The sequence below is a fragment of the Nomascus leucogenys genome, chromosome 7b, assembly GCF_006542625.1.
Source record: "Nomascus leucogenys isolate Asia chromosome 7b, Asia_NLE_v1, whole genome shotgun sequence".
In the NCBI taxonomy this organism is placed as follows: domain Eukaryota; kingdom Metazoa; phylum Chordata; class Mammalia; order Primates; family Hylobatidae; genus Nomascus; species Nomascus leucogenys.
In genome coordinates, this window is record NC_044387.1 from 47,946,289 (window position 1) to 48,048,615 (window position 102,327).

The 102,327-nt window shown below is 51.0% G+C and overlaps 2 protein-coding genes and 2 non-coding genes across 4 annotated transcripts; 1 reads left to right on the plus strand and 3 right to left on the minus strand.

Moving 5' to 3' along the window:
• Nucleotides 1–3,219: 3,219 nt before the first annotated feature.
• Nucleotides 3,220–64,819, minus strand: UBE2L3 (ubiquitin conjugating enzyme E2 L3). Its single transcript, XM_030815897.1, has 4 exons — nucleotides 64,601–64,819; nucleotides 34,975–35,070; nucleotides 15,822–16,008; nucleotides 3,220–5,734 (listed from the first exon to the last, which is right to left on the minus strand). Exons 1-4 carry the CDS (start codon nucleotides 64,625–64,627, stop codon nucleotides 5,580–5,582), a joined length of 465 nt encoding a protein of 154 aa, XP_030671757.1. The 5' UTR covers nucleotides 64,628–64,819; the 3' UTR covers nucleotides 3,220–5,579.
• A 16,518-nt stretch (nucleotides 64,820–81,337) lies between these two features.
• LOC100588715 (RIMS-binding protein 3A) lies at nucleotides 81,338–86,720 on the plus strand. Its single transcript, XM_030815893.1, has one exon. It carries the CDS (start codon nucleotides 81,338–81,340, stop codon nucleotides 86,315–86,317), a length of 4,980 nt encoding a protein of 1,659 aa, XP_030671753.1. The 3' UTR covers nucleotides 86,318–86,720.
• Nucleotides 86,721–87,190: 470 nt separating this feature from the next.
• On the minus strand, nucleotides 87,191–87,273 carry LOC115836161. Its single transcript, XR_004031151.1, has one exon.
• An 85-nt stretch (nucleotides 87,274–87,358) lies between these two features.
• LOC115836167 lies at nucleotides 87,359–87,501 on the minus strand. The gene has a single exon (XR_004031157.1).
• Nucleotides 87,502–102,327: the final 14,826 nt, after the last annotated feature.

Consider the following 102,327-nt stretch of genomic DNA (forward strand, 5'->3'; position numbering starts at 1 on the left):
AAAGCTCCTGAGGTGCAGGAGCAGATGGGGAGGGCAGTGGGAGTCCTCTGGAGCGCAGTCCTTCTGCACCACTCCGCAGGATGGAAAGGCAGATGGAATACCATGTGGTCCTTGTCTCATTTCATGAAATAGCATCTATGAGGCAGGCACCGATGTCCCCATTTTACAGGGGTAGAGGCAGGAGTGGCAGAGCAGGGCTTTGAAACTACTCATTCATTTATTTAACGTGCACTGGGCTCTAGCCTGGGCCAAACATGGAATCAGGGCCAAGAGAGCTCTCACCCAGCCTAGGCAGCTTAGACAGACGTGTGGCTTTCTGAAGGGTGAGTGTGGGATGTCACTCCTCCTTCCTGCTTCTACCCACCCATGCCCCATCCCCTTGACTGTGGCTTCAGTCCCTTTTTCTGGCTCCACACTCATCTTCCATCTTGACCTTCACTAGACTTGGACTCTCCCATCTGCAGCACTTTAACTGCTTTCTTGCAACCATGCCTGTGAGCTGGAATCACTGTACAGTTGCTCCTCCTGCTGCCTAGCCTCCACCTCCTCGCCTCAGCCTGCTGAGATCTGGCCACACTCCTGCAGGCTGCTGGCTAAGGCTGGGAGAGGGGTGGCCTGAAGTTAGCTGGGGGTACAGATGTAGCTCCCTTGAGGGGCTTCTGTTATGGAAGTGTTCTGAGAGGAGGAGGCAGCTGGTTGTGCAGCTCTAGGCTCAGGAGAGGTGTGGGTGGGCAGGAGAGACCTGGAGGTCTGCACAGATGCTAGATGAGTGGCTACTGTCACCCAGGCTGGAGTACAGTGGCACAATCACGTCTCTGCAGTTCTCCACCTCCCCAGGCTCAGGTGATCATCCCACCTTGGCCTCCTGAGGAGCTGGGAACACAGGCATGCCTGGTTCATTTTTGTATTTTTTGTAGAGATGGGGTTTTGGCATGTTGCCCATGTTGGTCTCAAACTCCTGGGCTCAAGAGATCTGGTCGCCTTGGCCTTTCCTAAAGTGTTGGAATTACAGGCGTCAGCCACAGCACCCGGCTGACCATGAGCATTTGAGTGAAGTGAAGCCAGGCACAGTGGCTCACACGTATCATCCCAGCACTTTGGGAGGCTGAAGTGGGAGGATCACTTGAGCTCTGGAGTTCGAGACCAGCCTGGACAACATAGTAAGACCTCATTTCTGTTATTTAAAAAAGAAAAAATAAAGGCGGGGCATAGTGGCTCATGCCTGTAATCCCAGCACTTTGGGAGGCTGAGTCAGGAGGAAGGCTTGAGGCTAGCAGATCGAGACCAGACTGTGTAACATGCCAAAACCCTGTCTCTATAAAAAATACAAAAATTAGCCGGGTGTAGTGACACGAGCCTGTCGTTCCATCTGCTCAGGAGGCAGAGATAGGAGGATTGATTGAGCCTGGGAGGTAGAGGCTGCAGGGAGCAGTGATCGTGCCACTGCACTCTAGCCTGGGTGACAGAGTGAGCCCGACTCAAAAAAAAAAAAAAAAAAGTGAAGTGAGGGGGCATAGACTGGTAGGATAATCAGGCCCACCTGATTATAATGAGGCCCACCTCACGAGGTGAAAGTGATAAGGACCTGTTGGGTGGTGACTGGTGGCCCACAGGGGTTGTGGGGGCAGCAAGTGTCTTAGCCAAGTGGTTATCCACCCACTCAGCATTGGTGTCTGGAGGGTCCACTCTCTGTGCTAGGCCAGGGCTGGAGCTGAAATGGCCTGGTCTGCAAGGAGCTCCCAGTCTGGTATATACAGGGACAGTCATCCAGTGTCATCCAGTGACACACAGAGGAAGATGTAGGAGAAACCTGCAGCAACATGTGGAGCCACAGGGGGGTTTCTGAACTTGGCCAGCACTGGGTGTAGAATGCTCTCTGGAAGTGACTTCCTTCCCAAGGCCTCAGTTATGGCCTCTGCACGGTGGTCCTTTCCACTCTGATCCTCTGAGGCCTCCAGGGTTCCATAGGAGCCCTCTGTGAACAAGAACACTTTCCAATAATCTGGGAAATGGCCACTTACCAGGCATGGCCCGGGCTAGGCACTGCACTGCACTGGGAGCAATGGTACCCTCAGCTCCCCTCTGTTCTGGGTTGGTGCCCTTCCCCCATGCCATACCGGGAAGCAGAGAGAGAAGGAAGAGCTAAGCAGGACAGGGTGGGAAATGCTGAGAGCAGCTCTGGCTTCTTTTAGGGCTGGGTTAGATGGCACCAAATGAAAGGAGAAGCAGCAAGGGGCAGCAGGTGACAGAAGTCAGGCTGCAGCGGGTACAGGAGTGATGAAATGGATGCTTATTTCAAGCTGAACAATTAATAGTGAACAAGGCCAAAAATGGTGGCTGGTGGCTGTAGGGAAGAGGAAGTTGACAGAGGGGCTTAAAGGTCTCTGGCTTTGGGGAGGGTGGTAACTGGCTGTTTCTGGGCTCAGAGGGACCCTGTGGGAGGAAATGTGCCAAGTGGTGGAATGCAACAGGCTCTGCAGTCAGAATGTGAACAAAAACAGGCCAGGAGTCTTGGTTGTCTTTAAAAGCAGGGATAAAGATGCCACAGGGCTCTCCTGAGACTCAAGAGGGTAAAGTGCTAGGTATGTTAAAGGCTCGTAAAATGACACCCCAGGAAGCTTCCTTCCCCAAGACCTGCAGATCCAGCTGAACAGTGCAGGCCTGGTCTCAGCTGGTGTCAAATTCCAGGCAGGGAAGGCCTGGCCAAAAAAGTCCCGGGCCTGGCTGAGCCCTTGCTGAGTTAGCACCACTACCGCAGCACCCTGGCAGCAGGCCGTACTGGGGACTCAAAGAGTGTTTCTGGCTGGCACCATTCATGGACATGGCCCAGCTCCATCCTCAGGCATACCCTTATTAATTCTGTGACCTCTTGGGACCCCAGATTTGCCTCTTCTAAACATGCATTGTAACACTCCCAGGGGGCTCCAGGATGACCCACGCATGTAAGTGATGCACCCACACGTTAGTCCCTGTCCCCTCAAGGAGACGCCCAAGAGCGCCCTCTGCAGGCCCCGACTGTCTGGAGTCTCTGGCTTTCTTGTTGATTATACCTCATCTCCTTCCCTCTAGGGAGGCAGGAACACCTCTATGTGGAGAGGCTGGGAATGGGGAGAGAGATCAGAAGCCCCAGGACCTGGGCCCCAGCGAGCCCTCCATCTCCAAGAGCATAGGCCCTTGGCACTGCCCACTCCCAGGAAGGAAGAAACCCACACGACTAACCAGTGTCTGAGAGCATTTTATTAAGGGCAGCAGAACGGGATCGCAGCATCTTAGAAAGCCTATTCTCTGCCGTGGTGGGGAGTAGGGAGCAGAGGGAAGGACCCGGCACACTTCAAGAAACCAGGCGGGTGTGAATTCCTGAGTGAGCTTGGGCAGCGGTGGGTGGCTGCTCCACAGCTCGCCCCTCCTCCAGAGGACCCAGCTTTTTGGTTTTGGAGCAGCCAGGGCTGTTCGCCAGCTTGCTCAGAGCCTACCCTGAAGGCATGGCTGGCAGGAGCAAGCCGCCCAGGCCCGAAGAAGAGACCCCCACTGGCTCGAAAGCCAGGCCTCTGCTGATGGGGCCAACCCTGGGGTGCCAGTGCCAGGGCTGAGAGTCCCTGAGGGGCTGCCGGCACACAGGTATCCTCCCGTGGTGAGCAGAGCGCAGTGAGGGGGTGACAGGCAGGCAGAGCTACGTTGGCAGAAATACGAAGCAATGGGACAGTTTCCAAGAATGGCAACATTTCTGGATCCAGAGAAGCAACAAGAACAAATGGTGGCTTGTTTGGATAGCTTCTGACAGAATTTGGCATTTTATTACAAACTGGAGTGTGAGTGAAATAAAATCCATCATCACTTTTCTGCTAATGAAGACAGATGTGGAAACGCCAGCCCAGTGCCCTTGCCATCCTGGGCACAAGGGAGTCTCCAGAAACCTGCCTTTGGCGTACCTAGGACAAAAGAAGCTGAGTTCACGTACACACCGCAGGGGCCACGCGCCTGAACAATGTTAGGCTGCCGAACCTGCCCATCACTCCCCACTTCTGCACAGACCAGACCAAGCTGTCTTACATGCCTGTAGGCCCCGGAAAGATCTCAAGTTATAGAATTAAAATTAAAACAAAAAGCAAAGTTTAAGTCATCTTCTCCACAGGATCTAGTCCCCCCAAGAGCCAAGAAGGGAAGCCGCCAGTGGCAGAAGCGGGTTGGTGACACATGGCATTTGGATCGTCGGCTTCCTTGGGGTGTCAGAGCAACATGGATTCTCTACTAGTGCGGGGACAATCCCATTTGCCTTGAAAAGACATTAATATTCAAATCTTTACAAGTTTATCTGATGATAAATTCTAAGGTCAATTTTTATTTCTACAAAAAAAGGCAGTCAAAACAATATAAAACACATTGAAAGGATATTACTGAGTGAGCTTCAAGTGGAGCTTGACTCTGCAAAGGCTGTGAGTCCAAAGGGAGAGGAAGTCCGTCTTGTTCCCGGGCTGGGCTGGCTGCTCTGGAGGAAGGGGGCAGCAGGGGCCCAGGCGACCCCAGACTGGTGCTTTAAATAGCCGAGTCCTGCTAATTCCAATCCTACAAAAGGTCAAAGTGTGCCGAGGGAGGGCTGTGGCAGGGCCGCTGCACGGAGAAGTGGAGAGCAAGCTCCGTGGCACATTCGGATGAAGCGTGGTGACAGATGAGCTGGGAATTTCAAATGGACATTCTGGCTGTAGCTTTGCCTGAAAGGACCAGCAGATCTTCTACAATGGCTGCAGGGAGAAGTGCCAACCTGGGACCTCAGGAGCCTTTCTGGCGAGATTCATCACACACAGTGTGCACAGCATCCTCCTGACTAGCAGGCTCCCCATTTCGGGGCCACCACAGACCTGTGATTATAGGGTTTCTCTGTGCAGGCCAGGCCAGAGGTCAGTTACACACACTGACATCAGGGCTTGCCCAATTAACTGATGTTACTGTGGTAACATCAGCTGGAGTTTCACACAAGAACTGAGGAGGACTGGAGGAGGGGTGTGGCTGTTTGTTTTTAAATTTTTTAAAAGGATGTTATAAACTGGAGTCAGGAGAATTTAAACCAACTCCCACACTGGGCAACAGTCCCACACATGCTAAGAAAAGCCACCAGGACCGCCAGGGCAGTCTCTTCTCCTTTGTGGAGGCAGGCCTGGGGTCTGGGGAAGTAAGTAAGTGAAAAATAAACTCGGTGCCAGAAAGTGGGAGTGGCAAGGGTAGGGAAGAAAGGGAACCACAACCTTTTTTTTCCTTTTTTTTTAAACCTTATGGGTTAAATGTAACTTGAAGATTTTGGATAAAATTGGACAAGAAAAGAAACACCATTCTTTTGAAGTAGATTGAAGCAGTGATTTTTAAAACAAAGAGAGCAGAACTAGAACATCTTAAATTTTTAATCCTTTCTTTACAGGTTACCTAGACCACTTTTGATTAAGAAAACTGTAGAAAGTTAGTAACTGCCACAAGCGAACGCCAGGCGGTGGCACGTGTCAATTTCCACAGAGTCCTGCTTTGCGGGGTGTCTGAATGCACTGCACGGGGTCTCTGCTCACACTTGCTGGAACCAATCATGGCAGATTTTAGTCCACAGGTCGCTTTTCCCCATATTTCTTTGTAAACTCTTCAGCATTCTTACAGAATTTTTTACGGTCCTTAGAGTATTCTTCAGCTAGGTCAGCCCGAAGCGGGTGCTCGGGCTGGGGGTCATTCACCAGTGCTATGAGGGACTGGATTACTGCCAAGAGAAGGACAAGGCATGGGGGGTTAACACAGTCTCAGAAATGGCACCACTAATCCCGGGAACAAAACTCCGGCTTTACCACTGGTTTACAGCTAATGTGCTTTTAAGCCAAAGCTGCCTCCTATTTATCCAAAATTCTGACAGCCAGAAAACTCATCTTTCCTCTGTGATTAGGAGACCTTGATGGACAACAAATAGCTAACACTACGGTGAATAATTGTTCACAGTGATGTGCTTCCGCCTCCAGGAAGCCTTCCTGACCTGACACCTGGGGAGGTCTTAGCCCTCAGTCACTCCCAGCCCTTTTTTCTTGGCAGGGGGTTGCGGAGGAGGGACAGGGTCTCACTCTGTCACCCAGGCTGGAGTGCAGTGGCACCATCTTGGCTCACTGCAGCCTCAACCTCCTGGGTTGACCTCAAGCAATCCTCCAGCCTCAGTCCCCTGAGTAGCTGGGACTACAGTCGTGCACCACCATGCCCGGCTAATCCAGTCCTCTTCTGCGCTCTGGAGATAGGAGGCCTAGTATTGAATTGCTCACTCTCACACATGCACACAGGGTCACTTTCTTCAGGGCAGGACTGGGTAGAACTTCCCTGCATCAGCCCAGCACCCAGCACCATGCTCGGCTCAGGGAAGTTTCGGTTAAGGTGACTGAGTGGCCACTAGAGAGAAGGGTATGTGACGGCGCTGCATTTGTCAATGCGCAACGACCCAACTCTGGAAGACCCTTAGGAGTTTCTGAACCCTCTAGAAAGGGTCACTGGGGCCAGCCAATGGGAAGCTGACAACTGCCATCGCATCACATTGTCAAGACCACAGGCAGATGTCACGCTGATGGCTCCGATGGGTGCCACAGTACTCCCCCTAGGTGCTGTAGCCCAGACGTGCCCCAGGGTGGAAGGACAGTGTAGAATCAGAAGCAGTTGCTACCCACACCTCCTCACATACTTTGCCACAGTTGCCCCCTGACCCTGTCAGGACCAGCACCCTCAGAATGTTCCCACTGTAAAACGGTGCCCCTCTTCTCCGAACTGCTGATGCCACAAATTCCTTTTTATTTTTTTTAGACAGTCTTGCCGTCACTCAGGCTGGAGTGCAGTGGCTCAATCATACTTTACTGCATGGTACCCTCAAACTCCTGGGTGTAAGTGATCCTCCTGCCTCAGCTTCCTGAGTAGCTGAGACTACAAGCACATGCCATCACGTCCAGCTTTTTTTTTTTAACCCAGGCTAGAGTACAGTGGTGCAATCACAGCTCACTGCAGTCTGATCTCCTGGGCTCAAAAAATCCTCCCACCTTGGCCTTGAGAGTAGCTGGGATTACAGGTGTTAGCCACCGCTCCTGGCCTAGTTTTTTGTAGAGATGGGGTCTCACTATGTTGCCCAGGCTGGTCGCAAACTCCTCGGCTCGAGTGATCCTCCCGCCTCATCCTCCCAAAAGTGCTAGGATGACAGGCATGAAGCCACTGCACCTGGTCAGCTCCTTTATTGAGGGCTCATATTGTTCATTCAGCATTACAAGAAATGGATTAAAATGCTGATGCTAGCCAGGCAGATCACCTGAGGTCAGGAGCTCAAGACCAGCCTGGGCAACATGGTGAAACCCCGTCTCTACTAAAAATACAAAAATTAGCCAGGCATGGTGACCCATGCCTGTAGTCCCAGCTACTCAGGAGGCTGAGGCAGGAGAATCGCTTGAACCCGGGAGACGGCAGTTGCAGTGAGCCGAGATCGTGCCACTGCACTCTAGCCTAGGTGACAGAGTGAGACTCTGTCTCAAAAATAAATATATAAAACAAAATACTGATGCTGGCTGAGTCATATGCAAAGGCATAATCGTTCAACAGCACACACTAAGTGAGGGCCACAGCACAAAGTACTCCTGGCCTGGTGTCCAAAGCCCACCTGCCTAACCTCTGCTTCTTACTGTGCCTGGTGAGAACGGGAAAGAGAGAGCTCCTGTGACCACAGCGGGTAGAGGTGACGCAGTGGGGCAGAGGCGAGGAGGGCATGGTGCATGCAACGCTAACAGGTTCCACGTTTGTTGGGGCTGGGGGGTGGCTGGGCAAGGAGGGTGGACTGTGAACAGCAAGCAGGGGCAAGGGGCCTGGAAAGCTCTCTGCAGGCCAGGGTGGCCTCTAATTCAGTCTCCAAGCCTCCTCGGGGGTAGATGGTATCACCTCCCTGTACAAGCCACCTGTACCTCTAGAGGCAGTAGGCCCTGGAGGTATATTTTTATTTAATAAACGAAGCCCACCCTTGGCTGACTGGCCACAGTGTATTTCAGTGCACACCACCCTCGGTGTGAGACTGCTCCCTTTTCCTAGCTGTTCTTGACTTCAGGGTTGTTAATTGAGCCACAGTCGCCTAAGAGCACAAATAGGTGGCTCCCCTTCCTTTCCCATAATTAGAAATGGCCCTGTAACAGGAGAATTACCATCGCATTAGCATTTTAGAAACCTCCCTGGGCTAAGGACAGGCTGAGTACTTCGTTAGGGGCAAGCTCAGGAGTTTTCACCTCACTCTCTGATATGAATACTTAGGCTCTCTACTTCTCACTATCATCACCTTGGTAACTAATGCAGAGGTTGGTGGCTCACACCTGTATTCCCAGCACTTTGGGAGGCCAAGGAGGAAGGATCACTTGAGGCCAGGAGTCTGAGACCAGCCTGGGCAACACAGCAAGACCTGGCCTCTATAAAAAATAAAAAATAAAATTAGCTGGTCGTGGTGGTACATGCCTGTAGTCCCAACTCCTTGGGAGGCTGAGGTGGGATGACTGCTTGAGCCCACAATATTGAGGCTGTAGTGAGCTGTGATTGTGCCACTATACTCAGCCTGAGCGACAGAGCCAGACCCTATCGCAAAAAAAAGTAATAATAATAAATATATATATATTTTTTGAGACGGAGTCTCACTCTGTCGTCCAGGCTGAGTATAGTGGCACAATCACAGCTCACAATCTCGGCTCACTGCAAGCCCCGCCTCCCAGGTTCACGCCATTCTCCTGCCTCAGCCTCCCGGGTAGCTGGGATTACAGGCACCTGCCACCATGCCCAGCTAATTTTCTGTAATTTTTTAGTAAAAACAGGGTTTCACCGTGTTAGCCAGGATGGTCTTGATCTCCTGACCTCGTGATCCACCCGCCTCGGCCTCCCAAAGTGCTAGGATCACAGGCGTGAGCCACGGCGCCTGGCAAAATAAAAATTAAAAGGCCTATTTCTCAGAAGATGCCATTTGTCTATTTCATTATTTTTTATAGTTTCACTAATTTGATCAAGTCTGAATTTTTTTTAATTGAGATGGAGTCTCACTCTGTCACCCTGGCTGGAGTGCAGTGGCACAATCTCAGTTCACTGAAACCTCCACCTCCTGGGTTCAAGCGATTCTCCTGCCTCAACCTCCTGAGTAGCTGGGACTACAGGCATCCACCACCACGCCTGGCTAATTCTTTGTATTTTTAGTAAAGATGGGGTTTCACCGTGTTACCCAGGATGGTCTTGATCTCCTGACTCATGATCCGCCCACCTCGTCCTCCCAAAGTGCTGGGATTACAGGCATGAGCCACCATGCCCGGCCTCAAGTCTGAGTATTTTTAAATTTACTTAGTAGTTCTGATAAGTATTTCATTCTTTCTCTGTTCCCTTGGGTGCATTTCTGGCTCCTTATCTAAACGATAATAAACTTCAGCTGAGCTGAACTTGTTTTGCTAGTAAGAACACTTGACAGATAATGTCTGCTTTACAAACTACAACTGTGGCCCTCTATCAACATTTTTCATATATAGGACAGCATATTAAATTATATTTTATAAACCATCCAGCCCTGGGTTCTTGGTCTCTTCTGTGACCCAAATGCTCCTCAGAAGTATTTTTTTTTTCTGCAAAATGTAGGGGCTTAAAAACATACAACAGGCTGGGCGCAGCAGCTCACACACTTGTAATCCTAGCACTTTGGGAAGCCAAAGTGGGCAGATTGTCTGAGCTCAGGAGTTCAAGACCAGCCTGGGCAATACGGTGAAACCTTGTCTGTACTAAAATACAAAAAACTAGCCAGGCGTGGTGGCGTGTGCCTGTAGTCCCAGCTACTCGGGAGGCTGAGGGAGGAGAACTGCTTGAATCCAGGAGGCGGAGGTTGCAATGAGCCAAGATTATGCCACTGCACTCCAGCCTGGGTGACAAAGTGAGACTCTGTCCCCACAACAACAACAACAAAAAAAAACAAAAAAAACCCACACAACAAATTAGCCAATTTTACCTTTTACTCTCACTATATTATCATCAGAGAATAAAGCCTATAATATTTCCTTCCTTTTGTTTTCTTTTTTTTTTTTTTTTTAAGACGGAGTTTCGCTCTGTCGCCCGGGCTGGAGTGCAGTGGCAGCAGCTGGAACTACAGGTGCCCGCGACCATGCCCGGCTAATTTTTTGTGTTTTTAGTAGAGACGGGGTTTCACCATGTTAGCCAGGATGGTCTCGATCTCCTGACCTTGTGATCTGCCCGCCTCAGCCTCCCAAAGTGCTGGGATTACAGATGTGAGCCACCGCGCCTGGCCCTTTTGTTCTTAGTAACAGTTTCTCTGCAATAGCGGATGTAAGCAATATTTGTGATTTCCCCTCCTTTTCATAAAAATCCAGGGATCTTCATTGTCAAAGAATAAAATGTCAATGTACCTTCAACCCAAGAAGATACGCAATGTTGTGTAGCCTTGCATGGAATGTGCTTAAAAAAAAAGGTTTTTGGTTTTTTTTGTTTTTTTTTTACCTCCCAAGTAGCTGGGATTACAGGTGCCTCACCACGCCCGGCTAATTTTTTTTTTTTTGGAGATAGTCTCGCTCCGTCACCCAGGCTGGAGTGCAGTAGCGTGATCTCAGCTCACTGCAGCCTCCGCCTCTCCGGTTCAAGTGATTCTCCTGCCTCAGCCTCCTGAGTAGCTGGGACTACAGGCGCCCGCCACCATGCCCAGCTAATTTTTTTGTATTTTTAGTAGGAACGGGGTTTCACTATGTTGGCCAGCATGGTCTGGATCTCTTGACCTTGTGATCCGCCCACCTCGGCCTCCCAAAGTGCTGGGATTACAGGCGTGACCCAGCCTGGAATATTTTCATCCCCCCAAAAGAAAACCCACTCTCAGTAGTCACTTCCTATTCTCCTCCTCCTAGACCCTGACAATCACTAATCTACTTTGTCTCAATGGATCCACCCTAGTCTGAGCATCCCATATACAGCTGAATTTTATCTGTAGTGCTTATGTTCTATAAACTTGCCATGAACATTGAATTAATGATACTGAATCATTGCTCCTAAGGGAAACAGAGGTTTAGGTTCAAACAAGCCTCTGCTCACATTTTTCCCAGCTGATTAATATATAACTTTATGTGTGTTTAAAGACATCTTATTTAATAGGCAATATTGACTCAGTAGCACTATAACTCATGCCCAAATAAAGCTTATCTCACACATGTGTTTTCTCCAAAAGGCATATCATGACCTTCCTGTGCTCAGGAATACTAGAAAGCACTTCAGCACCACGTTTGGGGCCAAAACAAAATCACCAACAAAAAGCACAAAATCCAAGAAGTGTGGCATTAGACAGCCCACTTGCTTCAGTTGAGAGCTGAAACAAGAAGGCAGGGCATCGCACTGTTCAACCATACAACCTCAGCTGGAACACGTGCATGAGGTACTTCAAATTTTTTGCTGCTCTGCACATGCACACATCTGTGATAGACCACAAGTGCCAAGAGTATTGATTTTGGGGCTACAAAAAACTTTAGTGAGTAGGCAAATTCGCAAACACAGACTCTATGAACAATGAGGCTCAACTACAAATGGAATCATACAATATGTGGCCTTCCATGGATGGTTCTTTCATTTAGCGTATTTTCAAGGTTTATGTACCATAAGACAGTACTTCATTGCTTTTTATGGCTAAATAATATTTCATTGTAGAGATACACCACTTTTTTGTTGTTTGTTTTGTTTTGTTTTGAGACAGAGTTTGGCTCTTGTTGCCCAGGCTGGAGTGCAATGGCGCAATCTTGGCTCACTGCAACCTCCGCCTCCCAGGTTCAAGCGATTCTCCTGCTTCAGCCTCCCAAGTAGCTGGGATTACAGGCGCCCGCCACCACGCCCAGCTAATTTTTTGTATTTTTAGTAGAGACAGGGTTTCACCATGTTGGCCAGGCTGGTCTTGAACTCCTGACCTCAGGTGATCCGCCCGCCTCAGCCTCCCAAAGTGCTGGGATTACAGGCGTGAGCCACCACGCCCCGCTCACATTTTGTTTATTCACTCACCAACTGATGGACATTTGGGCTCTTTCCACTTCTTATCCATTGTGAATAATGGTGCTATGAACATCTGTTTACAAGTTTTTATTAGGCATACGTTTTCATTTCTCTTGGGTAGATATAGCTAAGAGTGGAATTGCTGGGTCATATGAGCATCTTTTCATATTACTATTTCTGCCATTATGCTTACTTTTCTGTACTTGTGGATGGCTAAAGTGAGCTAGAGGTTGTGAATTGAGGAGGTCAAAGAACTTCAAGGCTGGATCTGGGAGAAGCCATAATTGGGAATGCTGAATTTTCTAAGGACAACGGCAGGAGACAAAAATCATGAGCAGGTGCTCTGGGGACAAAGGAAGAGCGCTGGAAGATTACAGCAGGAGGGTGGCACAAGTGGCTTTCTCTCTTTCTTTTCTTTTTTTTGTTTTTTTTTTTTTTTTTTGGTACAGACGGGGTTTCACCATGTTGCTCAGGCTGGTCTCAAACTCCTTGGCTCAAGCAATCTGCCTGCCCCAGCCTCCCAAAATGCTGGGATTACCGGCATGAGCCACTGTGCCCGGCCTCAAGTGACACTTTCACTTCCCATATTTAGGAAACAAATGAAGGAATGGTGAGGCATTTAAAAAGGCAGGCTTTGCAGGACAGTGGCAGCTGAACTGCAGTCAGGAAATAGCACCAGAAAGACAGGGACACCCAACATATGAAGAATCAGGCAGGTGGGAGAAGGAATGGCATGTCCAGAAGAGCTGCCATTTGGGAAAAGCAGGCCCAAGTGGGCCTGAGGAGGCAGCAAGGGGACTCAGCATCCTTGCCTGCCTGTCCCACCTCTGCCATCATATCTCCCATCCTGCATACTCCTCCCATCAAGAGCTGAAGTCTATTTTCCCTCTGTACTTTCCTCACCAAAAGAATCCACAGAAGTGACACTGTACCAGTTCTGTGCCTTCACCCTGGAACCCTGAGACCACCATGCTATGAAGGGGTCCAATCTAGCCTTGTGGAAAATAAGAGAACACAAAGAGAACCGAAGTGCCTTAGCTAATACCATTTCTGCACATGTGCACTATGCCTACCAGCACTTCCCAGCCAAGTTGAGTTCCCACCTCAATACAGCTGCATGAGTGACCCCAGGAACGAACGGTCAGCTGTAGAACCATGTAGCTGAGCCCAGCCAACCTCTAGAGTAAAAACTAATAAACTGGTGTTACTTTAAGCCACAAAGTTTTGATAGGGGTTATAATGCAGTAATAGATAACAAACATGGGAATGTGGCCGTCAAGTGCCAGGAACAACATTCTTGATGTATGTGAGGATGGAGATCAAGGCCATGCCACAATCTACATAATAATGTTCTAGGAAGGAATCCTCAACTGTCCTAAATCACAAAATAGCAATTCCGGTTCTGTCCATCATGGCACACAGAATAGCTCCTGTACGAAAATTTTTACCTTAAAAATCCCAAGTCAACAGTACTTTTCACAAAAAAATTAAAAGCTGCCCCTAAGTTATTTGGCTCTTGGGGAGGGGGGGAAAGCAGCCACAGTCTGAAAAAGCAGAGCATTTTGGCAGTGCACCTGGATAGGAAGGTAAAAAGTGAATAATCCTGCCACAGCCTTCTATGCAGCAGCCCCATGAGAGGTGGCAAAGCACGTGCATCCATCTCCTGAGAGCCTCCCTGGCCCTAGCCCCACCCTCTCAGTCTACAGGTAAGGGAGGAGTCCCAGAACTCTTTGTAGCCAGACCCTGAGGTGCAGGGCTTTCCTGGGCAACCTGGCCTGGAAGGACTGCCACTCCCCAGGCACAGTGGGTTAACAGACATGACTCAGCAAGGACTCCAAGAATTATTGAACACTCTTGATCAAATGCAGCTACAGGCTTTTGACAGTGCTAGGAATCTGTATAGAAAAAAACCAGGCTCGCCGGGCATGGTGGCTCACGCCTGTAATCCCAGCACTTTGGGAGGCAGAGGCGGGTGGATCACCTAAGGTCAGGAGTTCGAGACCAGCGTGGTCAATGTGGTGAAACCCTGTCTCTACTACAAATACAAAAATTAGCCGAGCGTGGTGGCTGTAATCCCAGCTACTAGGGAGGCTGAGGCAGGAGAATTGCTTGAACACGGGATGCGGAGGTTGCAGTGAGCTGCGATGGCACCACTGCACTCCAGCCTGGGTGACTCCGTCTCAAAAAAAAGAAAAGAAAAGAAAAAATCGGCTGGGTGCAATGGCTTACGCCTGTAATCCCAGCACTTTGGGAGGCCGAGGCGGGCGGATCACGAGGTCAGGAGATCGAGACCATCCTAGCTAACACGGTGAAACCCCGTCTCTACTAAAAATACAAAAAATTAGCCAGGCGTGGTGGCAGGTGCCTGTAGTCCCAGCTACTCGGGAGGCTGAGGCAGGAGAATGGTGCGAACTCGGGAGGCGGAGGTTGCAGTGAGCAGAGATCATGCCACTGCACTCCAGCCTGGTGACAGAGCGAGACTCCGTTTCAAAAAAAAAAAAAAAAAAAAAGAAAAGAAAAGAAAAAACCAGGCCATGGGCACTGAAAAGAACTGTGTCGAGCTTTTATAAACATCAGCTTGTATACAAACAAGGACCAAGCCCACTAGAGACTGTTCTGCCCTGACTGAATGTTTAGCACCCACTCCTTTCTTCTACTCAGTGTGGGAGTCTAATGGGCACCTTTCATGGTGATTATTTCCAACAAGTGAGGCTTGATTTTTCTTGTGAAAGGCTTTGAACTCCACCTTCCAGGGCTTTTCTCAGTCACTGAAACATGGGACCTCCTCAATCCCTGTGCAGGTCAAAAGTTCAGCTGAGTTATTCCCACAGGGACTGGTGGGACCTCAGCCATACTTTGCGTGCACCTGGTAAGGTAGGAGTTCTCTGGACTCTGTCTTATCTGGCATCAGAAAGGACCCACGAGCCCCTACCCCAGAGCAGCACCCCCCAAAGAAACCCTCCACTTGCAGCCTCTCAAGTGCCAGCTTCATCCGCTCTAATCTAAACAGACTTTATACTGGTTTAGGTACTTAAAAGGAAGCCACCAAAATATGAGATTAGGACTTCAAAAGAAAGTCTGGAATTAAATGAAAACCAGACACAGTCCATAACAAACTAATCACTTCTAGGGGACAAAAGGGAGGACAACCACAATACTGATTCAAATATTCTTCCCAGAAGAATGAGCATGTTTATGTTCACACAGCCACACACAGACACGTGCACCACGCACAGCCACATCCAACTCCAGGGAATCCCAGGCCCACTAAAGCCAACCACGTGCCTTCATCTGGGAATACTGCCCTTACATCTGCCTCTGTCCCTCCCCTCACATCACCCGAGCCACTAGGCTCTAGCTCATGCCCTTTGTACAGCCTAGAAGGCCCTCTCCAACCTCCTTTCCTCCTTCAAGTCTGAGTTCAGGCACTAACTACTACAAGAGGCCACCTTAAATCCCACTCTCCCTTCCCCTTGTAGGCAGCCCCACAGTCCTTCATCCAGTGCCTGCACCCCTCTGCACCAGCAGCAAGCCGCTAGGCTTGTCTGTCCATGTGTATTCCCACTGTGGACGGCAGCCCAGGGCTGAGCACTGGAAAGGCCTCCTCAATCCCTGTACAGGTCAAAAGTTCAGCTGAGATGAGCCATTCCCACAAGGTCCGACAGGGCCTCAGCTACATTTTATGTGTACCTGAAAGATTCTCTGGATTCTGTCTGATCTGGTATCAGAAGCCCCCACCCCAGAGCAACACCCCCAAAGACCCCCTCCGAGGAAGACACAGGCACATGTCTTACCTTGGTCGGTTTTGGTTGCTGGCTTCCAGTTTTCAGCACTAATTACTGGCAGACAGACCTGCCCCTTTTCATCGATGTTCGGGTGATAGATCTTTGTTTTAAATGTGATCTTCGGTGGTTTGAATGGGTACTCTGCTGGAAAGTTGATTTCGATTCTGAAGGCCCCCTTATCATATGGAGGGTTGTCCTGGAAGGAAAGGGAGATCAAAATGAACACACCATGGTTCATAAACCTATGGCCAAGATAGGAATGTTTCAATTGCTTATCTGAAAAATCAATTTATTTCAAGGGATTCAAGTATCAACTGAAGCCCTGCCACCTTCAGGACAACCCAGCCACCCATTAGTATTTCTAGAGCAAGATATCTGCTAAACTGAGAAAGGGCTTGAGATTGATGTCCTGGTCTCTTCATACTTTTTAAAAAATAGAGTTTACTTTACTCTTTACTATACACCTTTAGGTATAAAGCAAAACTGAGAGGAAAGGACAGAGAATTCCTAAATACCCCTGCCCCTAAACACACACAGCTTTTCCCACTATCAGCACCCCTCACCAGAGGGGCAAATTTGTTACCATCAATGAACCTTTTACCTTAACACATCATTACCACTCAGCTTCCCTAGTTTATGTTAGGGCTCACACTTGGTGTTGCATATTCTATAGGTTTTGTGTGGTTATCAGACATGATAGCTGGAATCATGCAATATGTAGCTGCTATGTCTGAATGTATCTCCCCAAAAATCTTATGTTGAAACCTAATCACCAATGTGATGGTATTAGGAGTTGGGGCCATTGGGAAGTGATTAGGTCATGATGGGATCGGTGTCCTTACCAAAGAGGCCCCTGAGAACTGCCTTGCCCTTTCCATCATATAAAGACACAGTGAAAAGGCACCATCTATAAACCACGAAGCAGGCCCTCAACTGCCACTGAATCTGCTGGCACCTTGATCTTCAGACTTCCCAGCCTCAATAAGTGAGAAATAAATTTGCTGTTAGAAGCTATTTGTCTTTATTATCATTATTATTATTATTATTTTGAGAGTCTGTTGCCCAGGCTAGAGTGCAATGGCATGATCTTGGCTCACCGCAACCTCCGCCTCCTGGGTTCAAGCAATTCTCCTGCCTCAGCCTCCCAAGTAGCTGGGATTACAGGCACCCGCCTCAATGCCCAGCTAATTTTGTATCTTTAGTAGAGATGCGGTTTCACCATGTTGGCCAGGCTGGTCTTGAACTCCTGACCTCAAGTGATCTGCCTGCCTCGGCTTCCCAAAATGCAGGGTTTATAAGCGTGAGCCACTGTGCCCAGCCGTTACTTGTTTTTCTCCCCTTCATATTTACTTATTTATTTTTGTCAGGGTCTTGCTCTGTTGCCCACTGGATAGTGGCACGATCTTGGCTCATTGCAACCTTGACTTCACAGGCTCAAGCAATCCTCCCACCTCAGCCTCCTAAGTAGCTGAGACTACAGATAGGCACCACCACCCCCAGCTAATTTTTTTGTATTTTTGTAGAGACCAGGTTTTGCTATGTTGTCCAGGCTGGTCTCAAACTCCTGGGCTCAAGAGATCTGCCTGTCTCAGCCTCCCAAAGTGCTAGGATTACAGGTGTGAGCCACTGCAACCAGCCTCATTTCTTCTTAGTGTTGAATGTCATTTGTCTAGATATACCACAACTTATTTATCCATTAACCCACTCAAGGACATCTTGGTTGCTTTCAAACCTTAGCAATTAATGAATAAAGCTGTTACAAGCATCTGTGAGGATAAAAGTTTTCAATTCATTTGGCTAAATACCAAGGAATGTAATTGCTGGGTCCAATGGTAAGACGTATGTTTAGTTTTGTAAGAAACTGCCGGCCGGGCGCAGTGGCTCACACCTGTAATCCCAGCACTTTGGGAGGCCGAGGCGGATGGATCATGAGGTCAGGAGATTGAGACCATCCTGGCTGACACAGTGAAACCCTGTCTCTACTAAAAATACAAAAAAAAATTAGCTGGATGTGGTGATGGGCGCCTGTAGTCTCAGCTACTTGGGAGGCTGAGGCAGGAGAATGGCGTGAACCCGGGAAGCGGAGCTTGCAGTGAGCCGAGATTGCGCCACTGCAGTCTGGCCTGGACGAAAGAGCGAGGCTCCGACTCAAAAAAAAAAAAAAAAGAAACTGCCAAACTGGGCCAGAAGCAGTGACTCATGTCTGTAATCCAAGCACTTTGGGAGGCCAGGGAGGGAGGATCACTTGAGGCTGGGAGTTCAAGACCAGTTTGTGAAACATAACAAGACTCCGTCTCTCCAAAAAAAAAAAAAAAAAAAAAAAAAATTAAATATATTAGCCTGGGCCAGGCTCAGTGGCTCACACCTGTAATCCCAGCACTTTGGGAGGCTAAGCTGGGTAGATCACTTGAGGTCAGGAGTTCAAGACCAGACTGGCCAACATGGTAAAACTCTGTCTCTACTAAAAATACAAAAAAATTAGCAGACCGTAGTGGTGCACGTCTGTAGTCCAGCTACTTGGGAGGCTGAGGTAGGAGAATCGCTTAAACCCAGGAGGCAGAGATTGCAGTGAACTGAGGCTGTGCCACTACACTCCAGCCTGGGTGACAGAGCAAGATTCCGTCTCAAAAAATAATAATAAAATAAATATATTGGCCTGGCATGGTGGCGTGTGCCTGTAGTCTCAGCCACTTGAAAGGCTAAGAAGGGTGGACTTCTTAAGCCCAGGAGTTTGAGAATGCAGTGAGCTGTGATCACGCTTCTGCACTCCATTTTGGGCAAGAGTCAGACTCAATTTCTTGTTAAAAAGATTTTATGAATAAATAAATGAAAGAAACTGCCTAACTTGTCTTCCAAAGTGGCTGCACCATTTTGCATTACCACCAGGAAAGAGTGAGAGTTCCTGTTGCTCTACGTCCTCAGCAGCATTTGGCAGTGTTCTGGATTTTGGTCATTCTAAGAGGTGCACGGTGTTACTTATTGTTGTTTTCTTATTATAGAGTTTTAAGTGTTCTTTGTCCTTTAGACAGTTCTTTATCAGATTATGTTTTTGCAAATATCTCTTGATCTTCTCTGAAGATAAAAGTAGAGTTGTACCAGAGGTGTTACAACCCAACCAGAATACACTGTGAGTACTAGATGTCCAAATAACGGCCTTGAAGCCAAGTCCTGGCCAGCTCAATCCTCCCAGGGTGGAAGCAGTAGTCAGCTCAATGGCTGGACCCTGGGGACCTGAGCTGGTCACTCAACAGGTGATCACCAGGCAGGGCCAGCACCATGCCCTAGCCCCTTGCCCCTAGAACCACCCGAAAACCACCTTTGGGGTCTGGACACTCTGATGGCCCCAGAGCCTGAGAGATGACCCAGCAAAGAGCCTTTTGGTCTCTCCCCAACCCTATCTATCTCCAGAGCTGGGGAAGCCCTTCCCATTGTACTCCCTTTTCCCTCACCCAGGAAAAGGCCTCTGCCATGGCACACCCAACCCAAAGAAAGCCAAGCTTCACCGAGAGCCCAAAAACAATCTTTTTTTTTTTTTTTTTTAAGACGGAGTCTCGCTCTGTCGCCCAGGCTGGAGTGCAGTGGCACGATCTCAGCTCACTGCAACCTCTGCCTCCCTGGTTCATGCAATTCTCCCGCCTTAGCCTCCTAAGTAGCTGGGATTACAGGTACCCGCTATCCTGCCCGATTAATTTTTTTTTTTTTGGTATTTTTAGTAGAGATGGGGTTTCACCATGTTAGCCAGGCTGGTTTTGAACTCCTGACCTCAAGTGATCCGCCGGCCTCGGCCTCCCAAAGTGTTGGGATTACAGGAGTGAACTACCGCACCTGGCCCCAGGAACAATCTTGACAGTGCCACACCCCAGCCCCGTATCTTCAAGCCGTGGCCTAAGTACGCACTCCAGTAAACAGAGCTCCTCTGCTGGGGAGCAAGGCTGGCATGCACCAGTTCTCCACATTCTCCTACATTCAAGCCCTGCCCTGGGAGGGGAGGCATGGAGCAAGGGCCTTAAAGGATGGATAAGATGACATAAGGCTGAGGAGCGGGAGAGGCCTCCCAGGCAGAGAGGACTAAAGCCTAGATGGCAGGGACTTGGAAGGAATAGCACAGAGCAAGACAGGAGGCTGCGGGCAGGCAGTGTGGCCCCAGGGCTACTGAAGCCACACGTCCAGGTCTGAACCACCCCTGAGCAGCTGAAACCACTGTCAGCATATTCATCTGTGGGGAGTCACCCAGGATGGAGTGCAGAGGTGCAATCACGGTTCACTGCAGCCTTGACTTCCCGGGCTCTAGCAATCCTCCCACCTCAGCCTCCCAAGTAGCTGGGACTACAGGCATATGCCACCACACTCAGCTAATTTTTTATTTCTTATAGTGATGGGGTCTCACTATATTGTCCAGGCTGGCCTCAAACTCCTGAGCTCAAGTGAGCCTCCCACCTCAGCCTCCCAAAGTGCTGGAGTGCTGGGATTATAGGAGTGATGCACCATACCCAGCCAGCTTTTAGTTTTCAAGAGGAGAATTAAATGGTGGTGGTGGTGGGGGGGAGTAAGTAAACATCATTGTCATTTACACTGCTTGAGCCGTGTAAAAATAGCTTTCCCTCACTGGATGTGGTGGCACACATGTAGTACAAACTAGCTGGGAGGCTGAGCCAGGAGAATCACTTGAACCTGAGAGGCAGAGGTTGCAGTGAGCCTCACTCCAGCCTGGCACAGAGTAAGACACACACACACACACACACACACACACACACACACAACACACACACACACGCCTTCCTGCATGACTTTTGGTTGGTGAAATCTGCTAAAGGTCTTCACTGATTGTCCAGGACTGACCAACCTCCCCTGTTCCCCACCGCGGGCCAGGTCCTGTCTGAGGAGCTGGGGTCAAGCATGAACGAGGCCATCTGGCCCCAAGTTAGCAGGTCTAGCCTCAGACTCTGCCTCTTCCTAGCTTAAAGAGTCTGAGAATGTTCCCGTACATCTGTAAAATGGGAGTAGCAGCAGCCTGTACCCAGAGTTCATGATGAGAGATAAGGACTATAAAGTCCTACATGCCTGACACATGGGCAAAGCTCAAGAGAAGCAGATTTGGCTGGGTGCAGTGGCTCATGCCTGTAATCCCAACACTTTGGGAGGCTGAAGAGTAAAGATCACAAGAGCCCAGGAGTTTGAGGCTGCAGTGAGCCATGATCGCACCTCTACACTCTAGCCTGGGTGACAGAATGAGACCGTCTCAAAAAAGCCAAAAACAGACTGGGCGCAGTGGCTCATGCCTGTAATCCCAGCACTTTGGGAGGCTGAAGTGTACAGATCACTCGAGGCCAGGAGTTTGAGACAAGCCTGGCCAACATGTGAAACCCCATTTCTACTAAAAATACAAAAATTAGCCAGGTGTGGTGGCACATGCCTGTAATCCCAGCTACTTGGGAGGCTGAGGCAGGAGAATCACTTGAACCTGGGAGGCAGAGGTTGTGGTGAGCTGAGATCGTGCCATTGCACTCCAGTCTGCGCAACGAAAATGAAAATTGGCCGGACGCGGTGGCTCACGCTTGTAATCCCAGCACTTTGGGAGGCCAAGGCGGGCGAATCACGAGGTCAGGAGATCGAGACCACGGTGAAACCCCGTCTCTACTAAAAACACAAAAAATTAGCCGGGCGTGGTGGCGGGTGCCTGTAGTCCCAGCTACTCGGAGAGGCTGAAGCAGGAGAATGGCGTGAACCCGGGAGGCGGAGCTTACAGTGAGCTGAGATTGCGCCACTGCACTCCAGCCTGGGCGACAGAGCGAGACTCTGTCTCAAAAAAAAAAAAAAAAAAAAAAAAGAAAGTGAAAATCTGTCTCAAAAAAGAAAAAAAACCCCATCTATACTAAAAAAAGGCCGAGGCGGGTGGATTACGAGGTCAGGAGATCGAGACCATCCCGGCTAACACGGTGAAACCCCTGTCTCTACTAAAAATACAAAAAATTAGCTGGGCATGGTGGCACGTACCTGTAATCACATCTACTCAGGAGGCTGAGGCATGAGAACTGGTTGAACCCAGGAGGCACCGGCTGCAGTGAGCCAAGATCACACTGCTGCAGTGAGCCAAGATTGCACCACTGCACTCCTGCCTAGGCGATAGAGCAAGGCGTTGTCTCAAAAAAACAAAACAAAAACAAATCCTTCTGTAGAGACAGGATCTCACTTTGTTGCTAAAAATTTTTTTAAATTAGCTGTGCGTGCTGCTGGTGCACACCTGTAGTCCCAGCCACTCAGAAGGCTGAGGTAGGAGGACTGCTTGAGGCTATAGTTTTAAGTTGTTAGTTGTTAAGGCTGTAGCGAGCCATGATCACACTACTGCCTTCCAGCCTGGGAAAGAGAGTGAGATCTTGCCTCTTTTTTCTTCCAAAAAGACAAAGGAAAAAAAAAAAGCAGTTCTGTTGCTACACGAGGCAGGCCAGGCCTCTCACCACCCAGGGAACTTGGCCAAACTCATCTGAACTTCTCTGGGCCTCCTTCCTAGTCTGGGGATCTGTGGATGGTCAAAGGAGTGGCTCAGGTGTGCACAAGTCACACAAACTGTGTGCCTGTCCCAGAGATTTTTGGTGAAAGAGGTGTGCAAAAATTAAAACATAAGATACACCTTCCAGGTAAAGGCCTACAGCTCTAAGTGAATTTCAAAATTAGAGCTAAACTTGCCCTTTGGGAAGTCCACTCAGAAATAACAAGGGATGTTAATGAAAAACATGGTTTTGTTGTAAAAAATATATATATTATACAACACTGCAGAAAATTTGCCTCCAACTTAAGCTGCAACATTTCAATGTCAAATAAACCAAAGATTTTAGCATTATCTAATTATTTAGAGATGGAGTCTCACACTTGCCCAGGCTGGAGTGCAATGGGATCTCGGCTAACTGCAACCTCCGCCTCCCGGGTTCAAACAATTCTCCTGTCTCAGCCTCCCAAGTAGCTGGGATTACAGGCGCAGGCTGCCACATCCAGCTAATTTTTTGCATTTTAGTAGAGACGGGGTTTCACTGTGTTGCCCAGGCTGGTCTTGAACTCCTGAGCTCAGAAAATCCACCCATGTCAGCCTCCCAAAGTGCTAGGATTACAGGCATGAGCCACCACGCCCGGCTGATTTCAGCATTATCTTCACATGAACACGACTAGTGTTTTTCTGTTATGCCTGCCTTTATTTGACCCTCTTGTGCTCCCTAAGCTCATACTGCTGTATTGAGGAAATCATCTGAGATGTAAATTAATTCCTTATGATAATTTTACACACTCTAAACTAGTTCACAGACTTAAACTCCAGCACTTTGGAAGGCCAAGGTGGGAGGATCGCTTGAGCTCAGGAGTTTGAAGCTGCAGTGAGCTATGATTACACCACTGCATTCCAGCCTAGGAACAAAGTAAGACCCTGTCTCAAAAAAAAAAAAAAAAAAAAAAAAAAAAAAATCAAAAAACACCTTTTCGATCCATGTCTAAATTCTAGGACAGACTTTTTATCCACTTGTCTTGTTTTTTTTTGAGACGGAGTCTGGCTCTGTCGCCCAGGCTGGAGTGCAGTGGCATGATCTTGGCTCACTGCAAGCTCCGCCTCTCATGCCATTCTCCTGCCTCAGCCTCCCGAGTAGCTGGGACTACAGGCGCCCACCACCCTGCCCGGCTAATTTTTTGTATTTTTAGTAGGTTAGTAGAGACGGGGTTTCACCGTGTTAACCAGGATAGTCTCGATCTCCTGACCTCATGATCCACCCACCTCAGCCTCCCAAAGTGCTGGGATTACAGGCATGAGCCACCACGCCCAGCCCACTTGTCTTTTTTTTTTTTTTTTTAGACAGAGTCTCGCTCTGTCACCCAGGCTGGAGTGCAGTGGCACGATCTCGGCTCACTGCAGCCTCCGCCTCCTGAGTTCAAGCAATTCTCCTGTCTCACCCTCCCAAGTAGCTGGGACTACAGGCATGCACCACAACTCCCAGCTAATTTTTTTGTACTTTTACTAGAGACAGGGTTTCACCATGTTGGCCAGGCTGGTCTCGAACTCCTGACCTCAGGTGATCTGCCTGCCTCAGCCTCCCAAAGTGCTGGGATTACAGGTGTGAGCCACCGCGCCCAACCCACTTGCTATTTATAAAGAAAGAAAGATGCCGGTTTTAAAGTAGATTTTCTTTTATATATAGTATGGCTAACATTTTCCTGTATTTGCTTCTAGTTACTAAATGCATGCATGTAAATAAGAGTTGATCATTTCAACCTGGAAAGCCAATTTAAAAAAATCTGACCAAAGTTTCTCAAGTACTTAGATGCCAGGTGCTTTTCCATGCCATCTCCAGCCCATATTCCACCCCTCCTGGTCCCCTAACACCAGCCCTGGGAAGCCAGTGCTGCCATCACTCCCATTTGGAAATGGAGCAAGTGAAGTACGATTGGGTGATTGGCCTGAGACCTCCCCTAAACTCAGCCTTCCTGTCCCAGAACACAACCCCCCACATCTGCAGGTATCCATCTGGGCCCATCCTCATCACCTTTGTGGGACACGGGGACGAGGGGAACTGGCCTTTTTCTCGAGTCTTCCACCAACATCCAATAAATTGGCAGGACACCTTTTTAGGTTGCAAGTAGGGTAAAAATCTCAGATCCTTCACAGCTCTTGATATCAACCTCCCATGGCACAAAGCCATTTTGTGGCAGCTAAGACTAAGAAGAAGCTCTTTGCCATATGGCACCGAACCATCTGGGGTCTTTCACCCACTTGTCCTAGCTCTAACCCTGTGGTCAAATCTAATCTTCCTTTCCCATGGCAACCTTTCAAGAATCCTAAAACCCCATTCCACTTCATGTTTTCCCTTCCCAAGTAAAGACCAAGAGTCCTTCATGCCACAGAAGTCACAGTCTCATGTCACTGCTGTGAAGCAGTGAAGACCACCATGCAGCTCTCTGGCAGCCACAGAGGAAGTCAAGGTGTCTTCTGGTTGTCTGACTCGGACTGCTGCTACATGGCACGTCCTTGTGATGTGTTCCTAGCTGGCTGTAGGACACCACAGACAGGACTCATGGCTGACCTGAAGAGCTAGATCCTAGTTTGGATCTAACTAGCATGCTGCTCCTTCTTCATGCCAGGCTTCAGATGGACTGAAGGGTCCTGTGCACTGTTGTCACTTCTGTCTAGCTTGGTGGTGACTCCACAGCAGCGTCCTTTCCCTGTGGCTAACCTTTTTCACCCAGTGAACTAACAAAGCTGAAGCTTTCCCTGCCACAGGGATGTCTACTCAGACCAGCCCTGCGGGCTGCCTATCCCTACACAGTCCAGTCCCCTGTTAAGAGAGAACAAGGAGACGCAGCCTGCCCTGCTTGGAGTGCCCCAGGCTGGTTGTTGGTTTGTTTTTTTTTTTTTTTTTTTGAGATTGAGTCTCACTGTCACTGAGGCTGGAGTGCAGTGGCGCAATCTCGGCTCACTGCAAGCTCCACCTCCTGGGTTCATGCCATTCTCCTGCCTCAACCTCCCAAGTAGCTGGGACTACAGGCACCCGCCACCATGCCCGGCTAATTTTTCTGTATTTTTAGTAGAGACGGGGTTTCACTGTGTTAGCCAGGATGGTCTCGATCTCCCGACCTCGTGATCCGCCTGCCTCGGCCTCCCAAAGTGCTGGGATTACAGGCGTGAGCCACTGTGCCCGGCCCTGCCCCAGGCTGGTTTCTATGCTCTCAAGTCTTCGTGATCCACTCTGGAACCTTGTCAAGAGCTGAGTTAGAACAGGCACAGTGGCTTATACCTATAATCCCAGCACTTTGGGTTGCTGAGGTGAGTGGATCACTTGAAGTCAGGAGTTCGAGACCAGCCTGACCAACATGGTGAAATCGCATCTCTACTAAAAATACAAAAAAATTAGCCAGGCGTAGTGGTACACGCCTGTAATCCCAGCTACTTAGGAGGCTGAGGCAGGAGAATCGCTTGAACCCGGGAGACAGAGGTTGCAGTGAGCTGAGATCACACCACTGCACTCCAGCCTGGGGGACGAGAGAGACTCTGTCTCAAAAACAAAAAAACAAAAAAACCTGAGAGTTAAGTTTAGGAGGTTAAGTTCTTGTGACTTCTGAACATGGAATATGTCCTTACTCCACGTTCGAAAGTCACAAGAACTTAACTTTGTAAATTGCCTTTAAGTATTGATTGATTGATTGATTGATTTTTCTTTGAAAGAGTCTCGCTCTGTCAGCCAGGCTGGAGTGCAATGACACGATCTCGGCTCACTGCAACCTCCACCTCCTGGGTTCAAGCAATTCTCCTGCCTCTGCCTCCCAAGTAGCTGGGATTACAGGCACCTGCCAGCACACCCCGCGAATTTTTTGTATTTTTAGTAGAGATAGGGTTTAATCATGTTGGCCAGGCTGGTCACAAACTCCTGGCCTCAGGTGATCCACCCTCCTCGGCCCCACAAAGTGCTGGGATTACAGGTGTGAGCCACCATGCCCTGCCTTGCCTTTAAGTATTTATTGTCTCTTCTGAAAACAGGCTTTTTGGTTATTTGAATCACAAAATCTGCCACATGAGATTCATCTTTTTCTAATATTGGTTTCTGAAGATGACTTCTTTGTACTGTTTTCAACAATTTGGTTTTGGGGATTTTTCATAATACAGTTCTTTGGCAACAAATATTTCTTTTTTTTTTTTTTTTGAGATGGAGTCTCACTCTGTCGCCCAGGCTGGAGTGCAGTGGCGCAATCTCAGCTCACTGCGGCCTCTGCCTCCGGGGTTCAAGCAATTCTCCTGTCTCAGCCTCTCTAGTATCTGGGATTATAGGTGCCTGCCGCCACACCTGGCTAATTTTTATATTTTTAGTAGAGATGGGGTTTGCCATGTTGGCCAGGCTGGTCTTGAACTCCCGACCTCAAGTGATCCACCGCCCCTGGCCTCCCAAAGTGCTGGGATTACAGTCATGAGCCACTCCACCTGGCCGGCAACAAATACTCCAACAGTAAAGAGTTCAATCATATTCCCTTTGGAAGTAAATATTACTAGGAGTAAGTTTTTTTTTTTTTTTTTTTTTTGAGATGGAGTTTTGCTCTTGTTGCCCAGGCTGGAGCACAATGGCACGATCTCGGCTCACCGCAACCTCCACCTCCCGGGTTCAAGCGATTCTCCTGGCTGAGCCTCCCAAATTGCTGGGATTACAGGCGCCTACCAACAGGTCCGGCTAATTTTTTGTATTTTTAGTAGAGACGGGGTTTTGCCATGTTGGCCAGGCTGGTCTCAAACTCCTGACCTCAGGTGATCCACTTGCCTCGCCCTCCCAAAGTGCTGGGATTACTGGCATGAGCCACCACGCCTGGCCAGGAATAAGTATTTTAGAACTGGTTTTCCAATCTTTCATGACTTCATAATGTTCATAAACTACCTTCTGAATTATATGTACAATTAAAATCACAATCTCCATTAACCGAATTTGACGAAGACCTTTCCTTCCTTTGAGCTCAAATAGCCATGAGTACTTCTCATACATAATTCACTTTTCTCCCAAGAATGGAAAAAATACAGCACTCACACCAAAAATAGAAGTGAAAAAAACAAAACAAACAAAAAACCCCACCAGACATCCCATTCCCCAGGATGCCGTCAGGCCTCTGCTGCACAGCCCGAGAATATTCTCTGTGCATACATGGTGCTCTCAAAGGCCTTAATTTCTATACATCTATGCAAACTACACGTATGTCCTCACACTGCCTATATTTTTTCATAGTTTCTGCTCACACTGCCTTCCACTATGCAGTCCAGATGTTGTCACCCTCCCACCCACCACTGCCCCTCTTCTGTTTGGTCTTAAGTGCCTTGCAGGTGGAGCCACACTCAGTGCTTAAGAGACCATGGATTCCAAGAGGGTGGCTTCTCTGCGGCCTCTGTCCATAGAACCTTGTGTCTGGCTGTGATAGGAGCTCAACAGCCCCATCAACGTAGGGGGATACTCTTTCTCCCAAAAACAACTCCAGTGTGCCCTCAGAAAACAGGGCTGCCCTCACTGGTCTCAACCATTACAGCTACAGGAGATGGAAGTAGGGGAGGGAGAAGGCAGAGTAGCACAATTAGCAGGAAGCAGAAAAGAACTGACAATTACAGGCAAGCGCTGAGCCCAGGGAGGCAGGATGCAGCTCCCATCAAAGGCCAGAGGGGCAATGCAGAAAGGAGGAATGAGGCATCTGGAGGGTGTGGATTTTAGGAGCAACGTGCTGTGCAAATAAGCTTGCAGAAAGAAGGTGAGAGATCTAACTACAAATGTAACTGCAAAATGGTGAAAGAGGCCAGGAGTTCAAGACCAGGCTGGCCAACATGGCGAAACCCCGTTTCTACCAAAAATACAAAAAAATTAGCCGGGGTAGTGGTGCATGCCTGTAGCCCCAGCTGCCAGGGAGGCTGAGGCACAAGATTGCTTGAACCCAGGAAGTAGAGGCTGTAGTGAGCCGAGATCACACCACTGCACTGCAGCCTGGGAGACAGAGTGACTCTGTCTCAAAAAAAAAAAAACCAGGAAATGGAACTAGGTGGGTGGGGGCATGGTGGCTCATGCTTGTAATTCCATCACTTTGGGAGGCTGAGGCAGGAGGATCGCTTGAGCCCAGGAGTTTGAGACCAGCCTGGGCAACACAGGGAGAACCCATTTTTTATTATTATTATTATTTTAATAAAATAGAGATGGGGTCCCGCTATATTGCCCAAGCTGGTTTTGAACTCCTAGGCTCAAGCAATCCTTCTACCCCAGCCTCCCAACGTGCTGGGAATATAGGTGTGAGCCACTGCACCCAGCCCCCATCTCTATTTAAAAAAAAAAAAAAAAAAGCCGGGTGCAGTGGCTCACGCCTGTAATCCCAGCACTTTGGGAGGCCGAGGCGGGCGGATCACGAGGTCAGGAGATCGAGACCATCCAGGCTAACACAATGAAACCCCGTCTCTATTAAAAATACAAAAAATTAGCCAGGCGAGGTGGCAGGCGCCTGTAGTCCCAGCTACGCGGGAGGCTGAGGCAGGAGAATGGCGTGAACCCCGGGGGGCGGAGCCTGCAGTGAGCTGAGATCGCGCCACTGCACTCCAGCCTGGGTGAAAGAGCGAGACTCCTCCTCAAAAAAAAAAAAAAAAAAAAAAAAAAAAAAAAAAAAAGGGAAAGGGAAAGGGAGAAGGAAAGGGAACTAGAAATCAGTAACAGAACTAGAAAACTCACAATTATGGGGAAATTAAACGTACTCTCTAACAAGCAATAGGTCAAAGAAGAAATCACAAGGGAAATTAGAAAATATCCTCGGAAACAAAAATGACATACCAAAACTTAAGTTATGCAGCAAAAGTAGTGCTCAAAGGGAATCTACAGCTTTAAATACCTACATTGAAAAAGCAAGTCTGAAATCAATAATATAACTGGATACTTTAAGGAACAAAGAAAGGAGTAACACAAGAAAGAAGTAAATAGTAAGCACAGAGGAGATAAATGAAAGTAAAACACGCTTGTAATCCCAGCACTTTGGGAGGCCGAGGCGGGTGGATCACGAGGTCAGGAGATCGAGACCACGGTGAAACCCCGTCTCTACTAAAAATACAAAAAATTAGCCGGGCGTGGTGGCGGGCGCCTGTAGTCCCAGCTACTAGGAGAGGCTGAGGCAGGAGAATGGCGTGAACCCGGGAGGCAGAGCTTGCAGTGAGCCGAGATTGCGCCACTGCACTCCAGCCTGGGTGACAGAGCAAGACTCCGTCTCAAAAAAAAAAAAAAAAAAAAAAGAGAAAGTAAAACACACACAAATACATATTAATGAAACCATCCTTGAATAGATCAACAAAACTGAAAAAACTTTGGCTAGACTAATAAAAGGAAAAAGAGAAAGACTCATATTATTGAAATAAGAAATGAGGCCGGGCATGTTGGCTCATGCCTGTAATCCCAGCACTTTGGGAGGCTGAGCTACGAGGATCACTTGAGTCTAGGAGTTCAAAACCAGCCTGCGTGGTATGGCAAAACCCCATCTCTACAAAAAAAAAAAAATTAGCTGGGCATGGTGGCTCATGCCTTCAATACTAGCTACTCTGGAGGCTGAAGTGGGAGGATCGCTTGAGCCTGGGAGGTTGAGGCTGTGGTGAGCCATGATCATGCCACTGTACTCCAGCCTGGGCAACAGAACAGGACCCTGTCTCAAAAAAAAAAAAAAAAAAAAAAAAATCTACATATAAATGGATCAAAGATCCAAATTTAAGAGCTAAAACTATAAAACTCTTAGAAGAAAACTTAGGAAAATTTGCATGACCTTGGATTTGGCAACAGTGTCTTAAAAATCAAACCAAAGTACAGGCAACAAAATTAGAAATAGATAAATTGGACTTCTTTATTAAAAATTTAAGGCCAGGTGTGATGGCTCACATCTGTAAATCCCAGAGCTTTTAGAGGCCAAGCCAGGAGAACCACTTGAGCCCAGGAGTTCAAGACTAGCCTGGGCAACACAGCAAGACTCCATCTCTACAGAAAAAAAACAATTAAAATTAGCTGGTGTCGCAACATGTGCCTATAGTGCCAGCTACTTGGGAAGACTGCTTGAGCCCAGGAGTCTGGGGCTGCAGAGAGTCATTACTGAGCCACTGCACTCCAGCCTCTGCACTCCGGCCTGGATGACAGAGCAAGACCCCTTCTCTAAAAATAAAAATTAAATTAAAAAATTTAAAACGTTAGTGCATCAGGCCAGGCACAGTGGCTCATGCCTGTAATCCCAGCACTTTGGGAGGCTGAGGCGGATATCACTTGAGGTCAGGAGTTCGAGACCAGCCTGGCCAACATGGTAAAACCCTGTCTCTACCAAAACATACAAAAATTAGCCGGGTGTGGTGGTGCACACCTGTAGTCCCAGCTACTCGGGAGGCTGAGGTGGGAGAATCACTTGAACCTGGGAGGCAGAGGTTGCAGTGAGACGAGATCATGCTTCTGTACTCCGGCCTGGGCAACAGAGTGAGACCCTGTCTCAAAAAAAAACCAAAAAACAAAAAACACACCACGCAAAAACACGTTCTACATCCTTAGTATGAAGAAAATAGAAATCAAAACCACAATGAGACGGCACTACATACCAACTAGAATGGCTATAACGTAAAAAGAAAAAAAAGTAAAATAACAAATGTTAGCAAGGATGTGCACGAACTGGAACCTTTGTAGTGGAAATTTAAGACGTTACAGGATGGGCACAATGGCTTACGCCTATAATCCCAGCACTTTGAGAGGCTGAGGTGGGCGGATCACCTGAGGTCGACAGTTCGAGACCAGCCTGACCAACATGGAGAAACCCAGTCTCTACTAAAAGTACAAAAATTAGCCAAAATTGCTTGAACCCGGGACATGGAGGTTGCAGAGAGCCGAGATCACATCACTGCACTCCCCAGCCTGGGCAACAGAGCAAGGCTCTGTCTCAAAAGCAAAAACAAAAATTAGCTGGGCATGGTGGTGCACACCTGCAATCCCAGCTGAACCAAAATCACACCACTGCACTCCAGCCTGGGTGACAGAGTAAGACTGTCTCAAAAAATAAAATAAAATGGAATAAAATAAAAAGAAATTGGCTGGGTGTGGTGGCACACACCTGTAGTCCTGGCTACTCAGGAGGATCACTTGAGCCCAGAAATTCAAGGCTGCAATGGGCCATGATCACACCACTGCACCCTAGCCTGGGTGACAGCACAAAACCTTGCCTCAAAAAACCAAAACATTATTATGAAGTTATGAAATGGTTTATTAAAAACTGCATGAAGGCCGGGCGTGGTGGCTCACACTTGTAATCCCAGCACTTTGGGAGACTGAGGTGGGCAGATCACAAGGTCAAGAGACTGAGACCATCCTGGCCAACATGGTGAAACCCCGTCTTTACTAAAAATACAAAAATTAGCTGGGTGTGGTGGCACGCACCTGTAGTCCCAGCTACTTGGGAGGCTGAGGCAGGAGAATCGCTTGAACCCGGGAGGTGGAGGTTGCAGTGAGCCGAGATCATGCCACTGCATAGCGACAGAGCGAGACTCCAACTCAATTAAAAAGAAAAAAAAGAAACTGCATGAAAAAAGGCTGAGAGGAAGTATGCTGAAGGTTAAGAGTGAACACATTCACTGGGCTAGAAGCTTCAAGAAGGTTCACCACCACACCTCTAGTTCCTAAAGGGCAGTACCCAAAATGTAACTGAATTTCTTGATGATGTGATTATGGGTAATATTTTCTTCCTTAGACGTTACCTTAGCATCTTAGATGAAAAAAATTACAGAAAAACAAATGTTTCAAGGGAATAGACCTGAGTTGCGCTGGCAACAATGAAGTCTCTAGGAAGTACCTCCCCAGCCTTCCCTCCCACCTGCCCTCCTCTGTGCACTACGACCAGGGCAATCACTAGGTGGCTACCCAAGGACAGCACCCTCCACTAAGGACCAGGGCTGGGCTGCCACGCCTTCATCGGCCTGGCTCTACTTTCACCCTAACTCAGCAGACCTCAGGTGAGTTTGTATAGTAGATTCCCATGCTGGCCCAGCCCGTCCAATGCAGGAAGACCTAAGGCCCAGGTTGGGGTATAAGTGTGGACCCTGGGGATGTCAGATGTCAAGAATGCCTTAACTGCTCTGGAGAAGGAAGAAGACTTCGCTGAAACATTCCTCATACAAACCCAGAGGCCCTGGAAGAAAGCAAGGGAGAGGACCGAGAAGAAGTGGTATACACAGGGACAACAGCAGCCCTGGCTGTTGCTTACTGTCTCCAAGGTGAAACTTTGGCCTGGATAGCTCCCCAGAGCCTCAGCCCAAGCACAATGGGATTCTACCAGCCAGCCTCCACCTTTGCCCTAGTAAGATCTTAGCCCACTGCTCCATAGCCCCTGCCAGCGTGAAACCAGAGGGAGGCCTTTGCATGAGTTGGGGCAGAGCATGCCCAGCAGCAATCTACCCTTGGAGCCGGCTAGCAGGCTCTCAGGCCACTAAATTCTCAGGGCCAGACTGCCCAAGCCTTACCACTTAAAACCATTCCATTCATTTTTATCATTTTCCAAAGAGCCACAGATTAACTGTTCATTTCTTTGCTCAGTAGACTACACAATCTCAATTAGAAAAGGGACAAGAGGTCAGATGGTCCTGGCCATCTTCAGGTCCCTAGAGTAGGCAAGGGCTGCACTCACAGGCCAACCCCTCCCATGCAGAGGTGTCTCTGCCACCCACACCCTTTGCCCTGAGCCCTAACACCATCAAGCCTAAAGAAATCTAGGCCGGGCGCGGTGGCTCACACCTGTAATCCCAGCACTTTGGGAGGCCGAGACGGGCGGATCATGAGGTCAGGAGATCGAGACCATCTTGGCTAACACGGTGAAACCCCGTTTCTACTAAAAATACAAAAAATTAGCCGGGAGTGTTGGCGGGCGCCTGAGGTCCCAGCTACTCGGGAGGCTGAGGCAGGAGAATGGCATGAACCTGGGAGGCGGAGCTTGCAGTGAGCTGAGATGGCGCCACTGCACTCCAACCTGGGGGACACAGCGAGACTCCGTCTCAAAAAAAAAAAAAAGAAATCTAAAGGATTCATCTTCAAAATCAGACTGGAAGCTCCCAGATTTAAACATTCTGAGCATACTAAATCATTACAAAGCATATCTTTCCTTAGTTATCCAAATGATTATGGAAATAAACTACAAATCCAATAACTGCTGATCAAATTCAGGGACTTAAAAAAAAAAAAAGCATGACCTTATAACCAGCATCAAGAAGAAAGCATCTACAGGAGGAAGCATGCTCCATGCTCACCTTATAACCAGCATCAGGAAGAAAGCATCTACAGGAAGAAAGCATCTACAGGAGGAAGCATCTACAGGAGGAAGCATCTACAGGAGGAAGCATGCTCCATGCTCTGCTTTGGCAAAGCAGCCAATCCATCCATGAGAACAAATTATATACAGGACAGGGGCAGGTACAGGGCAAGGGCCAGAGGCTCAGATGTGCAAAGTGGGAAAGAAAAGGAAGAGAGAAGGTGAGTGGATGAGGAAGAACAGGAAAGGAGGGCACTCACGCAGGACAAGGGTGTGAGCTGGGGTAGCTGAAGGCTACACAACAACCAAGTGAGGCCGCCTGGTAGACAGATGGTGCAGCTTCCAGGGAGAAGGCAGGAATGGAGACAGGTGTGGGAATCCTTCATGTCCGGCATAATCACCTATGATGCTGAAAGTAGTAGGGTCCCCAGACACAAAACAGAACAGGAGAACAGCAGGAGATCAACAAGAGTCATGTTTAAGAGTGAGGAGGAAGGAGTCGCAGAACAGGAGCGAGTGGCAGGCTGGTCACAGGACTGGAGGCTGGAACGCTGCCCGTGCTCCAAAAGCTCAGGAGGCAAGCAAGGGCCATGATGGTAGCACTGCCGAGCTAGAGGTGGGGGCAGCCTGTGGGCTGGGTGTAACATGGTTTCAGGAGAATGAGAGGAAGGGGGATTGCAAACAGGAGTTAATTATAAGACAAACCTCTTGAAGGGGAGAGGCTCAAAGGATGCAGAAAAGAGTAGGCACTAAGAGGGTGCTAAGGTCCAGGGAAAGCCATTGTTAGGAGGGGCTTGAGCCCATCAGAAGGCAGAAGTCTCTGAGATGGGGGAGCTGGGCTGTGGGGGCAGACACTGGAGGCATAAGCCCCAGAAAAGACATGGGGTAAGGGGAACGTGGGCAATTAGGAAAAGGGACTTGAGACAAATGGAAGGCACAGGTTGGAGGGGACCAGGAATAAAGCCCGAAATACAGGTATCCAAAAGGTTAGAGACATGAATGCAAAACCAAGAGAGAAAGCAAAATATCTAGAGGGGAATGCTTGTCCCTTCCTGAGGAGCTCAGAGAAGAAAGTCCTGCTGATCCATCAGACCAGGCGCGGGGAAGCCAGGAAAGAGCAGGAGCACAGACACACTCCTTTTCTCTGTGTCCACAGATCTGCAAAGCTCAGGACCCCCTGAATTTGACAAAACCAATGCCAAGATGTGACTCTACTCAGGACCCAAGGCTACACTCCCTACCTTATCACCCTAGAGCGACAGCCACTTCTGTGCATCTGCTGGCTGCCTAGACTAAGAGCCTACTAAGGAGCAGAAAAACAAGCCCAACAGCACACACATCACCTTAAAGAATAATCTGGTAGGAAGTGGAAGTGTTCAATACTCACAGGAACAATAAGCCCTTGCCAAGTCAATAAATTAGCTTCATCAACCTGGATGTTACGGAAGTTTTTCATCCCACATTTGCGGATTTCTTCAAGCTCCTGTTGATTGACAAAGCATAAAGGGGTGTCAAATAGGGGAAAGCACCACATATTAAGATCCCTCCTGATGCCCATAAATTAAACCAAATGCCAACAATGCCAATGACAAAATTGGAGAGCGAGGACTAAACTGTGCTTGGAGTGGTTAAGGAGGCATGGAGCTGCCATGGCGGTCCCCTCTGCAAGGTCGTTGTCTCTACCCATGCCCCAGACCAAGATAAGCCCCCACCTCAGTGAACCCCCCTGAATAGGACAGGGGGAGCCATGCTTCTGCGGACGTACCACCTCCTCTTTGGGTTGGTCACCATGGCTGTTTAAATCCCTCAGCACCCTGCCTAGGGCAGACATGTGGCAGGAGCTATACTGAGGTGCTGTACACCTGACACCTTCCAATCAAGATTCATTAAGCACTGATTATGCATCAGATGCTGAGAAGCTAAAGATGAATAAAACTGGGGACTGGGAACAAACCAGACACAAATGCATATCCGGTTTTCTACCCAGTGCTATAAGTGTGATTTCAGAAGGACTCCACCTCAACATGGGCACATAGCAAAGAGAACCATCCAGTCTGGACTGGGGTGGGAGTGGAGGGGTGGGGACGGGAAACCTTCACTGAGCCTGTTTCCTCAGCTGCAAAACAGACCCAGAGTGCAGAAAAGGAAAGGGAAGCCATGTTGTGGGCAACAGGACTCCTTGCAAGTATGTGGGGTTATTGTTGTATAAACAGTCAATGCAGCAAGTGCCATTTCACCCAGAAAGCACAACTTTACGACTTCAGGGTCCTGCCTGAGATGTCTTCAGAACTGTCTGTCACCTGTTTTTCAGCTGTGCACCAGCCTGACATTTCCCATTGCCTCCAACACCTCAGTGAATGCCTGGCAAGCGCTATAACCCAAACCACCCAGCCATGCCCTCCCGCCAGAACACCAGCCTCGCCAACATTCCTCCACTCTGACACATGGAGTGCCACTCTACCCGTCTCAGCCTGGCCTCTCATCCAGTGGCACAAAAGCCGCCTCCAGACCTGTCAGGCACCTTCTCTTCTGCAGCCCGAGCACCATCCAGCTGAGCCCTGCCTCCTTTGCCAGGCTGCTTCCTCTGGCCCAGCTCCAGCACCCTCCAGAACCTCTTTATATGGTACTTCAACTCACAGTGGCATGGGGGCTCCCTATCAGCCCCCACATCAAGCCTAAAAGATCCTTGCACCTCATACTTCCATCACACAGTGGTAGTTTAAAAGGCACCCTGAGGCTACACAGGCAGGGAAGGAAACAATTTGCAAGGAAGGGGGAACCGGAGCCCAGGTTACTGGTTCTGAGTAGGAAGATGTGCTGGGCGCCCGGCCCAGAGCAGCAGAGAGGGACAGCGCAGTGAATGAACACACGGAAGAGGTGGAACACACTGGTGTTTCATAGCAGGCAACAGGCACAAGTTTCCCCCCACAGGGTGCTCCTGCCTGTCACCCTCATCTGCCCACCACAATCACCTGGACTTGGACCCAGCCCCAGAAATTCTGGTCCAGCAAGTGTGGGTGGAGCTTGAACACAGGGATTTCTCACAGGCTGTGCCTGTGGTGAGAGAAGAGGCACTTCTGGGAGCAATGACGGATCCATTTCTCCCTGAGGAGGCATTAGTGGCATGGGCTGCAACCTCCTGCAGTGAGGAATGGGGTGGCCTGGCCCCTCTCCACCTGCATGAGGCCCCTCTTTCCCTGCATAAGGAGGTACGGAACCTGAGGGACCACTCCAACCTGCCAACTGCCACCTGGTCCTCCTGCTCACAGGACTCATAAGAAATGTTCCCCTGGGGATTATGAAGCCTGGGCAGACTCAGAAAAGGGAAGAGATCTCACGCCCATACTGCCATCTCCTTCCACTCTCCAAATAGAATGTAAGCTCAACGAGGGCAGGGATCAGGAAGCCCTGGTCCTGCCAGGGCCTGGCTCACAGTGGTGCTCAAACATGTGCTTAATGACCAGGTTGGTGGGTGGATGTCCGGGACGCTGGGGCTTTGGGAGGAAAAAAGAATCTGGGGTGGGAAGGATTTTCTATAAATATAGTTCCAATGCTGTTTGGCTTTTTTGACCTTGGCTCAAGATACTAGAGTAAGATTCTTGGCTAAGGACAGGATATACCATGCATGTCCCTTAAGGCTGGAGTCCTAGCAAACAAAATGTTTTAAACCAAATACAGATAGGAAAAAAATATGCCAGACAGAACTTTGAAACTAGACAACTAAAAAAAGAAGGAACAACAGTGAAGATATCTAACATTCATGGGAGAAAACAAATTTTAAAATCATCTGTAAATATACTTTATATACTTTATGGTTTCAGAAATCCACACTCCAACACTATAAAGTATGGGTGATGGCTGGGTGCGCTGGCTCACGCCTGTAATCCTAACACTTTGGGAAGCCAAGGTGGGTGGATCACCTGAGGTCAGGAGTTCGAGACAAGCCTGGCCAACATGGCGAAACCCCATCGCTACTAAAGTACAAAAATTAGCCAGGTGTGGTGGTGGGCGCTTGTAATCCCAGCTACTCGGGAGGCTGAGGCAGGAGAATCACTTGAACCCGGGAGGCAGAGGTTGCAGTGAACTAAGATCGCACCACTGCACTCCAGCTTGGGTGACAAGAGCGAAACTCTGTCTCAAAAAAATAAAAAAAAAAGTAGGGATGGTAAACACAATGTAAATTTCACAAGAATTACAAAAATATGGCAAGATGGAACTCAACTGTAACATGAGAGTGAAAAACTGTATCTTGCTCAAGAAAAAGGAAAGGAAGCAGTCAGTGAGGAGCACTAAGGGCAGGGGTGCAGAAAGGACACTTACTGGTGCTTTGGTATCAAGGAGATCCAGGGGATCCACAGACAAAGATAAAAGCAATACTGCCATGGGAGTGAGCCACACACCTGGCCAGAAAGAAGAATGGGCAACCCTGAGGATGCTAATGACAGCAGGGTTGGGAAGCTCAGAGAATCCAAAGTAGGATTATCAGATGAACTCCCAACTTACCTTGCCGTCAAGTTAAGCTCTCCAAAGACAGAAGAGGCAACCTCCTTTACATAATTCTAACCAACAAGGAAGAACTGATTATAAGGCAGAAGTGAGAGAAACAGGCAAACAAACAAACAGGCCCTGACATCTTCAGAGAATGATGAGCATCCCATAGTAGAAAGTTTCGCAACAGGGTGTTGCCGGCATCCAGATACGACTCTGCACTTAAGCCTCCCAAGCTCTTACCCTGAGACAGATGCCAGGCACTGTGATCAACCCACCCCAATTTCCCAACGTCCTCTACAGCTTCCACTGAGAACCACGGGCACTATGAGTGGCCAGGATGCTAAAAGACCTGCATTGCACAAGACGGTCCTGTGGACAGAAACTATTTAGCCCAAAATGCCAATCATGCCGGGTGCAGTGGCTCACGCCTGTAATCTCAGCACTTCGGGAGGCCAAGGTGGGCGGATCATGAGGTCAGGAGATCAAGACCATCCTGGCTAACACGGTGAAATCCTGTCTCTACTAAAAATACAAAAAATTAGCCGGGCGTGGTGGCAGGCACCTGTAGTCCCAGCTACTAGGGAGGCTGACGCAGGAGAAAGGTGTGAACCTGGGAGGCGGAGCTTGCAGTCAGCCGAGATTGCGCCACTGCACTTCAGCCTGGGTGACAGAGCAAGACTCCGTCTCAAAAAAAAAAAAAAAAAAAAAAAAAAAAAAAAATTCCAATCATGCCACCACTGAGGAAAACAACTTCAAGAAGATAAATTCAGGCCAGGCACAGTGGTTCACACCTGTAAACCCAGCATTGTGGGAGGCCAAGGCGGGCGGACTGCTTGAGCCCAGGAATTCAAGACCAGCCTGGCCAACATGGCAAAACACTGTCTCTACTAAAAAAAAAATACAGCCCGGGCGCAGTGGCTCACGCCTGTAATCCCAACACTTTAGGAGGCCAAGGCGGGTAGATCACGAGGTCAGGAGTTCAAGACCAGCCTGACCAAGATGGTGAAACCCCGTCTCTACTAAAAATACAAAAAATTAGGCGGGCGTGGTGGCGGGCACCTATAATCCCAGCTACTTGGGAGGCTGAGGCAGAGAACTGCTTGAACCCAGGAGGCGGAGGTTATAGTGAGCCTAAATTGCGCCACTGCACTCCAGCCTGAGTGACAAAGCAAGACTCTGTCTCAAAAATAAATAAATAAAAACAAAAAATAAAAAAAAGTAGCTGGGCATGGTGGTGCACGCCTGTGGTCCCAGCTACTTGGGAGGCTGAGAGGTGAAAGTGGAAGAATCACCTGAGCCCTGGCAGTCAAGGCTGCGCAGTGAGTCAAGTCAAGATTACAACCACTGCACTCCAGCCAGGGCAAATGGAGTGAGACCCTATCTCAAAAAAAAAAAAAAAAAAGAAGAAAAATTGGAATCATTCAGACATCAGTTCCATCTGAATATCTGAGGCTCAAAAGGCCAGATGACTCAAACCCTCAAGATGGTTGTAAACCCTCAAGCAAAACTGTGCCCCGATAACTGAGAATGGTCCTGACAGTGAAGAATTAGGGAAGGAATTGAAGGAAACCAATGTAAATTCCAAGAAGTGGAATTCAAAAAGATGTTACAAATGACAGAAGAAAGGACCTGATAAAAACCGCAGCAGCAGCCCAGCTCTAGAATAGAGTTAGGAAGACCAAAGCCAAGAATGACAGACGCTTACAAATAACACTCCCACAAAGGTTTGTTTCAGTTCTGCTCAGAGCAAGAAGCAACCCAAGTCAGCTGCTCAGGGCTGATGGTGCAGTGCTGACAAATGGAGAAAGAGTTCAAGGGAAAGCACCAGGCAGCTCACACGTTCCTTCTCTTGATGGGGACAGCAGGCTTCCCAACCAGGGAAGGTGGTGCAGGAGAAAGAGAGCAAAGCTTCTCAGAATAAAGTCCACTTTGGAGCCAAAGTAGACTTCAGTGTATAGAGGGAAACTGAAAGAGCCCAGGGGTGCCACCTAGCTCTTGAAAATGGAAAACACCCATGCCCCAAACTCAAGCCCAGAGAGCTTGATGCCCACTCCAGGGCAAAGTGTGGAGCATGGCAGAGAGGGACAGTTACTTAACAGCCTTGCAAGCACTAACAGGAGAGATGGGCCCTGGGCCCCAGCAGAAGACCACAGACTCAAGTCTTGAGAGGAGATGGGAGAACAGGAGACTGCTGTGTACAGCCAGTGCTCAGTCACACAGCTCAGATGTACACACCTGCATCTTGGCAAAGCAGTTAACAAAGTTCCTCTTTTGCTTCTTTTTGGGGTCTACAGTGAGGCCTAGAAAACTGTTCAAAATCTCCCCAGGTAACCCTCACACAAGGCCAGGTTTCAGAACTCCTCAGGAGCCACTAATCAAGAAATCTAGGCCAGGCGCAGTGGCTCACGCCTGTAATCCCAGCACTTTGGGAGGCTGAGGCGGGCGAATCACAAGGTCAGGAGATCGAGACCACATGGTGAAACCCCGTCTCTACTAAAAATACAAAAATTAGCTGGACATGGTGGTGCATGCCTGTAGTCCTAGCTACTCGGGAGGCTGAGGCAGGAGAATAGCTTGAACCAGGGAGTCGGAGGTTGCAGTGAGACGAGATCGCGCCACTGCACTCCAGCCTGGTGACAGAGCGAGACTCCATCTCAAAAAAAAAAAAAGGAATCTATGCCAGCGCCAGGTGTGGTGGTTCATGCCTGTAATCCCAGCATTTTGGGAGGCCAAAGCAGGTGGATCACTTGAGGCCAGGAGTTTTGAGACCAGCCTGGCTGACATGGTGAAACCCCGTCTCTACTAAAAATACAAAAATTAGCCGGGCATAGGGGTGGATGCCTGTAGTTCCAGCTACTCGGGAGGCTGAGGCATGAGAATTGCTTGAACCAGTGAGACAGAGGTTGCCGTGAGCCAAGATCACACCACTGTACTCCAACTCCAGCCTGGGCGACAGAGCGAGACCCTATCTAAAAAAAGAAAAAAGAAAAGACTTCCTTCCTTCCTTCCTTTTCTTTCTTTTCTTCTTTCTTTCCTTTCTTCTTCTTTCTTTTTCTTTCTTTCTTTCTTTTCTTTCTCTCTCTCTCTCTCTCTTTCTCTCCTCTCTCTCTCTCTCTCCCTCTCTCTCTCTTTCTCTTCTTTCTTTCTTTCTTTCTTTCTCCTCTGTGGCGCAAGCTGCAATCTCCTCAGCTCGCTGCTGCCCGCGCCGCGGACTCCCTGGGACTGCCGCCGCACGCCACCGCTGCCTGCTTTTTCTCGTTCGGCTGCAGGCGCGCGGTCGCCATGTTGGCCACGCTGCTCGCCAGCTCCTGACGCCGACTGCTCTGCCCGCCTCAGCCTCCCGAGCCCCTGCCCGGCCACCGCCCCGTCTGGGACGTGAGGACCGCCTCTGCCCGGCCGCCCCGTCCGGGAAGAAGTGAGGAGCGCCTCTGCCCGGCCGCCCCGTCCGGGAAGAAGTGAGGAGCGCCTCTGCCCGGCCGCCCCGTCTGGGAAAGGTGAGGGGTACCTCTGCCCGGCCGCCCCGTCTGGGAAGTGAGGAGCACCTCTGCCCGGCCGCCCCGTCTGGGAAGTGAGGAGCGCCTCCGCCCGGCCGCCCCGTCCGGGAAGAAGTGAGGAGCGCCTCCGCCCGGCCACCCCGTCCGGGAAGAAGTGAGGAGCGCCTCTGCCCGGCTGCCCCGTCTGGGAGGTGAGGAGAACCTCTGCCCGGCCACCCATCGTCTGGGAGATGAGGAGCGCCTCTGCCCGGCCACCGCGTCTGGGAAGTGAGGAGCGCCTCTGCCCGGCCGCCCCGTCTGGGAAGTGAGGAGCGCCTCTGCCCGGCCGTCCTGTCTGGGAAGTGAGGAGCGCCTCTGCCCGGCCACCCACCGTCTGGGAAGTGAGGAGCGCCTCTGCCCGGCCACCCACCGTCTGGGAAGTGAGGAGCGCCTCTGCCCGGCCACCCACCGTCTGGGAAGTGAGGAGCGCCTCTGCCCGGCCACCCACCGTCTGGGAAGTGAGGAGCGCCTCTGCCCGGCCACCCACCGTCTGGGAAGTGAGGAGCGCCTCTGCCCGGCCACCCACCGTCTGGGAAGTGAGGAGCCCCTCTGCCCGGCCACCCACCGTCTGGGAAGTGAGGAGCGCCTCTGCCCGGCCACCCACCGTCTGGGAAGTGAGGAGCGCCTCTGCCCGGCCGCCCCGTCAGGGAAGTGAGAAGCGCCTCTGCCCGGCCGCCCCGTCAGGGAAGTGAGGAGCGCCTCTGCCCGGCCACCCACCGTCTGGGAAGTGAGGAGCGCCTCTGCCCGGCCGCCCCGTCTGGGAAGTGAGGAGCGCCTCTGCCCGGCCGCCCCGTCAGGGAAGTGAGGAGCGCCTCTGCCCGGCCGCCCCGTCCGGGAAGAAGTGAGGAGCGCCTCTGCCCGGCCACCCACCGTCTGGGAAGTGAGGAGCGCCTCTGCCCGGCCACCCACCGTCTGGGAAGTGAGGAGCGCCTCTGCCCGGCCGCCCCGTCCGGGAAGAAGTGAGGAGCACCTCTGCCCGGCCGCCCCGTACGGGAAGAAGTGAGGAGCGCCTCTGCCCGGCCACCCCGTCCGGGAAGAAGTGAGGAGCGCCTCTGCCTGGCCGCCCCGTCTGGGAAGTGAGGACCGCCTCTGCCCGGCCGCCCCGTCCGGGAAGAAGTGAGGAGCGCCTCTGCCCGGCCGCCCCATCCGGGAAGAAGTGAGGAGCGCCTCTGCCTGGCCGCCCCGTCCGGGAAGAAGTAAGGAGCGCCTCTGCCCGGCCGCCCCGTCTGGGAAGTGAGGAGCGCCTCTGCCCGGCCGCCCCGTCCGGGAAGAAGTGAGGAGCGCCTCTGCCCGGCCGCCCCGTCTGGGAAGTGAGGAGCGCCTCTGCCCGGCCACCCCGTCTGGGAAGTGAGGAGCACCTCTGCCCGGCCACCCATCGTCTGGGAAGTGAGGAGCGCCTCTGCCCGGCCACCCATTGTCTGGGAAGTGAGGGGCGCCTCTGCCCGGCCACCTATCGTCTGGGAAGAAGTGAGGAGCGTCTCTGCCTGGCCGCCCCGTCTGGGAAGTGAGGAGCGCCTCTGCCCGGCCGCCCCGTGTCTGGGAAGAAGTGAGGAGCGCCTCTGCCCGGCCGCTCCGTCTGGGAGGTCTACAATGGAGGCCAGAAGCAATGTGGGGGCTGGACGTGGTGGCTCACGCCTGTGGTCCCGGCACTCTGGGGGGCGAGGCGGGTTGATCACTTCGGGCTAGGAGTTCGAGACCAGTCTGGCCAACTTGGCGAAACATGAAAAATACAACAGACAAACCAACCAACCAACTCAGTGACAACAAAGCAGGTCTACCCTGGAGTCATACTCTAATTTTTTTTGTTTTCCTCCCTTTCTGATCCTTTGTCCCACTTTCTTTTTCTTCCTCTTCCTTCTCCCTCTTCTTTGTCAAATAGAGGATTGGGTTGTTATCACTGATCCACATAAAGTCCCTCTCTACCTTATTTTAACTCCCACCCCCCATTTCTATTTCCCGACTTCCCATGTGTAACCTTCCTAATATGTTTGATATGCAAAAAAAAAAAAAAAAAAAAAAAAAAAAAAAAAAAAAAGGCCGGGTGCAGTGGCTCACACCTGTAATTCCAACACTTCAACACTTTGGGAGGCTGAGGCGGGTGGATCACTTGAGGACAGGAGTTCGAGAGCAGCCTGGCCAACATGGTAAAACCCTGTCTCTACTAAAAATACAAAAAGTAGCCGGGCGTGGTGGCGGGCTCCTGTATTCCCAGCTACTTGGGAGGGTTAGGCTGGAGAATCACTGGAACCCGGGAGGTGGAGGTTGTGGTGAGCTGCGATCACGCCACTGCACTTGAGCCTGGGTGACAGAGCAAGACTCCGTCTCAAAAAAAAAAAAAAAAAAAAAGGCTGGGTGCAGTGGCTCAAGCCTGTAATCCCAGCACTTTGGGAGGCCGAGGTGAGCGGATCACTTGAGGTCAGGAGTTCGAGACCAGCCTGGCCAACAAGGTGAAACCTCGTCTCTACTAAAAATACAAAAATTAGCTGGGCGTGGTGGCATGCACCTATAGTCTCAGCTACTCGGGAGGCTGAGGCAGGAGAATCACTTGAACCCGGGAAGTGGAGGTTGCAGTGAGCTGAGATCACGCCACTGCACTCCAGCCTGGGTGCAGACTCCCAGAGTGAGCCTCCGTCTCAAAAAAATAAAATAAATAAAATAAATCTAGGCCAGGAGCCAGGGGCAGTGGCTCACACCTGTAATCCCAACACTGGGTGGTCAAGGCAGGAGGATCACTTAAGCTCAGGATCTCAAGACCAGCCTGAGCAATATAGCAAGACCCTATCTCTACAAAAATAAAAAAATTTAAAAATTAGCCAGGTGTGGTGATGTATGTCTGTGGTCCCAGCTACTCAGGAGGCTGACTTGGGATGACCAGTTGAGCCCAAAAGGTTGAGGCTGCAGTGAGCCATGATGGTGCCACTACACTCCAGCCTGGTCAACAGAGCGAGACCCTGTCTCAAAAAAGAAAAACAAGAAAAGAAATCCAAGCACTAGACGACCCTTCCCCCTGCAAAATATGTAGGAATCCTCCCATCCAATATTTCCAACTAAAAAAGAAAAACAAGAAAAGAAATCCAACAGCACTAGACAACCCTTCCCCCTGCAAAATATGTAGGAATCCTCCCATCCAATATTTCCAACTAAAACTCTTTGGCGCAACCCAGTAATTCCAACTAAAGCTCTTTGGTGCAACCCAAATGAGCAGTGTGCAGAATCCTACCAAGTCAGCCTGGTGATTTCCCCCTCTATGTCTTTCCCCAGGATGTCTCCTGGAAGGATGTCCCTAACTGTCCTGCCTATCACCAGCCCCACATCCCCAACATGCTCATCATTGAAAGCCTCTCTCAAATGCCTGTTCCTCTAAGGAGCTCCCCAAGCCCTGGCTAAAAGTGACGCTCCTTTCTCTCAACAGCCACTACAATGTTTCTGTACAAAATGGATAAACAGAGGCTGGATCAAGAAGAGCTGAGGAGAATTGAATGGCTTTAGAACTGGTGGCCCGGGCCGGGCGCGGTGGCTCACACCTGTGGGCGCGGTGGCTCCCAGCACTTTGGGAGGCCGAGGTGGGCTGATCTCGAGGTCAGGAGATCGAGACCATCCTGGCTAACACAGTGAAACTCCGTCTCTACTAAAAATACAAAAAAAATTAGCCGGGCGAGATGGCGGGTGCCTGTAGTCCCAGCTACTCGGGAGGCTGAGGCAGGAGAACGGCATGAACCCCGGGGGGCGGAGCCTGCAGTGAGCCGAGATCGCGCCACTGCACTCCAGCCTGGGCGACAGCGAGACTCTGTCTCAAAAAAAGAACTGGTGGCCTGAAGTCACCCTGGTGGGAAGTGGGCTGAGAGAGATGTAGTCAGGTACCACATATCAGGGAAGGAACGAATACAGGCTTAAAGACCAAACCTCTAAGGGTCCTTGATAGCAAAACAACACCCCAAGTCACAGAATGAAATATTTTAGAGATCCAGTAAAGACCTGGACTTGGTTCCAAACACTTAATTTTTCACCAAGTACAAGGCATGAACCTTAGCAGCAGTGTGAAAAACCGACTGGTTTAGCTGACCAATCGTTTATGCCGTGTTTAGCGTCCAGGCTACCCTGAACTATTGAGAGCCAAATGCTGTGTCCAGTTCTGGATGCCATACTTTAGAAGACCACATCAAATAAGGGCTGCTCAGGACAAGAACAGTCCTGCCAGGAACAATCAAAAGGTCCAGGAACCTAAGGCCTAAAGCGATGTGAAGATGACACACATCTGTCTTCAAACGTTAATAAGTTCACCTGCTGGCTGGACAAAGTGGCTAATGCCAGCAATTCCACATTTTGTTGTTTTTTGTTTGTTTTGAGATGGAGTCTCGCTCTCCAGGCTGGAGTATGGAGGCGTGATCTCAGCTCACTCCAACCTCCGCCTCCCAGGCTCAAGTGCTTCTTATGCCTCAGCCTCCTGGGTAGCTGGGACTACAGGCACGCACTACCACACCCAGCTCATTTTTGTATTTTTAGTAGAGATGGGGTTTTGCCATGTTGGCCAGGCTGGTCTCCAACTCCTAACCTCAAGGGATCCACCCGCCTTGGCCTCCCAAAGTGCTCCTGTAATCCCAGCACTTTGGGATGCTGAAGCGGGAAAATCACTTGAGGCCAGGAGTTGGAGACCAGCCTGGGCAACACAGTAAGACCGCATCTCTATAAAAGAATGAAGCGGAAGGATTGCCTGAGCCCAGGAGGTCCAGGCTGCAGTGAGCCATGATCATGCCACTGCACTCCAGTCTGGGTGACAGAGTGAGACTTTGTCTCAAAAAATAAAAATAAAATAAAACTTAAAATTTAAAATTTAGGCCGGGACCAGGTGCGGTGGCTCACGCCTGTAATTCCAGCACTTTAGGAGGCCAAGGCAGGCAGATCACAAGGTCAGGAGTTCAACACCAGCCTGGCCAATATGGTGAAACCCCATCTCTACTAAAAATACAAAAATTAGCCAGGCGTGGTGGTGACGCCTGTAGTCCCAGCTACACGGGAGGCTGAGGCAGAAGAATCGCTTGAACCCGGGAGGTGGAGGTTACAGTGAGCTGAGATCATGCCACTGCACTCCAGCCTGGGTGACAGAGCAAGACTCTTGTCTCAAAAAAAAAAAAAAAAATTTAGGTCAGGCACGGTGGCTCATGCCTGTAATCCCAGCACTTTGGGAGGCCGAGGCGGGCGGATCACCTGAGGTTGGGAGTTCGAGACCAGCCTGACCAACATGGAGAAACCCCATTTCTACTAAAAATACAAAATTAGCCCAGCATGGTGGCGCACGCCTGTAATCCCAGCTACTTAGGAGACTGAGGCAGGAGAATCGCTTGAACCCAGCAGGCAGGAGGTTGCAGTGAGCCAAGATCACGCCATTGAACTCCAGCCTGGGCAACGAGTGAAACTCCACCTCAAAAGAAAAAAAAAATTTAAATTTAAAAAGGTCACCTGCAAAGGATTCAACCTTCTATATGAGTAAAGAAGAAAGAATTGGCGCCAGCCCTCCCTCCCTCCCTCCCTCTCTCTCTCTCTCTCTTTCTTTTTGAGACGGTCTCCCTCTGTTGCCCAGGCTAGAGTGCAGCGGCATGATCTCGGCTCACTGCAACCTCCCTGCCTCGGGCTCCCGTGATTCTCCTGCCTCGGCCTGCCGAATACCTGGGATTGCAGGCGCACACCACCACGCCTGGCTGGTTTATGTGTTTTTGGTGGAGATGGGGTTTCACCGTGTTTGCCAGGCTGGTCTCCAGCTCCTGACCTCGAGTGATCTGCCCGCCTCGGCCTCCCGAAATGCTGGGATTACAGACGGAGTCTCGCTCGCTCAGTGCTCAATGTTGTCCAGGCTGGAGTGCAGTGGCGTGATCTCAGCTCACTACAACCTCCAACTCTCAGCCGCCTGCCTTGGCCTCCCAAAGTGCTAAGATTACAGCCTCTGCCCGGCCGCCCCGTCTGGGAAATGAGGAGCGCCTCTGCCCGGCCGCCCCGTCTGGGAAGTGAGGAGCGCCTTTGCCTGGCCGCCCCGTCTGGGAAGTGAGAGTGCCTCTGCCTGGCCGCCCCGTCTGGGAAGTGAGGAGCGCCTCTGCCCAGCCGCCCATTGTCTGGGAAGTGAGGAGTGCCTCTGCCCGGCCGCCCCGTCTGGGATGTGAGGAGCGCCTCTGCCCGGCCGCCACCCCGTCTGGGAAGTGAGGAGCGCCTCTGCCTGGCCGCCCCGTCTGGGATATGAGGAGCGCCTCTGCCCGGCCGCCCCGTCTGGGAAGTGAGGAGCACCTTTGCCTGGCCGCCCCGTCTGGGAAGTGAGAAGTGCCTCTGCCTGGCCGCCCTGTCTGGGAAGTGAGGAGCGCCTCTGCCCGGCCGCCCATCGTCTGGGAAGTGAGGAACGCCTCTGCCCGGCCGCCCCATCTGGGATGTGAGGAGCGCCTCTGTCCGGCCGCCACCCCGTCTGGGAAGTGAGGAGCGCCTCTGCCTGGCCGCCCCGTCTGGGAACTGAGGAGCACCTCTGCCCGGCCGCCCCGTCTGGGAAGTGAGAAGCGCCTCTGCCCGGCCACCCCATGTGGGAAGTGAGGAGTGCCTCTGCCCAGCCACCCCGTCTGGGAAGTGAGGAGCGCCTCTGCCCGGCTGCTGTGCAACCTTCCAAGTGTGAAGTGACAGCCTTCGTTGTAGAATGAATGAAGACACTGGCACTGATTATATAACACCTTGGCAGCTATCTCAAGTCGTTGATGGTAGAGGTATTGGAATTATAGAAGAAAGCAAACACACAAATTTGACTAAAGGCGATTTTGTGACTTCTTTCTATTGGCCCTGGCAAACCAAGGTTATTCTGGATTGGATGGAAATAGCCTTGAAAAGGTGATATATATATGAACGTATCTGATTTTTTTCCCCATATAATTCTTACTTTGTGCATCTGATATTCAGTTGTGTTTGTAATCATGGAAAAATAAAAGCATATATATAAAAAAAAAAAGAATTGGCGCCAGTAAGTGTTCACTATCCCAGGCAGCTTTTGACTCAGTGCCAAACTTTTTAATGCCACCTCCACGTGGTCTAAGCCCCCCTGACTTGGGGCAGCAGTCGTCATGTCATTACAGATACTCAAATGGGTGGGGCAGACAGGGCTGCCAGTGGCCAGGGCTGTCAGAAAGAAGCCACCTGCACTGGGCAGGACTGCACTATACACCCTCTTGAGTCTCCTCTGAAGTCAATGCCAGGAGCAGGTGAACGGACGTGCAGAAGAATAACCAGTGGGCCCAGTCAGGGATGCTTCAGATGTCACAGCAGTACTATGGGCAGCAAGTCTCAACGCAAGGACACTGGTACAATGTAAACAAGCATATTCCATACCACTGTGTCATTTTATATCTGTTAAATGGCAAAAGGCCTGTAGTATCCCTAAAGGAAAGTAAAGCTTAAGTCCACTTTTCTTGGCTGTTGAGGGTGGGTTAAAAGAACTGAGAAATGCTGCTCTAGGAACCTTTAGGTCACAGTGAGGAAAGTCTAGCAGACACCAGTGGAGGGAACAGCTTTGTGGAAGACAGGCTCTGAGATGGGCCTTGAAAGACGGGGGAAGACAGAACTGCTAGAGAACAGATGTCCATGTGTGGGAAATGTGTATGCAGAGACACAGAGGGCAGAAATCAGCGGGGGCGTTAGGGAAGCAGAAAGGAAGCCAGTTTAGCTGGAGTGTTTACCAACTCAGGGCAGTCATCATCAGGGCCAGAACTTTCAGCCAGGGTGCATGGCCAAGCCCCTGGGGGCTGTTTAATACCCCTATGCAGAGAGGCAGGGGAAGGGGTTAGAGGGGTACACGGGAGAAGGAAGGAGAGCTGACTGTGCCTAGGTGCCATCTAGGACCTGCTTATTGCATCAGCCCCTAGTACAAGGTGGGTACCTTTGTGAGGGGAGTGCTCCCAGATGACTGTGATGTGCAACTCCTGCTCTGCTTAAGAATCACCATATTGAGGGCCGAGGGCCAGGCACGGTGGCTCACGCCTGTAATCCCAGCACTTTTGGGAGGCTGAGGCAGGTGGAACCTGAGGTCAGGAGTTCAACAGCAGCCTGGCCAACATGGTGAAACCTCGTCTCTACTAAAAATACAAAAATTAACTGGGCGTGGTGGCGCACGCCTGTAATCCCAGCTACTCGGGTGGCTGAGGCAGGAGAATTGCTTGAACCCGGGAGGCAGAGGTTGCAGTGAGCCAAGATGGCGTCATTGCACTCCAGGCTGGGCAACAATAGTGAAACTCCATCTCAAAAAACAAAAAACTACAAAAATTAGCCAGGAGTCGTGGTGCATGCCTGTAATCCCAGCTACTCGGGAGGCTGAGGTAGGAGAATAGCTTGAACCTGGGAGGCAGAGGTTGCAGTGGACCGAGATCGCACCACTGCACTCCAGCCTGGTGACACAGCGAGACTCCATCGCAAAAACAAAAAAACAAAAAAACAAAACAAAACAAAAAAAACCACACCACATTCATACCACCCAGTCTCTTGGCAAGGAAAAAACTGGAGCCTTGATGAATGCAGTGTCATTTCTACAGCTAGAAACAAGCTCCTAAAAGGACTAAAACCTCCCACTGAGCTAAGTACATGGAAAAAATCCCTCTGACTACAAGTCTGTAAGCACCAAAACCCAGACATTGTTCTGAACTTTTTTTTTTTTTTGAGATGAAGTCTCGCTCTGTCATCCAGACTGGAGTGCAGTGGTGCAATCTTGGCTCGCTGCAACCTCTGCCTCCCAGGTTCAAGCAATTCTCCTGCCTCAGCCTCCTGAGTAGCTGGGACTACAGGCAGGTGCCACCGTGCCTGGCTAATTTTTTTTTGCTTTTTTTTTTTTTTTTTTTTTTTTAGTAGACATGGGGTTTTGCCATGTTGGCCAGGCTGGTCTGGAACTCCTGACCTCAGGTGATCCACCTGCCTCAGCCTCCCAAAGTGCTGGGATTACAGGCGTGAGCTAGTGGGCACAGCTTGTTCTGAATTTTTTTTTGAGACATTTTCACTCTTGTTGCCCAGGTTGGAGTGCAATGTTGTGATCTCGGCTCACTGCAACCCCCGCCTCCCAGGTTCAAGTGATTCTCCTGCCTCAGACTCCCAAGTAGCTGGGATTATAGGCGCCCGCCCCATGCCTGGCTAATTTTGTATTTTCAGTAGAGTCGGCGGGGGGGGGGGTGGGGGGGGTTCTTCCTGTTGGTCAGGCTGGTCTCGAACTCCCGACCTCAGGTGATCTGCCCATCTAGGCCTCCCAAAGTGCGGGATTACAAGCATGAGCCACCGTGCCCAGCCTGAATTTTTTTTCCTTTAAGTGAACACCGGCCAGCACAGTGGCTCACACCTATAATCCCAGCATTTTGGGAAGTCAAGGTAGGAGGATCGCTTGAGGAGTTCAAGACCAGCCTAGGCAATATAGCAAGAGCCCATCTCTACAAATAATAAGAATAACAAAATGGCCAAGAATGGTGGTTCACGCCTATAATCCCAGCACTTTGGGAAGCCAAGGCGGGTAGACTGCTTGAGCCTAGGGGTTTCAGACTAGCCTGGAAAACATGGCAAAACCCCATCTCTACCAAAAAATGCAAAAATTAGCTGTGCATGGTAGTGTTCACCTATAGTGTTCAGCTACTTGGGGGGCTGAGGTGGGAGAATTGCTTGAACCTGGGAGGCAGAGTTTGCAGTAAGCCAAGATTGCACCACTGCACTCCAGCCTGGGCAACAGGGTGAGACTCCATCTCAAAAAAAAAAAAAAGAAAAAAAATTAGCCGGGCATGGTGGCACACACCTGTAGTCCCAGCTACCCAAGAGGCTGAGGCAGGAGGATCCTTTGAGCCCAGGAATTCGAGGTTATAATGAGCTATGATCATGCCACTGCCCTCTAGCCTGGGCAACAGAGCAAGACCTTGTCTCTTGAAGAAAAGAGGCCCGGCATGGTGGCTCATGTCTGTAATCCCAGCACTTTGGGAGGCTGAGGCCGGCAGATTATATGAGGTCAGGAGTTCGAGGCCAGCCTGGCCAACATGGTGAAACCCAGTCTCTACTAAAAATACAAAAATTAGGTTGGGTACGATGGCTCACACCTGTAATTCCAGCATTTTGGGAGGCTGAGGTGGGTGGATCACAAGGTCAGGAGTTTGAGACCAGCCTGAACAACATGGTGAAACCCTGTCTCTACTAAAAATACAAAAAACTTAGCCAGGCATGGTGGCGTGTGCCTGTAGTCCCAACTACTCGGGAGGCTGAGGCAGGAGAACTGCTTGAACTCAGGAGGCAGAGGTTGCAGTAAGCCGAGATCGCGCCACTGCACTCCAGCCTGGGCAACAGAGTGAGAGTCTATCTCAAAGAAAATAAAAAGAAGAAAGAAAAGAGTAATTCCAACAAGAACAGAAAACAGAGAGATGCTGGGAAAGGGGCAGCCATGGCTTGAGAGGAAGTGGTCAATTATGAGGCCATTCTGCACTGTTTACAATTCACAGTCCTGAGATGGGCAAGTGGGGCATATTAGCCCCATTTCACAGATGGTAAAGCCAAGGCTCAGAGATGTCCAAGTCAAAGAACTTGTATAGAGCACGCCCAGGACCAGAACCTGCACTGAAATTGCTCTTTTTTGACTATCTCAGCCACCCAAAGCAGTGAGTTAATGCTCCCATTAGAAACGGACAGAGCAGGTGTTCCTGTTTACTCTGTGGGATCCCAGGAGGGCTTAGCTTGCTCTGAAATAGTATTGACCAATATTTACATCAACAAAAACATGAACATATTCAGTATTTTCCCTAGTCCTGCACAGCTAGTCATTATGTGCCTGTGTTGTGCAAGGAATATTTCTAGGCTCCTACCGCTCAGGCAAAACAAAACCTGGCAGATGGAGCCGGACATCTGAGGAAAGTTACATAAACCTGCCTTAAATCTACCAAATTCCAGTATAACTGGTCTATCAAAGTAAATAATTGTAACAGAAATGCAAACTTTCCAAGCTTACATAAGACAACTGTTAGCAATGACACTAAAATCATGACTTTTTTTCCCCCCCTGAGATAGGGTCTTGCTTTGTTGCCCAGGCTGGAGTGCCACTGTGGCATGATCACGGCTCACTGCAGTCTCAACCTCCAGAGCTCAAGCGATCCTCCCTCCTCAGCCTTCTGAGAAGCTGCGACTACAGGCATGTGCCAATGTGCCCAGTTAATCTTTTTATTTTTTGTAGAGACAGGGTCTCACTATGTTGGGCAGACTGGTCTCAAATTCCTAGGCTCAAGTGATCCTCCTGCCTCAGCCTTCCTAAGTGCTGGGATTATAGGCATGAGCCACTGTGCCTGGCCACTAAATCATGATTTAAATGTAATTCAATATACTGAAAATCTAAACATAAGCCTCATGGCGTTCTAATGCAATTCTCTCATTTCAACTAATATTTAGCTAAGGGGGCAGGACCCATGCCAAGACATCATCCCTTTCATAGGTCAGCAGTATGCTAGCTATCTTACCTTTAGTTATCATCATAACTAATTACACCTGGGGCTAGGCACGGTGGCTCACACCTGTAATCCTAGCACTTTGGGAGGCCGAGGCAGGTGGATCACCTGAGGTCAGAAGTTCGAGACCATCCTGGCCAACATGGTGAAACCCCGTCTCTACTAAAAATACAAAAATTAGCCAGGCGTGGTGGTGGGTCCCTGTAGTCCCAGCTACTCGGGAGGCTGAGGCAGGAGAATTGCGTGAACCTGGGAGGCAGAGGTTGCAGTGAGCCGAGATCACACCATTGCACTTCCAGCCTGGATGACAAGAGTGAAACTCCATCTCAAAAAATAAATAAATAAATAATACACTTAGCTACGATCATAACTTCATGAAGTCATCTCATCATCCTCTGGACAAATCAGGGCACTGAGGCTCAAAGGCACAACACTAAGGAGTCAAAGGCAGAAATCTACATCTGAACTCTTACTCTATCACAGCACAGTGCTTCTCAGAGGTTACAGCACACTCCTTCTCAGGTGGTCATTGTAAGAGGACATGACAAAGAAAACACTCAAGAGAGACTGAGAGGAACGCACTGCCCACAACCTCCACAGTAAGCATGGGGGAAGCATGGCCAAAGCTCCAACTCAGCAGGCCTTGACACCAGCTTCTGGCTGCCAGGCCGCATTCCTGGAAGGTGTTTCCGTGTCCATCTGTACATGGGTGTGCCTGGATTCCTGACCTCCATTACAAACTCCAGAGGCCAGCACCCCCCTACCAGACTGACAGCTCCTTGAGGGCTGGGAAACCGACCTCTTCAAGTCTATCCACAACAGACTCAACCACACAAAGCCTGACACAGGACAAATGGGCACGACAGGAACTGCCTGTGTAAAACTCATAGAGAATCCTTTAGGAAGCTTAGGTTTTCTTATGCTGACTGTTCTTTTTTTTTTTTTCTTTTGAGACAGTCTTGCTCTGTGGCCCAGGCTGGAGTGCAGTGGCGCGATCCCAGCTCACTACAAGCTCCGCCTCCCAGGTTCACGCCATTCTCCTGCCTCAGCCTCCCAAGTAGCTGGGACTACAGGCGCCCGCCACCACACCCGGCTAATTTTTTTCACATTTTTAGTAGAGACAGGGTTTCACTGTGTTAGCCAGGATGGTCTCGATCTCTTGACCTCGTGATCCTCCCACCTCAGCCTCCCAAAGTGCTGGGATTACAGGCCTGAGCCACCGTGCCCGGCTGCTGACTGTTCTTAATGAGAGGCGTGCTGGTGTGAAACACTTTTTTTTACAAGCCATCTCAGAGGGGTTCAGAGGCTATTCAACCTCTGAGTTACACCCTCTCCCTCATTGTGAGTCAGGTGGGTCCCCTCTCAGAAAGATGGAGCACCACATGAGCCCTGACATTAGCCCATGAGCCCTTTGACATTACCACCTGCTTTGGTTGCAGATGTGCCTGCTGGGCTAAGGGCTGTCAAGAGAATGTTCCCTGCTCTGCCTACCTAAGCTAGGAAAGTGGGGACAAAATCTGACAAAAAAATGAAATACAGAACACTATAATCAACACAGCCCTGGAAGTGTTAAAAACCAAAACAAACAAAACCGAAACAGCCACCGAATCTGAAATGAACCCTCTTCCTCTCCTCTTGTCCCTTCCTCAAGACCAAAAGCAACCATCTAAAAAGCAGGAGCAAGGCCCAGAGAGCAGGGGACCTTGACGGTGGGCCTGGCTCCACCACTGACTTCAGTCTCCTCATCTGTAAACTGAAGCCACTGGTGTCTGCTTTCCAAGATCCCTCACACAGCTCTGGAATTCTAGAGTATGTGTGCAGCAAGGGTCAGAAGAAACTACACAGCCACCAGAAGCAACTTTCTTAACTTTCTGCTTCAAGGTTGAAAGAGAAGACAAGGGCTGGGCGCGGTAGCTCACACCTGTAATCCCAGCTATTTGGGAGGCTGAGGCAGGCGGATCACCTGAGGTTAGGAGTTCACGACCAGCCTGGCCAACACAGTGAAACCCTGTCTCTACTAAAAAATACAAAACTTAGGCCAGGCACAGTGGCTCACGCCTGTAATACCAGCACTTCAGGAGGCCAAGATGGGCAGATCATGAAGTCAGGAGATCGAGACCATCCCGTCTAACATGGTGAAACCCCGTTTCTACTAAAAATACAAAAGATTTGCCGGGTGTAGTGGCGAGCGCCTGTAGTCCCAGCTACTCGAGAGAGTGAAGCAGGAGAATGGCGTGAATCCAGGAGGCAGAGCTTGCAGTGAGCCAAGATTGCGCCACTGCACTCCAGCCTGGGCAACACAGCGAGACTCCATCTCAAAAAAAAAAAAAAATTAGCCAGGCATGGTGGCACACGCCTGTAATTCCAGCTACTCAGGAGGCTGAGGCAGGGAGAACTGCTTGAACCCAGAGGTGAAGGTTGCAGTGAGCCAAGATCGTGCCACTGCACTCCAGCCTGGGCGACAGAGCGAGACTGTGTCTCAAAAAAAAAAAAAAAAATGGAAAGAGAAGACAAGAAGCAAGAATATTACATCTGAGACCTCAACTTCTCAATCAAGAGTTCCTTTCGGCCAGGCACAGTGGCTCACACCTGTAATCCTAGAATTTTGGGAGGCTGAGGTGGGCGGATCACAAGGTCAGGAGTTTGAGACCTGCCTAACCAACATGGTGAAACCCCATCTCTACTAAAAATACAAATATTGAGGGCTGGGCGCAGTGGCTCACGCCTGTAATCCCAGCACTTTGGGAGACGGAGGCAGGAGGATCATAAGGTCAGGAGATCAAGACCATCCTGACTAGCATGGTGAAACCCCGTCTCTACTAAAAATAAAAAAACATTAGCCAGGCATGGTGGCGGGCACCTATAGTCCCGGCTACTCGGGAGGCTGAGGCAGGAGAATCGCGTAAACCTGGGAGGAGGAACTTGCAGTGAGCCAAGATCGCATCATGCACTCCAGCATGGGTGCCAGAGCAAGATTCCGTCTCAAAAATATATATATATATATATAAATGCAAAAATTAGCCAGGCGTGGTGGTGTGCGCCTGTAATCCCAGCTACTCAGGAGGCTGAGGCAGAAGAATTGCTTGAACCCAGGAGGCGGAGGATGCAGTAAACCAAGATCACACCATTGTACTCCAGCCTGGGTAAAAGAGCGAGACTCCGCCTCAAAAAAAAAAAAAAAAAAAAAAAGTTGCTTTCAAATCTCCACCCCTGCCCCAGTTAAGCACCTGTGGGAGCCTTCCATAGCACCTATGCTCATCTTTGGACACAGTGACTGTCACACTACACTGGATGTTTACAATATGCAAGGTAAATTTCTGAGATATTAGGAAGACAAATTTTGAGTTCAAGAGCTATTCAATTTTAAGCTGGGCACAGTGGCTCATGCCTGTAATCCTTTGGGAGGCTGAGGTGGGTGGATCGCCTGAGGGCAGGAGTTCGAGACCAGCCTGGGAAATGGCGAAACCCCGTCTCTACTAAAAATACAAAAATCAGCCGGGTATGGTGGCGCATGCCTGTAGTTCCAGCTACTCGGGAGGCTGAGGAAGGAGGAATGGTTTGAACATGGGAGGCGGAGGTTGCAGTGAGCTGAGATGGCGCCACTGCACTCCAGCCTGGGGTGACAGAGTGAGACTCCATCTCCAAAAAAAAAAAGCTATTCAATTTTGTTGGGAAAAGTAAACTTTTCTCTTTTTCTCTTTTTTCTTTCTTTTTTTTTTGAGAGTCTCGCTCTATCACCCAGGCTGAAGCGCAGTGGCGCCATCTTACCTCACTGCAACCTCCGCCTCCTGCATTCAAGAGATTCTCCTGCCTCAGCCTCCAGAGTAGCTGGGATTACAGGCATGCACCACCACACTTGGTTGATTTTTTGTTTGTTTTGTTTTTGTTTTTTTAGTAGAGATAGGGTTTCGCCATGTTTCCCAGGCTGGTCTCCTCAAGTGATCCACCCGCCTTGACCTCCCAAAGTGCTGGGATTCGGGTGAGAGCTCCCACGCCCAGCCAAGTAAACATTTTTCTTTTTTCTTTTGAGATGGAGTCTTACTCTGCTGCCCAGGCCAGAGTGCAGTGGCATGATCTTGGCTCACTGCAACCTCTGCCTCCCGGGTTCAAGGGATTCTCCTGCCTCAGCCTCCCGAGTAGCTGGGATTACAGGCACGCACCACCACACCCAGCTAATTTTTTTGTGATTCTAGTAGAGATGGGGTTTCACCATGTTGACCAGGCTGGTCTCGAACTCCTGACCTCAAGTGATCCACCTGCCTCGGCCTCCCAAAGTGCTGGGATTACAGGCGTGAGCCACTGCGCCAGGCCAACATTTTTTGAGACAGAGTCTCACTCTGTCACCCGGGCTGGAGTGCAGTGGCATGATCTCAGCTCACTGCAACCTCTGCCTCTCAGGTTCAAGCAATTCTTGTGCCTCCCCCTCCCTAGTAGCTGGAATTACAGGCACGCACCACCAGGCCCAGTTAATTTTTGTATTTTTGGTAGAGATGGGGTTTCACCATGTTGGCCAGGATGGTCTCGATCTCCTGACCTCATGATTCGCCCGCCCCGGCCTCCCAAAGTGCTAGGATTACAGGCGTGAGCCACCGCGCCTGGCCCCCAGCAAACATTTTTAAACAAACATTCGCACAGCTGTCTCAGTAACTCTTTCTCCAATCTACAGAATAAGAGAGTACCACAGGTAAGAGAATGGGCTCTCAGTGATGAGGGTACGTCCAGGCAGACTGGCCCCAACCTGGCCCGAAAACCTTTGCAGTACCATCTCCTATCACTCCTCCAAATCCTCCCCTCCTGTCAGGCTGGTCACCTCACTGCCCTGGAACATGTCTTGGTTATTCCCAATAATAATATGTACAAGTAGCTCACACTTACTATATGCCAGGCACTCTTCTAAGCAGTTGGTATACATTAACTCATTTAACCTTCACACACAGACGAAGTAACTATGGCACAGAGAGGTAAAGTAACTTGCCCAGGGTCACGCAGCTAAGACATGGCAGGCCCAGGATTGAAACTCCAAAACCTAAGCTTTTAACTGCTATGCTGTAGTCTTCCTCTAAACAGCTTTGCTCTGAGCAAAAGTCCCTTCCTCCCTTTCTTATATGGGTGGGGGGCTTGGGGAGGTTAGGCTTATGTCCCCCAAGAACAGGCATGATGAAGCTGGCCACAGGAGATACATGCAAAGCCCTTCCTGAGTGAGTGGCATGCCACTTCTCCTGGATAGCTGTAGCATCCAGGAGATATGTAGATCTGGCCCCTCAACCTAAAGGCTATGGCATCTCTGCCACCTGTCCTTAAATCCATCAGCACTGCCCTCAGTGACCCCTCTATAGAGAGGTAGCTCACCCTCCAAGGATGGCCTGGCAGAGGGAGGTCTCCTAGCTCTGGAGGAACCAGGTGTGCTAGACATGCCAATCTGGGGTAAAATCAAGCCAATGCCTCAACACTTCTGGAAAGCATCTCAGGGGCTGGCCTAACTAAAACCCAAAGCGGGACGGCACAAGGTCAGACACAAGCAGCACTGGGGAGTAGGCAGATGGTCTCTGGGGCTCCTCAAGGCATTTCCCACAGGCACTGCCCACAGCCCTCCTGAGGAATGAGAGAGATTCAATCTCATTGGCCACCCGGTCCCTCTTCTTCAACTGCTGAAACCCTACTCGTGCTTAAAGGGCCAGGCCAAGTTCGACCTCCTCCTCAGTGTTAGAGGGGGTCTTTCCCTCTCCTGCAAGCCATTATTCAGGTGGCAGACATCCAGCACACAGTGGCCAGCCCAGGATTTCTTCATTCCAGGTACATGCCATTTTTCTCCTTTGTTGAGCTCCTCAAGGGCAAGAGGAATTGCCCCTTGAGCTGAGTCTCAAAGGTCAAAAAGTTACCCTGGTACAGAGAAGAGACAGGGATGCCAATCACGAGATCCAGAGTGTGCAAAGCATGTTGTTTTTAGAGGACTCAACGGGCAAGTGGGGAGAGACAAGGCTGGTGAGACAAGACCTTGAAGGAAAAAGCTAAGGAATGTGCACTTGTAATCCAGAGTCCCAGCCTCATCCTCATCCTACTAAATTCTGCTCCAATCTCTGAGAGCAGGGCTTGGTCATGTGCATTTCTCTACTAAACAACACACCACACACTACTCTGATGCACTGCTGGTTAGGAATAGTGTGGGACAGAGAGTGCACTGACCAGTAAGGAGTTTAGACGAACCATTAAGGAACTCAATGCAGGTGTCTACCACAAACAGGGATGGCCTGAACTGAAGCAGTGGCAGTGGCAGTGGCATTGGGAGTGGGAGTGGGGATGGAGAGAAGACAGGCAGAGAATAGAGACTGAAGGCATAGTTCAGCAGAATCTGCCAGGTGACTAGACAAGGGAGGAAGAGCCGAGAAGGGCTCCGCTGGCGTTTTTTACTTGAGCAACTGAGTAGACAAGTGAACCATTAACTAAGGTGGGACAGGAGGAGATGCATGGGGCCAGAGGGAGAGAGTCACAGGAGGAGCAAAGACTTAGAGAGTCACAGGAGGAGCAAAGACTTAGATGCCTACAGATCTATGCACCGTTCCCAAGAAAACTCTGGAAGTGGTTGGAGTCTGGCTCAGGAGGAACGTCTCTGTGGCTCTCTAATGTGCACAGTGTGTGCAGTGTGAAGCTGCAAAGAAATGTGGCTCTCACATTTACTGCTGTAGCAAAGAATATAGAAATATCTTAAACATAATAAATGTTCCAATAAAATGAGAATACTTTCAAGTGTCCACTTATAATAAAATTTTAAAGCAACAGTCTCCTAATATAGAGTTTTAACAAGATCAGAAAAGGCCCCAGTACCCTGAGACAAGAGTTTTTGTCTCAGGGTTTTCTTTCTCTTTTTTTTTTTTTTTTTTGAGACGGAGTCTCACACTGGAATGCAATGGCACAATCTCGGCTCACCGCAACCTCCGCCTCCCGGGTTCAAGCAATTCTCCTGCCTCAGCCTCCCGAGTAGCTGGGATTACAGACATCCGCCACCACGCCCGGCTATTTTTTTGTATTTTTAGTAGAGACGGGGGTTTCACTATGTTGGCCAGGCTGGTCTCCAACTCCTGACCTCATGATCCACCCACCTCGGCCTCCCAAAGTGCTGGGATTACAGGCGTGAGCCACTGCGCCTGGCCTGCCTCAGAGTTTTCTAGTAAATATATTAAAAGGTCCCAAATGTTGCAATAATTGAGTATACTCCTTCCCATCACCTGTCCCAAACATTTACCAAGAATATCATTAAGGGAGGCTGAAACAGTTCCAACTTACTGGAATACATGAATTTAGAAAAAAAGATGCAACGTTTTTCTCAATTCACAAAGCCTCAGTGGATTCAGGACATTTACACTGGCATAACATCACATATAAAACTCCCCTTACCTCCTGAAACATGTGACACATTCATTGCTCTATCTCCTTAATCACCCAACCTCAGAATCTAAACCTATACTCAAAAGCAAACTACCTCACTGCTTAATACAATGAAACCCAAGGAATGAACTTTTAGAGGTTCCTCCTACTATGACTATGGATTGGGAGAAAGTATAACAATATGAAGTTCTGAGTGAACATTTTTAAATAGCATTAGGCTGGGCGCAGTGGCTCACACCTGTAATCCCAGCACTTCAGGAGGCCTCGGCGGGCAGATCACCTGAGGTTAGGGGTTCGAGACCAGTGTGGCAAACACGGTGAAACCGCCTCTCTAATACAAAATTAGCAGGGAGTGGTGGTGCACACCTATAGTACCAGCCACTTGGGAGGCTGAGGCGGAGAATCGCTTGAACCTGGGAGGCAGAGGTTGCAGTGCACAGAGATTGTGCCATCGCACTCCAGCCTGGGCAACAAGAGCGAAACTCCTTAACTCAACAGTTATGTCATGATAAGTACTAAGACGTTACACACACACCTCTCTAAATCCACAGATTTCCCCTCTGACAGGAGGGCCCTCGGGGGAAATGTGTGCAGTGTGAAGCTGCAAAGAAATGATCAGATGGCAATCAGTTGCCTAAGCCACACATAAAGGTTTCACTTTTGGCTTTTGTAGCAATTTCCCCATCCTGATTGAAGCAATGGTTACAATCTGGTTGTGGCCACTAATGCTAAATTAGCTGCTTGCAAATTAAAATGTACTTAATGTTTTATTAACACCGTAATTCCTAAAAAGGGTTCTAAAAGAGGTTAATCCTCCTGGCAAATGCTTTTGAAATAAAAGACTTTATCATACTCACTTTGCCTAAAATAACTTCTCAGTGTAGTATATGCAAATCACTCTATTTTTAATAATATGTTTTACACTATCTGCAGACAGTCCATTGTTACAAAGAAATCTTTGCTGTGGAATGTCCTAGAAAACATTTTTAACAGAAATCTAAAGTTCTTTAAGATGTAATTAATTTGATCATTCAACATTTGCTAGATTGCTATGCCTAAGGCACTGTTCCATGCACTAAGTCCCAATTTTTCACCAAGGAAAATCACTTTATTTCCACCCTATGTACTGAAAAGACTCTGTTTATCAACTTGTATCAATAATTTTTCTTCCTTAAAAAAAAAAAAAAAAAACTAACCGGTCTTAAACATTGACTCTCACAGCCAATGATCAGCATTACATAACTGGTGTTCCCCTAGTGAACTGAAAGCCTTTCCATCCTCAACTTAAGAAACAACACACCGCTCCATGCAGCCTTTGAGTAAGAAAGACAGCCTGACAAGGGGCATGGAACTTGGGTCCTGGAGCCAGGAAGAGTCAGCGTCTTCTCTCTCCCCACCACGTTCTACAATTCTACCTTAGGTAACTCCCTTAACCTATTTAACCTCACAACGTCCTCATTTATAAAAAACACAAATGACAATACACTAACTTTGAGTGTTGAAAAGATAACTTACGTAAATAACCTAATATTTAATAAATACTCAGTTAATGTTACAAATTTTTTTCCAAGGTCTGTTTTTTTTTTTTTAGAAACAGAGTAATAATTTTAAAACCATAATAAGTCCCCTCTTAGACCCCTGAGAGCCTGGAGATTCCAAACTGGGTCAACTGGGATAGGCTAGGGGGCTACCAGGATGAATTAGGTCAAGATCCCTGCCCTTCGGGATCTCAGAACTCAGTACAGGAAAGACAAGTCTGTAACACAAAGAGATTGTGACAAGTGCTCAAAGAGAAATATAAAGAAAGCGCTGTGGTCACACAAAGGAGGAAACAACTCATTCTGAAGGGGGATGTGGGAGCAGGGGCTCACAGAGTAGTTGGCACTGGAGTTGAACCTGGGACTTCTCTGGAAGGGAGAAGTGAGGAGAAGGCAGCTTTTCTTGGGTAGAGTAAACAACACGTGCAAAGGGACACCAGACAGCAAGTAAGAGCAGGAGACTTTGCTTTGGAGAAAGAACCGAGTTCGATCACAACTCACTCTCCCTAGCTAGGTAACCCCGGGCAAGCCAAAAAGAATCTCTTCTCATCGACAAAATGGAAATCACAATGTCTACTTCACAGGAAGGATTAAACATGATCATGCATATAAAGCACGAAGTAAAAGCTGGAAAAATAGTAGCTACTGTGATTAGGTGCAAGAATTGTGGGAAACCAAAGGGCAGGAGGTGAGGCTCAACAGATTGCTTTCAGCCAGTCTCAGAAAGGTCCTGCATGCCAAGTAAGAGGTTAGGATTAACTGCTGAGGACAGTAAGACCATAGAGGTTTTTAACAGGAGTGAAAGAATTGAGTTATCTGCTTTAAAAGAACTCTGGTGTCCGTCAGGGGTAGTCTGGGGAGGAGAGCACTTGGGAGGGCACCTGAAAGATGAGGATACAGGTTCAGAGTAATTTCAGTAACATTAGAAAGCAAGGCATGCACTCCAGAAATCTTTTTTTTTTTTTTTTTTTTTTGAGATGGAGTCTCACTCTGTCGCCCTGGCTGGAGTGCAGTGGTGCAAACTTGGCTCACTGCAACCTCCACCTGCCGGGTTCAAGCGACTCTTCCACCTCAGCCTCCCGGGTAGCTGAGATGACAGGCGAATGCAACCACGCCCAGCTAATTTTTATATTTTTAGTAGAGACAGGGTTTCACCATGTTGGCCAGGCTGGTCTTGAACTCTGACCTCAAGTGATCCGCCCGCCTCGGCCTCCCAGGAGTGCTGGGATTACAGGCGTGAGCCATCGCGCCCAGCCTGCACTCCAAATATCTTTCTAAATTTAAATCCACAAGGGTTAATGGACGACTGCACCTGGGAGTAGGGTAGGAAAGAAAGCCATTAACCGACCCCCTTATCTGGTGAATGGTGGTGTCACTAGCTTAAGAGATCAGGAGAGGTCTGAAGTCCTCTGACGGTTCTTTCGTGCCCACTTCCACTCTAGTTTTATAAAGTTAATGTCCTCTCTAGCCCTTAGGGAACAAAAGAAAGGAAACGTTCCCAGGGAGGGAGGGAAGGCTCAGAGACTGTGGTTCCAAGTTCAATGTCTAGCTCTACCAAGCACTGCTCTGCCCAGAACGAACCCCAGCTCTTTATCTCCCCTCAGGAAACCGGCTCCTGGGCCTTTTTTTAATTTCCGGCCCGTTGCAGGCCCGCAGCACTACCCAGCCGCCAACTCACAGATGCTGGCGGGGCAGGCTACGGAGGACCTTGGCAAATCCACTGGCAAAAGAACTAAGCCAATTTAGCATGTGTTCCTCACCAAAAGGTGCCAATTAGCGAGAAAGCACCCTGCTGCATTCAAGATCCAAAGTACCAAGTTATTATTAAAAATTTTGGCCCATTTTGATTCGAACGACTGGAATCAACCGTTACCCCCCCAAAAATGGCACTTTGCTTTATCAGGGAAGGCAGATCGGGATGACTGAGTGGAGGAGAGGGAAGCAGAACCGCGCCGCGATCGGGGCTGACCTCAGGCCCTCCTGGAGTTGGAACTTACCCGCTGTGTGACTCTGCAGTCACAAGGCGACAGTTTGCTAGGACCCAGCGCAATTCCAAACGACCCACCAACAAACTGACCTAACTTTGGCCGCCTGGCCTCCTTCTCTCTTTCCTAGCCCGAACCTCCCAGACTCCCGAGCTGCGGCCGGGCCAAGCGGAGCTGCAAGCCCGGCGCGCTGCGGCCCAGGGCGGGGCGGTTCCGCGGCGCGGGCTCCGGGCAGGGGCTCCGGCGCTCGGGCCTTCCCCGAAGGCGCCCGGTTTGGAGCCTCCCAACTGGGCTCTCACATTAACGACGCCCTCGGATCGGACCGCGGCCTCCGCGACAGGGGGACGCGGCCAAGCTCCGGGCAGAGGGTGGCGTGAACGCCCCGGGCCGGGCTGAGGGGCCGACAGCGGCTCCCAGCGCGGCCTTGCGCTCCCGCCCAGGCTGCGGCCTAGGCCAGCCCCGTTAGCTCCTTGAGCCTGCGCACGGCCCAGGGAACCGACGAGGCCGTATAGGGCAGGAGGCCAGACGGCAGCGCCCTGAGAAGCCGCCGCCTGCCTCGGGGATCCGGAGCCTGGGACGCCACCCCACGCCCGGCCGCTGCCAGAGAATGGCTTTTACCTTCATCAGCCTCCTGCTGGCCGCCATCTTGGATTTGGTGCTGCTCCTTCCCCAGAATGCATCGCGGCCGGCCGGGCGGCTGGAGCCCCCGCACTTCCTGGAGCGGGGGAGGGGCCGCGGGGCGGGGCACAGGAGCAGAGCGGAGTACCTACTGTGTGCTTTCCACTGTGCTGGGGGGCGCGTGGAGGAACACAAGTGAACCGCATAGACTGGGCCGCGGCGTTTACAGATCGTCCAATCAGATGGCAGTTACAACCAGTGCCTGGCACATAGTAGACGCATAATAAATATTGATTACATAAAATAGTTGGCCGGGCGCGGTGGCTCACGCCTGTAATCCCAGCACTTTGGGAGACCGAGGAGGATGGATCACGAGGTCAGGAGTTCGAGACCAGCCTGACCAACGTGGTGAAACCCGGTTTCTACTAAAAATACAAAAAATTAGCCAGGCGTGGTGGCGGGCGCCTGTAATCTCTGCTACTCAGGAGGCTGAGGCAGGAGAATTGCTTGAACCCAGGAGGCAGAGGTTGCAGTGAGCCTAGATCTTGACACTGCACTCCAGCCTGGGTGACAGAGGAAGACTCCGTCTTGGGGAAAAAAAAAAAAAAGCTGAATAGCCAAGGTTATTTCAGGCACTACAGGCACTGCCAAGCTCTGTGAAGAAAACTGGGTGATAGGAAAGTGACTGTGGGGACATACTTTGAGAGGTCAAGGGAGCCAAATTGAGGAAATGGCCCTACTAAGTGCCAGATCTCTCTCTAGTGCTTTATTTTCTTTAATCCTTGAAACCATCCTCTGGGATACATTAGCATTAACATCCTCATTTCACAATAAACAGAAGCATAGAAGAAGCCAGTGACTTGCCCAAGGTCACAAGACCAGCTAGGAGCAGAGCCAGACTCCTGTCCCAGGTGGGCTGCTGGCTCCAAAGCCAATGCTGGGACCCGGAAAATGGGAAGGAACAGCTGGGAGGACTGGAGGAGAACGTTTCAAGCAGCGGAAGCAGCACTGGCAAAGACCATGAGGCTGTCTCAGTGTCCAGAATGGAGTAAGAGGATTATAGGGTGGGAGGGAGGCAGGGGACAGACCATGGAGGGTCTTGTAGAAAGGGGAGGAGTTGGTTTCTATTCCATGTGCTGTGAGAGGTCTTTGATAGATATGAGTATCGACCCCATGGTCAGATGATTTTTTTTTTTTTTTTTTTGAGACAGAGTTTTGATCTGTCACCCAGGCTGGAGTACAGTGGCACGATAACAGCTCACTGCTGCCTCGACCTCCTAGGCTCAAGGGATCCTCCTGCTTCACCTCCCAATTAACTAGGACTACAGGCATGTTCCAACACACCCTGCTAAGTTTTTTTTATTTTTTGTAGAAATGAAGTCTCACTGTCTTGCCCAGGCTGGTCTCAAACTCCTGAGCTCAAGCAGTCCTCCCGCCTCAACCTCCCAAAGTGGTGGGATTACAGGCATGAGCCACCACACCTGGGCTGAGATGCATGTTTTAAAGAGTACTTTGGGGCTCGGCGCAGTGGCTAATGCCTGTAATCCCAGCACTTTTGGAGGCCGAGACGAGTGGATCACTTGAGGTCAGGAGTTTGAGACCAGCCTGACCAACATGGTGAAACTCCGTCTCTACTAAAAATACAAAAATTAGCCAGGTGTGATGGCGGGCGACCGTAATCCCAGCTAGTCAGGAGGCTGAGGCAGGAGAATCACTTGAACCTGGGAGGCAGAGGTTGCAGTGAGCCAAGACCGCGCCACTGCACTCCAGCCTGGGCGACAGAGTGAGACTCCGTCTTAAAACAAAACAAACAAACAAACAAACAAAAGGAGTACTGTGATTGGAAAATGGGGAATGGAGGTGGGTAAGAGGATAAGAAGGGGAGTAGGGGCCACTTGGAAACCTGTTGCAATCATTCAGGCAAAGAGGTGACAGTGGTTTGGACCTCAGGTAGCAATGCAGAGAGAAGAACATAGCTTCAGAATATACTCAGACCTTCTTAAGGAGTTTTTCCTCTCTCTTTTTTTTTTTTTTTGAGACACAGTTTCACTCTGTCACCCAGGGTGGAGTGCAATGGCATGATCTCAGCTCACTGTAACCTCCGCCTCCCAGGTTCAAGTGATTCTCCTGCCTCAGCCTACTGCATAGCATAGATTACAGGCACCTGCCACCATGCCCAGCTAATTTTTGTATTTTTAGTAGAGACGGGGTTTTAGCATTTTTGGCCAGGATGGTCTCGAACTCCTGACCTCACGCAATCCACCTACCTTGGTCTCCCAAAGCGCTGGGATTATAGGTGTGAGTCACCAGGCCTGGACATTTTTCTCCATTTCTAAGAAGAGTGGGTTTCTCCTGAAAGGAGAGAAGGAAAGGGAACTGGAAATAATATATCCTGGGGCCGGGCACAGTGGCTCACCCCTGTAATCCCAGCACTTTGGGAGGCCGAGGTGGGCGGATCATGAGGTCAGGAGATCGAGACCATCCTGGCTAACACGGTGAAACCCCGTCTCTACTAAAAATACAAAAAATTAGCCAGGCGTGGTGGCAGGCGCCTGTAGTCCCAGCTACTCGGGAGGCTGAGGCAGGAGAATGGCGTGAACCCGAGAGGCGGAGCTTGCAGTGAGCAGAGATCGCGCCACTGCACTCCAGCCTGGGCAACAGAGAGAGACTCCGTCTCAATAAATATATATATAGATATATATATATCCTGGAATAAGGCTGGCCTCACACTCATCTTGGGAGCCCAGGCTTGACACAGTAAAGGAGGGAGAAACTAGATGACAAGCCTCATGTGATCAGCAATTCTGCCTGCCTTTTACCTCCCCCAAGGCCAGTACACCAGGTGTTCAATACACATTCAGCATATGTATGAGGGACCCCATCAGCTCTCTAGGGTCATGGTGGGACTTAGAAGCCTGGGACTGACTCTGGGGTCTACTGTGAGCACAGGACCTGCCCTTACTGGGCCTGGGACAAAGAAAAAACATAGCTTTATTGGGAACTGCTTTCCTCTGTGGAGAGTTATGGAGGAAAAGGACACTTAACGCTGAGAAATTCCAAGCCGGTTGAGGAAACACAATTCATACCATTGACCCGGATGTGCTAAGCTGGGAATACAGAGTGGGATCATCAGAGGCTCAGTGTCAAGGACTAGCCTTTGCCATGGCATCTTCTTGCATCCTCACCGCTGCCTGCAAGATGACTCCCTTGCACTTTGCAGGTGGGGAGTCAAGCCACTGAGCTGCGAAGTGCTTTTACTAAACGAGCACTCAGGAAATGTACCTAGTCCCAGAGGAAGGGCTGCCTGGCCTTTGGGGCCCCTCTCCTGCTCTAAAACCTTCATTGCTCCCTCTAGCAGGCCTGGCTTCTAGTCATACCCGATCCCCTCCACTCAGCCAAACCTTGTTCATACAGACCTATCCTTTCTGTGCCATCTCCCCAAGCCTCCCATCAGAAGTAACCTTGTGGTGACTCATGCCTGTAATCCTAGCACTTGGGGAGGCCAAGGCAGGAGGACTGCTTGAGCCCAAGAGTTTGAGACCATCCTGGGCAGCATAGGGAGACCCCGTCTCTACAAAAAATAAAAAAAGAGTTAGCCAGGTGTGATGGCCAAGTAATTCTAGCTACTTAGGAGGCTGAAGTGAGAGGATCACTTGAACCCAGGAGATTGACGCTGCAGTGAGCTGTGATCATGCCACTGCACTCAAGCCTGCGTGAAAGAGTGAGACCATGTCTCAAAAAAAAAAAAAAAAGAGAAAAGAAAAGAAAAAAAGTAGACTTTTTTAGCTGGGCACAGTCTCACACCTATAATCCCAGCACTTTAGGAGGCTGAGGTGGGAGAATTACTTGAGTCCTGGAGTTCAAGACCGGCCTGAGCAACATAGCAAGACCACCATATCTACAAAAATAAATAGGCCAGGTGCGGTGTCTCACACCTGTAATCCCAGCACTTTGGGAAGCTGAGGCAGGCAGATCGTGAGGTCAGGAATTCGAGACCAGCCTGGCCAACATAGTGAAACGCCGTCTCTACTAAAAATACAAAAATTAGCTGGGTGTGGTGGCGGGCGCCTATAGTCCCAGCTACTTGGGAGGCTGAAGCGGGAGAAACGCTCGAACCCTGGAGGTGGAGGTTGCAGTGAGCCAAGATCACGCCATTGCAATCCAACCTGGGTGACAGAGTGAGAGTCCATCTCAAAATAAAAAAAAAGTAATAATTTTTTTTTTTTTGAGACGGAGTCTTGCTGTTCGCCCAGGCTGGAGTGCTGTGGCGTGATCTCGGCTCACTGCAACCTCCACCTCCCGGGTTCACGCCATTCTCCTGCTTCAGCCTCCTGAGTGGCTGGTACTACAGGAGCGCGCCACCACATCTGGCTAATTTTTTTTTTTTTTTTGTATTTTTAGTAGAGATGGGGTTTCACCATGTTAGCCAGGATGGTCTCGATCTCCTGACCTCGTGATCCGCCCACCTTGGCCTCTCAAAGTGCTGGGATTATAGGCATGAGCCACCACACCCGGCCAGTAATAAATATTTTTTTTTTTTTTTGAGACGGAGTCTTGCCCTGTCACCCAGGCTGGAGTGCAGTGGCACAATCTCAGCTCACTGCAACCTCCGCCTCCTGGGTTCGAGCAATTCTCCTGCCCCAGCCTCCCAAGTAGCTGGGATTACATGTGCGCGCCTCCATGCCCAGCTAATTTTTGCATTTTTAGTAGAGACGGGGTTTCACCATGTTGGTCAGGCTGGTCTCGAACTCTGACCTCGTGATCTGCTCGCTTTGGCCTCCCAATGTGTTGGGATTACAGGTGTGAGCCGCCACGCCTAAAAATAAATTTTTTAAAAAAGAAGTGGCTTCTTCCTCCTCCTAGACTACCAGGCCCTTCTGCTCACATTGACCACATGCTGTTCCTTCCTCCAGTCAGCATGGAGTCCTGGGCACTCACCTATTAGGCCTTGGGCCCAGGTGCAGAAAAAGAGATACACAGGGCCAGGCGAGGTGGCTCATGCCTGTAATCCCAGCACTTTGGGAGGCTGAGGTGGGTGGATCACAAGGTCAGGAGATCGAGACCATGGTGAAACCCCATCTCTACTAAAAATACAAAAAAAAAGAAAAAAGAAAAAATTAGCCGGGTGCAGTGGCAGGCCCCTGTAGTACCAGCTACTCGGGAGACTGAGGCAGGAGAATGGCGTGAACCTGGGAGGTGGAGCTTGCAGTGAGCCGAGATCACGCCACTGCACTCCAGCCTGGGCAACAGAGTGAGACTCCGTCTCAAAAAAAAAAAAAAGAGAAAAAAAAGAGGTACACAGGCACCACCTGCCCCCAAGGAGCTCACAGCATCCTGAGGAGGCACCAAGGAAAACACCAGAGGGTGTTGAGGATTTGATGAAGTGTCGGGGCTCAGAGGAGGGGCCTCACAGAAGCTGGGGGAGGAACCAGGGATGGAAGGAGTTCCCCAGTAGGCCAGAGGACAAGGAAAAGAAAGTGCCTCTGCTGGGGCAGGAAATGGGCACTGGACGCTTATACCCTTCATTGGCACCATAGAGCAGTGCTAAGATGTTCTATTTGATAGGAGAGAAAACTGTGGCCCTGGGAGAAGTGGCCCATCACTGGGCTAGGAAGCTGGGTACCAGGAATTGGACCTCATCTAGAGCATGCAGGTGAGGCTTTGCCTCAACCTCCCTCTGACTACCTGAAGCCTCATTTCCCACATCCTTCGCTTCCCACAATCAGTGTTGTGCCACATCACACCCCCGACTGTGCCCAGGCTGTTCCCTCTGCCTGTGGTGCCTTTGCCATTCCCTCCCACCACACTCCCCTTGTCCATCATGGCAGGGACTCAATTTATCATGCTGCCTTAGGTAAGCTGACAGTAAGATGCATGCTGGACCCCTTTGATTTTTTTTTTTTTTTTTTTTTTTTTGAGATAGGGTCTGGCTCTGTCACCCAGGCTGGAGTATAGTGGTGTGATCATGGCTCAGTGCAGCCTCAACCTCCTGTACTTAAGTTATCCTCCCACTTCAGACTCTCAAGTAGCTAGAACTACAGGTGCACACCTCCATGCCTGGCTAATTTTTGGAAAAAAAATTTGTAGATACAGGTTGTCTCTATATTACCCAGGCTGGTCTGTAACTCATGGACTCAAGAGATTCTCCCACCTCAGCCTCCCAAAGTACTGGGATTACAGGTGTTAGCCACCACACCTAGCCTGGACCCTTTTGAGTGCAAAGGCAGCACCCAGCGTCTCTGTGACTCCCCCAACAGCCCTCTGGGTCAGAACTGCTATCAACCCCATTTACAGAGGAAAAAACTGAGGCTCAAGCTGTTCCTCAGCTTCTCAGTCATCTGGCTGGTCAGAGGCTCAAGCCCAAGTCTGTTCTTGGACTGTGAGGACCAGACCAAGTCCTGAGGGGGCTTAGATAACCTAAAGGACTCCCTCTTTCTTTCCTTTCTCCTTCCCACCTTCCTTCCTTTCTATCCTCCTTCTTCTCTCTTTTACTTCCTTCCTTCTCCTTTCTACCTTCCTTCTACTCCATTCCCTGTGCTTAGTGAATGAAGAAATTGACACATTACTTGGCCCTTGTCATCCCCTGGCTAGATTGGATGCTCAACAAACATTTGATGAAGGACTGTCCTCTGACCTAGAGCTATGGCCAAATGACAGAACAAATGGTCATTGCTACTTGTGCCTTTGGGAAGTGGGCAAAGCCTCAAGTTTCAGGCTGCAGAGGAAGGAGGGTGATTGAAATTGATCCAGGCCGGAAGCGGTGGCTCATGCCTGTAATCTCAGCACTTTGGGATGCTGAGGTGGGCAGATCACCTGAGGTCAGGAGTTTGAGACCAGCCTGGCCAACGTGGTGAAACCTCGTCTCTGCTAAAAATACAAAAATTAGCCAGGCATGGTGGCACGCGCCTGTAATCCCAGCTACTTGGGAGGCTGAGGCAGAAGAATCGCTTGAATCCAGGACAGAGGTTACAGTGAGCCAAGATGGTGCCACTGCACTCCAGCCTGGATGACAGAACGAGACTCCATCTCAAAAAAATAAAAAATAAATAGATCTAAAGGGAAGAGAAATGGAGATGCTAGAAGACAGAAGATATGTCTGTCCTGGCAGCAGTGTGGAGCTGGGAAACAGAGACGCTGACAGCAGCAATGGGGATCTCAGGAAGCAGTGCCTGCTTGTGCAAAGGCTCAGGGATTACAGTAACACTCAGGCTGCCAGAGCCAGCGGGTAAGACCCTGCAAGCACCAGTTCAGAGCCCAGACTCAGGTCACACAGACCTGCACATAAGTCCCTGTGTGACCCTGGACAGTTTCCTTCTCTGGAGAGGATAGTGCCAGGCTCCTTGGCTATGGGGAGGATTCAGGGATAAGGCTTGTAAAGTGCAGATGGGAAGGGGCTGACCACTTGCTGCAGAGGCACATGAGCTGGGGAGCTGGGCCAGGGCCACCAGGGCAGGAAGCCAGCCCAGCAGGCCAGGGGGCCCCAGCCAGAGAGCTAGAATCTGGCACAATGCTGCCCTCCTGGCCCAGGAAGATGTGGACCAGCCGTGCAGGCTGCAGGGCCCAGAAAGAGCAGCACGGTCCCTCTCCAGGTATCCAGCCCCATCCAGTGCTGGGGGATGGAAGGAACTCCACTGGAACTCAGCTGGTTAGAGTCTGACCCTCCCTCTCTGAGCTCCAGTCCTCCTTGCACCCTCAAATGAGGGTCATAATAGGACGGGAAAATATCAGTGCAAGAAGGGATGTGCATGCCCTGAGGGTGGTGGGCATGGGTGAGGGCTGGTACAGACAGCCAGACTGCAGGAGGCTGGGGGTTTGCAGCTCCAGTTCCCACTGCCTGAAATCACCTCTCAGCTCCTCTGGCAGCCCTCACTCCCTCTCCTTCAGCTCTCAGCTCTTGTGTTTCCCCCTTGCCTCATCCAGGAAGCCTGCTCTGATGCGGCTCTTCTCCCCACGAGCACCACATTCCTCACCCAGAGCACACGCCCAAGAGCCAATGTTACTACATTCCATTGTTATTTGTATTTAACCTTTGCATTCTCCCCCAAACTGAGCCTTGAGGAAACCAGTTTGAAAACCATTCATGTAATCCATCACTTTCATTTATTGTTTGTTTGTTTATTTATTTATTTTGAGATGGAGTCTTGCTCTGTCTCCCAGGCTGGAGTGCAGTGGCACAACCTCAGCTCACTGTAACCTCCACTTCCCAGGTTAAAGCAATTCTCCTGCCTCAGCCTCCCAAGTAGCTGGGATTACGGGCACCTGCCACCACGCCCGGCTAATTTTTGTGTTTTTTAGTAGAGATGGGGTTTTACCATATTAGCCAGGTTGGTCTCAATCTCCTGATCCCGAGTGATCCACCCACTTTGGCCTCCCAAAGTGCTGAGATTACAGGTGTGGGCCACCACGTCCAGCTTCACTTTTATTTAATAGGTGAGAAAGCTGGACCGGGAGAGGGCAGGAGCTTGGTGAGCCCATGCTGGGACACCTGCCTCCCAGTCTGCAGCTCATTCTCATAGATCATGGACTGTCAATTCCCTGAGGACAGCAGCCACATCTGGCCTGTCTGCCTCTGTCTTCTTCAGTCATGCATTTACTGAGCACCTATCATGTGCCAGGCACTGTTCTAGACATGGAGGAGACAGCAAAGAACAGGCAGAAAACACATAGAAACAAAAATAAAAAATATGCAGCTGGGTATGATGGCTCATGCCTGTAATCTCAGCACTCTGGGAGGCTGAGGTGGGAGGATCACTCGAGATTAAGAATTTGAGACCAGCCCAGGCCACACAGGGAGACCCTGTCTCTACAAAAAAAAAAAAAAAAAATTAAGTTTTTTTTTTTTTTTTTTTTGAGATAGAGTCTCACTGTGTCGCCCAGGCTGGAGTGCAGTGGCGCTATCTCGGCTCACTGCAAGCTCTGCCTCCCGGGTTCATGCCATTCTCCTGCCTCAGCCTCCCAAGTAGCTGGGACTACAGGTGCCCGCCACCACACCTGGCTATTTTTTTGTATTTTTTAGTAGAGACGGGGTTTCACCATGTTAGCCAGGATGGTCTTGATCTCCTGACCTCGTGATCCGCCCGCCTCGGCCTCCCAAAGTGCTGGGATTACAGGCGTGAGCCACCGTGCCCAGCCAAAAATTAAGTTTTTAATAAATAAAAATAAAGGATATGGAATGAAAAGCTGGGGGAGCTACTGTAGCAATGGGGGACGGGAAGCTTAAACCCTCCTGCAGGCTCTCAGGATGGAGCCCATTCCCCTCCTCAAGGCCAGGCAGGCTCTACAAAGCTTGGGGCTTTGGTAGCTGAACAGAAATGGAGCCAGGCCGTGCTGGCAGGAGAAGGATGTGAACCAGGTTGCCCAGGAACCCAGACTCCATGGCCCAAAAGTCATAGACTGGGGTTGTAGAGAGAGGGAAAGTGGAATACAGAGCTGGCGATGTGGAGCCAACTGAGATGTAAGGGGAACATATTGCCTTCTCTCCGGGTCAGGGAAGTCATTACGTACTGGGATGGGGTATGTGTGTGTCGTGTGTGTGTGAGCACACAATGGGCAAGAGGTCCTCTAACCCAGGGGTTCTCAAACTTGGTTCAAGGAGCATAACCCTTTATTAAACCAAAACCCTTCTTTGAATCTGATAAATGACACTTAAGAGTAGATCTGCCGGCCAGGCGCAGTGGCTCACACCTGTAATCCCAGCAGTTTGGAAGGCCGAAGAGGGCGGATCACGAGGTCAGGAGATCGAGACCATCTTGGCCGGCACAGTGAAACTCCATCTCTACTAAAAATACAAAAAATTAGCCGGGCGTGGTGGCAGGCGCCTGCAGTCCCAGCTACTTGGGAGGCTGAGGCAGAAGAATGGCAGGAACCCGTGAGGCGGAGGTTGCAGTGAGCCAAGATTGCACCACTGCACTCCAGCTTGGGTGACAGAGTGAGAATCCGTCTCAAAAAAAAAAGAGTAGATTTGCCCACTGAAGCAAGTAGGGGCAGTGTCTCTCCCCATCTGCTTCCTGCATATCTCCTCCCAACAGGCCTATGGTATTTCTGTTTTATTTATTTTTATTTATTATTATTGTCTTTATTTTGGGGGGTTGGGTTTTTTGTTTTTTTTGGTTGTTTGAAACAGCGTCTGGCTCTTTCATCCAGGTGGAAGTAGAGTGGCACAATCTCAGTCCACTGTAACCTCTGCCTCCCAGGCTCAAGGTATCCTTCCATCTCAGTCTCCCAAATAGCTGGGACTACAGGCATGCACCACCATGCCCAGCTAAACTTTGTAATTTTTTTATAGAGATGCAGCCTTGCCATGTTGTCTAGGCTGGCCTTGAACTCCTGAGCTCAAGTGATCTGCCTGTCTCAGCCTCCCATATTGGTGAGATTACAGGCATGAGCAATCACGTCGGGCCTGTTAATTTTTTTCTTTTTTTTTTTTTTTTTTGACTCAGACTCTCGCTCTGTTGCCCAGGCTGGAATGCAATGGTGTGATCTCAGCTCACTGCAACCTCCATCTCCCGGGTTCGAGTAATTATCCTGCTTCAGTCTCCCAAGTAGCTGGGATTACAGGCACCTGACACCATGCCCAGCTGATTTTTGTATTTTTTAGTAGAGACAGGGTTTCACCATATTGGCCAGGCTGGTCTCAAACTCCTGACCTCGTGATCCACCCGCCTCGGCCTCCTTACTGGGATTACAGGCATGAGCCACTGCGCCCAGCCTGTTAATTTTTTTTATTGGCCAGGTGTGGTGGCTCATGCCTGTAATCTCAGTACTTCGGGAGGCCGAGGCAGGTGGATTGCTCGAGGTCAGGAGTTTAAGACCAGCCTGGGCAACATGGTAAGACCCTATCTCTACAAAAAGAAATATGAAAAAAAAAAAAAAAAGAAAGAAAGAAAAGAAAAATTAGCCGGGCATGGTGGTGCTAGCCTGTAGTCACAGCTACTCGGGAGACTGAAGTGAGAAGATTGCTTGAGTCTGGGAGGCGAACGTTGCAGTATGCCGAGATCACGCCACTGCACTCCAGCCTGGATGACAGAGCAAGACCCTGTCTCCAAAAAATAAATAATAAAACAATTTTAAAATTTTTTATTTTACTTTTTTTTAGAGATGGAGTTTCTCTCTGTAGCCCAGGCTGGAGTGCAGTGGCATGATCATTGCTCACTGCAGCTTTGAATTCTTGGGCTCAAACTATTCTCCTACTTCAGCCTCCCAAGTAGGTGGGGCTACAGGCACACGCCACTATGCCTGGCTTTTTTTTGTTTGTTTTAGAAACAGGGTGTCACTATGTCTCCCAGGCAGGAGTGCGGTGACTCATTCATGGCTCACTTCAGTCTTGACGTCCCAGGCTCAAGCAATCTTCCCACCTCAGGCTCCCAAGTATCTAGGACTACAGGCATACACCACTATGCCCAGTTAATTTTTGTGTTTTTTGTAGAGGTGGCTGTCATGTTGCCCAGGCTGGTCTCAAACTTCAGAGCTCAAGTAATCCACCCATCTCCTCCTCCCAAAGTGCTGGGAATACAGGCTTAAGACACCATTCTGGGCCACAATTTTTTTATTTCTCTTTGAGATGGAGTTTCGCTCTGTTGCCCAGGCTGGAGTGCAATGGCACGATCTCAGCCCACTGTAACCTCCACCTCCTGGGTTCAAGAGATTCTCCTGCCTCAGCCTCCCAAGTAGCTGGGATTACAGGCGTGTGCCACCATGCCTGGCTAATTTTTGTATTTTTAATAGAGACAGGATTTCACCATGTTGGCCAGGCTGGTCTTGAACTCTTGATCTCAAGTGATCCACCCGCCTTGGCCTCCTAAAGTGCTGGGATTACAGGCATGAGTCACGGCGCCCAGCCCACAAAAAAAAAAAGTTTGTTTTTTTTTTTTTTTGAGATGGAGTCTTGCACTGTCACCCAGGCTAGAGTGCAATGGCATGATCTTGGTTCACTGCAACATCTGCCTCGCAGGTTCAAGAGATTCTCCCTCCTGCCTCAGCCTCCCAAGAAGCTGAGATTACAGGCCCCCGCCACCACGCCCAGCTAATTTTTTGTATTTTTAGTAGAGATGGGGTTTCACTATGTTGGTCAGGCTGGTCTTGAACTCCCCAAAGTGCTGGCATTACAAGCATGAGCCACTGCGCCCGGCCAGCACAGGAGTTTTGACCTGCTCCTTTTCGTTTTCCTCTTTTTTTTTTTTTTTTTTGAGATGGAATCTCACTCTGTCGCCCAGGCTGGAGTGCAGTGGTGCAATCTCGGCTTGCTGCAACCTCCACCTCCCAGATTCAAGCAATTCTCCTGCCTCAGCCTGCCGAGTAGCTGGGATTAGGCTTGGGTGCGCCACAATGCCTAGTTAATTTTTGCATTTTTAGTAGAGACGGGTTTTCACCGTGTTGGCCAGACGGGTCTCGAACTCCTGACCTCAGGTGACCTGCCCGCCTTGGCCTCCCAAAGTGCTGGGATTACAGGCATGAGCCACCGAGCCCGGCCAATCTGCTCCTTTTCTAACCTGGGCCAGTTCACCTCTCCTTAGACAAGCTGGTGGTTTCCTGCTCCCAGGAAGTCACCAATTTATGCCAAATTTAGTGCAGACATCCCATCAGTATAGTACATTACAATCCAGAAGTCCTGGATCCAAGCAAGCCTCCTGCCTCAGCCTCCCAAGTAGCTGGGAGTACAGGTGTGTGCCCAGCAGTTCTATATTTCCAAGGAACCCTGGAGCCCTAAAGAACCCAGTTTGAAACCACCACTTTCAGGCTGGGCATGGTGGCTCATGCCTGTAATCCCAGCACTTTGGGAGGCTGAGGCCTGTGGATCACTTGAGGTCAGGAGTTCGAGACCAGCCTGGCCAACATGGCGAAACCTCGTCTCTACTAAAACTATGAAAATCAGCGAGGCATGGTGGCAGGCGTTTGTAATCCCAGCTATTTGAGAGGCTGAGGCAGGAGAATCACGTGAACCTAGGAGGTAAAGGTTGCAGTGAGCCGAGATCATGCCACTGCACTCCAGCCTGGGTGACAGAGTGAGACTCCATCTTAAAGAAAAAAAAGAAAAAGAAACCATTTCTTTCATTTAATGGGTGAGAAAATTGAACCTGGAGAAGGCAGCAGCATGGTGAGCTCATGCTGGGACTCCTGCCTCCCAGGCTGCAACTCATTCTCATATGTCTTGGGCACCAATGATGCAGGGATGCAATAGGGACAAGGGAAAGCATGGCTTCTGCTCTCCCCAAGATCAGAGTTGATGGGGGTGACAGGCAGGTCACTGAACAATCACTGCACAACATGATGAGAACAGGAATGGCAGAAACCCAGCCCTGGGGAAGCCTGGCTTTGCTCATCCACTCAACCAACATCCCCGAATGCTTTTGACATACTTTGGGGCAGCTGCTGGATGGTAACTGTGGGGTTCCCAGAGACCCATCCACCCCAGTGTCCTTTTTCTTGGTGACAGTCTACTCTTTTTTTAGATGGAGTCTCGCTCTGTCGCCCAGGCTGGAGTGCAGTGGCAGGATCTTGGCCCACTGCAAGCTCCACCTGCCATTTTCCTGCCTCATTCTCCCAAGTAAGTGAGACTACAGGTGCCCACCACCACGCCTGGCTAATGGCTAATTTTTTGTATTTTCAGTAGAGACGGGGTTTCACCATGTTAGCCAGGATGGTCTCTGTCTCCTGACCTCGTGATCCGCCCACCTCGGCCTCCCAAAGTGCTGGGATTACAGGAGTGAGCCACTGCACCCGGCCTTTTTTTTTTTTTTTTTTTTTTTTTTTTTGAGACAGTCTTGCTCTGTTGCCCAGGCTGGAGTGCAGTGGTGCCATCACAACTCATTGCGACCTTGACCTCACCTTGCAGGCTCAAGCAATCATTTCATCTCAGCTGGAACTACAGACTGGGTCTCGCTCACTCTGTTGCCCAGGCTAGTGTCAAACTCCCGGGCTCAAGTGACCCTCCTATCTCAGCCTCCTGGGTAGCTGGCACTACAGGCATGCACCAGCATGCCCAGCTAAAATATTTTTTTTAGAGACAGGGTCTCTCTATGATGCTCAGGCAGGTCTTGAGCTCCTGGTCTCAAGTGATCCTCCCACCATGGTCACCCAAAGGGCTGGGATTACAGGTCTGTGCCACCATGCCCGGCCCAGCCTGCCCTCCTGACCTGACAGTTGAGGCCCTACTGGAGACTGCAGCAGGGCATCCAGGCTGTGGAGCCCCACCCACCAGCTCTGCCTCAGTTGCCCATGTGCCCTGGCAAGCCAGTGGCTCCCAGAGTCTCAGGTTCTCTTCCGTAAAACAGGGCCGTAATGAAGATTCTCTGAAGATAGTCCTCCCTGTGGCTACCATGTTCAGGAGCCCAGCACCAGTTCAAGGCTAAGGCCATCCTTGCATCTCACCTCCCCTCCCTCTCACACACACACTACATCTGCCTCACCTCTCATAAAAAACATCTGGGCTGGGCACGGTGGCTCATGCCTGTAATCCCAGCATTTTGGGAGGCCAAAGCGGGCGGATCACAAGGTCAGGAGATCAAAACCATCCTGGCCAACATGATGAAACCCTGTCTCTATTAAAAATACAAAAATTAGCTGGGCATAGTGGTGCATGCCTGTAATCCCAGCTACTCGGGAGGCTGAGGCAGAAGAATCACTTGAACGAGGGAGTCAGAAGTTGCAGTGAGCCGAAATCGTGCCACTGCATGCCAGCCTGGTGACAGAGCAAAACTCTGTCTCAAAAAAATAAAAAATAAAAAAAATAAAGGGCCATGCGTGGTGGCTCACGCCTGTAATCCCAGCACTTTGGGAGGCCAAGGCAGGCAGATCACAAGGTCGGGAGATCGAGACCATCCTGGTTAACATGGTGAAACCCTATCTCTATTGAAAATACAAAAAAATTAGCCAGGCATGGTGGCAGGCGCCTGTAGTCCCAGCTACTCGAGAGGCTGAGGCAGGAGAATGGCGTGAACTTGGGAGGCGGAGCTTGCAGTGAGCAGAGATCGGGCCACTGCACTCCAGCCTGGGCAACAGAGTGAGACTCCGTCTCAAAAAAAAAAAGAACATCTGGAGCCTGGAGCCATAATTCCCGATGTTCTTGTTACTTGACACTGCCTAAAGGCATGTTCTGTGGGTTCCAGGGAAACTGATTTGAAAAACTTGAGTGTCGTAAAGGAGTGGAGCCAGAGGGCCATAAGCTGAGTGAACACAGCAGTTGTGAGAGGTCCCAGGTGCTTCCTGGGGACAGGGAGACACGACAGACCAAGAAGCAAAGGGGCCTCTGATGTGACTTCAATATCAAGGTCTTGTCGGGCACAGTGGCTCATGCCTGTAATCTCAGCACTTTAAGAGGCCGAGGCGAGTGGATCACTTGAGGTCAGAAGTTCAAGACCATCCCGGCCAACATGCTGAAACCCTGTCTCTACTAAAGAGTACAAAAAATTAGCTGGGCATGGTGGCTCGAGCCTGTAATCCCAGCTACTTGCGAGGCTGAGGCAGGAGAATCTCTTGCACCTGGAAGGCAGAGGTTGCAATGAGCCAAGATTGCGCCACTGCACTCCAGCCTGGCAACAGAGTGAGGCTCCATCTCAAAAAAAAAAAAAAAAAAAAAAAAAAATCAGTGTCTTGATGCAGACGGCCAGGTATCAGGTGTCCATCCATGTCTCCCAAAAGCCACTTGGCACCAGGAGCAGACAGGAAGGGCAAAGAGGAGCCAGACTGAAGCAGGGCTCCTTAGCTCCCAAGCCACACAGGTGGCCACCAGTCAGAGAGGCAGTGTGTGTGTGGGGGGTGTGTGTGTGTGTGTGTGTGTGTATTTCTTCAGTTCAGTGTATGTATGTTTCTTCTGCAGCTCTGTGTGTGTTTGTGTGTGTTTCTTCTGCAGCTCAGGATGCCTCCAACATTTCTGCTGAAGCCTCACCCTCTCCTGGCCCATCCTGAGGCCTCTACCTAAGATGCCAATGAATAGCCCAGACACTGGGGCTCCAGCGTTTGTCACCAGGTGGTACCTGGAAGTGGGAGGTAGACAGGCCAGATGGCCAGTTTGGGCAGTGCCCCTCATGCCTATCTGGCCCTGGGTCCCTATGCCACCTTGCTGGGGAGGGTCTTTTCGCTTATACCTCCTCTGAGCCGACTCTGCGCAGTAACACAAATGTGTATCAGGCACATCCTTTCCCCAAAAGGTGGATGACCAGTTGGGTGACCAGAGCTGTTTGGGGGCTGAAAGGTCCTGGGGAGACCAGGTCTAGCCAAGTTGAGGCATATCCTGCTGCATTTTCCAGCCACCTGACCCAAATACACCACCTGAACCCACGACCAGGTATGCCCACACCCCGTCGGTGGCCTTGACACACACAATCTGCCCCTTTCTCCAAGTCCAGGAGCAGCAGCCCAGACTTCCCTCAGGGCACCGTGGCCTGCTTGGGACTGCACAGTGCCTGGGAGGGTGCCTGGGGAGGGTCACAAGGGACATGGTGCTAGAAGCAGGAAAAGTGTAGGGGCCGGAAAAGCCCTGGTGCATCCTGAAAGGGACATGGACCAGTTTGAGCAGGGGTGTGGGAGTCCAGCCCTGGCCTTGCCAAGTGGAGAGGCGCCTCGGCCAGACATCCGCGGCAGGAGGCGGGGGAACATGCCAAGAGGCAGAAGGGGCACGCGGAGACCCCCAGGGGGCGCCGGAAGCGGCGCGCCGGGCGGTTGGCCGCTGCCGGGGCGGAGGCCGTTGGCGAGCTGAGGCCTGCCAGGCGAAGTCTGGAGAGCAGCCCGGCCGCGGCCGCAATGGCCAAGGACTCGCCTAGCCCCTTGGGCGCGTCGCCCAAGAAGCCGGGCTCCAGCCCGGCGGCAGCAGTGCTGGAGATCCAGAGGCGGGAGCTGGAGAAGCTACGGGCCGAGCTGGAGGCGGAGCGGGCAGGCTGGCGGGCGGAACGGCGGCGCTTCGCTGCCCAGGAGCGCCAGCTGCGTGAGGAGGCCGAGCGGGAGCGACGGCAGCTGGCTGACCATCTGCGCTCCAAGTGGGAGGCACAGCGCGGCCGGGAGTTGCGGCAGCTGCAAGAGGAGATGCAGCGGGAACGCGAGGCGGAGATCCGGCAGCTGCTGCGCTTGAAGGAGGCCGAGCAGCGGCAGCTGCAGCAGCTGCTGCACCGGGAGCGCGATGGCGTGGTGCGCCAAGCCCGGGAGCTGCAGCGCCAGCTGGCCGAGGAGCTGGTGAACCGCGGCCACTGTAGCCGCTCGGGGGCGTCTGAGGTCTCCGCGGCGCAGTGCCGCTGTCGCCTGCAGGAAGTGTTGGCGCAGCTTCGCTGGCAGACTGACGGCGAGCAGGCGGCGCGCATCCGCTATCTGCAGGTGGCGCTGGAGGTGGAGCGCCAGCTCTTCCTCAAGTACATCCTGGCGCACTTCCGCGGGCACCCGGCTTTGTCGGGATCACCGGACCCCCAAGTTGTGCATTCCTTGGAAGAACCGCTGCCCCAGACCTCCAGCGGCTCTTGCCACGCCCCCAAACCCGCCTGTCAACTCGGATCTCTAGACAGCCTGAGTGCTGAAGTCAGTGTGCGCTCCCGCTCGCTAGACCTGGTGTCCTCTGCGTGCTCCAACTCCCTAGACGGCCTGCTCTCCACGCACGCCAGCTCCCTTGATTGCTTCGCACCTGCGCGTTCCCGCTCGCTTGACAGCACCCGGAGCATCCCCAAGGCCTCCAAATCCGAGGAGCGGCCCTCGTCACCAGACACCTCCACTCCCAGCTCCCGGAGGCTCCCGCCGCCACCATCGCCACTCCTGCCGCCACCATCGCCACTCCCGCCGCCACCATCGCCACTCCCGCCGCCACCATCGCCACTCCCGCCGCCACCACCACCATCAATCCACAGGAAACTCAGCAACCCGCGGGGAGGAGAAGGCTCTGAGAGCCAGCTCTGCGAAGTCCTGACTCCCTCACCCCCGGGCCTGGGCCACCAAGAGCCGATAAAGCTGAACTGGCTGCTGGCCAAGGCGTTGTGGGTGCTAGCGCGCCGCTGTTCTACCCTGCAAGAGGAGAACAAGCAGCTGCGGCGTGCAGGCTGCCCCTACCAGGCAGACGAGAAGGTGAAGCGGCTCAAGGTAAAGCGCGCGGTGCTGACGGGGCTCGCGCGGCGCCTAGCTGACCGCGCCCGCAAGCTGCAGGAGACCAACCTCCGGGCCGTGAGCGCGCCTGTGCCCGGCGAGAGTTGCGCCGGCCTGGAGCTATGCCAAGTCTTTGCCCGCCAGCGCGCTCGGGACCTGTCGGAGCAGGCGAGAGCGCTGCTGGCCAAGGACAAGCAGATCGAAGAGCTGCGGCAGGAGTGCCACCTCCTGCAGGCGCGTGTCGCCTCGGATCCCTGCAGCGACCTGCATACTGGAAGGGGCGGCCCCTGCACCCAGTGGCTCAACGTCAGAGACTTAGACCGCCTGCAGCGCGAGTCCCAGCGGGAAGTGCTGCGCCTGCAGAGGCAGTTGACGCTTCAGCAGGGCAACGGTGGCGCCCGGCCCCAGGCGGGCGGCCAGAGCGCAACCTGCGAGGAGGTTCGACGGCAGATGCTGGCGCTGGAGCGCGAGCTGGACCAGCGGCGGCGCGAGTGCCAGGAGCTGCGCGCGCAGTCGGCGGCGGCGCGGCGACGTGGCGAGGAGGCCGAGACACAGCTGCAGGCGGCGCTGCTCAAAAACGCCTGGCTGGCGGAGGAGAATGGGCGGCTGCAGGCCAAGACCGACTGGGTGCGGAAGGTGGAGGCTGAGAATAGCGAAGTGTGCGGCCACCTGGGCCGCGCGTGTCAAGAGCGCGATGCCGCCGGCATGATCGCCGAACAGCTGCTGCAGCAGGCGGCGCGCGGGCAGGACAGGCAGCAGCAGCTGCAACGCGACCCGCAGAATGCCCTGTGTGACCTCCGTGCTTCCCGGAAGGAGATACAGGCGCTCCAGTGTCGGCCTGGTCACCCTCCTGAACAGCCCTTGGAGACCAGTCAAATGCCAGAGTCCCAAGTTAAAGGTAGCAGAAGGCCCAAGTTCCAGGCATGGCCTGAAGACTACGCAGTGTCACAGCCCAACAGAGACATACAGGAGAAAATGGAAGCCTCCCTTGAGGAGAGCCCAGTTGCCCTTGGGGAGCCAGCCAGTGTCCCCCAAGTTTCAGAGACAGTCCCTGCCAGCCAACCTCTGTCCAAGAAAACCAGCTCCGGGTCAAACTCCTCCTCTGAGGGGTCGATGTGGGCCACCGTGCCATCCTGCCCTACTCTGGACAGGGACACAGCCAGTGAGGTGGATGACCTGGATCCTGACAGCATGTCCCTGGCCCTAGAAATGGGGGGCTTGGTGGCTCCTGCTGCCCCCAAGCTCAAGATCTTCATGGCTCAGTATAACTACAACCCATTTGAGGGGCCCAATGATCACCCGGAGGGTGAGCTGCCCCTCGCAGCTGGGGACTACATATATATCTTTGGGGACATGGATGAGGATGGCTTCTATGAGGGGGAGCTTCAGGATGGCCGGCGGGGGCTAGTGCCCTCCAACTTCGTGGAGCAGATTCCAGACAGCTACATCCCAGGCTGCCTGCCTGCCAAATCCCCTGACCTTGGCCCCAATCAACTCCCAGCTGGGCAGGATGAAGCTCTGGAGGAAGACAGCTTATTATCTGGGGAAGCCCAGGGAGTGGTGGACAGAGGGCTGTGCCAGATGGTCAGGGTGGGCTCCAGGACAGAAGTAGCAACAGAGATCCTGGATACCAAGATGGAAGCCTGCCAGCTGGGCTTGCTGCAGGGCATGGGGAAGCAGGGCCTCTCCAGACCCCTTCTGGGGACCAAAGGGGTGCTCCATATGGCTCCCATGCAGCTACACCTGCAGAATGTCACAGCCACATCGGCCAAGATCACCTGGGTCTACAGCAGCCACCGCCACCCCCATGTGGTATATCTTGATGACCGAGAGCATGCCCTGACCCCAGCGGGCATGAGCTGCTACACCTTCCAGGGCCTGTGCCCTGGCACGCACTACCGGGCACAGGTGGAGGTGCAGCTGCCATGGGACTTGCTGCAGGTGTATTGGGGAACTATGTCCTCCACCATCACCTTTGACACACTCTTGGCAGGACCTCCCCACCCACCGCTGGATGTGCTGGTGGAGCGCCATGCCTCGCCAGGCGTCCTGGTGGTCAGCTGGCTCCCTGTGACCATTCACTCAACTGGGTCCTCCAATGGAGTCCAGGTCACCGGTTATGCTGTGTATGCAGATGGGCTTAAGGTTTGTGAGGTCGCCGATGCCACTGCTGGGAGCACCCTATTGGAATTCTCCCAGCTACAGGTGTCCCTCATGTGGCAGAAGGTCTCAGTGAGAACCGTGTCACTCTGTGGTGAGTCCCTGGATTCAGTGCCGGCTCAGATCCCTGAGGACTGCTTCATGTGTCACCGATGGCCAGAGACTCCACCCTTTAGCTACACTTGTGGCGACACATCCACCTACAGAGTCACCTTCCCCGTCTGCCCCCAGAAGCTGGCACTGGCTCCTCTGAGTGCCAAGGCCAGTCCCCACAACCCTGGAAGCTGCGGGGAGCCCCAGGCCAAGTTCCTAGAAGCATTCTTTGAAGAACCCCCAAGGAGGAAATCCCCAGTGTCCAACCTGGGCTCAGAAGGAGAAAGTCCGAGTTCAGGGGCTGGCAGCCAAGCCCAGGAGCTTGCAGAGGCCTGGGAGGGCTGTAGAAAGGACCTGCTCTTTCAGAAGAGTCCTCAGAACCACAGGCCACATTCGGTCAGTGACCAGCCTGGGGAGAAGGAAAATTGCTACCAGCACATGGGCACCAGCAAAAGCCTTGCTCCAGGATTCATCCATCTACACACCAAGTGTGGGCCCAGGAAAGAACCGTGTCAGGAAAAGGCTGTCCTTGAGAGGGTACTTCGGCAAAAGCAAGATGCCCAAGGGTTCACACCTCCCCAGCTGGGCGACAGCCAACAGTATGCATCTGACTTCCATAACATTTTGGAGGAGGAGCAGGAGGCACTGTGCTTGGATCTTTGGGGCACAGAGAGGCAAGAGGAGAGGAGGGAGCCCAAGCCCCACAGCAGGCAAGGACAAGCTCTGGGGGTCAAGAGAGAGTGCCAGCTCCATGAGCCCAGCTTGGCACTGTGTCCAGCTCCATCTGCCAAAGTCATCAAGATGCCCAGGGATAGCCCCCAACAGCTGGGGATGGAGGCCAACACTCCAGCTAGGGTCTTTGTGGCCCTCTCTGATTACAACCCCCTGGTGATGTCTGCCAACCCAAAGGCTGCAGAGGAGGGGCTGGTCTTCCAGAAAAGGCAGTTGCTAAGAGTGTGGGGCTCTCAGGATACCCACGGCTTCTATCTCAGCGAGTGCAACAGGCAATTGGGCAATATCCCTGGGCGCCTAGTGGCTGAGATGGAGGTGGGCACAGAGCAGACTGATAGGAGGCGGCGTTTGCCGGCCCAAGCGCACTTGCCTTCTTTGGCCCACCTCGAGGACTTTCAGGGGCTCACCATCCCCCAGGGTTCCTCCCTGGTGCTCCAAGGGAACTCCAAGAGACTCCCACTGTGGACTCCAAAGATCATGATAGCAGCTCTGGACTATGATCCTGGGGATGGGCAAGTGGGGGGCCAGGCGAAGGGCAGGCTGGCGCTGAGGGCAGGAGACGTGGTCATGGTTTATGGGCCTATGGATGACCAAGGATTCTATTATGGAGAGTTGGGCGGCCACAGGGGCCTGGTTCCCGCCCACCTGCTGGATCACATATCCCTCCATGGACACTGAGCAAGCATCCTTGCCCAGGTAGTGGCCTCTGGCTGCTCACACCCTGCCAGAGGAGGAGCAAGCTTTCAGACCCTCACACCAGCACCCCTCCTCACCACCATAGGTAGCATGTGCTCCAAGTGCCACTGTGTTAAATTGATGGTAGTCCTTAAACTGATGGTAGTCCTTAAGCGTCCCCTAGGCTCTGAAAGTAGCAGGACTTAAACCTGAGTTATTTACAAAAGCAAACACAACAAGCCAACCCCTGAGAGTTTGAGAGGCCATTTCAAAGTTGCTGATAACTATGGCAGGTATATGGAGAAGCACCTTTTTCTGTGGCTAATGTGTGTTTTCTCTAGGAGGTTAAGATTATCTATCCATTGCCTTGTACGAAAGTCTCAAGAAAAGTCTACAACTTAAAAAAAGAAAAAAAAAGCAATCTGAATGTTATTTTTGGGATGTGAGAGTCATCTGGCTGCGACATGTGTCACCCCATTGATCACCAGGGTTGATTCGGCTGATCTGGCTGACTAGGCGAGTATCCCCTTCCTCCCTCACCACTCCATGTGCGTCCCTCCAGAAGCTGTGCGCTCAGTGGAAGAGGATGACCATCCCCGATACAGGATGAGCGGTCTTCAGTCAAGAGTATAAGAGTAGCTGCGCTCCCCTGCTAGAACCTCCAAACGAGCTCTCAGAATGTTATTTTTCTGTCTTATGTCCAACCCCTCCTTAAAATGTTCATAGAAAAAACATATTTTAGCAGTTGAAGCACAACCAAGGAAATATGAGCCTGGCTTTCCTCCCTCTCACTTCTGTGCATTGGGTCCGCAAGAGCTACAGAAATGTTTTCCTGGCCGGGGAAGGGAGGGTGCACCCTTCTGCTTTTCTTTTTCCTGGCTGCAGTCTATTCCCAGAACACATCCCATCACGTGGTTCCCAGAACTCAGATTGTGCAGTGGCCACATCATCATTGGCTGGGGCTCACAGTCACAGCAGCAGAGGCCTCCCTAAACCTCCCTCTCCTCTAGCCCTACCTGCTGTCCCCTGCTCCTCATGCCCCCATGCTGGGTCCCCTGGCCTCACTTTCGTTGCCATGTTTTCATAATCCTCTCAGGCTCTGGGCAGCAGCGCTGCCCACAGTAGGACCAGATCATATAAGGAAAATACTACAGGCTCATCTTGGGGCTGCACTGGGAACCTGAGAACACCTTATCATACTATACCTGCTGCACCTCATCTGACACCAGCTTCTCTGCTTTGCCCAAGGTCCCTAGGCCCTGAATACTTACTTTTTAAGGTCAGCCTGGCTCAGGATGTGCTAGTTTGGCTGCAGAGGGTCCTATTAAGAGCCAGGACTGAGAAGCAAGGCCCAAAATACTCCTCTGGGCCACATCTTCCCCAAGGACATCCCCACAGGGAGGCCGTGTGCTGCTGAGCCCTTTGCTAAGAGTGGGTAGTCAGTGTCTCCCAGATGACGATCTTGCTTCATTCAGATAGCTTTCGTAGCTCACTGCTTTTCTGAGTCACTTCCTGTGAGGCATCACCTTAGGATGGCATTTCTTTTCCTTTTTTCTTTCTTTGGAGACAGAGTCTCACACTGTCACCCAGGCAGGGGTGCAATGGCACAATCTCGGCTCACCGCAACCTCCGTCTTCCAGGTTCACACGATCATCCTGCCGCAGCCTCCTGAGTAGCTGGGATTACAGGTGCACACCACTACACCTGGCTAATTTTTTGTATTTTTAGTAGAGACAGGGTTTTACTATGTTGGCCAGACTAGTCTCAAACTCCTGACCTCGTGATCCGCCCGCCTCAGCCTCCCAAAGTGCTGGGATTACAGGCATGAGCCACCGCGTCTGGCCTTCTTTTCCTTTTTTTTTGTTTTTTTTGAGATGGAGTCTTGCTCTGTTGCCCAGGCTGGAGTGCAGTGGTGCGATCTCAGTTCACTGCAAGCTCTGCCTCCCGGGTTCATGCCATTCTCCTGCCTCAGCCTCCTGAGTAGCTGAGACTACAGGCGCCCGCCACCACGCCTGGCTAATTTTTTGTATTTTTAGTACAGACGAGGTTTCGCTGTGTTAGCCAGGATGGTCTCAATCTCCTGACCTCATGATCCACCCACCTCAGCCTCCCAGAGTGCTGGGATTATAGGCATGAGCCACCACACCCGGCCCTTTCCTTTTTTTGAGACAGAGTCTTGGTCTGTTGCCCAGGCTGGAGGGCAGTGGCACAATCACAGCTCACTGCAGTCTTGAGCTTCAGGGCTCAAATGATTCTCTCACCTCAGCCTCCCAAGTAGCTGGAACTACAGATGTGCACCACCACACCTGGCTAATTTGATGTGTGTGTAGAAGCAGGGGTCTCACTGTGTTGCCCAGGCTGGTCTCAAATTCCTGGGCTCAAGCAATCCACCTGCCTCAACCTCCCAAAGTGCTGGGATTACAGGCCTAAGCCACCACACCTGATGCCTGGCTAATTTTTAAATTTTTTGGTAGAGATGGGGTCCCACTATGTTGCCCAGGCTGGTCTGGAACTCCTGCGCTCAAGTGATTCTCCTGCCTTGGCCTCCTGAAGTGCTGGGATTACAGGCCTGAGCCACTGCACACAGAGGGCATTTCTTTATTTGCCCCATTTTGCAGAAGAGCTTCCTGAGGCTCAGAGGGGCCCCCTCATCTAAGGTCACATCATGGCTCAAAGTCACCTCCTCCATAGACTTCCCAGGCTGCCCCTCTGGGAGGGCGGGAATGAGGGGTGGTCTTTATCCTTCTCTCCTTCTCTTTGATACCCTTTTGTTTCCCCATGTCCAACAACACTGTCAGAGGAAAGACACTTCCAGAATACCCAGGTAAAAAAAAAAAAAAAAAAAAAAGAGACAATAAGGAAAGGACACTGCCTTCTCCGGTGTCATCAGAAATGACCGAAAGCACCCTGAGGCAGAAGGACCAGAGCCACCAACTGGTTCCATGGCAAGTTCATGAACTGGGGCCACTGGGTTCTACCATGCTGTCCCTGGGGCTAAAGGTAGGGACAGGGAAGGCGCAGGCCTGAGGGCTATCTCAGCCTAACACACTTACTGCTGTCTTATCCTCAAAGAACACAGGAGATGGCCACGTGCGGTGACTTACGCCTGTAATCCCAGCACTTTGAGAGGCCGGGGCAGGCAGACCACCTGAAGTAAGGAGTTTGAGACCAGCCTGGGCAACATGTTGAAACCCCATCTCAGGCCGGGCCTGGTGGCTCACACCTGTAATCCCAGCACTTTGGGAGGCCGAGGCGGTCGGATCACGAGGTCAGGAGATCGAGACCATCCTGGCTAACACGGTGAAACCCCGTCTCTACTAAAAATACATGAAAATTAGCCGCGTGCGGTGGCGGGTGCCTGTAGTCCCAGCTATTCGGGAGGCTGAGGCGGAAGAATGGAGCGAACCTGGGAGGCGGAGCTTGCAGTGAGCCGAGATCATGCCACTGCACTCCAGCCTGGGCAACAGAGCGAGACTCCGTCTCAAAAAAAAAAAAAAAAGAAACCCCATCTCTACTAAAAACACAAAAATTTGCCAGACGTGGTGGTGCATTCCTGTAGTCCCAGCTACTCAGAAGGCTGAGGCAGGAGAATCACTTGAACCCGGGAAGCAGAAGTTGCAGTGAGCCAAGATAGCTCCACAGCACTCCAGCCTGGGCAAATAGTGAGACCCCATCTCTTTAAAAATAAATAAATAGGGCCGGGTGCGGTGGCTCACGCCTGTAATCCCAGCACTATGGGAGGCCAAGGTGGGCGGATCATGAGGTCAGGAGATCGAGACCATCCTGGCTAACACAGTGAAACCCCTTCTCTACTAAAAATACAAAAAAATTAGCTGGGCGTGGTGGCGGGCGCCTGTAGTCCCAGCTACTCAGGAGGCTGAGGCAGGAGAATGGCATGAACCCGGGAGGCAGAGCTTGCTGTGAGCCGAGATCGTGCCACTGCACTCCAGCCTGGGTGACAGAGCAAGACTCCGTCTCAAAAATAAATAAATAAATAAATAAATAAATAAATAAATAAATAGGCCGGGTGCCATGGCTCACACCTGTAATCCCAGCACTTTGGGAGGCCGAGGCAGGCAGATCACAAGGTCAGGAGTTCAAGACGAGCCCGACGAATACAGTGAAACACTGTCTCTACTAAAAATACAAAAAAATTAGCTGGACGTGGTGGCACGCACCTGCAGCTCCAGCTACTCGGGAGGCTAGGCAGAAGAATCACTTGAACCTGGGAGGCAGAGGTTGCAGTGAGCCAAGATAGCGCCACTGCACCCTAGCCTGGGCGACAGAGCAAGACTCCATCTAAAAGATAAATAAATAAATAAATAAATAAATAAATAAATAACATTAAAAATAAACTTAATTTTTTTTAAATTGAAGTTTAAAAAAGTAGGCCGGGTGCGGTGGCTCACGCCTGTAATCCCAGAACTTTGGGAGGCCAAGGTGGGCGGATCATGAGGTCAGGAGTTCAAGACCAGCCCGACCTACATGGAGAAACCCCATCCCTACTAAAAATACAAAAATTAGCTGGGTATGGTGGCGGGTGCCTGTAATCCCAGCTACTCGGGAGGCTGAGACAGAGAATTGCTTGAACCCTGGAGGTGGAGGTTGCAGTGAGCCAAGAATGCGCCACTGCACTCCAGCCTGGTGACAGAGCGAGACTCCATCTCAAAAAAAATAAAAATAAAAAATAACTGGGCATGGTGGCCCGCGCCTATAGTCCCAGCTACTTGGGAGGCTGAGGCAGGAGAAACGCTTGAACCCAGGAGGTGGAGCTTGCAGTGAGCAGAGATCGCGCCACTGCACTCCAGCCTGGGCAACAGAGTGAGACTCCATCTCAAAAAAAAAAAAAAAAAAGGAAGGAAGGAAGGAGGGAAGGAAGGAAGATTAAATGTCAATGGCTCATACTTGTAATCTCAGCACTTTGGGAGGTGAGGCAAGTGGATCACTTGAGCACAGGAATTCAAGACCAGCATGGGCAACATGTCGAAACCGCGTATCTACTAAAAATACAAAAATTGGCCTGGTATGGTGGTTCACACCTACGGTCCCAACTTCTCGAGAGGCTGAGGTGGGAGAATCGCTTGAGCCTGGGAAGCAGTGGTTTCAGTGAGCCAAGATCGAGCTACTGCGCTCCAGCCTGGGTGACGGAGTGAGACCCTGTCTCAAAAGAAAAATAAAATAAAATAAATGACGGCCGGGCGCGGTGGCTCACGCTTGTAATCCCAGCACTTTGGGAGGCTGAGGCGAGCGGATCACGAGGTCAGGAGATCGAGACCACGGTGAAACCCCGTCTCTACTAAAAATACAAAAAATTAGCCGGGCGTGGTGGCGGGCGCCTGTAGTCCCAGCTACTCGGAGAGGCTGAGGCAGGAGAATGGCGTGAACCCGGGAGGCGGAGCTTGCAGTGAGCCAAGATTGCGCCACTGCACTCCAGCCTGGGTGACAGAGCGAGACTCCGTCTCAAAAAAAAAAAAAAAAAAAAAAAAAAAAAGACAATGTAAAGGCAAATTTTGTCTATAACAATATCATAATAGAACATTGAATTATTACAGTGCAGTTGTTATAATTAAGTTTACAATAGAATATTCTTGGCTGAAACCCAGACAAACTAAAATCACCAACTGCTTACAAACCATAAAGATCAGTACTAGCAGTTGTTAGCTTACTAGTGAAAACCCAAATAGGTAAGGCTTTTTTTAGCAGTGAGTCTCTGCTCAGTGAGGACCTGGGCACCCTCATTTTGAGTCTTGGTATTTCTAAAAGGGTGGAGTGGATGAGTGGATCCCCAGTGTTTTCGGTTCTTCCACCTGGTCCCCATTCTGTCATGGCGTGATCATAGCTCACGGCAGCTTCAATCTCCAGGGCTCAAACCATCCTTCCCGCTCAGCCTCCTGAGTATCTGGAGGCATGCGCCACCACACCCAGCTAATTAATGTGTGTGTGTGTGTGTGTGTGTGTGTGTGTGTGTGTGTGTAGAGATGAGGAGTTCTCACTATGTTGCCTAGCTTGGCTCCAACTCCTGGCCTGAAGCCATCCTCCTGCCTCTGCCTCCCATGGAATTGTCGATTTTTTTTGTTTTGTTTTTTTGAGATGGAGTCTCACTCTGTCATTCAGGCTGCGGTGCAGTGGTTCGATCTTGGCTCACTGCAGCCTCCCGGGTTCAAGCGATTCTCCTGCCTCAGCCTCCTGAGTAGCTGGGCCTGCAGGTGCATGCCACCATGCCCAGCTAATTTTTTTTTTTTTTTTTGAGATAGAGTCTCACTCTGTCACCCAGGCTGGAGTACAGTAGTGTGATCTTGGCTCATTGAAACCTCTGCCTCCTGGTGCAAGTGATTCTCATGTCTCAGCCTCCCAAGTAGCTGGGATTACAGGCATGCACCACCACACCCAGCTAATTTTTTGTATTTTAGTAGAGATGGTGTTTTGCTATGTTGGCCAGACTGGTCTCAAACTCCTGACCTCAGATGATCTACCTGCCTTGCTCCCAAACTGCTGGGATTACAGGTGGGAGCCACTGCACCCGGCCTATGGAATAGTTTTCAATGCCTTGTCTAGCTAGGGATCATTAAATATGTTGTATGCGGGGTAGACTGCAGCTGCAGGATCTGTACCAGGGTGTTGGTAAAGACGCAATGGGGTTGCCCCAGCGTCCTTGAGAAAGACTACCACCTTGTGGCTGGGCGCGGTGGCTCACGTCTGTAATCCCAGCACTTTGGGAGGCCAAGGCAGGTGGATCACGAGGTCAGGAGTTCGAGACCAGCCTGGCCAAGATGGTAAAACCCCGTCGCTTCCAAAAATACAAAAAAAAAAAATTATCTGGGCATGGTGGCTCACGCCTGTAATCCCAGCTACTTAGGAGGCTGAGACAGAGAATTGCTTGAACCCGGGAGGCAGAGGTTGCAATGAGTCGAAATCACGCCACTGCACTCCAGCCTGGGAGACAGAGTGAGACTCTGTCTCAGAAAAAAAAAAAGCAAAAACCTACCACCTTGTACTTCGTTCAACAGAGTGTACAGTTGCTCCATGGAGCCTGCACTCCACAGGCTGCCGCCACCCGTGCCACACTCACAGCAAAGCGCAAAGCGGACTCCCCATTGCTCAGCCCAGGGATCTGCTCAATCCTGCTCGCTCACTGGAGCCCTTGACGGCCTGGGACCTCGGCTGGCAGGTCCTTGGCTCCCTTCCCTTAGCATAATGTCCTTGAGCTTCATCCATGTTGTAGCATGTGTCAGAATTTCCTTCCTTTCTTTTTTTTTTTTTTTTGAGACGGAGTCTCGCTCTATCGCCCAGGCTGGAGTGCAGTGGCGCAATCTCGGCTCACTGCAAGCTCCGCCTCCCGGGTTCACGCCATTCTCCTGCCTCAGCCTCTCCGAGTAGCTGGGACTACAGGCGCCCACCACCACGCCCGGCTAATTTTTTGTATTTTTAGTAGAGACGGGGTTTCACCGTGGTCTCGATCTCCTGACCTCATGATCCGCCCACCTCAGCCTCCCAAAGTGCTGGGATTACAAGCGTGAGCCACCGCGCCCGGCTATTTCCTTCCTTTCATGAATAATTGTTTAAGGCCAGGGTGGTGGCGCAAGCCTGTAGTTCCAGCACTTTGGAAGGCCAAGGTGGACGGATCGCTTGAGCCAAGGAGTTGGAGACCAGCTTGGGTAACATGGCGAAACCTCATTTCTATTATTATTATTTTTATTTTTATTTTATCTTATTTTATTATTATTTTTTGAGACGGAGTTTCGCTCTGTTGCCCCAGCTGGAGTGCAGTGGCGCGATCTTGGCTCACTGCAAGCTTCGCCTCCCGGGTTCATGCCATTGTCCTGCCTCAGCCTCCCAAGTAGCTGGGACTACAGGTGCCCGCCACCACGCGCGGCTAATTTTTTGTATTTTTAGTAAGACAGGGTTTCACCATGTTAGCCAGGATGGTCTCGATCTCCTGACCTTGTGATCTGCCTGCCTCGGCCTCCCAAAGTGCTGGGATTACAGGCGTGAGCCACCGCGCCTGGCCTATTAGTATTATTTTGAGACAGAGTCTTGCTCTGTCACCCAGGCTGGAGTGCAGTAGCACCATCTTGGCTCACTGCAACCTCCACTTCCCAGGTTCAAGTGATTCTCCTGCCTTAGCCGCCCAAGTAGCCAGGATTATTGGCCGCCTGCCACAACGCCTGGCTAATTTTTTTGTATTTTTAGTACAGACAAGGTTTCACCATGTTGGCCAGGATGCTCTCTAACTCCTGACCTCAGGTGATCTGCTTGCCTCGGCCTCCCAAAGTGTTGAGATTACAGGCGTGAGCCACTGCACCTGGCCTTCATCTCTTTTATTTTATTTTATTTTATTTTATTTTATTTTATTTTATTTTATTTTTTGAGACAGGGTCTTGCTCTGTCTCCCAGGCTGGAGTGCAGTGGCACCATGTTGGCTCACTGCAGTCTCTGCCTCCCCGGTTCAAGAGATTATCTTGCCTCAGCCTCTCGAGTAGCTGGGACTAGAGGCATTCGTCACCATGCCCAGCTAAGGTTTGTATTTTTAGTAGAGGCAGGGTTTCACCATGTTGCCCAGACTGGTCTCGAACTCCTGACCTCAAATGATCAGTCCACCTTGGCCTCCCAAAGTGCTGAGATTATAGGTGTGAGCCACCACACTCGGCCTCATCTCTATTATTTTAAAAGACATATTTTTTGGCCGGGTGCAGCAGCTCACACCTATAGTCCCAGCACTTTGGGAGGCCAAGGCAGGTGGATCACAAGTTCAGGAGTTTGAGACCAGCCTGGCCAATATGGTGAAATCCCATCTCTACTAAAAATACAAAAATTAGCTGGGCGTGGTGGCGCGTGCCTGTAGTCCCAGCTACTTAGGAGGCTGAGGCAGAAGAATCACTTGAACCTGGGAGGTGGAGGTTGCAGTGAGCTGAGATCATGCCACTGCACCTGGGCGACAGAGCGAGACTCCATCTCAAAAAAAAAACATACTTTTTGATTGTTTAAAATTATTATTAATATTTATTTATTTTATTTATTTTTTTTGATGGAGTCTTGCACTGTCACCTGGGCTGGAGTGCAATGGCGTAATCTCGACTCACTGCAACCTCCGCCTCATGGGTTCAAGTGATTCTTCTGCTTCAGCCTCCCAAGTAGCTGGGATTACAGGTGTCCGCCACCACGCCCGGCTAATTTTTTTCTATTTTTAGTAACGACGAGGTTTCACTATGTTGGCCAGGCTAGTCTTGAACTCCTGACATCATGATCCGCCCGCTTCGGCCTCTCAAAGTGCTGGTATTACAGGCATGAGCCACTGCGCCTGGCCTATTATTTTTTTCTTTTTTTTTTTATTTTCATATTTTTTCTTCTTCTTCTTGTTACTTTTTAAAAATTTTATTTGTTTATTTTCTTTTTTGAGACAGAGTTTCACTCTGTCACCCAGGCTGGAGTACAGTGGGGTGATCTCGGCTCACTGCAACCTCCGCCTCCCAGGTTCAAGCCATTCTCCTGCCTCAGCCTCTCGAGTAGCTGGGATTACAGGTGCCCGCCACCATACTTGGCTAATTTTTTGTGTTTTTAGTGGAGATGGGGTTTCACCATGTTGGCCAGGCTGGTCTCGAACCTCTGAGCTCAAGTGATCCACCCGCCTTGGCCTCCCAAAGTGCTGGGATTACAGGCATGAGCCACTGCACCCAGCCTATTTCTTTTTTATTTTTATTTTTTGAGACGGAGTTTCACTCTTGTTGCCTGGGCCGGAGTGCAATGGCACAATCTCAGCTCACTGCAACCTTACCTTCCGGGTTCAAGCAATTCTCCTGCCTCAGCCTCCCGAGTAGCTGGGATTACAGGCACGCACCACCACGCCCAGCTAATTTTGTATTTTTAGTAGAGATAGGGTTTCTCCATGTTGGCCAGACTGGTATTGAACTCCCGACCTCAGGTGATCCGCCCACCTTGGCCTCCCAAAGTGCTGGGATTATAGGCATGAGCCAGCGCGCCCGGCCAATTATTATTTTTTAAGAGACTGGGTCTCACTATATTTACCAGGCTGGTCTCAAACTCCTGGCCTCAAGAGATCCTTCCGCCTCAGCCTCCCAAAGTGCTGGGATTACAGGCAGGAGCCATTGCGCCAGGTCTTTATCTAGGTTTTTCTATTGTCTGTGTTTCATCATCCAACCATCCCCTACCAGAGTGTGCCTGGCCAATTTTCTTCCCTTCTTCCACCCCACCTTTTTTTTTTTTTTTTTTTTTTTGAGACAGTGTCTCACTCTGTCACCCGGGCTGGAGTGCAGTGGCATGATCTTGGCTCACTGCAACCTCCACCTCCTAAGTTCAAGCGATTCTCATGCCTTGGCCTCCAGAGTAGCTGGGATTATAGGCATGTGCCACCACACCTGGCTAACTTTTGTATTTTTAGTAGAGAGGGGGTTTCCCCATGCTGTCTACATTGGTTTCCAACTCCTGGCTTCAAGTGATTCACCTGCTTCAGTCTCCCAAAGTGCTGGGATTATAGGTGTGAGCCACCACACCTGGCCTCCTTCCTTTTTAAGGCTGAATAATAGTCCATTGTGTGTATGTAATGCATTTTGTTTATCCATTCATCTGTCAGCGGACACTTCGGTTGTTTCTACCTTTTAGCTATTGTGAATAATACTGCTGCTCTCCTTTACACTTTTTCAAAGCACTGGATCCCTGATGAGCCCACAGCCCGGGACCTCTCAGGTCAGGGGCAACAGATTTGGAGGTTGGCAGGCTGCTCTCTGACTGAGAAGTGGGGACAAGTATGGTTCCCACACACTAGGGAAGCAATGACAGACTAGCAAGAGAATAGAAACTTTAATTCATGCACTCTCAGGCCAGGCGTGGTGGTGCAGACCTGTAGTCCCAGCACTTTGGAAAGCCAAAGTGAGCCACTGTGCCCTGTGTGTTTTGTTTTTTGAGACAGAATCTGGCTGTCACCCAGGCTGGAATGCAGTAGCACAATCATAGCCTCAACTTCCTGGGCTCAAGTGATCCTCTCTCCTCAGCCTCCTGAGTAACTGGGACTACAGGTGCATGTCACCACGCCTAGCTAATTTTTTTTTTTTTTTGAAACAGAGTCTTGCTCTGTCAGACAGGCTGGAATGCAGTAGCACAATCTAGGCTCACTGCAGCCTCTATCTCCCGGGCTCAAGCAATTCTCCTGCTTCAGCCTCCCGAGTAGCTGGGATTACAGGCATGTGCCATCACGCCCAGCTAATTTTTGTACTTTTAGTAGAGGCTAGGTTTCACCATGTTGGCCAGGGTGTTCTCAAACTCCTGACCTCAGGTAATCTGCCCACCTTGGCCTCCCAAAGTGTTAGGATTACAGGCGTGAGCCACCATGCCTGGCAATTTTTTTGTAGAGACGGAATTTTGCCATGTTGCCCAAGCTGGTCTCAAATTCCTGGGCTCAAGCAATCCACCTACCTTGGCCTCCCTACAGGCATGAGCCACTGCGCCTAGCCCCCAGCTAATTTTTAAATTTTTTTTGTAAAGACAGGGTCTTGCTGTGTTGTCCAGGCTGATCTCAAACACCTGGCCTCAAGAGAGCCTCCTGCTTGGCCTTTCAAAGCACTCGGATTATTGGTGTGAGCCACCACTTCCCACCTAGCCTGTTCCATCACTTTTTACTTAATTTCACAACTTTCCCTGACCATTGCCTCAAATCAGCTTTTTTTCTGACGGCTGCATTGTAGTCTTTGTCAGAGTTATGAAGGGGCATCCCCACTCTTCACTCCAGCCCCCACCTGTTTTATTTTCCTCCATAACCCTCATCATCCCCCAGCATGTTACCTAGGTTTTATCTTTTTTTTTTTTTTTTTTTTTTTTTAATTAAGACAAGTTCTCGGCCAGGTGCGGTGGCTCACGCCTGTAATCCTAGCACTTTGGGAGGCCGAGGCGGGGCGGATCACGAGGTCAGAAGATGGAGACCATCCTGGCTAACACAGTGAAACCCCATCTCCACTAAAAATACAAAAAAATTAGCCGGGCGTGGGAGCAGGCGCCTGTAGTCCCAGCTACTCAGGAGGCTGAGGCAGGAGAATGGCGTGAACCTGGGAGGCGGAGCTTGCAGTGAGTTGATCATGCCACTGCACTCCAGCCTGGGCGACAAAGTGAGACTCCGTCTCAAAAAAAAAAAAAAAAAAAAAAAAAAGACAAGGTCTCACTCTGTCACCCAGGCTAGAGTATGGAGTACAGTGGTGCAACCACAGCTCACTGCTCACTGCAGCCTTGACTTCCTGGGCTGTTGATCCTCCCACCTAAACCTCCCAAGTACCTGGGACTGTAGGTGTGAGCCACCATGCCGGGCTAATTTTTGTGTTTTCCATAGAGACAGGGTTTCGTGCAAGCCACTGCACCTGATCGTGTGTTTTGGGCAACTCTGGGAGCAGTGGCACAGGAAAGAAGAAAGGGACTGGGGACAGGTGCCAACCCATCAGCTGGTGTGGACCTCCTCCCCCTGGGAGGGTTACAAGTCCTGGGAGGAGGACCTAATGCCACCGCCAGGGGGAAGCCTAGGTGCACTTAAGGGTCATTCTCCAGGGACTGCACACCTGGCAGAACCGCCTGGGCCACACCTGCCTGCCTAGTGTAAGGGGGAATAGGAAATACTATATCTTTTTGACCGAGCAGGCCTGGAATCCACACCCCACCTGACCAGCCCCATTCTCTCCCTCCCTTCTCCCCAGAGCACCCTAGGCAGCCCACCCCCGACATACCAAGAGGGGCTGTCCTTCCAGGGGAGCAGGGACCAGTGTCAGTCCTGGTTATTCTGACGCCCACCCACAGAAAGATCTCCTTCTTCACCCCTCTGGCAGCCCTGCTCCCCTAAATCCTCAACTTCAGAGGCCATGGGCAGTTTTAAAGAAGCATAAGCCTGGAGAGGCAGCGCCACAGAGCCACTGGGCTCCAGAACCCAGTCACTGGATCCAAATGCCAGCCTGCTCACAGACAGCTGCAAGGCCTCTCTGAGCCTCATTTTCCCAGACTGTGGCAGAACTGGTTTTGTTTTGAGCAGGTCAGGTGTGCAGAACACTTGGCCTGGTGTCAGGACCCAGAGAAAGACCCAGACAGCTGATGAGAAGGGGGGCGTCATGGCTTGTGCCTGCAATCCCAGCTACGGGGGAGGCAGAGGGAGGAGGATCACTTGAGACCAGGAGTTCGAGACAAGCCTAGGCAACATGGCGAGACTCTGTCTCTACAAAAAAAATTTAAAATAGGCCGGGCGCGGCGGCTCACGCCTGTAATCCAGGCACTTTGGGAGGCCGAGGCAGGTGTATCACGAAGTCAGGGGATTGAGACCATCCTGGCCAACATGGTGAAACCCTGTCTCTACTAAAAATACAAAAAATTAGCGGGGCGTGGTGGCACGCACCTATACTCCCAGCTACTCAGGAGGCTGAGGCAGGAGAATTGCTTGAACCCGGGAAGCAGAGGTTGCAGTGAGCTGAGATTGCACCACTGCACTCCAGCCTGGGTGATAGAGTGAGACTCGGTCTCAAAAAAAAAGAAAAAAAAAAGAAAGCTGATGAGGGCACAGGTCGGGGATGGGGGCAAGGGAGCACAGTTCTAAGCACCAGCTTGGCTCCCCATGCAGAGCCCTGAGAATCTGGAGACTTTCAGCAGAAGGGAAGGCCACACAGGTCTAGCAAGTTGGCAGGCTGCTGGGGGGTAGGGGTGGGCTGGGAAGGAGGTGGATGCCTGGCTGTGGCCTGCACCAGGCCCCTTGCCTGACTGACTGCACGACCTGGAGGCCCAAAACCTGTCCAGTCCAGACCTGCCAGGAGGGGAACGAGGGGGGATGGGCAGCCCAGCCGGCCCGAAGGCAGAGGAGCCTAATGAGTGGGCGAAGGGGCGGTGTCCGGAGAGTTCTGGTGCAAGGGTCACTAAGCCTGTCCAGGCCCCATCCACCCCTGCCCAGGCGCCTCTGGCCCATCCGCCCCCTCCACCTCTGGCTGACCTGCCCCCTCTTGCTCACTGCCACTGTGGATTTTGAAAGCGTGAGGCTAACTGATCAATTTCAGAGTCATTGTAAAAAATCTGGAGAAGATTTCACAAGAACACGATATGAAAGATAGGATTTTTTTAAAAGCTCAGAGATATCTCTGCAGCCTATTTTAAGCTCATTCCACCTTCTGGTCACACCCTACTCTCCCTGTCTCACTACTGGGGTGGTTGAATTTGGAGGCTGGGTGGGGTGTGCAGGGGGTCAGGTGTTCCATCTGAGGTGGAACAAGGTAGCCAACTCTAGTCTTGTGAAACCAAGCACATTGCCAGGTGGAGCTGGCTCCAGGAACCTAGGCACAGAGGGTTCCACACACAGTGGCACTGCTGACACCGCAGCCGGCCCCACAGGTCCTGCCAGCCTCCAGGCTCAGCCCCACCTGTCCCTGTCTTAGGTGGTGGGTGGGGTCTATAATGGGTTGTTCCCCCAGGCTGGAATGCTCTGTTTGGAAGATCTCCTGAACATCCCCCGCCCACAGGGCCCATCCACCCTCCCCATAAAGCCCTAGCCCTCACTATCTATATCTGATATCCACAGGCTTATGTGCCGTCTTTTTGCCCTTTCATAGGGTCCCTAGAAGCCCCAGTAATTCCTCCTGTCACTGACAGCCTGGCTGGTTGTACCTACCTTGGTGGAACTCCAGGACCTGGGCCTCAGTCTTAGGGTAGCCACGGTGCACAGCCTCTTGGTCAGGGTGCTTTGGGTCGAAGGTGCCCTACTGAGGGCAAGGTACCTTCCTGCCCAGCCTGAGAATGGAGTGGGGGCTGAATCTGAACCCTGGCCCACTCACTTCTCAGTAGAGAGACCTCAGGCAGTTCGTTTGTTTTTTGACTTTCAGCCTCAATTTCCTCTTCCCTAAAATTGGCCTTCCAGCTGCCCTGTGCCTACAGCCAGCTCACTCCCAGGTATCCTTTGAAAGCACCCTCCACTACCTCTTGCAGGCAGCCTTCCCCATTCTCCCCTCCCTTACAGGATTTAGCTACCCCTCCCACGTGCTCGGACAGCCCTTAGGCATAATCCCAAAACGCACCCAGGAATTACTCATTCATCCTGCTACCTCTCCGTTCAGACTGTCTTACTCCACCCTGCACCCTGAATGCAGGTACGTGGACCTGGCGTGGACCAGGCAACGGGATTTGCGGACCAACCCATTTCCAACTTAGGAAAGGCACCAACCAGCTCGTGAATGGGAAGCACTAGACTGAGGCTCTCAGCGGCCATACTTCCCCTGGAAGACGGACCTTTCCGGGGCTCCCATATTGCTCAGCACAACATACCCAGCTAGTTTAATTATTTCCCCCTTTTACATAGGGAATAACTCAGATTTGGAGAGGGGCGTGGTCATTTGTCACGGTCATTTAGCAGGTTGGGGGCAGAGCTGGGGGCCTGAACCCAGGTGTGTCCCTTTGACCAATGCCCTTATCTGTAGGATTCCTTCCCCCACCCTGGGGCAGGGCCTGGGTCTAGGGAGGAGGCCAGAGGGAGAGATAGGAATTCAAATTGGTGGTGCTGGTGGTGGGGGAGGGCGAGGCCCTGGGAGTGGCCAGCACTCAGGGCTTGGGCAACAGGGTGCTCTGCAGAGCCACTGGGTGGGGGGAACAGCAGGGGCAGGCACAGACCTGCTGAGTCAGAGACGCCGCAGGGACTCCAGGGGGAGGCATTTGGCAGATGGCTGTGGGCTGGGGCCTGGCAAAAGCACCCCAGGGTGGTGGGTCAAGGAGTAGAATTGGGTGCTGAGGCCCAAACCAGGACCAGGGAATGTAAGAAGGAGGAGGCCTTGGAGAGGGCAGGGGGCAACATTTTCCAGAAGGAGGGAGTGGTCAGTCTCCACAAGGTCAGGCGAGATAAGTGCTGCTGCACCCAGCCTCCCTCGTGACTGTGACCAGAGGCTGTTGCCCCAGCTCAGGGGCTTCTTAGCATCTTGGCCATGAGGGATATGTGTAGCCCCCCCACCCCCTGCCATCTGAGGCCCTGCTGGGCCCTGGTGATGGAGGAAGCCTCCCCAAAG

What these genes read in the sequence shown, in the direction of transcription:
- UBE2L3 (XM_030815897.1), bottom strand. Translation starts at nt 64,627, where the DNA reads ATGGCGGCCAGCAGGAGGCTGATGAAG. An exon ending in GGCAAGGGCTTATTGTTCCT is followed by an intron (nt 16,009 to 34,974) that starts GTGAGTATTGAA and finishes CTTTCCTTCCAG; the next exon opens with GACAACCCTCCATATGATAA. An exon ending in AGCAACCAAAACCGACCAAG is followed by an intron (nt 5,735 to 15,821) that starts GTAAGACATGTG and finishes TTCTCTTGGCAG; the next exon opens with TAATCCAGTCCCTCATAGCA.
- LOC100588715 (XM_030815893.1), top strand. Translation starts at nt 81,338, where the DNA reads ATGGCCAAGGACTCGCCTAGCCCCTTGGGCGCGTCGCCCAAGAAGCCG.